This window comes from Sceloporus occidentalis, unplaced genomic scaffold (assembly GCF_023333645.1).
Source record: "Sceloporus occidentalis isolate IW3139 unplaced genomic scaffold, rSceOcc1.0.p SCAF_4, whole genome shotgun sequence".
In the NCBI taxonomy this organism is placed as follows: Eukaryota; Metazoa; Chordata; class Lepidosauria; order Squamata; family Phrynosomatidae; genus Sceloporus; species Sceloporus occidentalis.
Window position 1 is genome coordinate 168,630,418 of NW_028316984.1, and position 144,179 is coordinate 168,774,596.

A 144,179-nucleotide genomic window follows, 5' to 3' on the forward strand; every position below is an offset into this window, starting at 1 on the left:
AGCACGCACCAACCTCATGCTCCTGAGCCCTATGACGTGCGGGCAGCACCATTACTGAGCAGCACTGCCCACATGAGAGATGTGTAGATGATGTGTGGGCGTCTGAGCACCCACACGTCTCTTACAGGAAGTGGTGTCATAAGGGCTGCGCAAAAAAGGAGCCTCCTGGAGTGGCTTCTTTTAGACAGCGTATCTGTGCTGCAGCATGCAGATGCTGTAGCACAGACGTGGAGTTTACAGGGCAGCATGGAGCCTCCTGTCTGTACTGTCCCCAAAGCAGTGGCCATGTTGTTCTTCCAAGAAACTACTGTTCTCATGTAATCCATAGAATTCAAGAAATCTGTTGGCTTTAAAAATGGCTTTACCACTTATTGGGACCAGAGAAAGGGTCAAGCTCAAGCTTGACTCAGGCTTGCATCCTTCTGAGTCACTAAAATGAGTACCCAGATTGTTGGGGACAATTAGCTTACACTTTTTAGACCGATTATGGAGTGCTTAAGTGTACTATTAAGTGGTATAGAAATGTACTTGCTATTGCTATATCACTGGGTAAGATGAGGCTGAGATGGACCTGTGACAGAACAGTAGAGAGGTAGACTCACATTGTACCTGCACTGCAGAATTAATGCAGTTTGGCACGGCTTTAACTGCCATGGCTAAATGCTAACGAATTCTGGGATTTGCAGTTTTGTGAGATATTTAGTATTTTCTGTCAGAGAGCTCTGATGCCACAGCAAATGACAAATCCCAATATTCCACAAGATGGAGCCATGAAAGTTAATGCAGTGTCAAACTGCATTAATTCTGCAGCAACCTCAGTTGACAGTAACCTTCAAGTGATGTGAGAATGTAATGGAGAAAGATAAGTTTGGTCTAGACTCTAGAGCAGTACTCCCTAAACTGTGCTCTTTAAAGGATTTTGGACTTCAGCTCTCAGAACCCCAGTCTATTGGCTTTTCTGGGAGCTGAAGTCCAAAATCTCTTAAAGGGCATAATTTGGGGACCACTGCTCTGAGTATCAGCAACTAGACCTGACTGAAGACTTTCTGAAAGGAGAACTGCTGAGTGCTAATTATTAACAAAACCAAGCACCTGTCACTGCCTCAAACTTATGACTTACATCATGCAGTGGAGTCTGGCATCGAGAATTAAATCATTTTTTTAAAGAAAGGACACTGGTTTAAACATGCTTGCCATAGATATAAAGCCAAAATGTGCCTTTCCGTGTGAACCTCTTTTAAAATTTTAATTAGTAGAATTTTATTGAACATTTGTATTTCTTCTTTTCCTTTTATAATCATCTCTTCCAAGAACACCAAAGATTCCTTATGCAAAAACAAACTCCCAAGTTTAAGCAGCTTTGATGGAGATGAGGAGGAAGGAGCAATCAGAATTAACACAGCAAGTCTAATCTGATGCAAGCCCTGATGGGTAAAATGGAATTTACAAACTAAATTTCCTGAAAAATCCATAAAATGATTGAAAGAAACCAAGTTAAGGGATGAATCATTTCATGAAATTTGCATTACTGGGTCAATTTCACAAATATTTAAAACTATCAGACCTGATACTCAGCATCAGAACTGCCTGGTTGTTCCTGAGCCCCTGAACCCTCACTGGCCATGCTGGCTGGGAGATTCTGGAAACTGTAGTCTGGAAACTGTAGTCTAAAAACCTCCTTATTTATCAGACCTTCTTTCTACTCACGTTCCCACTCGGGCCCTCTGTTCTGGTAGTCTGGTAGTCGGCTGTCTCAGCCCAGGATTTTCTCTGCCCCATCTCGGATTTGCCCCTGTTCACTTTGCTGCCCCTCATTCCTGGAATCTTCTTCCCCCACGAGCAAGGACCATCACTTCTTTAACCAGCTTCAAAACTGAGTTGAAGACCATCCTGTTCAGAGAAGTGTTCCCAGGCATTGTGTGATTATCATTTGCTATTTGATGTTCTTTTTTGTTGCCTGTTTTATTGAACCATTTCCTGTATTGCTGTATTTTGAACCATTTCCTGTACTGCTATGTATTTTATCCTATTATTTCTTAGATCAGGGGTAGGCAACCTGCGGCCTGCGGGCCGGATGCGGCCCGGCGAGGCCTTGGGACCGGCCCCAGCCCGGTCCTGCCGCTGATTGCCGCCGAGGCCTTTGGGGGGCAATTGTCTATAGAAGCCTCAGAAACATGAATTTATATTAACATTTTTTTAAAAATCAGCAAAAAAATTTCACGTGTCCTCCATTTTTTTAAAAAAAGTGTCTTCCATTTGAAATTTTTGTCCTACATTTGTCCTGGTTTATTTATATATGTAATTTTAAAAAATATATATTTAATTATTTATTTTTTGGCTTCGCCCCCCCAGTTGTCTGAGGGACAGCAACCCGGCCCCCAGCTCAAAAAGATTGCCTACCCCTGTCTTAGATTGTACGCCATAGGCAGGTTTACTCTTATCTATTTATTGTTTGTATGTACAGCACTATATAAATAATAATAATAATAATAATAATAATAATAGTTACTTTCCCAACGTCTGGTGTATAGTCAATATAGAATTGCTCAGTTAATATTGAAAAGATGTATCAGTTAGATCTTACCCAAGGGTTTCCATGCTTAATCATAAATAAAGTTTATTTTTGCTACTGAGTGATGCTGGGCAAGATGGTAGTCCCTAATTTATAGGAAACTGTGCATGGGAATATGTCCACGTTGAAGAAAATAGTCAGATGCTAACAAAACAGACAAGAGAATCCAGCTGGTAGATACAAAGGGGTTTTGTGACGACCCCTTTCTTTCTTTTAGTTCTGCTTCAGGCTATAGACCATTGGTCTAGAAACTGCATTATGGTCATTATAGTTACTACACAAATGATTAGCGGATGTGAAGGGGGGTTCACACTAAATGATATATTACAACCACCTCCCAGTTCTTGCTTGAGGACTAAGAGTTTGTGACAAACAGTAGGCATTCCCAGAATGTCTCATGCCACATTAGTCTCTTTAAAACATATGTACACCAGTGGGTTCATTAATGTGACTGGCAATTTAGAGGCAGGCAGGCAAAATGCAGTGAGTCAATTAATGCACTGAACCATAGAGGAGATAGTGACTTTAGCTAAAATTGATCACTTGTCTGTGATCAAGGTCTTTAGCCAGCAATTAGGCTTTTGTTGAAAGTTTATTCTTGGAGAAAGGTTAATTATGCCTTAAGAATGTTGCTCTTCTTTGTTGTGTGTGAGAGAAAATAAGCATCCTGCATGTGTTTTGGGGTTCTGATCCCTCCATAAGGCTCTGCACTGTAGATGTTATTTGGCCTCCTTTGGATAGACAAGATTCCATCCCTGCTTTTCCCAAACCTTATTTCTACTGATTATTTCCCATTTGTATCCTGTATAGGAAGTCATTCTGTTGGCTCACCTAGATCAGTGTTGTCAAGTTTTAGTGACAGTGGGTCTCCAGGGTTTGAGACAAAGGCCCGTTACAGACCGCCCAAAAGGGGTGGTCTTGGGCCGCTGCTGGTTGCAGCGTGGAGGAGCCGCAGCAGCCAAACCGTGCGACTCCTCCGCACTGCAAAAAAGGAGTGCAGAAATCGTACTCCTTCCGGCAACCCGGAAGAGCCGCCGCAAGTGCCAAAGCGCGCACTCGCGATGGCTCTTCCGGGTTTAGACGTCTGGATGCCGTGCGTCCGTTATGTCAAGATGGCCGCACCCGTCTGTATAGGGGGCCGCCATCTTGCCGTACGGAATACGCGCAAGGGGCAAGGCGCGTCCGGAAGCGCGTATTCCTGGCGCAACGACGGTGCCGCTTAGGCCCGTCTGTAAGGCGCCAAAGAGTCTTTCCCCAGCCCTATCTGGGAAGGTTGGGAACTGAATCTCAGACCTTCTGCATATAAAATCTGTCCTCAGCTACAGCTCTTCCCATTCTTGCTGTTGTTTGAATCAAGCAGTTTTGTGAGCAAGTGCATTAGCATAATAGAGCATGGAAATAAGCAAAAGAATAATTTTACTTGCATACTGTTGCAATAAGTATCTATTTATTTATTTATCCATCCATCCCACCTTTGTGTTTCTTAACCTCATATGAAGTCAGCTGACGATAACAAGATTGTGGAGATGAAGACTGTGGAGACTAATGCAAGTTCATGCGGATCATGATATCAAGTGTCCACTCTCCAGCTCTTGTATGTTGCTGCATCTTTTGCTGGTCCCATAGTCATCACCAGATTTGCTAGGTCCCTCATTGATCTTCTGCTATTGAACATCTCTGTGGTGATGGCAGAACCATCATCTCCTTACCTTAGACAGTGAGCGGTGAGTACAACAGCAAAAGAAGAAAGAGAGAGAGGATGTGTGCCCAGGAAGTGCAGCTACTAGTAATGACCCAAAAGGCCATGCATGATTATTTTAGGGACTTGTATGTTGTACAGGGACCACAGGGGACAATCTGCTTTCTAAGTGTGTTGCTTAGCATGCTGAGTGCAAGTTGAGCAACTGGAGTCTTCACCCAAGCAGGTGGACAGGCAGACATGGCAGCAACAAAAACAAGCAACCACTGTCTTTTCAGCATAATGATGACAGGGCAGGCCCAATATATTTTGCTGCTTGTATCAAAGAACAAAATGGATCCCTCCCTCCAAGTCCATCTGAAAAAATTCTGACTTGACTAAACATTTAATCTTTGTTTAGTACTGGAAGAACTTGAAAAGATAAGTTTTTTAAAAAAAATCCCCTCTTTCTTGTCATTGACATTGCTCACAACAATGTTATAGAAGTAATTTGTTGCATTAATTTTTGCATTTCATTACTCATGCTGTACACCTCTGCAATCCATCCCTTCAATCTCTTTGTGAGCTTTTGGGGGAAAGCAATGGAAAATAGCTTGCCCAGGACCCCATCAGGCATGGTGCCTTATTATGAGGGTGTAATTCCTTATTTAATTACATTATTTTCTCTTTAAATGAATTTAAATAAACTGGTTTTTTTGTACTTTTCATCCAAATGATGCAGCACTGAAGAAGTGCCATATAGCCACAGCGCCATGGCTATTGCACCCTTTCCAGGGCGCAAAATGGAGCTGCTTTTTGTGGCTCCTTTTCGTGCCCAGGAAAGGCTGGATCAGGGATGCATCATGCAGTTGCCATGGCCCCAATCCAGCTGAAGAAGGAGAGACTGGAGACTGCCCCTTCAGGGCTTTGTACAGCCCCCATCTCTACAACATATTCACAACAGTAAAGACAAAGGCTTGTTTTCTTCAACTTTTAATAAAATACAAGGGAAAAACAGTTCTACAAAGTACATGGTCCACGCAGCACCAATATTGTAGCGTTTCTGCCTCTTTTTCTACAGAGTGTATTTGTAACATCTAAACAAGGATACATGCATACACACAAACAAATGAATTCCTACCACATTGACCCAGGACTCATATTAAATGGATTTCAAAGACATTCCCATTTCTGAAGGTTCAGAGAAAAAGGCAAAGAGAAATGCTAGTGCCAAGGCATCTGAACACCAACTGAATGAGACACTCTTTTGTTAGTGGTCTTCATGAAGACACCAGCATCTCTGCCTCATCCTCACTTCTCAACCTTGCATGCCAAGTCTTAGGTCCAGCCAAAGTTTGGTCAATATGGGTCCTGCGTTGAATATGGTCTAGAGGTGAATATGACTGGCCTGTATTCCCTACCTGATATATCTTTTATTGCTTTGGTTATATTATTGAATGCAGGTTTTAAGATCTAAATCCAACATCCAGCAACACAAAATGTCACATACAGAACACCAGTTAAGTTCATGAGAGGCTTAGCTCAACTTCATATAAGTTATCTCACCTTAAGCTTTCTTACACTGTTCTAATGTATGATAGTCTGTGAAACCCATTTTTTCACAGGCCTACACAGTAACTCAAGATGTAAAGCAGAAGGTTAGTCTTCCAGACACCAGCTTAGGTACTACATTACCTATAAGGGGTTGGATCCAGATGTGTTCATACTGAGAGTGGACCCACTGAAATCAGTGGGATGTAAGCTAGTTAACTAAGCTAATTTATGTTTAATTATGTCTGGATCCAACTCAGGGACTTTTTAAAAACCCTTCACTACTTCACTGGCCTTTAGATCGATCTGACCCAGTGCATAATATGTTCAAATTTATATCTTGTCTATTTTTATTTTATTTTGCTGCCTCAGCCTGTCCAGAACATTTAAGTGCATGCCCATGCAACTAATCGTTCTCAGCTATAATTGGTAATATTTATCCAAGAATCTACCTCCTATTAGTGGGACAAAATATAAGTGACACAGAAAACTTTGTGGGGAGGGGGAAATCCTTTTAGCCTAGGAACAAAATGAATGAACGTGGCAAATCCATCTATACACCACATCCTCCTTCCTACAGAAGCCAACTAGCTGCATAATGCATTGGCAATTAAATTAGAACATGTTGATTCTGAAACACTTTTGTGCTTACACCTCAAGGCTTGCAGTCTGATTTTAGTTTATTTTATTCTTTGAGTCTTGCTGAACTGCTAGTAGACACCGGTATTTCCTCTATGTTGTCTAATGTCTCCAGTTTTTCTTTCATTAATTTTAAGAGGTTGTCCATGAACTCTAAAACCTTTTCCTAGCAGATGATAAAAAATGATACATATTAACAAGATAAAACCTTGAAGGAAATTTAATTCAAATCAGGAAGTTACAAAACTAAAAACATCCCTCCCAATGTCGTTGTGGGATGCTTATGGGATATATATATATATATATATATATATATATATATAGAGAGAGAGAGAGAGAGAGAGAGAGAGAGAGAGAGAGAGAGAGAGAGAGAGCATTTCCTGCTTGTGGGATCTGGTGAAGAGATCTGTTGCTTCTTAGTACATTTTTCAAATGTATCCCTATCATAATTATTTTTCTTGGTTCATAAGCATAATTAAGTTTGTGGAATGAGTCACAAATATGTGTTGTTGGAAAAGAAAGCAAGCTAGTGGATTTTCTGTTGACAGAAGCCATTTTCCTAATCCTTGTACTGTATGGGGAACTCACATCTATGAATAACAAGCATTTTGCACATAAGAAAAAAGACAGAATAATGAAAAAAGAAAAAGGACAAAATAGCCATGCAGAATTGCTATGACTTTAGATATGCAAATGTGTATTACAATTTAGTCACTCACAGTCCCCCTTGTGAATTTAAGGTATGTTCCAACCATCACAAAAATACTTTGTCTTTCCCATGGAATTCAAATGAGAAAGAAAAGGATTTTTTTATACAAATATATATTTTTGAATGTTTTCAAGAGTTTAGAGAATGAGGACAAAGGTAGGGGAGAGTCAACCAAGCTTTGTGTCAGTCCAGAATTGTAATTTGGCTTGCTTGATAACCCCAACATGAAAAGAAAACAATTATCCAAAAAAAGGAAAATGAAATGAAAAATGATCAAAAACATGGAAAGATATGGGAGGGGGAAAGGGAGCAAGTATAGTTATATAAATAAAGAAATAAAATTGGTACTGAATGTTTTATTTTCCTTAAGAAAAAAGAACGTTCTCTGACTAGTTTTAAGCATATTGATATCCCACTGATTTCAGTGGCAGATTTTGGCTGCAATTCTAATCATAGTGACATCTGGGTTAGGTCTATTAAATGATATTCGTCCCAGGTAAGGGAGTAAGGTAAGGGATATTACTCCCAAGTGAATAAATTTAGGACTACACTGCACATCACATCTATAATTCAGCCCCATTTGAAACAATGGAACATAAAATGTTCAATGTTGTTTCCATCATGCCATTAGACTTATTCAAAAATGGTGAGAGGGACCTCTTAAACCCCTAGCAGGTTGCCACAGACTGTATTCGCCTCCATGTAAAATACATATTAGACTATCTGAAACAGGATACTGGATTCATGGATTAGGTTGTTGTATATTTATTTTATATCATTCTTAATGCTTAAGGTGGCTTCAGGTAATCTTCCAACAGTTATACGTATCTACTATGTTTACTCAATATATATCTGAATAAAGACAGTTAGTAATGCTTGACTAGTAATGCTTGATGTTTCTTCTTCTTAGAAGGGCAAAATAATGTGTAAAAAAGTGTAATGAGTAGAAATGCTGATCACTAAGGAACCTAACAATTAGAGGATTAATTATAAAGAATGTATCTTGAAATATATGCTAAGAAATATATCTCACATGCTGCAACTGGAGAAGATCAGCATTTTAAGTATATGTATTGACCATGGCTCAACATCTTCGCTTACTTGTAGTCATATCTTCTTCACTGCAAGCTAATGAATCTCACATTCCATACCACTGACACTCTTCCTCCTCAGCCTTACATCTCTGTGTTACTTTGGACTGAAAGACCATGGCACCTCTTTGTCCTCCAACTGCCACCTTTTCACTGTTCATTCATTTTCAGCTTCTCTGACATTCTTTCTCAGTATATGTGTGTCCATGTGCTATGTTATCTGTGGGAGGGAGGGAGAGAAGGAAGGAAGGAAGGAAGGAAGGAAGGAAGGAAGGAAGGAAGAAACTGAGATTGGACATGAACCAGGGGATGTTCTCCTAACAGCATTTTTTCTTTTAAAAAAATGAATTGGGCGGAAGTCTATGAAAACATGTCAAATACAATGTGTCACATCTTTAAAGTGACACTACTCTTTCCCATGGTTGTGCAGATCTTGTTCATTCAAATGGAGCCTGTACACAAGACCTTCCTAAAGAATTGTGCTCAGTGTCCCTTTCAAAATCACTTTTCCTCTTTTTCTTTTCTTGAGAAATTCCATCTAATTCATAACACTGCTTCTATTCCTTATCATCCTCTTATTGAAGATGATGAGGGACATGCCTGCGAGAGCAACATGAATTTTTTGAAAATGTTCCTTTGAAAATGGAAGATAGGCAAAAGCACAGGCCTGCTGCAGTTCATCAACCCTGAGGCTGAAATATCTTTCAGGCTGAACAAACTTCACTGAACTAATACGATTAAAAACTAATTGGAAGAAAGATCAACCCTACTACATTTAACTAATGGAAAAAGTTTCAATACCAATGAGGTAAAGTGGTGAGTAACCCCATCCCCCTTCTTTTCCCTCACACACACACACAAAAAAAACATTTTCTACATTATTGTTTCCAAATGTAATAAATTATTTTCCTTTTTAAAAAAAAAACCTAAATACACTTTAACTCATAATCCTAACTGCACTGCTGTTATTTTTCTTTTTAAAAAAGAAAGCAAGCACATTGATAAATAAATTGTTTCAATTCCATGCACCCGGGGCTAGTAGTAGCCAAGTCCATCTTCCTGTGTCAGACATGCCCTTATGTAATTGTGAATACACACAAATGCCAAGCGATACGTCTGGGTGCATGAAACCATGACTGATCCCGATTTCAAAATGGCATCTTTCACAACAGACTGCTTGTTATACATAGTTTCTTTCCCCACCTTGCCTTTCTTTCCCTACACTCCTTCTAAAGATTGTAATACATAAAATGATTTTTCTACAGAGGGATACTCTTACATTGCACTCCAGTACACAGATGTTTCTCCTTGCTCAGAGATTACCTCAGTTTAGGAAGAATGTCATATGCCAGTAAACCTAAAGGCATGTTTATATGGTTCATTTTTATAGGACTGGATGCAATGTTTCACTGCATGCTGTCCCCAACACCACACCCACTAGGATCTTAGTGCTTATACTTGTCCAAAAGCTGAACATCATGTGATGGACTCAGAAAAGGCTGAAAACCTTTTCTTATTGATTTCCCACAATGCAGGAACAACTTGTTTTATTTATTTAATTAATTTCTATCCCAACTTTCTCTTTGTACAGGACCAAGGGAAAATAACGTCCTGTTCTCCCAGTTGGGTGTGGTGGCGTGGAACCTAGTGTGCAGATGACTGCCATGCAGGTGTGCCCCAAAGGCTTATTCAGGCGCAGAACTGGATAGTAAAGGAATACCTGTTCATTGCATGAGCTTGTTTGCAATAGAAGATCATGCTGATATTATTAGGTTTTGCCTTTGTTGGTTGATCTAATAACAACAAATGAAGTTCACCCAAGCATGCATTTCAGAAAATAATTGTGACTATGAGATAATAGCCTGGCTATGAGAAAAGGGAAACACAAATCAACTGCCCCCCATATAACCAAGTTCAGTCATCTTAAGGCTATTATTTGGTATCTCACAGTCAAAGTTTCTGTGTGAATTGGCTCTGAAGATACAAAAGGACCCATGGGTGGCTTCACATCAACCAGTCTTTCCCCATGAATGAGATTTTTGCATTCAACATATAAGGGGAATCCATTGGAGCTACACTGTGCAACATTGGTTAAGGCACAACAGATCTTTCTGCTATGACATTATTATGTTATCCAATTCTCAGCAGCAAATTAAGATTCAAAATCATCCCACATGATTTCCATGTTGGGTTTTGCTGCAACATCCTTAAGACTATTACAGCATAAAAACACCGTATCAGTTTCACCCAATGAAAAGTAAGGCAGAAATCACAGAACTATCTGTTGTAAAAAATACTGAAACCAACCAACTAGTATCAGATTATTTCGATTAAAAAGCTTCAAGGCTGCAGCTATACTGTGCCTAGCTCTAGCTCCTGGTCTCAGCAAATAAAATGGCATTACTAGCCATTTCATAGCAGATGCTGGAACTTGTCTAAGAATCTATTATCACTCTGTCACAAATTAAATAGTTCTATTCCATTATACTGGCAAGCTACAGGGTTCTAATATTTTGCTGAACTGGAATTCAGTGGGACAAATACAGAATAACAAAAGGATATCCCTTGAGGTCAGGTGATGGTATAGTTTTCACAATTAAACTGACTTTCTGGAAGCAAATGCTTTCAATTATTTAAGCACTAAACATCTCAATAAAAGGAACATCTGCTTATGGAGCATGTATCTCATCACACCAGTCTTTGCGTCTTAAAGGCAAAACTTTCCCCAACTCCATTCTTGAAAAGCAAGGGTGAAATTCAGGTAGGAATGGATGAAACATGTTGCTTATCTGTTTGCTTTGCATCTGTTGTGTTCATTTGACCTTTAGGCCTGCTTTTTTGTATCATGACTTTTTTTTAAAAAACTGTTCAAAACAGGATGTATTTACTTCCCTTCAGCATTACTTCAAAGGGGAACTAGGAAACTACGTCCCTGTGATAAGTCTGGATTTCATCTCTTCCTAAAGTTCTGCTCCAACCAAAGTCGAACTTCTTCAAGGTTGTAGAAAAAGGGTCCCTTGCCCCCAAGGTAGGCAATTTTTTGTCTCTGTACAATGCACACTCGCTCAAAGGAGACCCCATAGGCCACGTTGGCATTATTGTCCATGCAGTCTGCCACTATCTGACATTGAGGTGGCAAGGAAAACCGCTTCAGCAGCTGGTGAGCGGCTGCACATCTGTCTTCTTGGTTCCTATGTTTCTTTACCTCAAAGGAGGAGGAGACACCAGGAGCAGCCCAGCCATCTGATGGGTGAGCCTCATCAATGTAGACTAACAGGAAATCAGCCACACCAGAGAACTCTTCCACCAGCTTGCCAAAGGCTGACAGCTGGTTTGTGAAAGGAGGTCAGGTGGCTGAGCCAAAGTTGACCACCAGTGGGCGCTCCGATTTGGCAAAGTCTAGGAGGTGGCACTCAGTGCCATACTTTCCACTGGAGTTTTTCCATCTGCTGCTGCTATTGCTGCTGTCACCAGTCCCATTGGGTATGTGGACTACATTGGAGTTAGGAGCTTCTCCACCCAGCTTCACCTGTTGCATAAAATAAAACAAAAATGATAATTTACATAAGATTTGCTGCCATTTGTATTTCATTAAGCAAATAAATGTCAACTGCTTCACTAATACATTTTATGTTACAGGAAATAAAGCAGAAATCCTTTTCACTTTCTCCTATTGATTTCTCCCCCTTTCAGTCTGTGTTATATGCCAATGTTTTCATTTCTTGATCAATATATTTGAACAAAAAGATCTGATTTATGAAATTCTGAAATCAAATTTCAAGGTTTTTAAAGGGCAGTAATGCAATGACACTGGTCCTGTTTAATATATTATGCCAGTGCTGACTATTTACCAGGCAATTTCCTAGCCCAATACAAATTGCTGGTATTGACCTTTTAATACTTTAAATGGCTTAAGGCAAGGCTAATTGAAGGAGTAATTAGTCCCACATTTGCCTTCACAGTTGTTAATACCAATTTTGAGTGCCATTACCCACAATGATGTGATAGGTGGGAGTCAGGGAAAGAGACCCCCCCCCCCCCATTAATGGAATGTCCTTCCCCTGTGCATGTGTTTAGATAGCAGGCCAAGATATTGTTCGACTGTCGGATATTTAATCACTAGTTACTTGGTTTTTTATTATTATTATCAGTTCTGTCACTAGTTTTTTGCTACTTTAATATTTTAATACTGAAATCGACCACAGTTTTATTTTGTTAGTAATTATTTATTTATTTACTTTCTTGTCTATTTATGACTGCAAACCATGCTGAGGGCTTTTGCTAGTTGGGCTGTATATGCATTACAAATATTAAGAAACAGAAATAGTAGCAACAGGAGAAGACCAATGCAAAGTAATCAAGCCCTGTCCACTAGCTACTTTGCCCCTATCATGCCTTCTGAGGCACTGTCTATTGTCTAGGTACTGTTTCCACAAGTTATTACTTCAGACATGAAGATGGGGGAGGCAGGGGCACAATTAAAATCCAAACCAAAGAATCTGCAATAAATCCTGTTATCTTTTACCTGGATTGCAAGGCCAGGGACTGTGAAGTTACCCATAACCCATTAGTGTCTGGACAGCAGACAGGGAAGCCATACAGGCCACTATGGCAAGATATTCTGCATTTATAATGATCTAAATTTGTTTTAAATAAATAAGCACATGGAAATGCTATGCCAATCTGTGTTCTTTGGTGTTCTTTGGGTGATGCATAAGTGACCACCATGAGAATATGATCGGCATATGTACCTTTAGTTTTAAGGTCAAGGAATAAGTGTTGATAACTAAAGATATACATGTATAAACAGTTAACTTGAAAAAGCCCCTTTGACAATATGATTATTCTGTGTATAAGATTCATGCAAGACAACCCTTTAGCCTATTAAAATAAAACCAGAAATCTCAAACACAACCTCTGAAGTGTGGAAAAATATATGCATACCACCAAATCACTGAAATATATGTTAAAAGGGAGAAAGTATGAATGAACAGATTTAAAAGAATGCTAGAACAGGTCAAAAGACACATAACAGTCCAATCTTATGCATGTTTACTTTATTGTATCTTCCATTATATTCAATGGCACGAATTCTAAATAATTTGTAGGGTTGATTCATCAAAAAGATGCGGTGAAGAAATTCAGGATCTGTGCATACTATTCACACAACCAACCACCTGGTGCATGGTAATTGCAGGGAAAGGGAGGGGATTCCCAAACACATAGTATAGGTACATCTGCTGCCGCATGCAGGAGATCTGTTTTTCTGGCTACCCATGCATACAAAAGCTATATTTTCCTGCTGTGATCATATGCCCAGATAGACTTTTGGAATGGGGGCCTACTGTTTGCATATCCAGTGGGGAAAAACAAACAAACAACAAAAACAAACAAATCTCTATCCAAGAGTATCTTCCTTTTTAAAATATGACTCAATCGTACTTAACACTCTTCTTAAAATTATTTGTATTCTGCTCTTTTCCCAGAACTGGGACTCAGAGCTTCACAACATTAAAACAGTACAATTAAAAACATAGCAAAAAGTACATTAAAAATGAAATAATTATTACAGTTATCACTTGGTCTTTCAAGTATTAAAACCTCTTTGGTGCCAAGACATTGGTTTAATTATGTAGAGACAATGGCATGGTGTTCGCTGTGCCTTTCTCCATCGCAGTACCTTACAAACCAAGGGGGCTTTGAAAACCAAACAGTAGCAAGTTTCACGTCATCACATATCTGGAAAGTAACTAAGTTGTCACCTAACATGAGTAGCATCACTACATTTCCCATAGCAACAAAGGAAATTTAGTGGCCACGGGTTACCTATCATGTTAATTTTTGCTACTAGGAGTCCTTCTGTTTGTTTGGAGATTTTTGTCCTTAATGAGAAAGGCTTGCCAAGCAGACATTCACAAGGCCTCCCCTGCTTCTGCAGTAGAATAATTAGGTCGGTGCCTTGTTCCGTGCTAACATCAGCCACTCCAAAAAAGCCAACCCTGCCCAGTAGTTAATGCTCAGACACAACCAGCAGCATCTCCTGCTAATTGGTCTTGATGAAGCTCTAACATTTCCAAAAGGCCTCTTTATTCTAACAGACTCAGGAATAGGATTGACATCCATTTCATGGAGCTTTTTTGTTTCGTTGTTGTTATTATTCATTATTGAAAGGGGGGGTGGAATTAGCTCTTGGAAAGATACCCACAACACACCACAAAGAAATGTCATCCAAAAAAAATAAATAAAAATTATTGCTCTGCCAAACCTCTTTTGAAATTACAAACAAAGGCAGGCAAAAGAGCCATTCTGAGAAACAAACCCAGAAAATTCCGCTCACACGCAATAACTCTGGCTCCAGAGTTCCTTATAATGACAGACTCCTGTGCTAACCAGTCAGATCCATTGTATGTCTGGGGATTTGACAAAGAAACTGGGTGATGATTTTCTATCTCATCTAGTTATCCTCCATGGGGAAGCCAGGAGGTTCTTTTTCCACAACTAACTTGACTATTCTAATCTTCTCAACTCAAAATAGCAATTTAAGTTATTCTCTTTCATACTAAAACAATCCAAGGAAATGGCTGGACAGGATCCTGACAGATAAACGGGAATATTATTTCATTCCATGTATAACTAAGTTGTAGGGGGGGGGGGGGGGAACAGACCCATTCACCCTGAGTATCAATAGCACAAAGATTAAACAAGTTTTATTTTTGGAATACAACTTCCAGGATTCCATGGACTGCATAGCCAATGGCCCAACAGCCTGTGGGACTCAAGAAGTTATAATTTAAAAGCTGAACTTTTTTCAGCTCTTCCTAGTAACTTTTTTTTCCATTTTAAACCTTCATACTTTGAGACAATAGATTACTGATAGCCCAAAACTAAGGACAAACAACACCAAATGCCTGTATGATCATCATGCCTTGCTTATGGTTTGTCCCAGACTCTTAAGTGTGAGGTTAGCTACTTTTGGAGAGAGAAAGAGTGAGAGCTGGACTACATCAATGTCTGTTTGTGCATAAGGCTCAACCTGCATTTTTAGTTCACTGCCCAGACTCAAGGAATTTCACTTTAAAACTTCACTCAGTGGCAAGGGCATGTTTAGTGTTGCTTCTGCATGCAGACTGAAAAATGAGGTGGCAGAGGCAGGCAAAAAAGAGACCCATTCATAAGCCACTGCCTAGAAATAGAACTTAACACTATAGTAACAAAGAATCACAGCATTTGCACTTTTTTCATCCTTATTTTAGAGGATAAAATCATTGATCTTTTCAGATCCTGCAGACTTGCGTTTTTAAGGCCATCATTAGAGATTTTTGAGTCCTGTGGCAGGCTGTGTCAACTCCTTACAAAAAATAGATGCTGCCAGATAATTAGCAGGCTGTGGCACTGACTGTTTAAACACAGACTTGTTACATTAGTGCTATGAACAGAATACTTTTGAAACCTTCTGTCTGATTTTGTTCCATTCATATCCATTCAAGCCCTTAGGAGCCTGTCATTTTGCAATGATTCAGTCACATTTTCATCAACCACTGACAGAAGGACAATTCATTGCTACTATTGTCCTTCCCCGGTATGGGATCCAGTCCTCAAAAGCCACACCTACTAGGAATCAGAATTCAGAAACATAGCCATGTTGTTTTGGAATATCAGTATGGTGAAGAGGTTACAAGTTCAGTTTTAACTATGGTATTGAGGGACAAAGGCAGAAGGAAAAATATTGCATATGAATGGTGGATGGAGTTTTAGAGTGTGGTGTGTGCAGGCTGGGAACCAGACCATCTCCTTCCAGTTTCCCAGCCTGCAAACACCACGCTCCAAAATCCCTCCACCATTCATATGGGCATTCACCCACCCTGACCTTAGACAACATCCTTTCTCTGGCCTTTGTCCCTCAGTAACCATAGTTGAAATTGAGCTTGTCACCTCATCGTCATACTCACAAGTTTTGCATTTTTATGGCTTGTGTTTGATTATAAAGGTTCCCCCTGGGCACCAGTTGACTCCATGCATCTGAAGAAGTAGACCAAGTCTACAAAAGCTTATGCTACAACATCTTTTGCTCAGTTAGTCTCAAAGATACTGCAATATCCCTTTGCATACCATTAGGAAACAGTAACTGGGTCCCTCCCTAAGAGTAATCTGTTACCAAATGCCAACTATTATGGATCCTGGTCTTCCCTGAGCCCCTCACTATGTGCCTCCCTCTGTCCCTCACATACTTGAGGCCCAATTCACTTCTTAGACTAACCATAGGCAATTCATTAGCCATTATGTTAACAGAATGCTAGACTAGGACTCTTTGTATGTTCACATATGGGTCCTGCACTCCAAATCTTTTCATGTTTCACCTGAATGAGAAAAAAAAATTAAATGAGAGAAATGAAGAGCAATCAGCCTTAGAATACCCTTTTATTAGATAATAGCTGTTGGTTTCTTGGTAGCAGAAGCATACAGTGGACCCTTGTTATACGCTGGGGTTTGGTTCCAAAATCCCCCGTGGATAACAAAATCAGTGAATGCTCAAGTCCCATTAAATATAATGACATAGCAAAATGGTGTCCCTTATAAAAATGGAAAATCAAGGTTTGATATTTGAAATTTATACTTTTTTGGAACATTTTCAAACCGTGGATGCTTGAATCCATGTATAAAAAAATCAGTGTATAAGAAGGGCCAACTGTACTTTGATGGTAGACTCCAGTTGGAAATGGACACTGATAAAATCCAAGAAGAATGCTGCAATTGTGAGGTCCAGATATGATTCTGAAGGGTCTGTGGTCAGTTACATACATACACCGTGCACCAGAAAAAAACTCATTCCTGCAGATCCACAATAATGATGCTTTTCCTTTTCACCCTTAGTGGATATAAAGAATGTTACTGGAATGAATACATTCCTAAGCACAAGCCCAGAATTAAAACAGGTTCATCCTTCATAAAATATATAGGAATCAATCTATAGCCTTGCTCCTTGTTAATATTTCTGCCTGAATATCCTACTGAAATTATGTTTATTCACTCTCTATGTATAAGCACAGCATTCTCAACATCTGTTTAGGAGGAACTACTCACTGTTTTTAATAAACATCCAAAAAGGCTATTTTGGACCTAGAACTACTGGACAATATTTCTTTTTAATAGAGAGCTTGTTTCATAAGAAACTCTTACTGCTGTGAAATACAAAGAAAGCCACTTCCTTGAACTCCAGGCCAAAGTAAACAAAGATGATGAAAGCAGATGGGCTTAGGCTAAAAGGACTTGTTCCACTGCCCTAAAAGCCTGCCAAAACTCTTCCAGTGGTGGGTCAGACAAAAAGTCACAGAGGAGTCCAACTATTATTCTATATACCACTCTCCACCTCTTGTAAACTGCTTCTGCAATGATGTTACACAACACTGCCTCTAAGGATAGCATCAGGCATATTGGGAAGTCATTCTCAGAAATAAAGCAGACGTGTTCCTCTAAGAACAAGTGTCTCTATGAAGTAAAGAGAAGCCCCCAAATAATGTTTCTGGAACTTATCGCGTGAACTTTAAAACTGGCTCAAGCGTCCCAGGATGCAGCTGGGATGCAGGAAGAAGGTGGGAATTATCGCATGCTAAATCGCTGCCTAATCACTGGCTGCCATCAGCCTGGGTCCAAGCCGAGTCCCAGCCTTGCTCCGCCAGCACTTTTTCAAAGTCGGAAGCTTTCCAGCTTCTAAAAAGTGCTGGCGGAGTGTGGCTGGTACCTGGGCTGATGGCGGCCGGCAATTCAGCGGTGATTTAGCATGTGATAATCCCCGCCTCCATTCCACATCCTTGCTGCAGCCTGGGATGCTTGAGCCAGTTTTAAAGTTCATGAGATAAGCTCCAGAAACATTATTTGGGTGCTTCTCTTCTTAGAGACACTTGTTCTTAGAGGAACATGCCTCAGAATGGCTTCCCAATAAGGCCTATGAAACATTTAAAGGCATTGACATCCTATTTGTAAATTTATTTGTATGATTAGCCCTGTATACCAGGAAGAAAAATCTAAGCTAATACTGACAGCAGAGATTCTCAAGTCCTGTCAGAAGGGACTGGAAAGACCAATAATTTCTTGCTATACCTCAAACAGCTTTGTGCTTCAGCTATTGAGACTTTCCTAACAATGGACACTAATGCCTGCAGAATGATTCAGTTATAGAGGAGAAGGGCTGAGGTAGTCGAGGATGGAATTAAGTAGGAGTCTTACTTCCTAATATACCTCAACAAAAATAACCGGATAAATCATCCACTTCAGCCAAGTGCTTCCTTAGGCTGTTCTTGGATGTCAATATCCCTGACATGGGTAACCATACTGGGTTTTGAGTCTGCCTTCTGCTTTGAGGGAAACAGCATACAGAATAGCCACATTACCTGGAACAGTTACAGGCAGCTCAGACCTTTCAACAGTTGACTCCATGAAGAAATGTTTTCCACACCATACAGAGAAGTGGCTACAGAAGTGATGTATCATTGCCCATTGTAACTGTACATTTTCTCATCTAGAAAGTCCCGATTCTGAAGCTTTGAATGCCAAGCACTGGATTTTGGGCCATTTACAGACTGTTTAGTGTAAATCTCACCTACATAATTAAGCTTAAACTAGCATACTTTTATTAGCTTAATTTGCGTTAGGTTAAGCATTCTTAAGTAAAATGCTTTGCTTAGCTGTGGCACAATGACCTACATGATTAAGATCCTGACCTATAAAGACTAAGCTACCTCTAACTTGATCTTGAAGCTTATCCTAATTTTGCACTGATGCCAGCCCAGATAGACCCTGAGCTGGCATTTCTGGTTATGAGCCAGGGAGCCTGTTTGTGGGATTCCCAATTATACAGACATGTGAGTTAGCATTATAACCTATAGAAAACTAAAGGCAACATAGAGCTGTAATAATACCTATATAGTAGTACATGTGAATGAAGAAGTACTGTATGCATGCATACCCTGCCATCCATTGACCCATCCCTGCCATGTTTTTCAATGGCCTGGTTCTGTTCTTCAACCTGAGGGAAAACTTGTAGTTCAGTAGTAGCACACAAGCATTGCAGGTAAAAGCTTTCAGATCCAGTTCTTGTCATCTCTAGGAAGATTTGGAAACATATTTGGGGTAGCCATGCTGGCTAGACAGCAAAATACAACAAAATACAAAATGCACAAAACTGTGACATATTTATGTGCTGAAATAAATAACAAAAAGCACAAGCTATGAGAGGCAAGCTTTTGAAGTGCCACTGGCTTCTTCATCAGACAAAGGTGTTAAAAATCATAGTGGATAAGAAAAAATGATGATGTTACAGTCACAGGCCAATATTTTTTTCTTAAGATGTTGCTCTGTTGGCAGTTAAGATGCCTAGAGGGTAGCAATGCAGGCAGAGGCCACTCCCTCTTTTTGGCCATGGAAACACAGCAGATAATATGCAACTCCATTATCATTAGTTGGCCCAATAAAAGTATCACTCTTTTATGAATTTAAGAAAGGTTGGAGGCTCCTTTCTAAACTAGGCAATACTGAACTATTTGATCAACTTGGTATAAAGCAGTTTCCTGTATTCCTATGAAGAGCCACCATGGTGTAGTGGTTTGAGCATTTGACTATAGCTGCATCCCCACTCCAGAATTAATGCAGTTTGACACTGCTTTAATTACCCTGGTTCAATGCTATAGAACTCTGGGAACTGTAGTTTTGTGAGGTATTTAGCCTTCTCTAACAGAGAGTGCTGGTACAACAACCAAAAAACTATAATTTGACAGTTAAAGTGGTGTCAAACTGGATTATTTCTGCAGTGTGGATGCAACCTATGACTGATGACCAGGGTTCAAATCCCTGCTAGACCATGCAAATCCACTAGCTGACTATGGGCACATTCTCTCAGCTGCAGAGAAAGGCAAAGGCAAACCCCCTCTGAAAAATTCTTGCCAAGAAAACCTGTGATAAGCCTTGTCACCTTATAAACCTATTTGCCTTAGCATTGTCATAAATCAGAAACAAAAGGATACAACAGCATGTGACCATACCACCAGATGGCCAGCTGTTAGGAAATGGAAACAGTGGAGAGGCTGCTATTGCCTTTATGAGCTGTTTGTGGGCCTCGCAGAGGCAACTGCTCAAGAGTGTGAGAAATGATACTGGAATAGAAAAGCTCTTCCTAACCAGTTAGTTCTACCCCAACTTGTCTCCTGAATACTCTTGTCATGTTTTCTGAGACAATACCAAAGGGTCAGTTTTAGGTCAGTCTGTAGAACTGCAGGCAAGCCCCCAACCACCCACACCCTGCCCTGAAGACACCATACGATGGAATGGAACAGAAAGTGCTCCATTTCTGGCTTGGGACTCTGGGATCTATGCAATTTCTCTTCATATCGGATCCCTCCTTCATCCATGGTGATTAGATGGGCACTCTTACTTATGTCAGCTGAGAATTATGCTGAATAGAACTAACTTTCACATAAGTATCTCACAAAGACACCAGAGTGACAGGATTACCCCCCCCCACACACACACACACACACACAGTTTTGCCAAGGAAGCTTGATAGGCAATATTGGCTTTAGAAGGGCTGCAAACACTTGGACATTTATATTGCACTTTTTATTACTTCTTGTACAATGTTAGCCTATTTGAAAATGGATTTTTGTTGTTTTATTTCCTTCTTCCTTTCTGGATTCCATAAAAATCAAGTCCCACACAGTGCTGAAGCATAAGCTGATGTACAGGGAAATATTTTCTTTTTCAAAGAGTCCCTGCAGCGGCTGGTGGGTTGTCTGCATTACCTATAAACATATGTGTCATTGTGTATAGCTCAAACATGGTGGTACCGCCTGCCACAAAGTCTACATTGGCACTCATCTTGATGCCCTATATAACTTAGGAATATCGTGAATGTCCTGAACATACACAATCAGGGGTTTTCATCATCATGTTTTCCCAGCAGTCACATCACTCTCTAAACATGTGATGGAATACAGCTGCCTTGTTCATCCCAACACCATCTAGTGACATTACAGAAGCTTTTGGAGGTGCCCTCAAAGCAAGCCCTCCCTTTGAACTTTTCCTCTCTAATGTAAAGATACCCAGTCTTAAACACTAGCTCCATTAACCCTCATTATGATAATTAGCCTTGTTATAAAGAAACTCTCTGTGCAACTGCAGGGTGTGCTTGCCTCCCTGGGGCTGCTATTCAAATGATAAGGAGGGAACAGTACAGCAGAAATCCACACTGAATCTGGCAGGTGTTCAAATCAGAAAGCAAAGTTCAGTAAGTGTGGAGAAACCAACTAAAGCTGGATAAAAATACACAACATAAGGAAAATGGGTAAACATGATAGAATCATCAAAAGTCTCTCCAATGACACAAAATCAACATATACCCACTTTAGCAACAAATTACTCATGAATCAAATAAGCTCATTAGATAATGCTTTTTTGCTCCCAACCTTAATTTTAGAACTGTTGCAAATGTTTACTGCTTTATGTGCCAGCTTCCTAACAACTATATTAAGGTATCTCCTTTTGCTGCCTGCGGAGATAACTTACAAAAAAAAGTCAAATTAATCCGTTATATCTCACATCTGGAAGTGATATTAGTGAATGTGATGTTAATTAAAAGCAAACTTAGTAAAGGGAGGGGCTCTTTTCTGTTACACACACACAAAGCTGCCTGTCCTTCTTCTTACTTTCCTTTACCCATTTAAACAACACATTCTGGCCTTCCATACACTCTCTTGTAAAGTTAAATGTTGTCATTGCAGATTTCATTGCCTTACAGATTGGGAAAGTTAGATATTGCTCAGACACATGAGCAATGCAACGTATAGAAACTAGAAAAACTATTCATGGAAATCAGTATGCAAAGGGATGACAAGGAAATGAAATCCAGGTTAATCATGACTGTTTCTTCCTTTTTCTTTATTGCTTATGGCTACAGGGAAGAGATATAATAATAATAATAATAATAATAATAATTTGTTTTATTTATATACCGCTATTCCAAAGATCATAGCGGTGAACAGCAAGTAAGCTAATTAGCAAGTAAGCTAATATGCCATGATTTAAAACCAACTGCAGCATAACATGTTTTTTCTGTACTAACTCTCTGGGAATTATAACATTGCACTCCAGCTCTCCCTCACTCTCTGTTTTCAACTTGTGTATTCACTTCCTCCATGACAATCTTGAGATGCAACAGAACATTTACACACGCGGTAACTCAGCTTTCATGAGAATTTTATTCTTTGTGTTTGCTCTAGTAATGCTCATCCTTTCAAAAGATTAAAAGAGAAGAAAAAATAAGTGCTGGGCCAACTCTGTATTGATTTAGATATGAACTTCCAAGATACTACATATGGAGCACTGTCTGAGTAACCAAGCTGGATGCAAATGGTAAATATGTTTATGAGAGTTTTTAAATTCTTGACATTTCAGAGACTGGATGACTTCAAAGGGGATTGTATTCAGAATTAATTTACTTAACGTATGACCTATTAAACGGAATCAGTCATGTTTAGCTTACTGTGTGCCTTCAAGTCATTTTCCACTTATGGCAACCCCTAAGGTGAACTCATCATGAGATTTTCCTGGCAAGATTTGTTCCAGGTGTACGTGCCTGCCATCGCCTTCCTCTCAGGCTGAGTGAGCATGACATGCCAGAGATCACCCAGTTGATTCCCATGGCTGAGCGAGGATTTGAGCCCTGGTTACCTGGAATCCTAGTGAAACAATCAAACTGCTACACTACAATGTCTATCATCAGTTCTAATTTGGGTCCCTTTGATTGCAGTGGATCTTCTCTAAATATGACTGGATCTGGATCCAACCCCAAGTATTTCACATATCCAGCATAAAGGATACAGATAAGTAGTGATTACCTTTATCATACAACAGTAGCAATACTGACAGAAATAGGAATCAGAAGAAATGGAGAACATCTACCATCCTATGAATTCTTGTTGACACTATCGTAGCCACAGCCAGATGCCATAATACATGGACATCAATCCATTTGGGAAGTCCAGCCCCACAAAAACTCTGGCTGATGTGTAAAAATTTTGTAGCCTACTTCTGCAACAGAGTCTAACTTTTCTGGTGGCATCTTCCCCAGACCTGGTGAGGCAGCAGCAGAAGGCTGGGGAAAGGACTTTACACATCAGTACAGCCACTACCTTGAGGTACATATTTCCTCAGAGCAGTAGCATCAGCAGCAATACCATATGATGACAGGGTCCCAAAGAATGTATGCCCCCTTTACTACTACCTTGGAGTTGTAGAAAAAATCCAGGCGCTACATACTATCATTGTTTAATATCAGTAACAGTATTTGACTTTCCAAAGACAGAAAACTTAAGTAAGAAGCTTATTTCTCTGGTCCCAAGAGTTCTCTCAGACCAACAGGGTAAAAATATTCAGACATTTTGAACAGGATCTGCAGCAAAATAAGTGTGGAATTCCAGTTCACCTTTTCCATCCTTTCCTCACTTAGGGTTATAGAATCATAGAAACATAGGGTTGGAAGAGACCTCAAGGGCCATAAAGTCCAACCTTCTGTCATGTAGGAATATACAATCAAACCATCCCCAACAGATGGCCATCCAGCCTCTGTTTAAAAACCTCCAAAGAAAGAGACACTACCACATTCTGAAGCACTGTTTTCCCCTGTCCAGCAGCTCTTAGCATCATGACATTCTTCCTAATGGTGAAGTGGAATCTCTTTTCCTGTAGTTTGAATCCATTGCTCCAGGTCCTGTTCTCTTCAGTTGCAGAAAACAAATTTGCTCCATCTAAATTGTAGAAATGATGACACTACTTTAACTGCCATGGCTTCATCCTACAGAATCCTGGGATTTGTAGTTTAGAGACACCATCAGTCTTTGGCAGAGAACACTAATTACCTTGTACAACTACAAGTTCCAGGATTCCATAGGATGGAACAACAGTACTTAAAGTTGTATCAAACTACATTACTTCTAAAGTGTAGATGCACCCCTAGTCTACAATCCCCAGAATATCCACCCAACAATGCCTAAAACTGTTGCTAACTGACATAGCACCATCATTTTCCTGTACATTTCTGAGTTTATAATTGTGAACCACTTTGAAACCATTATGGCTGCAAAGCAGAAGGCAGTTATATTTTAAAAGTGAAATAAAATATAATGCTTGTTTTTGTCCAAACTCTGTGAACCATACTGAACCAAGAAATTATTGAAACAGTTCCATTGGGTAGCCTGTTAAAGCCACTGCAATGCTTTTGTAAGTGAACAGATTAAGTAGTTATGATTTTTTAACTACTCCAAAGTGATCTTGTGAACATAACTATTAAAATAAGAAAAAATTACTTACACAAATGTTTTCAGGTACATGATTTTAGTACCCATCCAATGCAAGTTAGGATAGTAAATGTTCCAGAACAAATCCAAACATATGATGTCAAAGGGGCACTTAATTCTGCTATCCTAGACTAGTTTTGTTTGAATAACCATGTAAGTAATTTTAAAAAAACTCAAATATTTTACAATAGTTATGACAAAAGAAAAACAGCAAGTGGCAGAAAAAAAATCAACTGATTTGGGGAAAGACTTTGTGATCTGATACCTTTTCATTATGGAAAAAGAAGAACCAATCCTTACAGGTAACAATATCCTAAATGAACTACATTTATAGTCTCTCTGTGTGTACTCGCCTTCATGTCACCTGTTGACTTTTGGTCAACATGAATTTCATAGGGTTTTCTTAGGCAAGGAGTACTCAGAAGTGGTTTTACCCACTCCTTCTGAAATACAGCCTCCAGCACCTGATATTCCTTGGTGTCTCCCATCCAAGTTTTAATCAGGACTAATCATGCTTAGCCTTGAAGATCAGACAGGATCTAGTGCCTTTAGGGTACTTTTGTGTAAATTTTGCAATGGAAAATGCAGCCCTGCTAGGATTTTATCCTACAATGCTGCAATAATTTCAAAAATATTTATGCTGGTATATTCCAATAACATTTCTGAACATCCGACCACTTTCAGAGCATTCAGTCAACTAAAATTATATGTTTATAGGATGCAATTTGGGCATTCAAATGTCAATAATAATAATAATGTCCTGTGAGCTCATTCTTCCGCTGATGTGAGAAGCATTTTATGTGATGATTGTCCCTGGGTACCCAACCCACTATTTTAGTCCTGATTTTACCATGGGAGCTCTCCATGGTGCAATGGATTTCTCAGAAGAGCATAGTTCATGTAGCATTTCATAACTTGGTGCCTTCTGGATGTACTGATCTTCAAACTGCAAAATCCACAGATAGTATGGAAAATGGCTAGAAATGATGGGTGCTGTAAACCAACACATCTAGAGAAAGACTAGGGAAAACTATGTCACAAGACCAGCTAGATTGTACAGCATTTTTAAAATAACCAATCTCCTGCCAGTTATTACAGTACCAAGCACTTTCATATGTAAGACACAGACATTGTGTTTGAATGAGAATCATGCATATTCTAACATGACTTATTGAAAAGGGTTGGCTTGTAAGACAAGTCTCTTCACTATACAACATAGTGACACATTCACTTCTGTATCCATAATTTCCACAATTTCCCAAACAAGAGGCCTCAGCCTTTTAGAAACTGAACATTTTGCACCCAACTTTGGGTATAGAATGAATTAGCCATTGTGCTGTGTAAGAAAAGCTCTTATACTACATATAAAGAATGTTAAAAGGATAGTTTTTTAAAAAAAAATATTTAAGAACTTAAGGCTCTGTTGTTGCTGTTGCATAAGCCAATACAAGCCTAGCTCTTCCCCTTACTGTATTAGTGAACCTGTTAACAGAAGCGGGGAAAATATCAAGCTGTTAACAAAAAAAAACTTAAGTTCTTTTGAATTTTCATAGTGTTCTGCTTCAGAATCTAATAACTTAATCCTCATCTGTCCCAACAGGGAAGTGATGGAGTCAGGAAGGAGAGTTCCTACAAATAAAGCTCATTGAAAGGATCATCTGATCAATTTACTAACAAGTATTGGAAGCTTCCCATTCACTAACTCTTCTCCAAACCTTTGTGTTCCCTCTTCCAAAAGGAAGTGGCAGCCTTGTTATATGGAGCAAGTGTGATAGCCCAGTGCTAGAAAGTCATCTTGACCACTTCACTGCTCACATCAGCAAAATGGGAACAATGAAAAACTATTATTCTGGCATTGGGGACATTACCAGTAAAATATTGTTTTCTTAGGGCCGGTGAACTGCCTGTTTTTAATTATTGTGGGGGTAAAACACATGCTTGCATATGCAATCAGCCATCCCACACCTATTTACATCTACATACATACTGCTATTTTTGGAAAGTAAAAGACATGCAGCATTTATGTATTTCATGCATATATACATTACAGATCTGGTGGTATAGTGGTTTGAACATTGGATTATGACTCTGAAGACCAGGGTTTGAATCCCTGCTCAGCCATAAAAAGCCACTGGATGACCTTGGGCAACTCACACACTCTCAGCCCCATCTGAACAAATCTTTGCCAAGAAAACCCTGTGTTAGGCTTCCCTTATAGGGTTGCCATAAGTCAGAAACCACTTGAAGGCACACAAGTACAACAACATCTTTTTGTGGTACAGAAAAATGAGGCAATAAATAGATTATCATTAACAGTTAAATTATACAAAGAGAATGCGGAGTAACTAAATGGCCAGAAGGTGAGCAACACAGTAATTGTTTTTATCATACATGTCTGCACAGAATAAATAAACCTATACATTTTTTCCTAAACAACATTCTTAACAAAAACACATATTTGATTAAGCAAAGCCCAGACCTAGAGGCAGGAATTTTGGAGTTCTGATCCTGGTATGGACACTTTCTTTGGTAAGTACATCAGATCATGATACTTAACTCCTTCATGTTCTGGTAAAGTTTTTGAACAGCTTATCTCAAGCAGTGGAAATCAATGTCCACAGTCAAACCCTGGTTCACAATGCCCCATTCCACCCCAGTGCCACAAACCCACCTGTTTGTAGGCGTCTAGGAGGAAGCTGTTCCAGACGCAGCGCAGCCCCTCTGAGGTGAGCATCCTTCGCCACTCGCCACGTGCAGCCTTGGAGCGACTCAGGAGAAGCACCATGTGCTTCAAGAGGACCACCGAGTCATAGAGTGCAAGGAAGAGGCAGTTGGAGAAAAAAACAGGCAGGATCTGCAGCGTGATCAGTAGGTCCACACTTAACAGACCCATTTTGCTTGTTGCTGCTGCTGCTCTTCAGTGGCTTCCCTTGGGTTCCTTTGTCATGTCCTGTACCCTCATAAAAATAAATAGTAATAATGATGATGATGATGAGAGGGGTGGATCACAAGGTGCTCCTTAAAGACCCATTGTGCCCCTGTCTCCTCTCTCAGAAAGTTGTCTCAGTGTAGCCAAAGCTGCTCAAAAAAGCATAACTCAGAATGCCAGCGTGAAAATCTTTCCACCCTGAACTGCTTTTAATTTTTCAGAAACTCTAAGTCAAACTCCTGTTGTTGTTCTTCCTTAGTCAGTAGCTCTTTTCATGTCTGTTTGAGAGAGGCGGCTAGGCTGCCAATTGCCTGCAGTTCTAAAACTGAAGCAGAACTGCAAACTTTCCTCTAACTCTGAGCTACTGGAGCACTCAGCAGCTCCCTCATTCCTCTATCACCAAAGCTATCAGGTGAAACAATACTTTTTTTCCTTTTGTGTGAGGGGGAAGGGGCAGAAAGTCTTGGTACACAAACTTTCTGCTCTTCTCTCCTTCATTCCCCTCTCAGTCTCTCCTCTGCCACTCTTGCTTTCACTCTCCCTCTCTTGCTATCTGCCTGTGGTTCGAAGTGCTTTCCCTCTGGAGTCCTAGCTTGGTTCCCTCAAGCCTTTTATACATTCCCTGGCTAATTGCTGCAATAGAGAAATGAAACCCTAATCTTAGTAAAGATCTTGACGTCAATGTAAAAGAGGGCTTTACTTTGGCCAGGACTGCAGTGAATAGAAAAGTAAAATTCTCAAAACTCTCTCTCTCTCTCTCTCTCTCTCTCTCTCTCTCTCTCTCTCTCTCTCTCTCTCTCCTTTTTTTTAAAAGGAAAGTAAAGGGAGTGGGGAGGGAAGAACTTTGCTTTGTTGATGTGAAGAAGAAGGGAGAAAAAAATCTCCAGATACCTCTCATGACAACTCTCCCCCTCCCTTCACGAATGCTTTTAAACTTTCAGATGATGTGGAAAGTGACACAGAAGTATGATCTATCATTGTCTAAAGGAGGGTGGGTGTTTGTTTTTTCACCCTTAGATTTATTTTCTTTTAATTATTATTTTGTCCTTTAGCATTTTCCAGGAAGGTGTAAGAGCTGATGCATCCTAGGAAAAGGGCATATTTTTGGTATGTTTCCCTCCCACAACCATCAAGCACAAAAGCATGTGCTGTTTTAAATATCTTTTGTCGTCTTCCTGGTATTTAAGGAAACACAAGGAACACCCAGGGCTGACTTCATCTGCTGATGTGGAAAGGAATTAAAGAATTGAAAGGGGGGGAGGACGGGGAGTTGTAAGATCTTCATTGAGGTTTGGTTTAAAACTGAAGTTCACCAGTGAAAATACACTGTGCAATCACAAAGCTACAAAAGATCTCAATTATTTCTATCCATCCCTTTAGGAACAACACTATATTCTAGAGGAGCACAGTGTCTTCTAGAAGAGAATGATGCATTATTTTAAGAGAGCACCACTTATGCTAGACTAGTCAGATGTTCCATAAGACCTATAAAGTCTACTTTATTGATTTCTGCATGAAAAATAAATAAATTTTCCATGGCCATTTTCTTTGTTTTTAAAAAGAATGATTTAGAGTGCCAGCCTATTGGTTCTGGGAGACCTTTCCATAGATCTTAGTACACTGCAGACCGCCTTCTTTGCTTGCCTCCAGAAACCTCCACCATACCAATGGAAGCATCCACCACCATCACTCCTCTTGTTGGTGTTGGTCTTCCAGTTATGGGGGGGAAGAGGACATGTAGCAGCAGATTCAGACAGATCAATGGATCCAAAGTCCCTCATTCCTCAGCATATCCTCAAAGGTTTGGGAAATGGCAAATGGGAAGTTGCCATATGAATTTCCTCCCAACGGGAAGAAAAAAACCTGCAATATGAAAGGCACTGAGAAAGGAAGGGGAGGGAATCAGCTCCCCACCAGCACAGCCTAGGAAATTGCCATCAATGCCTACTTATCAAGATAGCTATGTATCCAGTATCAGAAGTGCGATATACCTTTGGTGTTTAGTTCTTGGGAAACACAAACCAGAGGGTGCTAGTGTGTTCATGTCCTGCAGACAGGTTCCCCACAGGCAACAGTGCACAGTGTTAGGCTAGGTATGCCTTTAGTCTGGTTCAGCATGACCCTTCTAATTTGCTCCATCCTGGATCCCCTACCACTCTCTCCAATCACCTTAGGATTGTTCTGCCTGTTGTATAGCTTGCTGTGTTTCCAAGACCCATGTCAAGTAGCTGCATATCATAAGTGCCCACACAACAGCACTACAAAATGCATTGCCTTAAAATTATGAACAGATAACTACTTACACACATTTTACAGACTGAGGAAATAAGGCTGAAAGGCAATGAGATGCCTATGGCCACTGTGAAACTGGGATTTTTTTGTTCTGAATACTGTGATTTCACTATGAATATTGTGGACAAAAATCACTAAATATGCTTGAATATCTGCATCTTCAAGTGACTCAATTATCAGATTGACAGACAAGGAATACTGAGTTTTGAACATCTTCCTTTTACACTGACTTTCTGAGCTCTTTAATAGTAAAACAAATCTCTCTTCCTCAAGATTTACAGAAAATAATGCAGTGCAGGAGCATTTTCTATATCAGTCCTTTATTGGCAACTCTAGTAAATACCTGTCATAGACTCTGACCATGAAAACCATGTACAATCGGCCCTCCACATTTATGGATTTGACTTTGGTAGATGTTATTATTCATGGATTTGACTACTGTGAGTCCCAAACTCTTGTCTTCCAAGTGTTTTGGACTTCAGCTCCCAGAATCCCTGACCATTGCCCAAGATGGCTGAGGTTTCTGGGAGCTAAAGTCCAAAACATTTGGAAGACCAGAGTTTGGGAATCACTGGATTAATATGTTCTTCCAGTGCAATTCTATGGTCAACTTCCACCAAAAGTCATACTGGAGGACATAGAGATTCTTAGATAGAACACTTCACTCGGCCTTTATAGGGCCTCCAGCACAATTCTGGTCATTGTCTAGCAAGTGTTGATCATGTGAGTTGTGCTGGAGGACTTAGAGATTCGTAGATTTCTGTTCTCTCAGGTTAAAAAAATAGTAGTTTTTTAAATATAATTTGAGGTTTTTCCACTTTCATGAGGGTCCTATATACCTTACCCCAGATAATGTGGAGGGCCTAGTGGAGTGCAGTGTAGAGATTAGGGCTGGAGAATATATGATACTTAAAATGCTTTTGGCTAAAATGTCTAAGCTAATAGTGAGAATTAACAGGAGCTGCTATCCACAATATCTGAAGGTTCACCTGTTCCCCAACCATTTATTAGAGTTGTGCTAGGACTGGGGAAGCCTAGGTTGAAATCTTTACTGTGCCATAAAGCTCACAGGTAGGCTTGAGATGGTCACTATCTCCAACCTAACCCACTTTGTAAGACTTTTGTAATGAAAAATGGTGGGGGGCTGGGGTGAGAACTAGATGCAGTGCACCTGCGTTTTACATGGGCGCAACATATGCAGCTTTCACCATACTCTGAAAGCCACACTGGAAAAGCACCTTGCATGCTCTGAAAGTAGTAATGGGGCGTGTGCCTGTCATGCACGCGCTCCATTACACTTCCATGTGGCACAGGTGGGAGCCCCATTACTTCTAATGGGGCTCCTGCACACACGAATTTCCCCTTATGCAGAGGGATCCAGAACGGATCCCCACATAAGGGGAGGGACCCTTGTATGTTGCCTTCAGCAACTTCTATTAATGTAAAAAATACAATGTAAGGAGTTGTATGGACATTTCTTTTTACTAAACAAAGGCTATGGACATGAAGAAAGCCAGTCCCACTCAGGTGCTACCCTGGTTCATTACTTGAAAGTACAGAGTGCCCCTGCCTCATATCTTGAAGGGTGGGTGCTCCTATCACTAAATGGTGGGGAAGAAAGATGGGTGAAAGCTATTTAGATTATAGAGAAGCAATAGTCTCAGCTTGGGGGGAAGAGAAGGAATATAAATTGACTCTCAAGAGGAGTGTACTTATCTTTTCCTTCCCCCAAGAGCTCAGAACATCTGAATTGCCTCCTCTTCTCATTGATTGCTTCCCTTGTGCACAGAAAATGTGGATTTAATGCAAAAGGCATTGTTTCTGGATAGCCATGTTTTTTTTTTTTTTTATCAAATTATGTATTGTGAAAAAAAGCAGTCTTATGGGGGAACTAAGTGGACAGTCATTTTCTTGACATTCATTTTCCATTAAAATGTGGGTTTGTGTGAAAAACAATTTTTCATGCAAAAAACCCTCCATTTCCAGTAATGTACATTTTTGTGCAAAGTTATTTTTATGTGCTCAAAATTAAACTTTTTGCACAAAATCCAGCAACCTAATACAAGCCCCTATCCTCAAGTTGCTATCTAGAAGCAATTTTGTTTGTTTGTTGTACAAATATATTTGTTGTGCAAAATAAGTTTTTATGTTGCTTTTACCCACTTTGTTGTTTTCTTCCAAACTGGTGGATTTTACTTTATAAAAAAGTCAGAATTGCACAACAAAAATATATGACTGTCTGCACAAAATATTTTACTGAAACATTTATTCATTCATAAATACCAGATGAAAACTACACAAATTTTTTGTCACTGTGTTATTCTTCCCAACCAGGTATTTGGAAATTCATATCTGTTACACATTTATTTTTGTAAGGGGAAGGAAAAGGTGTATTTGGGAGAATAGGGACTCAAATTGCCCTTACCATCATGACTGATTTTGACTCCTTTTAGTGAGTTTGCATCCCTTCACCCTGGCAATAAAATTCAATAAGAGCTATTGAAAACTGAGCCAGACATTTATCCGGATAGGTCCACTTCTTTATCTGCAAAGCTTCCCTTTCAGTTTTCTGTCTTGATCATGCTAGCATGTATTTTTTAAAAAGCTGAAATGGGAAAGGTCTCTTAAATAAATGGCTGGTACAGTCTTCTTATTAAATAAAATACTACAAACACTAAAAGACTATTTAGGAGGGGCAACCAAAACCCCAGATGACAGGATCAGAATTCAAAATTACCTTAACAGAATGGAGAGCTAGGCCAAAACTAATAAAATGAATTTCAACAAGAAGAAATACAAAATACTAAACGGGGGAGGGGGGGTTGAAATGCACAGGGTGGGTGACACCTGGTTTGACAACAGTACATGTGGAGGGGATCTAGTAGTCTTAGTAGACCACAAGCTGAAGAGAAGTTAACATGTGATGGAGCAGCAAAAACACAATGTGATTCTAGACTGCATCAATAGAAGTATAGTGCCTACAAAAGAGGAGTGACTGTATCACTGTATTCTGCTTTGGTCAGACCTCACCTGGAATATTGTGTCCAGTTCTGGGTACTACAATTCAAAAAGGATGTTGACAAGCTGTAGTGTATCCAGAGAAGGTCAACCATGTGCCCTATGAGGAACGGCTTAGGGAGCGGGGTACGTTTAACCTGGAGAAGAGAAGATTAAGAGGTGATATGATTGTTCTGTTTAAACGTTTGAAGGGCTGCCACATTGAGGCTGGAGTAAACTTGATTTCTGGTGCTCCAGAGTCTAGGACCTGGAACAATGGATTCAAGATACAGGAAACAAGATTCCACTTCAATGTTAGAAGTGAAGAAAGAACATCCTGATGCTAAGAGCTGCTGGACAGGGGAATATGCAGCCTCAGAGTGTGGTGGAGCCTCCTTCTTTGGAGGTTTTTAAAAAGAGTTGAGATGGCCATCTTTTGGGTGGTTTGATTTTATATGCATGCATGGCAAATGATTTGACAGGATAGCCCTTGTGGTCTCTTCTAGCTGTATGACTCTACAATATAGCCACTTATATAGCATGTTGCAAAATCCTGTTGTGAGAGGTACACTATGAAAGAATTAACATGCTATACATGAATGATATGTGGGTCTGAAAAGATGCAGTGATTTGTGTTGATCCAAAATTTTCTTCAGAGATGGGTCATAATGTGTGATTGTTATGAACATAATACAGTTCACAGGTATGCAGGGCAATGGTTTCTGAAATATATGTGTGTAATATATGTAGGGAATCTAAAGTGTTCCAAGGTTCAGGTGATATTGGAACCCAGATTTCTGAAACTGTTCAGTCTGTTGGGTGTGACACACTAACTCCTTTCTCCTCTGGAAGAGGCAGCCAAGCTACTGATATAGAGACATATTGTACAAGGTGTACCTTCAGCAGGGACACCATGTTCTCTGAAATGCTATTCTGCCAAGTTTTGATATGGAGTTAAGAAATGTAGAAATCCTCATATTCAGTTCTGGGAAAAGCGGAGGGTGATATGTCCTTTGCTGTTTTTATGCTTCTGATGTGGTTTTATGAAGATGTTGTTTACTGCATTTATATCAGAGAGTATGAAATTTAGGAGCGTTACAGACCACCTAAAAGTGGCAGTCTGCTGGTGCTGCTGGTTGCTCCGCAAGGGAGCCACAGCAGCCAAACCACGCGGCTCCCTCGCAGAGCAAAAAGAAGCCCCAAAATGGTGCTTCTTTTTGCACCTTGGAAGTGGTGCCGCGAGGCGCTAGTCACGCACTCGCAGCGTCACTTCCGGGTTGTGATGTCTGGACGCTATGTGTCCACGACGTCAAGATAGCAGCACCCATGTGGACGGGCGCCATCACTTTATACGGACCCAGTCCATACTAGGGTTGAGGGGCGTCTAGAATAGACGCCCCTTTCTAACCCTAATACACCCCTTCCTAACCCTAACACATACTTTCAGCGCGTGCGTAACGCGCCTTAGTGTAAAAATCTTAACAACTATTCCTTAATACTTACTTATTTTAGTTGCTTATTAAAATACTTATAAAGTATTATTAATAATAATATTGGAGGAGGAGGATTGAGGGAAAGGATTGAGGAAGAAGATCTCTGTCATGTGTAATTTGTTCCCTCATGCCTTAAGTTCATCAAGTGAGATGTTGGTTTGGTAGGTGATAGTGAGAGCCTGGATCTGCTTCCTAGTGCCTTTTCTACTGAATGATCACCTAGATAATTCAAGTTTTGCCATTTTGGATGTTTCATTCTGGAAGGTGTTGGGCTACCAGGAATCAGCTATGTTCTATCCAAGCTGTTGATTTTCACCTATGAAGCCCTATAAAGCTTGGGACCAGGATCTGAAAGACCACCTCCTTCTCTATGAATTTGCACAGGATATAAGATCTTCAGCAGAGTCCCTGCTGTTTTAGTCTGTTTTTAAAAAATAATGTCTTGTTTCTGTTCTGTTTTTACATTGTGATTTTATTCTGCCTTGATTTCAGGACCTAGGTGGACAGGAAAGTGATTTATACTTCAACTAACTAAATAAGTAAATAAATATCTAGTTCTGTCTTTCTGCTTGTTTTACAATGTGATAATACATTTTTACTATTATTTTATTGTCTCACATACACACCTGTAGCTGTTCTGAAAGCCACAAAGGCTTGTATGCAGTTTGTTCAAAATACGTATACAAATTGATTTTTGTAAAAGAAAAGCATATCTTTCCTTTTGGGATCAGAGCTGAACTCAGTTGAAACGAGAAACTGTACCCCCAGCAGATCTTACATCTCCCTCTTTCTACAAATACTTTTTATAGATATAATCTCTTTTACACCTTCAGTGGGCCTCTGCTGCCTACCTTTCCTGTCATGCATATTTGTCCTAGTAGTCTCTCCAACATTTGGGTGACTTTGCATCAGAAGCCAGCTCAGAAATGGGGGGGGGGGGGGACAGCTGATACGTAGCAGCACCACTGGCATACTAAATCATCCAAAGCCAATAATGACATACTCCCTCCTCTAGAGGTCACACTTTGCACTGGAAGAGGGTGAGAAGCGGAGACCAGCAGAAAGTATTGCTCCTGTGCCTCTGAAGAAGGAGACTTGCAGTAATGATCATACCGTGACTCAGTGATTCACTGAGAATGAACTACACCATGATATTTGGGTTCAATTAGTGGATAGCTTTTATCCAACCTAAATGAGTGGGCAGTCATGTTGCCAGTTTTTCCCCCTGACAGCTTCTGTGTCTTTCAAATCTGTCTGGGGACAGGCAAAAATGTTGTGCTGTTCTGTTTTGTTTTTCAGCATGGAGATGTACTGTTGGGGCAATTAGGCACATGGTGAATTTGCATACCCATTAGGCAAACACTTCTCTGGCAAGAAAAAGAAACAGCAGTCTTCACTGAATTCTACACACCTTGCAGCATCCTTTCACAGTATGTTTCACTTCTGTTCTCATCATCATTGTCCACTGGTCATGATGTGGGCTGCACTCAAACAATACAAGGGGTATCAGGTTTGGAGAAAATGATCAGGAAACCTCATGGTCCCTTCCACCTATTCTGAGACCTTAAGACCTGTCAAACACACTCTCTTGGCCATACAATCTGTTTGTCAATCATGAGGGTACACAAAGGGTGTACTCAGTAGCCAGAGGTCTCACAACTACAAAAGAACTCTGTACCCCAAATACTGTCTGGGACCTATTCTCTTATTTAGACTATATTTTAATAACCAAGTGGGGCTTCTGTCCCCCCCCCCCACTCTCTGGGTTGGTTTTAGAGGTATGTTATTTTAGGGTTACTACCCAACTGAAGACGTCTGGATGGTACAGGTTCAAAATTTAAATAAACAAGCAAATACACTAGCGTCTATGGTACTGCTGCGATTCATATTTGCAGGTGTCTATGTTATTGCCATAAATCATTTTATAGAATTTGTTCATCTCTGAGTATTTTTTATACCTTTGGCTAAGTATAAGAAATTGCAAATCAGCTGGCTAGTGCCAGTCATTAGCATAACGTTAATGTTTCTTGGAATCAACCCAGACAATTACTCACCTCAAGAATTTGGCATAATTTCGCCTTAAGGAAACATTGATATCCTTGGTTGCAATTCACATACATGTGTGCCCAAAGAACTCTCAGTCCGAGCAATTCTCAATTCATCATGAAAACTCTTCATGGAATTTTAATACCTAGGTAACACTGTGTCAATATCCATCACAAAAAGTGATACAGAGTCTTTTCAGCTAGCTTTCACTTTTCATGCCTGTTATCTCTTGACCAAACTGGGCTTCTCTATGGCTACTATGGGACACTTTTGGTTGGTTACCTCTTCTGGACATCACATTATTTTGAATTATTAAGCTCTTAAATCTTCCACTGCTACTTTGTTACATTTTAAGTTATCTTTCTCACTATTTGAGTAAAAAATGTTTGACAATGAAACAGACTACCCCAGAAGGCAATGGACTTATTTTTTGATGATTTTTAAACACCAGTTAGATGGCTGTTGTTGTTGTTGAGTTGTTGAGTACCTTCAAGTCATTACCGACTTATAGTGATCCTAAAGTGAACCTATAATTTATTTATTTATTTATTGGCAAATTTCTTCAGAGGAGATTTGCTATTGCCTTTCTGTGAGGCTCAGAAAGTGTGACTTGCCCATGTAGGTTTCCATGGCTGGGCCAGAATTTGAATCTTGGTCTCCAGAGTCCCAGTCTAACACTCAAACCACTACACCATGCTCTCTCTCTCAGCAGTGATTTAGCTTCAGGTTCCTTCATGTCAAGGCATTTGACTAACTGTCTCTTGAGGTTCCCTCGAGCTCTATAATTCCGTTTCAAAGTGCAGTGAGATTTTGCCTACGGAATCTGGGAAGGGGATTGAACAAACAAGTGAATAATGAATCATGTGGCACCTCAAAGAATGACAAGTTTAATCTTGCATAAGCTTCCATGGTCTTCAGCCCACTTCATCCATCAATTTTATCACCACTGTAGACAGCAGTGCAAAAAAGCTTATACCAAATAAAATCTGTTAGGTCCAAAACACACTGCAGAAATAATCAGTTTGAGGCCACTTTAACTGCCCTAACTCAGTGCTAGGGAATCTTCGGAATTGTGGCACCAAAGCTCTCTGACAGACAAGGCTAAATGTCTGTCACAAAACTATAGTTTCCAGAATTTTCTGAGCAAGGGCAGTTAAAGTGGTCTCAAACTGGATTATTTCTGCAGTGTGTTTCAGACCTTAGTCTTTTAAGGGGTTGTTCCCACTTAAGATTTGAAACGATTTAAAATACAACGTTTTTAATAAAATCGATTCAAAATAACACTGTTCTTATCCCGTTATCTGAATCGCTTTGTTCATCGTTCCCATCTGGTTATTTAAATCGAAGTTTTTACCTGCAAGCGTTCCTACTTGGCATGAAATGGGTGTTTAAATAAAGCGATTCTTCTCCTCCATACCTTATTTGGAGCTGTCAATCAATAGTACGTCAGAATGACGTAACGTTAATCCGGAATATTTGGAAGCGATTTATCTTTTGGCATTGTTTCCATTTCATTGACTGTTTGTGAATTTAGCGAATTTAGGAAAGCGAATATAGGAAACCCAAGCTCTTTCCAGAGGAACTATGGGATAGGTTTTGCATGACAGCATCCCCTCTTCATGTCTCCCAAGACAGCCAAGGAGAATCCCTTCAGAGAGCCCAGAGATCAATGGGGGAGGCTGCTGGAAAAGCGAATTTAGGAAACCCAAGCTCTTTCCAGAGGAACTATGGGATAGGTTTTGCATGACAGCATCCCCTCTTCATGTCTCCCAAGACAGCCAGGGAGAATCCCTTCAGAGAGCCCAGAGATCAATGGGGGAGGCTGCTGGAAAAGCAAATTTAGGAAACCCAAGCTCTTTCCAGAGGAACTATGGGATAGGTTTTGCATGACAGCATCCCCTCTTCATGTCTCCCAAGACAGCCAGGGAGAATCCCTTCAGAGAGCCCAGAGATCAATGAAGGAGGCTGCTGGAAAAGCAGGGAGGGAGCACTCTTCCCAAAGATTCTCTTTCCAGGGTTGGAGGAGAAGGCAGATTCCATTTGAGAAATGGAGGGAGAAAGGCTCTATCCCCCCCCCCCCCATTGATCAGAGCCCTTCCTTGCCTGGGCGAGATCAGATGCCTCCTCGCGAGGAGCCTTCCCTTCCCTGTCTGGGCGAGATCAGAGCCCAAGCGGGCAGGGAATGCCTCTTTGAGAGGAGCCTTCCCTTCCTGCCTCTCCTCCGTTAGAAATGGGCTCTCCCCACACAGAGGGGAGGTTGCAATCCACCGGCAGATGCAGGCGCTTGAGCAGCTGGGACTTCAGGCGCTTAAAACGCTGAAGAGATTAAGCGCCTGTAAACCATTAAAATAAAAAATAAAAATAATCCTTATCTCTTATTGAAAGACCACAGCAGACAAAGGGGTGAGGGAAGCAAAAATGGCCACAGCCACGATGGATGGGGACAGAAAGGGCAACTCCCCCAAGACCAGCCCCATCGCACTCGGCTCCTCCCATCCATCTAACCCGATTTCAAAGGTTGTCGTTCCTATTTAAATGCTCTGGTTCCTAACTCGAATCAAGGGAAAAACGTAGGTCGGACCCTAGTGTTTTTTTAACACGCGTTAAATGAGGAAAATTCGATTTAAATTTTTATCCCGCTCTACAATTCGATTTGTAGTGGGGACGATTGCGGGTTGCTCTAGAACCGTTCTAGGTTTAAATCGGATCCTAATAGGAACTCCACTCCTTGGATTCGATTCAGAACGCGGGGTTTCACCTAGTGGGAACAACCCCTCTGGCGCCACAATATATTTCGTTGGTTTTGATGCAACAGGGTATACCTACCTGTGGTCTCTTCTAACTATGATTCTATGTGATGTGGTCATACAGGAAAATGTTCCATGTCATCTCCATACTCACAAGTCTGAACTGACCCTTCCAGATCACATGCTTTACAATATTTCACAGATAAAATGTGATGGAATGTGCCACAGATGGCAAAACCTATTAAGCTAGGAGATGCTGTGGCACTTTGCTTTTGTATGAAATTCCTGGGGAGGGCAAGATCCCACCCCCTCTTCTCCTCATCCCCCTGCTAACAGTGTGCAAACTACTTTTACACATTGAACTCAGTTTACAACAAGTGAAGTAAGCTAAGGACAAAGGGGAAAAGTGGGTGGAAGAGAGAGAAACTGGGATTTTTTAAATGACACTGAAGAAGTGGACAACAGATTATTAGTCGAGACTGTCCCTGTCAAATCAGGACAGTTGGAGAGTGTGAATTCATAGTTGTAGGATATGGGCCATACTGCCACTCAAGAAAGGAGGAACATGCTAACATGCTCAGACTCTCCAGTGGATAGATTCCTTTGTTCCCAAAGAGGACTGTTAGATTAATGTTAGTGTTAGATTAGTGTTTTGGGTGTAAACAATCTAGGATCAATCTCTATCACCTCCAGTTAAAAGAAATCAAGTTGCAGGTGAAGGTAAAGACCTTTGCCTGAGGCTCTGGAACACTGTCTTCTGTCAAAGAGGACGATAATAAGCAAGATGGACAAAATAGTTTGGACTAATAATAATAATAATAATAATAATAATAATAATTTTTATTTCTATCTTCCTGCCTCTCCCAATGGATCGAAGCGGGGTCACAACAAGGTTAAAATTACAATTACAGCATTCAAACTACAGTTAAAATAAAAGCATAAAAACATAAGACCCTAAACACATTAACAACAATCAATCACGGGGGCAGCTGGTCTTGTTCCATACTAGTGGTCTTCATAGTAGGTCAGGAGGATAAGCGCGGCAGAAGAGCTCTGTCTTTACTGCCTTCTTGAAGGTTTCTAGGGATGTAACAAGGCAGGTCTCCTCTGGGAGTCCATTCCAAAGTCTAGGGGCAGCTATGCTGAATGCCTTTAGGGAAGTAGAGACATGCTTGGATGATGGTATCTCCAACAAGTTTTTCCCACTTGTTCTAAGAGTGCAGGGCGGATTGTATAGGAAGATGCGATCCTGTAAGTAACCCGGACCCAAGCTATGTAGTATAAGGCAAAATCTTCTGTTCCCCTTCTCAACCACCTCACATTTGGAGGCTGCATGCTACTGAGCAATGTTATCCTTTAAATACTATTTTTATGGATCAGTTGATGTTTCTTCTCTACCATGTGTGGAATGAATAATAGGTCTGAAGAAGGTGGTTACAGTGTTAGGCTGCTTCGTGAGATTACTATAGGACATCAGTGATGCAGCAATCTGCTTTCCCTCTCATTTATCCATCAGCATTCAGTATCTAAAATCAGATTACTATGATTTATTACACTTAAGCACCCATGCTCACAAAATCCCTCTTTCTAGTACTTCTGGAGAAGGTCCTATTTATAAGTTAGGGGCTGTATAGACCATCCCTAAGGAGAGGTCTGCAGCCACCTCTTTCTTCACTAGATCGGGGCTGTGGCAACCACACATCATTTTTTTAATTTGTTTTTATTTATATACCGCTATTCCAAAGATCATAGCGGTGAACAGCAAGTAAGCTAATTAGCAAGTAAATCATGACCCCGATCTGACCTTTCCATAACACAAAAAAGAGTCATAAAAAGCCACTCCTTTCTGCACCATGGAAAGGGCACTGTAGCCGCTAGCATTGCAACTTTTTGGTGCTCCTTTGGATGCAGCACCAAAGGAGTGCTGTGATGCCTCCCGCTGTGTAGTGTGGCACACAGCATTACACCGGCATGGAGGCAGAGTCAGGTCATGTGTTGTGTGGATGCCACACCCCCACCCTGCCCCCAGGCTGGCCTTTATGGCCGGTCTGTACACCCTCTTTGTTTCCTTGGTCATAGGACATAATGCCATCCATATGTACTAGGCTGAACTGAGAACCATTATCATACTGTTTATGTACCAACCCCACTCTTCAGTATCCATCAGATCACTACCCGGGGGGGGGGGGGGGAGTGCAGAAGCAGACTATTTTATAGGAACATATGCACCACAAATGCTCATCCACTCATAAACAAGAGAAGAAAAGAGTGATCCAGACAAATGGAAATAAAATATTCTTGAGACACTTTTGAGCCAGAATTTCATCATGGGGAAACTGGCCATCCAGTTTGTAGTCAAAAGAGGAAGAAGATACAGGCTAGTACACTAAAGGCAACCAGCCTAAAATTAGCATCTTTACAGGATCTGATAGAACCCCAGGGGCTCTTTGTATCTTTGTATAACCTGACTCCCATTAAACTGGTAGATGTAACACTGGCCAAATGCAATGCAGGTGGCATTGAAACACAGCAGAGAAAGAGCAACAGATCCACCTCTCTTTCTGATAAATCACCAGGTGAGAAGGGAAAGATACCTGGATTATAATGACAAGACCCTAGCCATGGGTCCAAAACACAAGTGCTAAATAAAGTGGTTTCTGACTGTTTTGCAGGCATGGCATTTACATGATGCACACCTCCAAAGTGGCTGGAAGCCACATTGAGGCTGAGCTCTAGTCCAAAGGACCAGATTAAAAAGGAATTGATTAAAATAGCAATAGCAATAGCATGTACATTTCTATATTGTTTATCAGTGAACTCAGCCCCCTCTAAGCAGTTTACAATCTGGTAAAAGTGATTCCTGGCCAGCGTTGCTCAGGACCTGCAGAAGTGGTCCACTTTGAGAGCAGGGCATGCTGTTGCTATGGTCCCAGCCCAATTGTGGAAGCCACTCTTTATTGGTCATCTGCTTCACCCCTAAGACTTCTGGCCCTTCACAACAATTATACTGGACAGAGGATGTTAAAAAAAATCTCTGGGTCTAAAATTATTGTCAGGAGTCTAAAACCGAGATTATCTTATTTAAAAATAATAACTCAGAAATAAAACAGCAGATATGTTCATATAGAATGAACAGGGAGAAACTAGAAGATTGAAATGTTGTTGTTTTTTTCTAGTAGCATTTTCTTCCTAGAGAATCCTAGCCACTTTTACAGATAAACCACCTCAATTTGGAATGAGAGAAGCAGTATATGAGCATAGCGTGCATTTTAGAGCTACCCTTGCTATTCCTCTTCAGCAGACTTTATAAAACTGTCAACCAAGCTACTTCCACAATTGCTACATTCTCTCCATCCAAAGAAAGCCAGGTAACTAACCTGTATATGTGAGAGCCTGATGAGAGGCTGCAAAGATCCCTACATTTCTCTGACTGAGGAACCTTTGTGTGCAAAGGAATCAAATTTCTCTCAGCAAATAGTCAAATGAAAAAACCTGGCTATAAAACACACCTGTGTGAGTCAGACCTGATTTTGGAACAAAAATTATCCAACCTGCCCAACCCAATATAAAAAAGCAACTTCCGTAAAGAAAAGAAGAAGAAGAAGAAGACCAGAAAGGATCCTTTATAATTATTGATGTCAGTGGGAAAAAGGTTTTCAGATAAAATCAAGAAGGTAGCAAAAGCTATTGCATATGTTGAAAGAGGTGCTTAAAAACTCATCCGGCAACACCTATGGCTTGAACATTCTGTTACTGTTTCGTCTAAATGCTTGAAGAGAACTAGATTTTTTATTCCCTAGTCATACCATTCCTCCCTAGTTCTCACAGGCTTCATTAAGGCCCTGTACAGACCGGCCTGAAAGGCCAGCTGGGGGGCAGACTTGGGATGTAGTGTCTATACAATGCAAACCCCAGCTCCACCCCCAGGGTGGCGTGATTCCATGCACCACACTGCACAGCATGCAGTGCCATAGCTCTTCCAGCACTGTGACCACATAATGCAGTGCCGAAGGAGCGCCATTAAACCACGATGCTGCAGCTATGGTGCCGTTTCCAGGGTGCAAAAAAGGACTCAATTTTTGCATCTCATTTTCATGCCCTTGAAAGGCCACATCGGGGCCATGGTGTGTGGTTCTGGCGGTAAAAGGGATGGCTGAAGTGATGTGGAATCCTCCAGCATCTTCATTTGAGACATGCATCTAGTAGCAAACTGAGGTATATCTGCTGAATTCGGATGTCACATTTAGTAGTTCTGAGTTTGTAACGAAGTATATAATGTCCATCATAGTGGGGCACACATTCAGCATCCTTTGTCAGTTATCTACTAGCTAGTGAGATCTCTTGATCCAAACATCTTCAATCTAGTGTTCTAACATGTAGAAAACCGGGTTGCTGTGAAAAATGTAAATCTATGTTGTTGTATGCTTTCAAGCCATTTTCAAGTTATTGCAACCCTGAGGGGAATCTATCATTTGTTCAGAGGGGGCTTGTTCTTGATTTCCTCTAAGCCTGAGAGAATGTCACTTGCCCAAAGTCACCCAGGGGGTTTCCATGACTAAGCAGATGTTTGAAACCCTGGTCTCCACAGTCATACTGCAGTTCTCAAACCACTATACCACACTGGCTTTCTATATGGGATGAAATTTATAGCTATGCAGAGTTTTCAGGGCATCTGAGCCAAAATGGACTTAGATGTGCCTCAGAATAGGAGTGGTTGTCTGCAAGAGACAGAGTAGATGTGACAGTGGGAAACACAATTACAGTCCACATCCCTTTCCTATCCATATATGGATGGATATTCACATCTCATGTTTACACCAAATGGCGTATGTTGCTCAGAAAAAGAAAAAATCACCCCACCCCATCCCACCCCATCTTACAGTCCTGTATTCTGTCATTGGAGGAACAGAAACAAGGTGGTTTTAGAAGAAAAGTGGTCAAAGTTACAGACCTAAGAGTGTACACACACACACACACACACACACACACACAGAGAGAGAGAGAGAGAGAGAGAGAGAGAGAGAGAGAGATTACTTAACCCTGAGGCACGAAAAAAATCATTATTGGTTGGCATGTCCTATCAATAATCACAATCAGCCATGACACAAACATTTATTTGCACTTGTTGTCAGTGAGCACTAAATACAGTCAGATCTTTTTATCTCTTCCTCATGTGGATACGAAAAATGTGGAAACTGAAGTCCCATTGTCCCTAATGGTGTGCACCACCATTTGGGACCATGGGGCTTGCCATCTGCAGATGCTCAAATCCGTGGGTGGCAAGCCCACAGATGGCAAGGTCCCACTGTAATGTATTTGTTTTAACCCTCTCCTCTCATTTTACAGACATTTCCTCAGAGGAAACGATTTGCCCTTTAGCAGAATAATTAATATTTCCTTCTGGTAATGAAAGCTACTACCTTGGAGGCAGACTACAGTACCTGATATTGTCATACCTTCAGAAGGAGGCCAAGAACTGAAACTTCTAACTCCATAAACTATTCTATTACATACAGCAGAAGAAAGTGCTAGAACTCTAAGAAACCATAATGAACTATATATAATCACACCTTCAGCCTACTTTAAAAGTAAACTCTCATCAAATAAAGAGCCAGCAGAAATGATAAAGTGTGGGCTTATAGCTTTGCTCTTTTGTCCAGGTTGCAGTCTGAAGCAATACAGTCCATTCTATTTCCCCATTTTATTCTGATATCTGTTTAGTTTCTTTAGGAAATAGTTTCTTTTGCTTGTAACCAATAAACTCCAAAAATTTCTATTAGTAGCTTTTATCATTGGATTGGGGAAGGGTTTTCCGCAAAACCCTCTAGGGATTCTTTAGTTTTGGACAGGCATTGTGGGGGCTGATGGTGGATGGATGATTATGTGCATCATTTTATTATTTGGGTTCATATAAACACTGCACTTTAACTGTTAATTGTTAACAAATTAAGCCAACCAATAAAGTCGCTGTTCTGGGTAGCTGGATTATATTCATCAGGCAACAATGCTGTTTCCTTTTATTGGCTCTTAATAAGCTCCTTATCTGATCCCACTTACACACACATATACTATGGCCTTTTCAACTCCAGGAGCACATAATCTTTAGAGACTATATACCAGAGTAGGAATCATGTAGTTCTTCACATGTTGTTGAACTTCACGTCAAAGAGAATCATGTAGGCCTTTGAGTCCAACTCCCCACTCAATGCAGGAAATCCAGCTAGAACATTAACAGGAGGTAGCTGTCTAGCATCTTTTTGAAGATGTCCACAGAAAGAGACCCACCACAGCCTACTCTCAGGTTGGTTCCATTGTCAAACAGCTCTTATTGTCAAGATGTTCCTTCAGTCCAAATCTTATCTTCCTGTAATTTAAAACCATTAGACCTGGTCCTACCCTGTGGAGCAGCAGAGAAAAACTTGCACCACCATTCTTCTATGACAGCTCTATAGATATCTAAAGAGGGCGATAGCATTACCGTTCCCCCGTCCTCTTTTCAAGTTGCACATGCCAGCTCCCTCAACTTTTCCTCTGCTTTATTCTCCATATCTCTTATCCTTTTTGCCCTTCCTTGAACCTGTTCCAGCTTGTCTATATCCTTCCTAAAATGAGGTGCCCAGAACTGAATGCAGTACTGCAGACGAAGCCTAACTAGCGCAAAATGTAGTGGGACTATTGCTTCCCTTGTCTTGGAAACTATGGTTCTATTAATGCAGGCTGCAACATTATTACTTCTTTGCTACAGCATCACATGGCTGGGTCTGATATTTTTTGGTTGTGTGGCAGCAGCACTGGGGGAGTGTGCTTTCATACTAAAACACGGCAGATTGAAATAAGGAATTGTGTGCTTTGTTTTAAAGGAGAGTGATGCTCTCTGCATCGTAGTTCTGCTCTGAAACATACAGGGTGTCATTCAAATGAAGATTTTACTAACATCAGCTAATGCCAAACCAGACTGATACTGTAGAAACTGCAGTCAATGAATCTGAGAAATTACTATATTTCTCTAGCTTACCTAAAAAGTGACAACTCGGGTACATCAAATACTTTGGCATTCAAATAACTAGGCAAATAAATAACAGCAAGCCTTTGGGGAAATGAAATATCCTCAAAATAAACATAATCCCAGGTTTGGGAAAGACAACACACCACCTGATAGAAATGCCCTCTGAGCAATTTTTGCCACTATCCTTGTCCCGAGTTATTGCTGCCATGACTGGTAATACCACCAACAGAAATCTGCCAATAAATTATGGTGATGGTGTGAAAACCTGATTTTTCCATGGCATTTCCTTAAGCTTCATTCCTCTCTTTCTCCTTTCAGCTGGCTGTTGCAGTGAGGAGGGTGCTACTCTGGGAAATCTGGGAAGTCACCACTGTTGCCATTGAATTTGCCAAATTGGTTGTAAATCTTGATTATTTCATTCTCACATGTAAGGATGTACTGTAATGTTTTCCCTGTGAGAGAAACAAATATTTCTCCACACTATTCTACCAATATTCACACATCCTTCAAAGTTGTGGATAAATTATTCCACAGAGAAGTGTACATATTCTGTGTAAAAAAAAAGTGGTTCCTGCTGGAGACAGTGTTTTCTGGGGGCAGGGGATGCCACAAGTGTTTTTCTACCATATAATTCTGCAAACTGCAAAAGACCTACATCTGTCCCAAAACAATGGTTGGCAAAAAATAAATTGTGCATTTAAAATATAGTGTGTGGGCTGTAGCAAAACCACATATTGCATTATCCAGTTTGTGATTACCTGTAAAACTGGTGGTTTCATCTTCTCCAGTTCAGCATGACACCTTCATAACAGCCAAGCCAAGCACTAGAAGCAAGACAAAACTGCTGACCAAAATGGGTAGCTGTGCCAACACTACAAAAAGGGGACAAGTTTGGGATCAAAGATTAGTACCCTTTACCCGGACCACAAGACAGGCACAGAAGGAAATGTTATGCCAGAATATGCTATAGCAAGACATCTATTTTACAACAAACTTCTAAATTGAAAATGCTGTCTAGCAGGCATATTTTTTTCATCTGTCCCAGTTATTAAAACTACCATCCTCTGCCAATCAACTTTTTCAGCTGCTTTTAAAATGTCTTAGCTTTTCTCTATTCCTCCTACTTTGTCATTGACAATTGCTGCAAATTAAGCTCAGAGTGCAAACATAATTTGCACTAAGTTAACTAAGCATGGAGGACATAAGAGGGGTAAAATCCTGCCCTTTCCTGGAGACTTACAAAATCAAACTGCTAACAGCTCTCCTGTTTTGTCTGTTTTTGTTCATTAATAACTTTTGATATCTTGACCAAACTCTGATATTGTTTGGCCACATGTGTCCCAGTTTTCATCTATGAAATGTTGAAGGGTATGACAGAGAACAATCACAGAATATTCTCCCAATTTGGCTCAGTCGCACTGAATATAAAAAAATCCCCCGGATATGTTACAATGCTACAGAGCTTTGCACCATTTCATAAGTTCAACAAAAAAGACTGCAGCCAGATCTAGAGTGTATTTGGTCTACATGGAAAAAAGAGTTTAAATCAAAATTAAATCCATAAGAATGGAAAGTTGCTTTGGCAGCTATAAAGACCTCCATCTCTGATCTCTGAGGCTCATCCAAGGGCAAGAGGAAAGACTCCATAGAATACAATGTACTACCAAAAACTTATTTGAATTAGGCATTCCACAAACTACTAAGTGCTGGAGACACAGAGCACCACATGCTAATCTCCCCTTTCTTTTTGGAAACTGTGTTGTCATATCATCTTTCAAGAAAGAAGTAATGATGCAAATCTGAAACAAATTCCATTCTGTTCCATCTCTCCAGGTTGTTATAAGACACACACTTTTTAAAAATGTGGCCAAGGCAGCCTGGTTCCTCAGGACGCCTCAGAACTAAAGATATCATATTTCACAACTGGAAACCAAATCCTTTGATGTGGATCTCTATGTGAAAAAAGTCTTAGATCTCACAGTTCATGAATGGTTTGCATGAAAAGGAGAGGGAAGATACATTTCAAAATATGTGTAAGATCTTTGTTTTTGTTTTTTAGAATTCTGTGTAGACAGAGGAGCAAAAAAACCTGATCCTTTTTGTTTGCAACTACCCATGTCTTTACACTATCATCATTGTTTTGTGGTCCCCTACCCTACCAGCACCTTTTTGTTTTGTTTTTCAAAAGTACATTTCAAGAATAGACAGATCAGTATTATGCAGAAACTACAATTCTAACAGGACAATATCCAAAGTCATAAAAGTGAACTTTCACTCACGTGCTAGGAAGAACGTGAAATCAATAACCTACCTTAATCTTATAAAATGATATAAAGTAGTTTTATTTACAAATACAGATCATTATAGAATGGGTCCTTGGTATCTACTGGGGGTGGTTCCAGGTCACAGACATACCCTTGTGGCTACCAAAATCTGTGGGTGCTCAAGTCCCATTGCGTAAATGGCAAAATAAAATGGTAACATCAAGGTTTGCATTTTGGATTTAATTTTAATTTTTAAAAAAAATATATTTTCAAGACGTGGATGGTGGGATACCTGGGTGCAGAATCCGTGGATACGGAAAGCACACTATGTAACATGTCATATATTCTTCAAGCAGGAAGGAGGGGGGAATTATACCAAATAGAGAACAGGCTTAGACTAACTGATGAAGGAAGAGAGATGGAGTGGTTAAGAACAACAGGAAATGACATAGATGTATGTCATGCCTAAATGCTTAAAGAGACTTGTAAGCTAGCAACTACTGTGTGTAGGCATGCTGAGGTTGCTGCTTTTAAGAAGGTTAAATGGTGTCCTGTCACAAGTCCAGCATCCAGTTGTGTCCAGTGAAAGCTGGAGAGAAATAAATAAGCATGTGTATGTTTTTGATTCCACCTTCAATTTTTCAACTCTCCAACTGGAGCATTTCTCTTCCCACCCACCCCACAAACCAAATCCACAGGAGATCATGGAAGGCGGGGAGGGAGGATACATAGTTACTACCTCTGTCCTTCTTACTTTGCTGATTTGGGGAGAAATTAAAATATTCACACATACCTGTAAACTCTTTGCCCAGGTAAGTTATGTCCAAACAAGGAAGGAAAAGGGTTCTGTTTTAATTAAAATAATCCAAATGAGAATTTTAGCCTATAACCTCTAATAAAATGGTGGAAGACACCTACACTTTCTCTCTCTCAAGGAAAACATAGATTATGTGCAGTGCTTCTTTTTAGACTCTGTGTTTCCCTCTCTTCTTGGTCTGGATATGCCAGTTGGGAATAGGGTTAGTTCCAGATGGAGAAAGAGCTGGTAAATTGTGACCTGAGCCCTTTCATACTACACATTTATAACAGTATGATTTCACTTTAACTGCCATGGAAACAACCCATGGATTCCTGGTGTTTGGAATTTGGTGAGGTACATGAGCTTTCTGGCTGAGAAGTCTAAATATCCATCCATAAGTTGCAGGTCTCAGGATTCCACAGCTGGAATAATAACATCTAAGTGGAGTCACGGCACTGTATTTATTCACTAGTTCCTTTGAACAAAGAGAGACAAAGACCTCAAACAGAGAGGCCAAAAGGGCCACCGTCAGGCCGATCCAGGGGGCAGAGCATGCATATGACACACACCCCCAGATCACATAGAAGCCATGCGGAGGCTGTGCTGGGGCCACCTAACATGGCCCAAATCTGGCTGCAAAAGGAGTGGTTTCTTTTGGTGGCCTGTTCGGAACCGCAGTAGCAGCCTCCCTCAGGACCGTGCCATCTGGTTGCTGCAGTCCCACAGTGGCCAGGGCAGGAGTGGCCTCTGGCCACTCCTTTTGTCCCATCTGCTTCACTCCAAAGTAAAAGGGTGGGGTGGGGGATGGAATTTAAAAAACCTATTAGAAGGGACACCAGGGGCCTTTGTAAGATTCCCATCAACAACACCTGGAAAACACAAGTCACCTTCTCACACCCACCTGCACTATGATGACTTGTATTGTATTTCAGCTTAAATGATAGTAATTATATATGTGCATATACAATGGGCCCTTGGGGTTTGGTTCCAGGATCCCTCTGTGGGTAACAAAATCCATGGATGCTCAAGTCCCATTCAATACAATGGCATGGTAAAATGATGTTCCTTATATAAAATGGAAAATAATGGTTTGCTATTTGGAATTTATACTTTCAATGCTTGAATCCATGGAGAAAAAAATCCATGGATAAGGAGACCTGACTGTATTAACTTATCTTCTGGGGATACATCAGCAGCCAAATTAACAGTGAGCTATGGCAGTGTGAATCCATTCTACCAGCAGCGTACCTTCCGTTGGTGAACATACAAGATTTGATACAATCCTAAATCATATAGAGGACAATTTTATAGATACACAGCTTAGACTATGCCCATGACCAGAGATGAGGTTGGGAAGCAATGGAAGGAAACTGTGAGTGCTTTACTCTTAAATGTCCCCTGAGGCCATCTATAACTGAGAAAATAGAGGCTCTTATTGTAAAACAAAAAAGATTTTTAAAAAACCCTTTTCAATAAATAATAAAATTTTAAAATGGCTCCCACTATTTTAGGAAGTCACAGACACATATGGATTTTGCATGCTTGAAGAAGAAAGCATGCATTCACAAATATCCAGAACAGGCAGCAGGTTTGCAAATATTCTTGTCGGGCAGCGGGGACAGGTGCCATCGCTTTAATTGCAAAAAACAAGTTCAGAAGCAACTCTAAGACTGTCAAGTATCACTAACCTGTTGTGGTAAACAGGCTGAAATGGTGATGATTTTAGTAATTATATCACTCCAGGTACATCATTTTAATGATAGCAGTATATTAATGTGGGTTGTCCAGGCAGCAAGCCATTCTTTCCCAGAGCCCAGACACTGCAAACATTGCTAAGGTCTTCTGAAATCTGGTGGACGTCGTCAAATGATGAGCCAAAAGTAAAAGACTGCCTGTCCCCATTCTAAGGCAATAATAAGAATAAACAGTGTCTTCATTTAGGAAATCAAAGCACTAGCTACAGCCAGTCTGGGGTAGTGTATCTTTAATTATAATGGGGAGAACCCACAAGAAATACTTGGGTATTCTGCTAGTGGTACTCTATTCCTATGTGACCTGTAACCATAGCCACTTGACATTCATCTTTTAATAAGCAAAACAGAGTATAATGTGAGTTTAAAGCAGATGTTTTCCTATCTGGACAGAGTTCCTTTCTGTGTGCCCCACTTATCCTCTTCATGAAGTTTGCCTTAAAATGTCTAGCCTTTCAATAATTTTGAGGCTGAAAGGTGCCTTGAAACCCAACAATTTAGTTCCTGATTATGATTCAAGAACTGCTTTTTTTTTCCAAAATAAAACATCAAAGGTTATACTTTTTTTTACTATACAGTCCTAAATGGACTCTATTTACATACCAAAAAAGAAGTTAAAATTGGTGCCGATCTTCCACAAAATTGGATCTGTTCAGTAACATCAACACAAATAGCCCCAATTCAGCAAGCAACTTAACCACATGTCTAAATTTAAGCCTGAGAATTATCTCAGTGGTGGCGACAGTGTTTGCTTAGCAGTGAACTCACTTGTGGCGCCCAATAAGTAATAAAATATCATCAGCACTGCCATTACTCTTTTGGAGTGGTTTGTTTTAAAAAGCCAGAATGATCATTTTGCATTGTTTAGGCACTGAACATCTAAATTTTCAGTCTCATTTAAATTTTATGGAGGGCATTTTTTAAAAAAAGCAATAAACTTAATAATAACAGTGATACTAATAATTATGTAGCACTGTACCACTTTGTGCTGGTGTACCAACATCAAATAAGCCATGCCAAATAAAGAGGTCTTGAAGCTTTTAAAAACTCATTTAATTTAGTGGAGACTGTGCTTGTCTATCACACTGAGCTTTTTAAAAAAAAAAAAAAACCAAGGTAAGGAATGTTAAAGGCTAACTTTAAAGTAGACAGGGAGATAAAGCATATATTTTAAAGGAAAATGTATAAACTTTCAGATTAAGGCTAGCTTTTAACTCTGTTGCCACCATGGAGATGATTCCCAGGCTTAAATTAAGAAAATATTTAAGATCAGATCTTCTGATGACAGTAAAGATATGTAGCCTTAACTTCCTTGAATGTTAAGGGAAATTCATCTTTGAAAATATTGTTAGTCAACCCCTTTCCAAAGGTTGAGCTCACATAGGAGAGGTAATGACTATGAGCGGGGCAGAACCTGCCCTCTTTCCCCAATATGTCTTCATTGAAATGCAGCCTGAACATCTGAATGGAGAAACAATAAATAGCCTCTTAACCAGTAGTTCCAGTCAGGGGAATAGCTTTTGAGATGATTATGTAACTCCATTGGTTACATAACTGAAAAAATTATTTTAGTTATTAAAACAGTTATATTCTACTCAACAGAAAAAATAAACAATACAGACATATAAACGTTTAAAATGATTTTAAAAGGTTAAAACAGTATAAAATGACTTAAAACAAGTTAAAACTATCTGAACTGAAGCAGCCCTGGTTGCTTTCACACTACACAACGATAGCACTTTATTTTTTTTATTTTTTCCCTTTTTTATTGAAAAAGACAAACATACACAGTCATAATAACATAACACAACAAATACAACATCCATCATCACATCCTACTACAAATAAATCCTAATCACTAACCACATCTAACATAAAACATAAAACCAAAAAAGAGGTTCTTCAAGATATATTGAACATTCTCTATTCGTCTACTTCCAGTTTTCATTCTTTCATCCTTGTCATAATCATTTATAACTCTAGTCCCCGGCTACATAATTTACCAGTAATTAAAAGTTCTGTGTATTTGTGTTAAATTTACGGTACTAATTATAAACATGTTTTCCTGCCAGATATTCTATTTGCTTTAAATACATTGTTATTACAAAGGGAAAGAAAAATGAAAGCGTGACTTTTAAGATTACTATCATCTTTTCTAAGACAGTCATGTTTTTAACAACTTAGCAAATTACATTACATTAAAGGTCCATCCTTGCTTCTTATAAAATTCCTTTACACAATCCCAATCCCTTATTGTATCTTTTGAGGATTCATTTTTCATCAATGACATAAGTATATCCATGTCCATATTCTCTCTCACTTTCAATAGCCATTCCTCTATAGATGGTTTTTGTGCTTTTTTCCAATATTTGGCATATAAGATTCTTGCGGAGGTGACCAAGTATATTATGATTTTATCATATTTTTTATTATGGATATTTATCTTAGATTTTTTATCTATCATATTAAGCAGAAACAATTCAGGGGTTAAGGGAATGATTATCTGTAATATATCACTCATTATTTCTTGTATTGATTTCCAATATTCCTTTGCTTTATTACATTCCCACCAGCAATGGTAAAAGTTCCCTTCCTGAGTGTCACATTTCCAGCACTTTTTTGTTCCTGTGTTATATAATTTGTTTATTTTGCACGGTGTCATATACCACCGATAGAACATCTTCAAATAATTTTCTTTTAGATTTTGACATAATGAGAATTTATTTGTAATAGTCCAAGATTTTTCCCAGGACTCGAGGTCTATAGTTCTTCCTATATCTCTAGCCCATAATATCATTGTGTGTTTTATTGTCTCTGATTCTAAATCCCTTTCTTTAAGTGTTTTATAAACTTTTGCTAAATGATGTCCCTTCTTGTCAAAGAAAATTTCATCCAGCTCATTAGATGTTTTAGTTATTCCTTGTTCCTTCTTGTCTTGTTTAAATCGTGCGTAAAGCTGGTTATATACAAACCAGTTTATATTTACCTTTTCTTTTTGTAGTTGTTCTATAGATTTCATTCTATATTCTTTCTTATCCTCCATAATTAGTAAATCTTTGTATTTCAACCAGGGCTCTTTCTCTTTTCTAGTTCTGTATAGAAATGCCTCCTGTGCTGATGTCCATCCAGGGATTTCTTTATAAAATTGCTTTTTAATTTTTATCCATACCTTAAATAGGGAGCGTCTTATAAAGTGATGTTCAAAGTTACTATCAACTTTAGCTTTTCCATACCACATATAGCTGTGGTATCCATATCGCATATTATCACCTTCCAAACATAGTAAACAATCATTATCTAGTTTTACCCATTCGTCTAACCATAACAGACAAGATACCTGAAAATAGAGTTTAAGGTTTGGCAGGGCCCATCCCCCCCTTCTTTTCTCATCTGTTAGTATCTTCCATTTGATCCTAGCCCTTTTGCTTTGCCATATAAATTTTGATAGTTCTTTTTGCCATTTTTCTAAGTATTTTTTTCTGGAGATTATAGGTAGATTTTGGAATAGAAACAAGATTCTAGGCAAAATATTCATCTTGATAACAGAGGCTCTTCCCATTAATGATAACCATAAGCTAGACCATCTCCCTAAATCATGTTTAACTTCTTTCCATAGCTTTTCGTAATTATTTGTAAATAAGTCGATATTCCTTTTGGTTATTACCACTCCTAAATATTTCACTTTACTTTCTATTTTGAATCCTGTTTTCAAATGTATTTCTCTTTCTTCTGATACATTCATATTCTTCAAAATGACCGATGTTTTTTTCTTGATTTATCATAAAACCTGAATGTTTACCAAAATCTGTTATCTCAGAGATTAAATGATCCAGGCTTCTTTGTGGATCTTCTACATAACAGATTAAATCATCGGCAAAAGCGTTTAAATTCCACTGATGATCTTTTATTTTGACAACTTTTATATTTGGATTTAGCCTTATCCTGTTATTCAGGATTTCTAAAATTAGTAGAAATAGGAGCGGTGATAACGGACACCCCTGCCTGGTGCCTTTCTCTATACATATTGATTCTGATCTTTCTTGGTTCACTATAAGTTGTGCCTTTTGTTCTCTATAGATAGCCTTTATCCAAGATAGAAATCTATCTTCCATGTTCATCTTTTCTATAGTTTTCAAAAGAAAGAACCTATTAACTCTGTCGAATGCCTTCTCTGCGTCCACCATGACTATTGCCAATTTTTTTTCGATATGATGTTCATAATGTTCTATTATATTAATCGCTGTTCTAATATTGTTCTTTATTTGGCGGTTTGGCAGAAAGCCATTCTGGTCTTCATGGATAATGTGTACTAGAATCTTTTTTAGTCGTTCAGCCATAATTGTTGCGAATATCTTATAATCCACGTTTATCAAAGAAATAGGTCTGTAATTTTTAGCTTCCTAACTATCTCTTCCTTCTTTATGGATCAGTGTGATAAACGTGTGTTTCCAAGAATCTGGAATTTCTTCTTTTTGTATATCATTTAAAGCTGAGAAACACTCATTAATCACCCAGAAGCTGCGATAAGGAGCTGGCCTGATATAAACACCTGACAGACGCCAAGCCTCTTTGCCAGAGTCTATATGCATTCCTTTGGTGAAAGTTGCTCTCTCTGACTCCCTCGGACTTTGTTGCCAGACTCCTTGCTTCCTAGACCTTGAATAGACCTAGACCTCTTGACCTTGGACTGGACCTACTCTCTGGCACTCTTGACCCTGGACTGGACTTGTGGAACTGCCCTCTGAAACCCTGGACCCTGGACTGGCTTTTGGTTTTGCTCTATCAGACACTGGACTGGTATTGTGCTTTTGGAACTGTTTCTTTGCTGCTGTAAAGCCTTGCTTTTATTTACCTTTGCCTGACACACTCTTATCAGCTGTCCGCTTTCCTGGACACATAGTTCCATCCTATAGAATCCTGTGATTTGCAATTTCATGAAGTATTTGGAATTCTCTGTCTGAGAGTTCCAGTGCCTTCCCGAACTGCAAGTTCTGGATTTCCATAGGATGCACACATGGCAGTTAAAGCACGGTAATTCAAAAGGCACTTGTCAAATCATGATTTCTAGGTACCAAAAACTTTAATATAGAGCCATGTTTTAACTTAGCATTTATTGAAACCACTGTTGGTGCCAATTAGGCCTTCAAAAGAAGAACACGGCACAATCACAGCATCTGGAAGAGTTTATTCTTGATGTTTCACCTGCATTTGTGGCTGGCATCTTCAGAGAATGGTGGCATGGAAGTGAATGGGGTATGTACTGTGTGATCCTTGGTTGGGGGAGGGGAAAGTGATTTACATGTGAATCTGTTTTGACCTGTTGGTGAATGACCAGGCCTCAGGGTGGGAGGAATATGTGAGAAGGTTTGTGTCTATTTAGTGATCCATTGTCTGCTGGGAATAAAATTTCTGTCAAAGAAATAATGCCTCGGGACATATCTGCTTCATTAACTGAGGCATGTTATTACCTACTGACACATCAGCTTTGACTTATGGCCACTAGAATGAGAAACTTCCAAGACACCTTGTCAACAATGGTCTTGCTCAGGTCCTTCAGACTCAGAGCTGTAGCTTCCTTGATCGATTCTATCCACCTATAGTGTGGTCTTCCTCTTTCCCTCTGCCTCCAGCTTTACCAAGCATTATTGTTTTTCCTAGTAAATTATGTTGTCTCACAATATGTCCAAAATATGTTAGCAGGATTTTGGGCCTTTTGGTTTCTACGGAGAGTTCAGGTTTGATTTGTTCTAGGACTCATTTAGTGGATATTTTGGCAGTCCATGGTAAGTGTAGAACTTTCCTCCAGCACCATACTTCAAATTAGCTGATTTTCTCCCTAATCAATTTTCTTCAATATTCAGCTTTTATAACATACATAGAAATCAGAAATATTATTGCATGATTTTGCAATCTATACACTTGAGGATCTTCCTTAGTTCCTTCATATCTGCACTTCCATACATATCCTAGTCTTTTTCTTGACTACAGTTTCCATTTTGATTTTTGATTGAGAGAATGTACAAGTTTTTGACTATTTTAATGTCTTCATCATCCACTTTAAAGTTATACAGATATTGCTATTTTCTATTAGCAGTATGATGTCATATGTCTAAACTGTTGATATTTTTCCTCCAAATTTTACACCTTCTTCTGCTGAATATAATACAGCTTTTGTTATGATATATTCTGCATATAAATGAAAGAACTCAGGTGATAAAATGCAGCCTAGCCTGATCCCCTGTCAATTGGAAACCATTCTGTTTGTCCATGTTTAGTTTTGACTGTATAGATTATGAACTTGGTTTGTTGATTACTTGAGTTCTATTGGAATTTAACAATGTCTGCTTTACAGATTCTGGTCTAGCAAGCTGGTAGTACATCCCGTTCAGCATTCACAGTTCTACTGGGGCTAAAATCCATTGTTCATTGCCTCAGGAGCTCTGGCGGAGTGAGAGATGATGCATAAATAAAATAAAATATACTTGGTACTCTGTGATGCCAGGGACATAGCCAGGATTTTGGGAAGGGGGGGGGGTCCAGACTAAGTGCCACCATTATAATGGGGCTTGAGTGTGGCGGCACGGCGGTACACACCATTCATTGTATCTAATGGAAGGGGGGTCTGGACCCCCCGCCCCCCCCCCCCTTTGGCTACATCCCTGCCAGTACACAATCACATAGCCCTAAAAACCCACAAAAAAACCTAAAATATGCACAAGTGAAAGGGGGAAAAACAGGTCAGATACGGCTTTCATAAGTAAAGAACATTTTAAGCCTTCTAGAGACTACTGGAAAGCCCCCCTCCAAAAAATGCATCAAGAGATGTTTATTTTATTTTATTTTATTTTATTTTATTTTACCAGCTTCCCCCTTTCTTAGTATTTCTATTTTGGTGTTCAAACATATAGAAATGTGCTTTTATTAATGTGATATGAATACCAGATAAGGCAGGGTTATCTGTTTCCTCATTTTTTCCCCTCTGTCTTGTTGTTCATATAGAAAATGATTCCATAGGCAAGCACACACAATCACAATAAAATCCACTAGAGAAGAATCTAATTCTTTCCATTGTGGAATTGTTTGCCTTGGACAGGTTGATGCAACCTGACTCTGAAATTCTTTGCTTCTCCAGCCCTCCTTCAGTTATGATCACTGTAGCCTCTTCTTTTGTGAAAGGCAAATTTAAGGGAAATTCCATAGTGATGATGCAGTCATGCAAGAAGGCCTGTCAATAAACTTCTTTAAGATTTTCAAAACTGGAAACTTTATTTAATGGCCTTTCTAATTTTGCCTTATTTTGCAGGTAATTTTATTTTCAAAATGGTCCTAATGGTTATTGTGGGAGTCACAACCCTTTAAACTTTATTTGTACATTGCCAATGGCAATAAAAGGTTGCTGGGAAAAGTGCAGCCTGTGGCAGAAGGCCTAGATGTCTGTAGGGCCCAAGCTTGGTAAAGTTACTTTTTCTGGAGTATAACTCCTAAAATTTCCCAGTCCGCATGTAGGCTTGGCAAACACAATTAATCTTTAGGGACTAGAAGCCTCCAACTTGGCTATACTCCTTCTAGCACATATTTTTTCTCACTTCTCAGAGGATTCAGAATCAATTGATGAAGACAAAGTCCCACTGTTCATTGGGAAAGGCATAGCAATGACAGAAACCTCTTAGCTCCCAATGTGCCACTTAAAAAAATATCTTTCATACCCTCCACCATAGCTTGCATACAGTGACAATAACTCCCTATACAGAGAATATTTAAAATCTAGTTCAAGGATAAATGCATCAGAGCTAATGAAAGCTACAGAATTTGAATGAATTAGAAATATGGATAATAACCATTCTGACCATTTTTACAGTATGAATGCGAAAGAGAAAAGGTTAATGAATATGTAATTCATTGGGCCTAAGATACTGAATTAGATATTGAAGTTTCTTTATGTAAAATGTATGGGCAATGTGTTGGGATTTCTCTTAAAATAAGAATATTCTAGAGAACTGTTTTCCACTGGTGACAGAATTGAGTATTCCACCAGTTCAATGCATAAAAAAGTCATGCTTATAATCCACAGTTCTAGAAATGTACAATAAAATAAAATATTTTTAATCGTATGTGGACAGTTTTTCCATTACCATTTTGGACCAAATTTTAAAAAGAAACCTGTGGGGGGCATCAATTAGATTAAACCCTTTTGCTTTTTAAAATTGGTGTGTGTGTGTGTGTGTGTGTGTGTGTCAGTAGAGAAACAGTATGATTTGCTTGGCAGTTATATGAACATTGCTGCTAGTGTCTCTGCAGAACTTTGGAAGACATCAGATACTGGTAATACTGAAGACATATTTTCCAGGAAGGGTAATTTCAGTTCATCATTGAAGTAAACACCTTCCACAATATGACTCACACTCACTATTATTTTTCATAAGCAAATAATCTACCTGCCAATCTAGCCACTCAGGTTAATTGGTATAAAAATGTATAATAGATAAAAGGTATCTCTTGTACTTATTAATAGACAAATGAATAGAGGCAACTCAGTGCACACCTGTTTTTAAAGTGTGGTGTAATAACATCCTGTGAATGTCAAAAGCTATGGCAATTCCTTGTTGAAAGTCTCCTGAATAGCCCTTGAGAGAGACCCAGGTACCTGAAACTATCTCAGTTCCTTATATATCTCACTCTACACCATTTTCTTTTTAAATGCAGGGCAGGGTATGAATTCATTAACTCTCAGCTATCTTGGTGGATGCTCTTAAGCTATGGAACTCATTTTCAAGAGAGGCTAGGCTGGCCTTCTTCCTGTTGATCTTGCATCGATAGGCATTTTATTCATTTTTATTCAGATGGGCTGTTGGAAACCGACTGGCTAGTCAGGAAAGGGATTTTAATGGATGGGTTCTGCCACACTTTTTTGTTGCTGTGCTTTTAATTGCTTTTATTATAATTGCACTTTATTACAGTAATTTGTTTAATTGTGTTTTAACACTATAATCTTTCATCTTTTGGTAATTCGGCATGAGTCCCAGTCTTGAGGAAAAGGAGGAACATCACTAAAATAAATATCACACCCTTTAACTGTCCCAGTTTAGCAGAGACTGTCCTGATGAATCCTCTGTCACCCCACTTTTCAACTGCTTTTAAAATGTTCCAAATTTTCTCTCTGCTTATGATGTTTTCAGCTTACTTTATTTGCTATAAACTTAGTTCAAAGTGCAAAAGTAGTTGGCCCTCAGTTGACTGAACAGAGGGGAGAGGAGAGGAAGGGGAAGAATCTTGCTCTTCCCTGTAGGCTCAGGCAAAATTAAACTGTGGCACCTGCTCCTAACTTGTCTGTGCTTCTTCATTAATAACTTTTACTATCTTGACCATACCCTGATGTTTCTCAGTTACAGAGTGTAGACAATAAGCACTAAACATTTGGAGTTTTCCATTATTAAAAGAACCACGTGTTTGTTTGGTGCCTCACATGCTGATTTTATCCAGTCTGATAAAAATGAGTGCAGAAGATAGCTAAGTTCTGGATGAAATGAATTTTTGTGTTTTGTTTTTTGAGAAAAGTCAATACAACTTTGATCCAAGATGGTGTAGTGAGAGAGTTTAAGCTAGCTGCAACACCTTTCAACACCATTTCTTTTCCCATTGAGAAAAAAGGAATATTAAAAAGCTCTCCTGGCAAAAGTGATTAGAAACAGAAATAAACACTGAAAACATTTTGACCTACACCATCTGCTTGGAATGAAGACATTTCTGATTAGATCCCCCCAAAAAATAATGTTTGTCTTATTGTATTGCACAAGTATTTCTCTCTGGCTTTTAACACTGTATGCTAACAATTGCATAGTTTGAGTTATCATATCCTGCTGAAGAAATGCCGCTGCCTTCTGTGAAAGACAAGATAGCCCCTTCTTTCTATTCAATGTGCAGAAGATAACTGAGCCGGTAGTTACATCTTAGTGTATGCTCCTCTATATCAGAAGGAAGAAGATTAGGTTAGGAGGGTCAGGACAAGCTGGTTGGAATCCAGTTTAGAGGGAAAGACAGAGTGTAAATAAAGTAGACACTAGACATTTTGCATCTGTGAGTAGAGCAGCAACTGGCACCCACACAGTTCTCTCAAAACAAAGTGCACTGTACTTAAATACATTTTATAGTTAGTATCTTATAAGGCCCCATACAGACTGCCAAAATAAAGCTGCTTCAGGTCACTTTGGAGGTATGCTGTTTAAATGATGCATGCATCCTAAGAGTCCAGAAGCTGCACCAAAGCTGCGCTCTAGTCCTTAGGACTGGATTGTGGCTTTGGTGCGGCTTCTGGACTCTTAGGACGCTTGCATCATTTAAACAGCATACCTCCAAAGTGACCCAAAGCAGCTTTGTTTTGGCAGTCTGTATGGGACCTTAGTAACTGCTACATGCAACTTTCAAGTGGAAACACCAAGGGTTCAGTTTGGGGCCTTCTGCAAAAAGAATAAATGCTCTCACACGATGTTACATTCCTTCCTTCAATTCCTCATCTACCTTGTAGTCAATACAAAATACATGCTATGTACCAATGAGTGTTTTAAAAAGTGAAATTTTCAGACAAATTTTTAGTTAAAGCCAGCTTTGTGAGGCTATACCTTTGAATTAAGGAAAGACAAGAGAGAAGGGTGTATAGACCTTTTTGCCCCAGATGTTGTTCTGCTTGAAATATGCTACCACCACCCTCAGAGATGATTAGATATGTTCTTCTTTTCTTTAAAATTTTCAAGCTTTCTTACGCAGATTTTTATGTAATGTAATACTTTATCCCTCACTGTGTGATGTTTGGCAGGTCAGCTTCAATTCCCCACCTATAAAATGGAACAAACAACAACTTGCCTCATGGGATTTCTCTGGGAATTAATGCAATAAAGGCTGTATTTCATTTTGGAAAACTGAACATGCCGTATAAATGGTAGGCAGCTGAAATGACTAGCTGAGGATAGTTAATGGTTGGGTGACATTCATTGAAGGGTATGTGCCTGTGACCTGGACATCTGAACAGAAAGGTTTTCAATTTACATTAGCACAGAAAAATTAACAGCAGCTGTTCAAAGGACACTGGTTTGCATTCCCTACCAGCATGTCAAACAAGCCACAATTCATTCCATTCATCCACACCATATAAGTATAGGCTCCACAGATATCTTAAATGGGATAAACAAATGCTAGTCACTGTATGCAACCCCAGCGTTGACTACATTAATATTAGATGATAAATGTCCTATGCATTGATCATGTGGATCTGAGTAATAATAGTAGCAGTAACAATTGCTTAGACACCTTTTTCTGGAAAAGACTCTTAAAAACAATCAAAGTATGTAAAATTTAAAAGCAAAAACTCTAGAAAATTGTATGTTACAAATACCTCACCTCTTCAAGAATAAGAGATCACAGTACTATCAACTAGGATTGTGTCAAAAAGATTGCCCAATCACATCCTATTAAATGCTCAGGAGTAAAGAAACATCTTAACCTGGAAGTGAAAAGATGAAAATGATATGATGTTATGCATATCAGCTTTGGCTCAAACCTAGTAGAAACTCTTGAAGTTCAATCAAGTTATTTTTACTGGGAGTTGGCATTCTGGTGGTGTTTGCATAGAAACACCAAGGGTTGGGTTACTTGCTGTTGTCCAAAGTATTTTGCCAGTGTATATAACTTTTAGAAATGTAACTTGGGGTCAGATCTTTTCCCCCAATCACTTGCATCTCTTATTTTCTTGGCCAGATTACTTGTACATGGAAGCACTTATGCATACTGACAAAACACAGTATAAAAGGGGGTCTTGGTGCCATGAGGTGTATTTGTTGTTTTTTTATGTGCCTTCAATGCCTATTTACTTATGGCAATCCCATGAATTTCAAAGAATTTTTTGGGCAAGAAATAGGGTTTATCATTGGCAAGGTGGTTCATCATTGCTTTCATCTGAAATATAGCCTACAGCACCTGGTATTCCCTGGCAGTCTCCCATCCAAGTACTAACCAAGGCTTACCCTGCTTAGCTTCCAAAATCAGATGGGATCAGGTGCAGGGGCTGCCTTATTTTTAATTTGTCTATATGCCATTGTGGAAATCCTTTTCACTGAAAAGTGGAGTAAAAATGTTTTAAATAAAAATAAATAAATATGCAATTCACACATAATGCATATACACATAATGAGGAATATATGGAATGGGGAGACAGTATTTTCACTGGGGGAGAGGGCAAAGCCACAGGTTGTTGTTGCCTCTATATTGTCCACCAAATAATCTGGTTAGTCTTGGCAACAGTGCACCTGGGCTGAGAGTGTTGCTGATCTATGCTAGATCGATAAATGGAAAAACACCACTGAGCCAGGACTTCATGCTAGATGAACAGCCTACCTGGCTTGTATTACAGAGATATGGCTGGATGAATCCAGGAGTGTGAGGAAACCTCTCCCAATTCTTTCTACTTTGATTATCTGTGCAGCAGCAAGCAAGGCCCGAGGGGCAGGGAAACAGAGATGCTATGATGTGATTCCATATTTCATCAAGTGACACATCTCAGAGTTTGCTGGATTTGACTGTATGTATTTGAAAGTGGGTGGCCACAACAGAATAGGGATTCTGTTGGTGTACCACACTCTCCACTGTTGAGCAATGTCCTTTCTGGCTGAATTTTGTGATGATCTTAATGTCCTCCTAGCATGGTTTATTGTGCTGGGGGACTTCAGCATCTATGCTGAGACCACACTTTTGGGAACAGCTCTGGACATCATGCCTTCTGTAGGTATGTCCCAAGTAGTATGTGGTTCCACCCATGCAGCAGGACATACTTTAGATCTATTAGTGTTTTCAGGATGATGGTGATCTAGGTGTAAAGGAACTTTCTGTAGTTCCAATTTCATGGGCATGCCACTACCTAAAAAGTTATTTTAAAAAAAAATGAAAGGAATGCTGGGTAGAGCATAGGGCAGGGAGGCAGGGTTCAAGGAGAATCCAGAAGACAGCATGATGTCAGAAGCAGCACTAGTTGTGTGTCTGTCCAGATATGTGATAATGGCTGCTCACAAACAGATACATAATTCTGTTCTATTTAACAAGTGTAATTATGGCAAGAACGGGGCCTGTCTTGTGTGATAACGTCCATAATCTCAAAGGTGCTGCTAGATCTCTTTGTATACTGTTCTAGTTTAGCTTAGTCTAGCACCCTAGAGAGCTTTCCTGTCTCTAATGGACTTCCTATGATAAAAGTTTAGTTTATTTCCTATTGCCATGCGTGTCAATGCTCCTTAATTATAGTAGCTAGCAGCTACACACATCATTGGTCACCTTGCTGGATGGGAATGGGACAGTGAGAGTGTACCCCTATTGCTTCTGCTGGATCTCTCAGTAGCTTTTGATACCATTAACCATGGTATCTTTCTGGGCCACATCTCTCAGATGGGCGAATATCATCTTCTTGGAGGAGTGAGCTCAAAAGGTGGTACTAGATGAGTCTTGTTTAATACCCTGGCTCTTGGCCTATGGGATATTTCAGGGTTTTGTCCCTCATGCTGTTCAACATATACATGAAATCACTGGAAGAAGTTATCTGGCATGGGATTCAGTGTTGCTACTATGCTTGTGACACCCAAATCTATCTTTCTTTCTTTCTTTCTTTCTTTCTTTCTTTCTTTCTTTCTTTCTTTCTAATTCCAGTCTACTAAACTAGTGTCTGCTATTAGTAAAAGACTGGGAAAAAGTAAAGTAATCTAAGCTTACTCCAGACAAAACAAAGGTGCTCCTGGTTAAGTAAAAGGCAGAACAGGGATTGACCCTGTGATGGATGGGACTGCACTCCCTCTGAAATCTCAGGTTCATAGTTTAGCTATGCACATCATAGAATCATAGAATAATAGAGCTGGAAGAAACTGCAAGGGCCATCCAGTCCAACCCCCTGCCATGCAGCAAATCCAAATCAAAGCATCCCCGACAGATGGCCATCCAGCCTCTGTTTAAAGACCTCCAAGGAGGGAGATTCCACTGCACTCCGAGGGAGTGTGTTCCACTGTTGGACAGCCCTTACTGTAAGGACATTCTTCCTAATGTTGAGGTGGAATCACTTTTGCTGTAACTTGCATCCATTGTTCCGGGTCCTAGTCTGTGGAGCAGCAGAAAACAAGCTTGCTCCCTCCTCAGTATGACATCCCTTCAAATATTTAAACAGGGCTATCATATCACCTCTTAACCTTCTCTTCTCCAGGCTAAACATCCCCAGCTTCCTAAGTCATAACTCGTAGGGCATGGCTTCCAGACCTTTCACTATTTTAGTCGCTCTCCTTTGGACATGCTCCAGTTTCTCCGCATCTTTTTTAAATTGTAGTGCCCAGAACTGGACACAATATTCCAGGTGAGGCCTGACCAGAGCAGAATATAGTGGCACTATTACTTCCCTTGATCTAGACACTATACTTTTGCCTGGGAGGCCGGCGCTAAAAACCACATAACACCATATTGGAAGAAAGGCCACAACTTTATTAGCAACAGCAAACCAAAACGGAAGGGTTGGCACAAAGCATAAGGTCAGGATCTGAAGCATCGACTAACCCCTCGGTTAATCGATAAGCAGCATGCCTGGTGACTGCCAGGCGTTGGGATGACCTAGGGGCTAAGTAACGCAAACTGGCCGCCATCACACCAGGCGTTCTCTAGATCACAAAGCCCCTAGTCACCGGGTGGCATATCCATGTTGTGGCCCCCGCAATGGCCACAACCCTTGCACAGATTGCCCCCGGGTCTCAATTGACTCCCAAACCAGTGCTCCATAGCCCTGGTAACCAAACCAACCAGATCCTGGCCTATGCTGCCGCCCCAAGTTGTGACAAGAAACCCAAGCGGAGGGTGGGTGGGAGAGCCGAGCGGCAAATGGCTGCGGGGCCCGGCCTCGTGGCCAATATATAGGCCAAGGCCCCGCCCATCACCCCATAATGAGGCTCCTTCTCCAAAGCGGCCCCAACCAATGGGCCGCCCTGGAGGACTGGAGCCCCACCATGGAGACTTCCTCCGCCCTTACTAGAGTGGCTCGGGAGGAAGGGGCGGGTCCTTCCAGCCCGAGCCACCAATCGGGGCGGAGGGCAGGCCCCAACCCGGAAGTTGGGGCCAGGGAGCCACCCCGGTTCCCTTCAGCAAAGCGGCCGGCCCGGGGAGTCGGGCAGCCGCTTTTTATTGATGCAGCCTAAAATTGCATTGCCCTTTTTAGCTGCTGTGTCGCACTGTTGACTCATGTTCAACTTGGACTCCCAGATCCTTTTCACATGTAGTTTCATTCAGCCAGGTGTCGCCCATCTTATATCTGTGCATTTCATTTTTCCTCCCTAAGTGCAGCACCTTACATTTCTCTGTGTTGAATTTCATTTTGTTAGCTTTGGCCCAGCTTTCTAGTCTATTCAGGTCATCTTGAATTTTGATCCTGTCCTCTGGGGTATTAGCTACTCCCCCTAGTTTGATGTCATCTGCAAATTTGATAAGTATGCCCCCAATTTTGTTCTCCAAGTCATTGATAAAGATGTTGAATAGCACTGGGCCCAGGACAGAGCCCTGTAGGACCCCACTGGTCACTTCTCTCCAGGATGAATCAACTGAGCTCTGAGCTTGGATGCCCAGATTTCAGCTGTGTCCAGGAGTATGTTTGCACAATTAGTTAGTACACTAACTGGGTGCATTCCTGGACATACTTGATTGGGCTACTGTGACACATGCCTTGACTGTATCCTGTCTGGATTACTGTAAGACATTCTATGTAAAATGCCTTTAGAAACTGGAAAATTAAACTAATGCAAAATGCTACAGCCAGACTGCTGACAGTCTGAGGTTAGTTACAAGAAGCCTATAACACTCTTGTTGAAGGATCTTTACTGACTACTGGTTCACTTATGGAAACCATTTAAATGCTGTTTATGGCCTACAAAGTCCTATAGTCCATCTGAAAGACTGCATCTCCCTATATGAGCCTGCCTAGCTTTTAAGATCTTCAAGGAAGGATTCTTTTGTCAGTACTATCATTGTCACAGGAACAATTGGAGAGGACCTTTTTGGTGGATGCACCTAAGCTGTTGAATTCTTTCCCATGAGATGCTGGCTTGTTTCCCTCTCTGCCTTCCCTTCGCTAACAGGCATTTATTGACTAACTTCTTGTTTTTTATGTTCTGCACTTTTATCTTTAGTCCAAAGCACACTGCAGAAATAATCAAGTTTGAGATTGATTTAACTGACCTGGGTCAGTGCTAAAGAATCCTGAGAATTGTAGTTTATTGTGGCTCTCTGACAGAAAAGGCTAAATGTCTCACAAAACCTCAGTTCCCAGAATTCCCTAGGATTCAACCAGACCAGTTAAAGTGGTCTCAAACTGGATCATTTCTGCAGTGTGTTTTGGCCCATAATTATTATTAGTTTTTATATGATTTTGTAATGCTTTCCATTACTGGTCTTTTAACAGGAAAGTAATTTAATTGTTCTTTAACTTTTTATTGTCAGGTATTTAGCTGTATCTTGTTTTAACCTTTTAAAAATATATACAAATAGAAACAAAGAACAAAATCGGGGGGGGGGGGGAATACATGACCCATCCCCCCAAAAGACCCACCTTAATTCATAGTCAGAATGGGGTTCCCTTCTATAGCACTAAGAGAGAGAGAGAGAGAGAAATTATAATCAAGAATCACTACAATTTATATTGTAGGATAAAAAAAAAAAACGGTTTTAGGAGTATATTTAATTTCACCTCATCTCTTTTTGGCCATAGGTTCAACTGAAATATCTTGCCAGAATTTTAAATGATGCTTTGGAGAATGTCATAAAAATTATCTTTATTTACAAATTTAGGCTGGTATCCTGTTCAATAGCTATGAGATCCAAGACAGGCTTACAATCTTGTAATTTTTATTAGTTTAACTAAATTATCAACAAATTTAAAAAAATATATTTATATTAATTACTGTATATATCCATGTATAAATCTAGATATTTTAGTCATAAAATTTGACTCCCAAAACCTGGGTCAACTTATCCATGGGTCAATGCAAGTAGTGTACTGTACTTTAATTCTTATTTTAAAAAAGGAACCATACCCTGGTGAAAGGCAAGAGTGTCATCTGTTCTGGAAACATTCCAGAACAAATACCACAAAGCCTTTAATGTGAGCACAAACAGTTATGCCTGGTGGATTTTTGTAGGTTTTCTGGCACTGTTTTCCTTTTCTTCATCCATTGCATCGTTTGTTACGTACCCCTAAATTTTATTCTCAGTTTATCCACAAGTAATATCAAAATCCATAATTTTGGACCCAAAACCTGCCCTTGACTTTACATGAGGTCAACTTATAGTTGAGTATATACAGTATTCGTGTATATGAAACATTGGTTAAATAAATTCCATAATTATTTAATTTGAAGGAAACATTTAAAAACCAAACAAACAGTAATCCATTAAATCAATGTTTAAAATCAGTACATATCAGCAAGTGCAAATATGGAAATCAATGCAAGGCTAGTGGCTTATAAAGAGATATGAATGCCAACATAATATTCATATAAAACGGCCAAAATAGCAAAGGGATAAAAAAAAATACAAAAAAGTTAATGGCCTGTAAGTAGAGCTTGGAAAGGTTACTGCAATTTCCAGAATCCCCTGGCCAGCATGTCAAAAAAGTAACTTCCAAGATCTGCCTGGAAGAACAAAGACATTTTAACTTGGCACTTAACAGAGGGTCCGAGTGGACTTCTATGGGTAGGCCATTTATAACTAGGGGCAGAGGTGCACTGGTGAAAATATGCCTTGAATTTCAGAATGTAGCACACAAATGTATTTGCATAGATACTTATATATATTTCAATAGTGACTTAAATAATAATAATAATAAAACTTTTATTTATATACCGCCCTTCCATTGATCAGGGCGGTGAACAACATAATACAAATAATACATACAGTAAAACATTTTAAAAACTATCATAAAACCCCCGGTCAGCTCTCCAAATTGCCATCAGCAAGAGAGGGAGGCCATCTAGGACTTCATTTGGGGAATGCAGTTCGAAATAGGAGGGTCTTTAACTCCCTCCTAAACTGAGCCAGGGAGGTGGCCGAGTGGAGCTCTGTGGGCAGCATGTTCCAAAGGGTCGGGGCAACGATGGAATACGTCCTCCTCGAAGTCGAGGAGAGTTTAGCCCCAGGTACCCTAAGTAATTGCTGCCCAGAAGTTCTGAGGGTGCGGGGCGGAATGTATGGGGAGAGGCGGTCCTTCAGGTATCCTGGGCCCAAGCCATGTAGGGCTTTATAGGTAATCACCAACACCTTGTACTGTGCCCGGAAGCGAATAGGCAGCCAGTGCAGGTCTCTGAGCACTGGTGTTATGTGGCTGGTCCTGGAAATACCAGTGACCAGCCTGGCCGCCATGTTCTGTACCAGCTGTAGCTTCCGGGAATGATACAAGGGTTGCCCCATGTAGAGCGCGTTGCAGAAATCCAATCTAGAGGTTACCAGAGCATGTACCACCGTTTCTAAGTCCCTCTGGGCCAGGTATGGGCGCAGCTGGCGAATCAGCCGAAGCTGGTAACAGGTGTTCCTGACCGTCGCATTCACCTGAGATGTAAGGCGAAGCGACGAATCAAGAAGCACCCCCAGACTGCTCACGGAGTCCTTCACGGGAAGCGTGATCCCGTTCAGGACAGGTGGAACCACCGCCATTCCTGGGCCAGGGGAACCTATCACGAGTACCTCCGTTTTCTCTGGATTCAGGCTGAGTCGGTTTTTCCTCATCCAGCCCATTACTGACTCCAGGCATGCCACTTGTTTTTCTTTTGTTTTTTTAGGAAAATAAATGTTTTAAATTCACATAAAAGTCCAACAGTATGCAATCTCACAGCAAGGAAACAATTTCTTCTATATGAAGAAAAATACCCAATTCAAAAATTGCATAAATATCTTATATCTGCAAGAAAGAAGCCAATGTGCCTCTCATGGTCTGTATCCATCTCATTTGTAGTGGAGTTCAGAATATTTAGGTGTTGAATTCCTGGCCTTGCACTTTGTGTCTGTGGGCAATCATATAATCCTTTGGTGTCTCTGTCTGTGAAACAGAGATAATAAGTTTCTGTAGCCCACAGGTTTATTTTACCTCCACAACTGAGCTGCCTGATCCTGTGAGTTGACTGTAACTACAGCAGTGTAGTCAATGAAGCCAGAAAGCCCAGTCCCTGGCAAATAACTGAGAGTTGGCTAGGTCTTCCCTGTTTTGCCAGGAAATTCCCATTCAATTTATTACTCTCCCATTTAATTGGCATGTGCTTAAAACAATTTCCATCACACTCCATCCAGGCCAGAACTAAATGTAGGAATCTAGTGCCCTCCCCATCTCTGACCAAACATCAGAAGGATGAGGGCAATGTGCTCATTCACCAAGCAGGGGAGTCATCAAAGTCCAGCAGAACTTTGAGAGAGTGGACTTTGTTCAGAAATAACACATCAGCACCTTTGAATGTTAGGTAATAATAGCTCTCTGAAGAGTGCTTTCCAAATGTATGCTCAGCTTTGCTTATGTAACCATTTGGTTTTGCCTTCACCGCTATTTCATCCATAAGGATTGGTAAGAACTGAGGGAAATAAGAGGTCAACAGGAAAATGCCACAGTATATTTGTCATCTGTTATTATCTTCATCGGCTGCATAGTTTTCTTTGCATGTTGATTCCAGAAGATCTATGTAATCTGAATCCTCAGCTTTTCCTTCAACAATATACAGTCATTCTGTCCCATGTATATCATAATTAAGAGATGATACTGTAAGATTTCTGCAATTACCAGCAGATCAAATTTGGTGAATTTAATGGGATAAACAGTATTTTGTTGGGGGGGAGGGGGAATTTCCAAATATCATTAAGATTTTTTAACATTGCAGATGACTTTCATTCCTGATATCATTATCATTCTTGTCCTAAGGGACTATGAAGGTGATTAAGGGTGTAATCCTACAAGAAGTCAAAGGTCACCTGACAGGCAACTGAATGTGCTATAAAATTCCACTGCTTTTGTGGAGAAGGCAGTCTGATGCAGGACAACACTTGATTCCTTAGCACCTCTTGTTATATATAAGGAAAACAAGTGCTTTGCTGAAAGGATTGCAGATGAGGAGTAGGAAACATGGCAGTGGTGGGTGAGGATCACAAAACCCTAATCTCACTTGCTCTTTCCATGTGTCCCAAAAGGAATCTTCAACTCTGCCAGCTCTGTTGTCAAATATAGTTCCCATATATTGACTACAATGAGAAAAGGAAAAGAGAGCCATTCCCATAAAAAAAAAGAGAGAAAGCCATGCTTACATCACCTCCCACCCTGTTCATAGCAAACTGGCAGAGTTTGGATCCCCTCACAGGAACATTTATCTATAATAGTTCAGCTCTCCTGCAGAAAACCTCTCGTTAAGAGGGTTGGTTTTTGTTTTGTTTTTAATCAGCTTTACCAATTTTGGCATGGGAAACCTTTGTGGATGAAAAAGTAGGTCTTCTGGGTTACCAATGGCTGGGAAAGAAACACATGAGAGGTCTACTGCACTCATGTCCACTTTGTGAGCTGAGCCTCTCAGGGCCATCTGGTTCACAACTATGGGCAAATTCACTGAGAGCTGGCAACAGGTACACAGCAAGTTGTGTGATCAGCTCTCACTCCATCCTATATTTAGCAACAGGCATTATACTCACTTTCTAAGCTGTTGGCATGCCAACATTTATCTTGCAATGCACTGTTTATTTTTTTTTCACTGTCCAGGCTCCTAGAAGCCCAAGCCCTCCAGAGGTCAGGGGATTTTGCCCCTCTTGTCTACCTCCTTTGAGTCAGATAAGGGGAACAGGATACTTTTGATCTGCTCCAACGGGCCTTTTGTTGTGCAAGAGAGAGATAGAGATTCTCTATTCCCCATCGTCTTTCAGAGCAGTCATGGTCAGAGTGAGAGAGACTGACCTGTCGTCTAGGGCAGGTCATACCAGCTGAAAATGATTGCAGTTTCAGCTCTCACCAGCCAAATGGGGTTTGAGATTTGGAAACATGCAGCCTCAAAATGTAACAATCACTCAAGGGTGGGGTGGGGGTCCAAACACTAAATACAACAACACAATCTTTCTCTTTCCCATTAGGGTTGCCAATTCTGAGCCTACAACCAGTCCTTTCAATGGATGATACAGTTAGCAATGGTTGCTAGTCATGAGAAGTAAATATTTGTACGTTCAGGATCAGAGGCATAATGCCTGTGAATACCACTTTCTGGGGACTGTGTGTGAGAAGGGACTGTTACATTGATGCCTTGCTGTAAATTTTCTATAGGAGCCTCATTAATCACTCATTAACCACTGCACTAGATAGGTCTTTCCTCTGAACAAGCATGGCCACTTTTCTTCTCCATCACATACATACTACCTCTCGGCAGATGAATGCACCTGTTCAGTTTCTTTATTAAAAATAGTTCTTAAGAAGATTGGCCAGTGGACCAGGAGCTGAATCCTCCCTAGACTGGCCTAGCTCTGCCTCTTTTTTACATGTTTTGTTACATTGCTTCCTTTCCATTTTTGCTTCTTGGTTTACAATTTAAAACTATTTTTAAATGTTTATATCTCACTTCTCTCTTCAAAGAAGAAATAAAATTTGGCAAATAGGCTAAAGTTAATGTTTAACGAAAACTAGGTTAAAGTTGTTAAGATTAATGCTAACCAACATTAAAACAAAGACATGATCCTTCCCTGTCCAAAGAGGCACTTCCCATAGAAGAAGGATTCTCAACTATTTCATCCTTTTAAAGTGGTATAGAGCTGCCAGTCCTGAGCAATAGCAAAATAAGGACTCGGCAAATGCAAATGGGAAACCATTCAGAGTCAGGGGCTTTCCCAGCAAATGCAAATGGGAAACCATTCAGAGTCAAGGACTTTCCCAGCAGATAATGATCACCAGTTAGCAGACATTAATCCTCGTTTGCATTAGCCTCCCAGCCTGAGGCCAGCCATCAGCACAGAACCATACACATGCAAATCACTCCTGCATTCCCAGGCTCACACAGTATATATACACCCAGTTTTTCCAGGCAAAGCATTCTCTGAAGATGCCAGCCACATATGCTGGCGAAACGTCAGGAAGAAACTTTTCTGGAACATGGCTACATAGCCCAAAAAACCAACAAAAAACTTACAAATTGTTAATTAGACATTTCCCTGCTCTCAGGCTTACAATAAAAAAGACAAGACGTAAAAGGAAAAGGGAATGACAGTGGGGAAGAGTAAATGTCCAGCAGATCTTCTCTCCCTCTGAGGCCTGGACCAAGGCAGATGGACTGGAGGAAAGGGGCTTCTTTTTCAGTCTAGGTCTGGTGGAGCTGGCCTGTCCTTCTCTCCCTCTGGATGATGGTGGATAGAGGGAGGGCCCTTTTTTTCAGGCCAGCTTGCCTTTCTCTCTCTCTGACTAGTGAATGGTAACTTATTTCTCTTTATAAAGGAATAAAGCCAACTCAGCCACTGCTTCAAAAAGCATTCATCAAGGTCATGACTGTGTCCTAAGCCAGTTTCACTTTCTCATTGCTTTCTTCAACCCTAGCAATATCTTCAGAGTTACCTCAACTGCTGCTCACCATGTTCATCAGATCAATGACTAGTGGACAAAGGAACTGCTCCTCAAAGCACCAGATTCATATCTTTACTTTTGGAGAGAAAAAAATAGTTGGAGCACCATGCATCTTTCTGTTCAAAGAAACAGGAAAATCGGCCACATGATGTCAAAGATAAAGTTTTGGGAAAGGACTCTACCCTGTGATATTATCCTGGTACCCTGGATTAATCCTCCTTCTGCTCCCTTGTCTTAATAGATACAAGTATACAGATCTAGCAGGTTTCTTTAGAAGAAGACATGGAAGAGAGGCCATCGGCAACAAGGTACAATTGTTAGCAGATTACGATCTGTCCTCCTTTGGCAACGGAGCCTGCAGCAAAACCTTTTCATTATAGTCTAACATTCTGATGAACATCACAGTAGCAAACAAGGCTCATTCATGGGAACAGTGTCCTTCCCAAGCATGTGATTAAAATGTTTGAAAGAGACTCTTGCACCTGGTGAGAGAATTTGTTTTGTAGTCCATATAGGCACAGCCTGTTGTAATATTTTCTATTTATTTCCTCTTTGTGGGAGAAAATCAACAGCATTATTACAAGACCAGGAAATGTGAAGAGATAGGCAAATGAAATGGGCCTCTGTGATTGCAACAGCCTCTGTAGTGTTGTGCAGGTGACAGGCCCAAAGGACTAGTTTTGAAACTATGCCCTTTACTTGGCCAAAGATAATGCTGACAAATCCAAGGACAAAGCAAAATAAACCTGCAAGAGCTATTCTGAGCTTGCAATGCAAACAGACCCTGCCTTCCTAGTGTAATGTGCTCTAATGCCTTGCATGTTCATTTGGCAATAATATAGCTAGGCATAGACTTTGGCCTCACTACCTGCTCATTTTCGCTCTAAGGATAGGAGCTGGATTTCTTACAGTGGATGATCATGCCTAGTTCAAGGCTGGTTCAAGTTCAATCAGGCTTCTGCTATTCAAGTGAAATTATCTTTGATGCAAAGCGGTTTTCGTTAAAGTAACAAGAGTCCCTCCCTCCCCTTTCAGCTGGGCTTACTTTGTTTCATAGGCTTCTGTAGACAGAACTGGCTCTAGAACTGGGCAGAGTGAGGCAGCCATGTTAAACAGCAGATTTGGGTGTCATGAAAGGGCAGCAAATCATTTCCTATTTACTTTGTAATTGTTGTATTTTTACTTCTCAGGGAAAGGTTTCTGTATAATTTTCTGCCTCATTTGCCAATATGTCTTGACAGGCTTTAGGCACCATGAACTTTGCCTTAGGTTGGGGGCATTGGAGGAGGAATTAACTTCAAGTAGTGAAACGTCTAGAGCCAATCCTAACCATAACCATTGAAGGAAAGCTGTTATTTATTTATTTATTTATTTATTTATTTATTTATTTAACCATACCTGCTAACTGTTTTTGATTTCCACAGCCAAGGCCTGACTGGCAAACCAAAGCTATGTACAGCAAGGATACTCTGTTTTCCTAGACCTTTGCCAGCCTGTTCCGGATCTCCTTGGTCAGGGCAGGATGTCTGCAGTCATTTCAGGTCTTCTAAAAGGAAGATCAACTTGGTATTGCCAAACATAAGCATAAAAAAGCTACCCGAGCAATTTTGGCTGGTTTAATTTTAGCCAGTTTTTAAAAAAAATAAAAAATAAAAAAGCTACTTGGAATATTTTCCTTATTTCTAAGCCAGGAGCTAGCATGAACGGATATTTTTTACCTGCCACAGTTGGGAATCTTATATAATAATGTTCCATCATGCATCTGTAAATCTGTCTGTCAAACCACCTGCCTCTTCCTGAGACATTTGGGCAGTGTACATAGAAGGGTGTGTCTATTGGGAAGCAGAGGAGGTGGAAGATAATGATTAGCATCTGCGGAAACTATAACTTAGATCCAATATAACTACAGCCCATTCTACCACTTGAGGGCTCTGCCTTATTATGGCTGCTACTTCAGCTCATAGTGGCATCTGGCCACCATCTCCCTCTTTCCCCATGAAGCTAAAGTTATTGTATCAATTTGTTGGGGGGGGGGGGGGGGGTTGAGCGGGGAAATGCTATCGATGTTGACAGTCTGAGGATGCTGTCTTACTGTGGAATAAATACAGTTTGACACTACTTTTACTGTTATGACTCAATGTTATGAAATCTTGGGATTTGTAGTTTGTTGTGACACCAGAGCTCTCTGACAGAGAAAACTGCAAATCCTGGAATTCCATAGCATTGAACCATGGCAGTTAAAGTGGTGCCAAACTACATTAAAACTATAGTATAGATGCAGCCTTATACTTATAGAATCTCTCAATTTCCAACCACCATTTTATTTCATTCTAAATCAAGGGCTGTGAGACTTTCCCGCCACATAGGAATGTATGCAGTTTTGTACACATTTTTACAAAATGCATTTACTTTTGTGCACATTTTTCTAGCATGCACACTCTTCTACACATATTTGAACTGTTGAAAGTATGTCTATGTACATTCAAGGGCACAGATGCTTAGTCACATCCATTTTTGAAAAATATGTATGCTATGTGTTTCGCTCCTCCATCAAAAAGGCTCACAAATGTATGGATTTCTAAGAAAAGATGTATTCATTTTTGTGACAGTCTTAGGAGGTTTGAAATAGCTATTTTCATATTTTCCTAGCTATCAGCCACCACCCAACAAGAGAAATCCCCCCACACACACACATGCTTTTCTATTACCTCCATCATATAAATTGCAGGAAATGCTCACTCCCCACTTCACCATCTGAAAAAACTAAAGTGAAATGGAGGAACGTTTTAGCTTTGCCTTAGGGACAGCATGCTATTATAGAGCAGGTAAAACAAAATTGTGCTATGTTGGCCATTTGTGGCATGGATGATTTGAAAATAACCTTTACTTTAAAATATACAGTAATCCTTTTTTTAAAAAAAAAAATCTAATATAATGGTTGGCATCATTTTTTAAAAAAGAAAATGTTGTTTTCAATAAATTAGACACATTTTCAATGAAAAACACTACAGAATGTAACATTCTGCACTGAAGCATAATACACTTCCTGAATGTCTAAAACATCTTTGATATAAATGACTGAACAATAAGGAAGTCATGAGAAATAAAGATGTGTGGGCAGTGAAACATTCCAGGAATGGAATAATGCTTTGCTTTCTCTGCTTAGACTGATGGATGATAGTACGTCTTGAGCATTTCTAAACTGAATTATGGAGAATATGGAAACTTTACCCTTTATGCTCCCCAAAATGCATCATTTACTCCAAATATTTCATTTAGCATGCAAAGAGTATGCCCAAATGGGACATAATGTTTCTTTTATTTATGGCAGAATAACACTACACACGCTTTGATAAAAAGGGCAACTGTTACAAGCAACCTCATTCAGAAATTCCTTACAAATAATAGATCATCATGAGTTCAGTCCTCCTCCCTCCCTCTTTTTCTTCCTCCTTCTCTCGCCCACCCCTCCTCTCTTTGTTAATGGAAGTACATTTTGTCAGAACTTTTGTTTGCAGCTTTCCTTTTAAATACAAATACTTTCAAATGTATCAGATTCTCTAGCCCAAACCTAGAATGTGGTACAAAATAGATGGGTAATCTTTAACTTGGGGAGTTAAAGTTAGATCACAGAAATTAAATTTATAGTCAGCCCTCCATATTTGCTAGGGTTAGGGGTGCAGGACCCCTGCAAAAGTTGAAAAACCAGAAATAAATCTTGTTGTTTGTTATTGTATCTGCTTTCAAGTCGACCTTCAACCTCCCCCATTGCTTTTTGTGATCTATCTAGTCAAAGGCTTTGCTATAGTCTATAAAACACATGCTGATTTTCTTTTGGAATTCCTTGGTGCGCTCCATTAGCCATTGTATGTTTGTAATGTGGTCCCTCCTGCATCTCTGTGATTTCTTCTGGCTCCCCCCCCCCCCCACACACACAGAGTATGATCTGCAGATTCTCTCTCAGGCCTTGTCTGCACTGACCAGGATATTCAAGGGAAGCCCTCAGTATCATGGCCCCACAGCTTCCCTGAGCTGTCCCTGTTACCTCAGCCTGTTTCCACACTGTGGCAGTTGTCTGCATGGGCTTCCTGTTTGTCGTGTGCTGGGCACCTTGTTCTGACCTCAGACCAAATGACCCACAGCAATAGCAGATGCATTGGGTGGTACAGCAAACAATCTGGAGAAACAGGTAAGGGGAATTTTTTAGTTTATATTAACATTGTTATGCTCCAATTTTGGTGCAAGATATGCTGGACACTTTGTATTGACCTCAGAAACAAATAACTCTTACCAGATGCCACAGTGCCAAGTGGCACAGCAGGACACATGTGCCAACAGCTGTCCGGCATCAGAATGGAGGTCCCTGGGCAACAGGTAAAGGTCAAGGCACCTTTCTAGAATACTCTGCTTGCACCCAGAGTATTCCAGCCCATGCAGACACCACCATAGATATCAAAGACTTCCTATAACTGACTCCTATAACTTAACACTGTGCTGCAACATTCTGAACCAGTGGAAATGATCCTCCAAAACAGCCCCATATAGACTGCATAATCTGAACAAGGTGTGATTATGACATGTGTTACTATGGCCAGATCTAACACCTCTAGAAACAGTTGTGCATCATGCATCAGTTTGCCACCATGACTTGCCTGGACACTCAGGCTAGGAACCTGAGTCTTCAAGGAAAGCACAACTTCATTCAGTTTAGGTTAAGTCCTTATTACTTGATCTACTGTTGTTCTACTGGCCATGATGAGCACTTCTGTCTGGATTAAACTTTACTTGGTTCATCCTCATCAGTCCATTTGTCAGCCTCATGCCAAACACCAATCCATAAATTCAGCAGCTTCCATGGACAGGAAAGACAGATCTTACTGGTGATATCGAAGCCTACACCACTTGTCCCAGTAGCCAATTGACAGATATTGAATACATGAGGAAACAAAACAAAATCCTGCAGATTGCCATAAATCAAGGCATTAATGTCCATGGTATTAAATGTTGCTGACAGATGCAGGAAAATGAAGAAGGACTTGCTGTTCCTGCCTACTTCTCAGGACACATTCTTTGTCAAGGCAACCCAAGATGTTTCTGTTCCAGTCCTGAAGCTGGATTGAGATGTCACCCCCTTAGTCTATGTGCAGACAGGGAGATAATTCAAGCAATTAAAACCTTCCATCTTTCTTTGGATTTTTTGTTTGTTTGTTTTCTTTTTTTCTCCCTTCTAGCATAGAACAATAGAAACCCATATCCTGTAGCGATTATAGCTTTACTACGGCTTTCATGCAAATTAAAATGTGTCCCAAAACATGAAAGGCAAGATTTCTGCAGCTTAGCATGGTTCCTTTTTGTTCTACAGAGGAACATAATGAAATACGCACTTCACCACTCTGCTGAAGTCTTACAGAAGGTTGAGTTTTTTCTTCTTGCTGACATCCAAATAATCCATTGAAATGTGAACGATAAAGGCATTAAATTCATCAGCATATAAATGAAAGCATCTAAGATTTACTTGGGCCTAAGAACTGAATCCTTTTAAAGATTTCCATTATTCTTAGTATTATTATTTATCAAAAGTAAAGCTATTTCTCACTATCATTTACTGACCATTTCTTCTGTAGATTTATTTGGAATAGCATGGATTAACATTTTTATACTTTCCCCCAAGACAGGGATGCAAATGAACAAACTACCCTGTAAAAAAGGGGGGGGCTCATTAAGTGAGGGTTGGAATCCCTTGCACTACTCCCCCCACACACACACACCCGGAGAAATAATCTTTCATTAGTATAGTTTCCTTTAATGTCTGTATTTCCTGAAAATATAGAATGGGGGAAGGCTCTAACTGAGGGGGGAAAGGTAATTGGCTGACCTACCTCACAGGAATGATGTTGCTGGGACAGAAAAGTAACAAATATAGGAAATCATCTATGTAGTAGGAGGCAAAATAGACAGATAGAGAACCATATGTGCTTTCTACCTCTTTATAGTCTTGATGTGTGTTTAGACTCATATTTTAGGTTCTTTTCTGCCTTTGCTCTTTGAGATCACTTACCGTATTTTCTGGCGTATAAGACGACTGGGCGTATAAGACAACCCCCAACCTTTCTTATTAATATATAGAGTTTGGGATATACTCGCCATATAAGACAACCCCTCTTCCAAATCCAGGGAGGGAGCAGGCCGGCGGCAATCGCCCCAGCTGCGGAGCTCCCTTGCGGCTTCTGTGCAGGCCTAGAAGAAGGGAACAGGCCAGCGGCGATCACGCCAGCTGCGGAGCTCCCTCGTGGCCTCTACATAGGCCTGGGTCTCTGCAGAGGCCTGGGCTCCTCAGAGGCCTGGAAGGAGGAAGAAAGCCGGCGGCAGTCGCACCGGCCACGGGACTCCCTCATGGCCTCTGTGGAGGCCTGGAAGGAGGGAGCAGGCTGGCGGCGATCGCGCCAGCCGCAGGGCTCCATCACGGCCTCTGCAGAGGCCTGGGCCTGTGCAGGCGGGAGCAGGCCTGGCTTAACCCGGCGTATAAGACGACCCCCCAACTTTGAAGAAGGTTTTCATGGGTTAAAAAGTCATAAGCCAAAAAATACGGAACTGTTTTTCTCTCTCCTACATTTGTGTTAGAGATAGGCTGATAATAGCTGCCTGCAGTCAGTGGATATTTAGAAGACTAACACAGAGAGCTTTTAAATTAAAGTTAGGGGAAAAAAACAATTATAGTCGTGGAAAAAATAACTTTGGCAATACTTATCACACGTCACCTCAAACCTGTAGCTGCTTTGTCTCCAAAGCGTGGTTAAGGCTTCCCTTTCCATTTCCTGGGGAAACCTGTCAATAAGCTCCCAAATATGAACAGTCCCATTAGTCTTCAGGTGCAAAATGTTGCTGCCACAGCAGTTCCAATATTGCCAGTCACATGGTGTCAGTGTCTTCTCTTCTTCCCATCATTATTTGCAAGCAAGCTCATTTCCATCCCCTCCCCATTTCTTATTTAAAACTTAAATCACATTAGCATTATTCTGAAACTGCAATACAATTAAAAAAATGAAATAAAAACAAAATGCATTCTGAGTAGGGCATAGGGCAAGTTGGTGGGGTTAAGGACGAATGCAGAAGATAATGTGAGGGACCAAAAGCAGAAATGGGCCCAATTGTGCAATTGTGAAGCTGTGCAATGACTGCTCTTAAATCAGTATGGCGTGGGACAGACGTCCAAAAAGGACGGTCTCATGGCATCTTATTTTGCTCCGTGGAGAATCCGCAGCCTCCAGACCTCAAAAAGTACTCGCAAAAAGCGCGTTCCTCTTGAGGCGCGATTACACCACAACATAATGGCGCTATTACATGCAGACTCTAGGCATCTGGCACATAATGATGGCGGCACCCATCTGTACAGGGTGCCGCCATTTTGACGCCCTCATGACGTGCGAGGGGCAAGGGGCATCAAAATGGTTGCGCCCTTCGCACATGACAAGGGCATCCTAGCGCGCCCGTCTGGACCGGGCCTATGTTTCCATTTTCATTAACTAACATGATTATGGGGGAAATGGTGCTCCTGTGATAATGTCCATATAATCGTTCCGTAGAGGCTTCTGGAATCAAAAACAGTAAATCTTTGTCCTCCTTAATATCCCCACATGGATTTCTTTATGTAACAAATTGTAGTTTCTTCCTTCCTTCCTTCCTTTCCTTTCCTTTCCTTTCCTTTCCTTTCCTTTCCTTTCCTTTCCTTTTTTTGTCTTTTTACAAGTTTCCAGAATGATTATACTTTTTCAGTACTCACATGTTTAGCACCAGACTGCTGTACATTAACATTAAAACACACAAAAAAAATTGGTGTTTGTTGTTGTTAGCTGCCTTTGAGTCAGTTCTGATTCATGGTGACCCTGTGGATGAAAAATCTCCAAGAATCCCTAACCTCCATTGCCTTGCCCAGATCCTGCAAGCCCTTGCCCATAACCCCCCTGACTGAGTCTACCTATCTGGTTTGTGGTCTTCTTTTCTTTCTTAGCTTTCCTAGAATTATTGTTTTATCTAGTGATCCATGCCTTCTCATTATGTGGCCAAAGTACGATAGTCTCAACTTGATCATCTTTGCTTCCAAGGAAAGCCCTGTTCTGACCTGTTCAAGAACCCATTTGTTTGTTTTCTTGGCTGCCCATGGTATTCTAAGTACTTTTCTCCAGCTCCACATTTCAAATGAGTTTATTTTCTTTCTGTCTGCTTCCTTCACTATCCAGTTCTCACATCCATACATGGTAATTTGGAATACAATGGCCTGAACAATTCTGACTTTAGTGCTCAGTAATATGTCTTTGCTCTTCAGTATCTTTTCCAGTTCGTTCATATCTCCCCTTCCCATTCCTAGTCTTCTTCTTATTTCCTGACAGCAGTCTCCATTCTGGTCAATGTTTGATCCTAGATATGGGAATTCTTTATTTCAATTTCTTCATTGTCTAGATTGAATTTGTGTATTTCTTTTATGGTCATTATTTTTGTTTTCTTTGGCGGGTTACAGACCGCCGAAAAGTGGTGGCCTGTACCCGCCCCTTTCCTTGGTGTATCGGGGCCTCAGCGGCCAGAGCAGCAGCCACTGAGGCCCTGATCCGCCGCTTTCCGGACCACAGGGAAGCGGCAAAAGACCTCTTCCCCACAGCCTGGAAAGGGGTGTCCTTGGGGCTTCAAGCCCCAAGGACACCCCACGGCAGCGGGGAGGAGGAGAAAGGGGCTGCTGTGCCCAGCAATGCAAAGCCAAGAAGGAGCTCTGAAATGGAGCTCCTTCTTGCGCTGGGTAAAGGGCGCTCTAAGCGCCCTCACGCGGCACAAGCACGTCACATCCGCGCCGCCTCAATTGGAGATGGCACGGTCGTGACGTCGTAATGGCGGCGGCCGTGTGGAACGGCCACCGCCATTTTGCGCGCGCTCCGCACGTGTTAGGCTTGGGGGCATCCGGAAAGGACATCCCTTTCTAACCCTAGCACGCGCAGAGCGCACACTTTTAGGCCCATTTGTAATGGGCCTATATGTTCATCATCAGATCTGCCTTTGCACTTTCATCTTTGACTTTCTTTATTAACTGTTCCAATTCCTGAATGTTTTTCTACTAATAGTATAGTCCACATATCTTAGCTTGTTAATGTTACTTCCTCCTATCTTCTCTCCTCCTTTTTCTGATTCTAATTTTGCTTTTCTTATTATGTTTTCAGCATATAAGTTAAATAAGTAAGGTAATAGGATGCAGCCTTGCCTGACCCCTTTTTCTATTGGGAACCACCCCAAATTCTTTTCTGACAGTGGCCTCCTGTCCTTGGTACAGATTCCTCATGAGGACTATCAGATGTAGTGGCATGCACATGTCTTTGGGTGCATTCCATAGCTTTTCATGATCTATACAATCAAATGCTTTGCTGTAGTCTATGAAACACATGCTGATTCTTTTTTGGAATTCTTTGGTGCGCTCCATTAGCCATCACATGTTTGCAATGTGGTCCCTAGTGCCCCTTCCTTTTCTGAATCCTGCTTGCACCTCTGGAATTTCTCTTGCCATGTATGGTTGGAATCTATGCTGCAGAATTTTGAGCATTATTTTGCTTGCATGTGAGATTAGTGCTATTGTCCTATAGTTGCTGCAGTCATTTGTACCTCCTTTCTTGTGGATTGGTATGTATATCAAGCATTTCCAATCTGTTGGCCACTGATTTGTTTTCCATATTTGTTGGCATATTTCAGTTAGCACTAAAATTGCATCTGTCTGTAGGCACTGTAGCAGATCAGTTGGGATATCGTCTGTTCCCAGTGATTTATTTTTTTCCCCCCATTTCCTTTATTGTAGATTCCGCTTCACTTCTTAAAATTTGGGGTTCATCTTCATATGGCTCTTCATTCCAAATATTATTCATTCCATCATCTCTTTTGTATAACTCTTCTGTGTATTGCCTCCAGTGTCTTTTTATTTCTTCTTGTTCCTTCATTATGTTCTTTTTTTTCTCTCCAAAGAGCATCCCTGCCCTTGGTTTGAACTTGGCTTTAATTTCTCAGATTTTTTATAGAAGTCTCTCGTTCTTACCTTTTTGTTGTTTTCTTCTATTTCTCTGCATTGATCATTGTAGTATTTCTCTTTATCGATGCATGTCAGATATTGGACAGTTGTGGTCACACTTCTGGCTTTGTTCCTATCTCCCTTTTCTTTTACTTTTCTTCTTTCTTTTATCACATGAAGTGTTTCATCTGTCATCCATTGTTTCTTATCTTTCTTTTTGGCCACTATTAGTGCATTCATCCTTAATTATGTCTTTGACTTCTGTTCACAGTTCTTCAGGTTTCCAGTTGACTATATTCAGTAGTTCAAATCTGTTTCTTACAATGTCTTTGAATTCATCTGAAATGTTATTCAGGTCATATTTTGGTATAATGATGGTTTTTGCTTTTTTCTTCAGCTTAACTCTGGTTTTTATTATGAGCAGTTTGTGGTCTGTGCCACAATCACTCCTGGTCTAGTTCTGGCCACAAGTATAGAGCTTCTCCATCTTCTAGTTCCAATTATGTAGTCTATCTGGTTTTTGTGTTTGCCATCTGGTGATGTATGAAGCAGGTATTTGCAATGAATAGATTGTTGGCCTCACAGAATTCTATCAGGCACTCTCTTGCTTTATTTCTTGTTCCCAATCCAAATCTTCCTGTTTATGATTCTTCTTTGTTGCCAACTTTACCATCTATTTGAACATTTTAAGTTATGTATTTTGTGTATTTTAATGAATAATTTATGTGGGAAAATAGAGAAAAAACATTAATAACAATAAAACACAAAATAGCCTTAACAGTTTTGACAATAGAGTGGGAAAGAGTTGAGCCTAATCTACTTGAAGAAAAAGTTATCTATAAATGTAACAAATAACTATATAAAACTTTGAGGTAACTGGGAGGATGCACATTTCAGAATAATATTAATCAACTCTTTTTTGGTTACAAAACAAGTTCAGTAATTTACTGGGAAGCAGGTCTTGTTGTGTTCATTGGGCTTATGCCATAATAAGTGTGTTTAGGACTGCTTCCTTAGTGGCACACTAAAAAGGTCAGAGTAGTGTGATAAATGCAACAAAAAGAAATCCAGCTATTTCTCTCTTTCTTTTTATTTAAATTTCTTTCCAGTGATTAGAAAGTACAGTGAGTTACAAAGAGAGGAGACATGTACTTGATTACTGCTCCTTCTCCATATTGAACAAATGTGGTAGCTGTAAAATCATGTATTCACAGGGCAATAACTAGAAATTTACAGCTGGGTAGGCTGAGCAGAAGGAAGGTGTCCAGCAGAGTTAAATGAAAAGCAGCTTAAGTGCAATACTTTGGAATACATTGCTGACTGGACTCCACATCCTCCATCAGGACATGAAGACAGTCTTTCCTTTGGACTGGGACTCCAGAAGGCAGTTTGGAGTGGCTGAGCAAATCCAATCTTGGTCTTAGAGGCAATGCTTCTGGACCTCTCCAAGTGCCAAACAGGGGTCAGGAGAGAGTCCAGCATCAGGAGAGCACACATAAAACTCAAAGTATCTTCAGGTGAAGTGAATGCAAAATCAAAAATGGATTCATTGCCTCCATAGCACCAAATGTACCTGCTACCTGTGCCCTCACCCATAACTATGGGAGTATGTATTTGGATATTCAGAACCATCTCTTTAGGTCTAAAGAACATTCAAGTTAAAAATATGAATGTAGTGTATAGCTGGGGGTGGGGACAGTTAAAATAATCAAATTGATTAAAAATATGGTCCAATTAAACATTAAACCATTTTTGTTTTTAATTTATTCTTAACTGTAGTTATTTATAGCAACTGTGGGTGCCAGATGCCATTTTGTAAATTGTTCATTTTTCAAGATGATACCTCCTGAGGTATCTGTGTACATACTCTAAAAACAAATATTTTTTTTCTTGAGACCTGTTTTTATCAATCTCGAGGTTAATGAATTTTAATATATTGGCCTGTAAGAGTACCAGGTAAGCTATCTTTAATCATTCACATCCCTAGTTAAAATTGTAGCTATTCATTGCTCAGATTAATTAATTGGCGGTTCGCTTTTTAAATCCATTAAATCCAGAAATATCAACCCTTTGTAGACAAATGGAATCCATTTATAACATTTGGAGTAATGGTTTTGTATGAGATGAAATTATAGTTCAGATTTGTTGTAGCTCTTTTGAATATTAAGTTGTGATTTGTGTTAATTATTTTGCTAAGTATGGGTATTTTTAATTAGAAGGTGAATATTCATTCTTTAATGGAAGTACTCTGGAATATTTTAATATTAACTTTTCAAGATAAAGGAATCTTTATCAGCCTGGGAGGGAGACTATCAGGGCTTGCCAGAGCAAGAAGAAGGGCCCTCCCTCCAGTCCATCTTCCATCACTGGACTTGATCCCCTTCCCCACTGTCATTCCCTTCTCCTTTCCATCATGTCTTATTAGATTGTAAGCCTGGGGGCAGGGAACCATCTGAATAACTATCTGTAAGCTGCTCTGAGAGCTTTTAGGGCTGAAGAGTAGGGTATAAATACCATAAATAAATAAATAAATAAATAAATAAATAAATAAATAAATAAATAAAAAATTCATTCAGGGCTAATCATCAGTTTGCAATTCCTCATCCATAACGGATAACTGTCTGCTTCAAATGTCCATCTATTTTGTTCAGGAGCTTGATAGTGTGTCATGCCCAGCCTGGAGGACGGCTTGGAGGACTCAGAGGATGAGCTAGAGCCCCTGGGACCTGAACCTGTAATGGAGGAGCCAGAGCCCCTGGGGCTTGAACCTGTAATGGAGGAGCCAGAGGCTGGCCCTAGTTCTGCTGGAGCAGAGTCTATGGCCCCTCCAGAGGTTCAGCAGTCAAGTTTGCCTGGTGCCGAGGCTGTGGACATCTGGGCAGTGTGCCTACCTTCAATGAGCATTGAGCAGAAAGAGAGGGCCTTCGAAGATCTCGGAGGCTTTATCAGAAGCGTCTTCGTAATCAGACACAGCTGAAGGCCAGCTCCTTGCCTTCTTAAGCACCTGGAGCATGTGTGGTTCTTTGCCAGTGGATATCTGACTCTTTTAGAGGAAAGACTCTGTCTCTGGCTCCTTGGCTTCTTGTCTTGACTACCCGGAAACCTTGACCTTGGACTGCTTTATCGACCTGCCTATCTGTTATCCTGAACCTCGGACCATCTGACAATTCTATTGGTAATCCCTTTTGGTAGAACTACTGTGAATCTCCAGGACTGTGTAGCTCACACTGACTTTGCTGTGCTGGGAGGGGCTTTGTTTATTTATTTTTTTGCTTCAGCCCACCAGTTGTCTGAGGGACAGCAACCCGGCTCCCGGCTCAAAAGGTTGCCTACCCCTGTTCAAGGGAAGTAATAGTGCCACTCTATTCTGCTCTGGTCAGGCCCCACCTGGAATATTGTGTCCAGTTCTGGGCACCACAATTTAAAAAGGATGTAGAGAAACTGGAGCGTGTCCAAAGGAGGCTGACTAAAATGGTGGAGCATCTTGAAACCATGTCCTATGAGAAACGACTTAGGGAGCTGGGGATGTTTAGCCTGGAGAAGCATAGGTTAAGAGGTGATATGATAGCCCTGTTTAAATATTTGAAGGGATGTCATATTGAGGAGGGAGCAAGCTTGTTTTCTGCTGCTCCAGAGACTAAGACCCAGAACAATGGATGCACGCTACAGGAAAAGAGATTCCTTCCACCTCAATATTAGGAGAGACTTCCTAACAGTAAGAGCTGCTTGACAATGGAACACACTCCCTCAGAGTGTAGTGGAATCTTCCTCCTTGGAGGTCTTTAAACAGAGGCTGGATGGCCATCTGTTGGGGATGCTTTGAATGAAATTTCCTACATGGCAGGGGGTTGGACTGGATGGCCCTTGCGGTCTCTTCCAACTCTATTATTCTATGATTCTATGATGAAAAAAGAACTTTGACCTTTCTCAGGGTTCAAACTTTTTCAGAAACAAGTTGCTTCCTTTCTTGTGACATTCCTGTAAGGAACAGAAGTCAGTCTGATGCACTGTTTAAAAGCCTACAAAGACTGCACAGTAGAACTAAATCAAAAGACTAGATCCCACAGAGAGGTCTTGAGTCTGTGAACATTATGTTCCTTAGGCTAGGCTATAAATGTTTCTTATCCCAAGGCTCAAGCTATGTCTGTGAGCTCTTGCACTTGTTTTCAAACTTTTATCATTGTGAAACTGATTCCACCCATACATGGGGTGTTTTCCCCCTTCCTTCATTTCTGCAGTCTGAAATGTGTCACAATGGCTCAGAGTGGTAGGACGGTAGGTAATGACAGTACTGCTTTTGATAACAGCATATATGTGGTGCTCCAAGAATTTTGAAACATTACTTTTGGGGCTACATCTTCCAGACTCCCCCAGCCATGCCCAAAGGCTATGCTGACTCAAGGATCCTGGGAGCTATAGTCCAAAAAAGTAACTTTTCCAAAATCTAGAAAAGGATCGCCTGTAAAATGGGCCTAAGCAAGGGAAGCATGATGCTATGCACATACATAAAGGGGACTAGGTTAGTGCTTCAACACTGGAGATTATCGCATTCAATTTAAAGCGACTTATCCCTGACAGAATAAAGTAGCATTTAATTTTAAAAGTGGGTGTTATTGCACTCAGCCACAGCCGGGTGAGTGCAACCTGTCTGCGACTGCAACCCAGATCCCAGCCGTGCTTATTCAGTAGCTTTCCAAAAATGGGAGCTTGCCATTTTTGGGAAGCCGCAGGATAAGCACGGCTGGGATCCAGGCTGCAGACAGGTTGCACTCACCTAGCCGCGGCTGAGTATGATAACACTCACTGTTAAAATTAAATGCAACTTTATCACAACAAGGAGAAGTCGCTTTAAATTGAATGCGATAATCTCCACTGGAAAGAGTAAAGTATTCTACACTGTTACCCAGGGAAGCTGATCAGATTAAGGAGCATAGGCCAAACAACATGGCCTATAAAGATTTGGCATCTAACACTTCTCTACTACTTTCCAGCATCTGCTGCCTCAAACTGCTACCCCAGTCTGCCTAATGGTAGGGCTGGTTCTGATAACAGGCTGCTATACCTTCTTCCAGCTAACCTTATACTCTCCTTTGATGCTGTGTTTCTTCTGAGTTCCAGGTCAATAACTACTTTAGCCTACATCACATAATGTGCATTATGTGAGAGAAAAAGAGAGAGAGGAGGGGGAGATTGTTCTGTCCTTTCAAGTCATTTCTTATGGCAACACGAAGACAAACCTGTCACAGGACTTTCTGAGCAAGATTTGTTTGGAAAGTATTTCACATTGCTTTATTTTGAGTCTGAGGAAGTGTGAGTTGCCCAAGGTCACCCATGCCCAAGAGAGGATTTGAACCCTGGTCTCCTGGAGTTCTTGTCTAACACTCAAACCACAATACCACACTGGCTCTCATAGGCGGCATCCACGCTGCAGAAATAATGCAGTTTTACACCACTTTAGCTGCCATGATTCAATGCTATGGAATTCTGGCATTTGTAGTTTTGTGAGACTTACCTTTTCTGTCAGAGAACTCTGGTACCACACCAAACTACAAGTCCCAGGATTCCATACCATGGAGCTATGACAGTTAAAATGGTATCAAACTCCATTATTTCTGTTGTTCAGATGCAGCAATAGATAGATGTTAGTGAGTCACAGGGCCCATTCCCACTACCTAAAACCTCGAATCCAAAATCAAGTTAAAAGGCCCTCGTTCCCACTGAAAATCGATTCAGATCCTCATCTGATCAATTCCAGTGGGGAAAAAACGGGTTAAATGCAAAAAAGCCAAGGTATTCTGATAGTAGTTACTTTGCACTCCTTTTGGTAAGAATCGATTCCAACCCGCATCCAACATGTGGGAACGTCAGATTGGAATCGATTCTTCTCCTTTTCCCTGCTCCCTTTCTTCTGTCACCGACGCTTCTCTCCCTTTCTCTCTTCTTTCCCTCCCCTCCCCTCGTCTCCCTTCCTTCCTTCCTTCTTTCCTTCCTTCCTTCCTTCCTTCCTTCCTTCCTTCCTTCCTTCCTTCGTGTCTTCCCCATCCCTCCCTCCTCCTCCTCCTTCTCCCATCCTACCTCCTTCTTCTTCCTACTTCCCTCCACTGGGCACCCGCCGCTTCCCTGGGGCTGGCGGAGCTGCCGGCGCTTCAGCCGGGCACCCGCCACTTCCCTGGGGCTGGCAAGGCTGCCGGTGCCGCTGTCACACCAGCCAGCACAGGGCAAGCAGCAGTGGGGCAGCAGCAGTGGCATTCTCGCCAGCCCTGGGGAAGCGGCAAGTGCCCGGCGGAGGGAAGTAGGTTGAAGAAGAAGGTAGGATGGGAGGAGGAGGAGGAGGAGGAGGAGGAGGGAGGGATGGGGAAGACAGGAAGGAAGGAAGGAAGGAAGGAAGGAAGGAAGGAAATGAGGGGAGAAGAGGGGAGGGGAGGGAAAGAAGAGAGAAATGGAGAGAAAGGGTCCGGTGGAGGGCCACTTGTCTTCACCAGCTCCAACGGGAATGACAAGCGCGCCCTCCCAAAGAATTGATTCCAATGAGGCCCCATTTTCATAGTGGGAACGCAGGGCCTTTTGGAATAGATTAAAATAGCAGGGCAGACCCGAGTCAGGATGCAGGTTATTCCTTCAGTGGGAATGGGCCCACAGATAGACTGATATGGCACCACACTCATTCATCTGCTATGAGTTCAAAAAGCTTTGGCCAGACAAGCTGTGATATATGAAGCTTTTATGAAGCAATTTGGTGTCACCATTGTGGCTTTGGAAGCTTAAGGCTACAATGTCAGCTGTTGTTTCACTATAATAGCAGCGGGCCTGTGCTGTTTTTGCAAGTGCAACAAAGGTTAGCAGTGTGGCCTTCCAAAATGACATCAGATGACCTCATGCAGGCTTCATTTATATCACAGCCTCATTGGCCAAAGCTCTTTAAACTTAGGAACATCTGATTCCAAATTGCAAGTTAAATGGGCAACATCGAGTGAACAGCAATGCCTTTATTAATGTTATAAGTTTTTGAATGACATTTGAGGAACACAGATTGGATAAGAAACTAGGAAGTGTTTTGCTGGACTTGCAAGACTACACCTGCTGCTTATAAAGTTGGATTGGTATGCCACATCCTTGGCTTTCTTCCTGTTGTCTTTTATCCTGTCACAGGAAGAGATTGCTGTACTCCTTTGCTGCCAGTGCTTCCATCCCTTACATAAGTACACAGTAGGCATCTACACTAGGCCAGGATTGTTACTTGCGTTTTGAGTGTGTCCCACTCCAACACTCAATGCACACAACTGAGCTGTACGATTTTTGTATACAGTGCACACAACTGAGCTGTATGACTTTTGTATACTGGCAGGACAGATGTAGCATGCAGTGTGTTTGTCCACAAACTAAAATGGGCAGCTATTCCATATTTCTTTTCAATATACTGGGCATCAGAACCTTAGCTAGGTCATATTAACATTCCACCTAGATTGAAAAAAATGTATTCCACAATTGAAAATGAATCCAGTTTGGTCATGTCAACCTGTTTCAGTTTTTTAACTCTGTTGGTCCGTCAGTCACACAGTTTCCTTTTTATACTGCTATCTTCACAAATATTGACTCCTCTTTCCCCCTAGAATGTTCCAGTTACAATTATTATGAATAAGATGGCTTTACTTACACCTAAACATTCTGGTTCTGTGATTTTTGTTTTGTGTTTGACAGAACTGATTTTCTGACTGCCAATTATCTTATACAACCAGAAATATTCTTACTTTAAAGGAGGGCTGTGGAATTTGTACTCTTTCAGATATTCTTAAATTCCAGTTCCTACAAATCTACAGCGCTAAATAAATAAATAAATAAATAAATAATACAAGTCCTGGCCAGTTTGGCCAATGGTGAGGCATTGACTGAATTCACCAACACATTGAGGAATGAAGATTCCACATCCTGGTTTTAAAGTTATGACCCTTGCTTTTCGCATTACAATTTTATGAACAGTTCTTAAAGCCTACCAGTATACCGATATCAGTATTCTACAATGTCCCATACACAGTTTTATATAGTGAGGCAGAATTAGCGAGAATTGAAATTTAATAAAATGGTCACATTCCAGAGGGTGTTTCTTCAGGGATCAGGCCAGTTGTCCATCTTGGTCATACAATGTTAGGGGGCAGAAACTTTGGCAAAGGGAAAAGGAATATGATGTTGTTTTCTAATCCTTTGTTTGTGGCATCACAATGGTATCCACAGCAACAAAATATGATGTGATGCTGCAAAGAATGTGACTCCACTGCCAGCTGCTGATGAACACATAAGAAGCAAAAAATCTTCTTTTGTTACACAAACACCCACTGGAATGACGTATAAATAAACAGAAAATTGGAATGCAATGGTACACATATGCACATATTAAAAGGTTTCTAATTTTTGAAGTATCTATTTCAAATAGCTTGCAGAATGGCTTACACACATTAACCTACCTTCTAGGGAGGTTACACAACCAAATCTGCTTAGTTTCTAGTGCAGCAGCAAAAGTGCATCACATGTCTTCAGACCAGTTTGAAAGCTGACATTTCCCAGAGGTGTCTGCACATATTCCATTTGGGAATGTGAAATGCACTGGGGAAATACATGCGCCAAACCCACAACGGCTATTTTCAGTCTCGTGGGTGTGCCCATGGAAGCCATACACAACTTGGGCTTTGTTTGGCTAAACTAGTTTGCAGGGATGGATGGATATGACATTTTAGTTTATTTTTGCCATGCATGTATTTTGGCAATGGAAAAGATGGTAAAGCTTTAAGCAATGTTCTGAAGTCAAACTTACAATTAAATAAGCAGACATTGATTGTACAATGGAGCGCGAGAGCAAGATTCAACATTTTGAACTATTTGTTTTTGGCAATTAAGGGTGTCATTTTAAACCAATCAGCCTTTGCAACCACATCTCTGTGTGCCTCCCCCAAGCTGGTAATGCTTGATAACAAAACCTATTTTTGTTTTGTGAGGCTGCTTATTTAAGGCACACAGACTACTACTAACAATCTTATCAGTTTTATTTAAAGGATCAAGTGTGTAATTTTGGCATATCAAAGTTCATGCATAAAGCAGTTTGTGGTGTGGTGTGTGTCTTCAAATAATTTCTGACATATGCCAAGATCTCTTCAAAGGAGGTTTATCATTGCCTTCCCCTGAGGCTGGGAAAGTATGACTTGCCCAAAGCCACACAGTGGGCTTCCATGGACAAGTGAGGATTCAACCACTCATTTCTCAGGGTCCTCTTCCATCACTCACACAACTACACCACCCTCACCTTCAGCTTCTGATGACCACCCACTTTTTCATTTATTCTGAACTATGCAACCTCAGGTTCTCTTCACACACCTGTACCCAGCTGTGGGGGAGTTGCATCTTTGTAGCACAAACTAATCTTCCGGGAGTGTTGCATTAATATGACAGAGCCTATCATGTATCTTTCATCTCCACCCCCAGCAGGTTGCTTATCAGGCAGAAGGTGAAAAAAAAAATATGATTGCTTCTGAGCTTAAAAGGAAGGCAATGCAACCCCTCTTCTGAATAAATCTTATCAAGAAAACTCCATGATAGGGTCATGATAGGGTCATTTTTCTTCTGCCCCTGATATACGTATTTCTTATTTTATCGTTTCCTGTTCCTGTCTTTGTAATAATGGTTTTAATTGCTTATTGAATTTTTAACTTGTATTGTAATGTTTTTATATCTTTGTAAGCCGCCCTGATCATTTCTATGGAAGGGCGGGGTAGAAATAAAATTTATTATTTATTATTATTATTATTATAAGTTGGAGTCAATTTGAAGACACATTACAACAAAAACATACAAATCTATGGTGCAAGTGCAAATGAAATACTGTGTACAATTCTAGTTTCCGCATCTGAAAATAGATATTGTAGAGCTTGGGGGAGGGGAGTGCAGAATGGGGGAAATGAAATGAATAAGGGACTAGACCAGCTCCTTTATGAATGAAGTCTAACATTTGGGATAGTTTAGGAGTGTTAAGAGTATAAATATGTATAAATGTATACATGCTGTAAAGAGTACACAAATGTTTTTCTCCCTCTCTCATAATGTTAAAACACCGAATCACCTAAAGGAAGTAAATACTAGGAAATTCAGGACAGTTTAAAGGGAGTCTTTCTTCAGCCACATCATTAAATGCTGGAATTTGCCACTACAAAATGTGGTAATGGCCAACAATTTGAACAACTTTAAACAGAAGTTAGTCATCTGCATGGAGAGCAAAGCTGTCACAGCTGCTGGTTGTGATAGACATAAATGCTCTCCAATACCAAAGATAGTATGCTTCAAAAAACTAGTAATTAAGGAATACAAGAGGGTGGGTACAATTTCCCACAGGAAACTCACTGGTCACTATGTGAACAGAATGATCTCTTAGGTATGTCTTTGGTGTGGTCTAGCATGGTTCTTATGACCATGTTTCTGAAATAATTCACACACTTGTAGGGATGTACCTGAGTAGATGGCAGCATTGTAGTTGTGTGTGTTTTTTTTTTGGGGGGGGGGGTGGCAAACTGAAGGGCTTGCCGTCCATAAGAATGCTGCCCTTCCAGATGAAATTTTCCCTCAGGATATTATCACATGGGAGGGACAGCATCCATCTCCCATCTTTCAACTTGGCTAATTGCACAATCGGGGATCACACTCCCACATGCTTCTGCCATCTTTCTCCCATGGGTAAAGTGTCATGGAGCCATCCCTGTGCATGTCTCCCATCAGTAAAGTGTGATGGAGCTGTCATTTGGTATTAATGGGAACTCTTGTTAATACCAAATGATGGCTCCATGACACTTTACCAATGGGAGAAGCACGTGGGGATGGCTCCATGACCCTTTACCCTTGGGAGAAGGCAGCAGAAGAATGCAGGGTGTGATAATGTTCTGCCCCTGAGCGTGTGATTAGCTGTGTTGGAAGACAGGAGAAGGACACTGTCCCTCCCGTGTGATAATCTCCTCAATTTAGAATTTCTAGCATTCCAGACAGTGAGACATTGAAAATAATGAACACCTAGAACTCTTATGGAAAGTCAGGGTAGTGTAGTGGTTTGAGTGTTGGACTAGAACACTGGGAAACCAGGATTTGAATCCCCACACAACCATGGAAACTCACTGGGTAACCTTCGGAAAGACACACTTTCTCAGCCTCAGAGGAAGGCAAGGGCAAACTCCCTTTGAACAAATTTTGCCAAGAAAATCCTGTCGTAGTTTCACCATAAGTCGCCATAAATTCAAAATGACTTGAAGGCACACAGCAACAAGAACTCTTGTATTTGTGGTGTTTGTATTCCATTAGTAACTTAATCTGCCCCTTTCCTTTGGCTAGCTAAACTGTATTTCTAATAGCATGGTCCAATTTCTTTTACCACTGTATGTAATTCAGTATGTACAGCTGGCTAAATAGTTTTTGCAGTGGCCCTTACAGGTGGAAGATGTTGTCAGAACTATGCCTGGCATTCCAGCATAATGTTGCCAGATGTCTTTTGAGGGTTATTGCAATGCATCACTTCTGCAGTGACCTCTGCCCCTTCAAACCTCACCTATCTGACTATATCTGACACAACCATGTAGTAGCTGGTAGAGAGCAGAGGGCTGACAGGAATCATAGATCATGGCTATTGTTTCCTTTGATTTATCCATTCTAATGTTTTTATTTATCCATGGGATCCCAAGTGGCAAAGAATAACCATACCATGTGAGAACAAACAATATTTAAATCAACAAACTCAAAATTATAGCTGCTGTACATGTTCAAAATCCATTGGCTCAACTATTTTATTCACAACATTAATGCAAACTCATACATTTATCTTGTGAAGCATGTGATAGACTGGATTGCTCAAAATTAAGAATGCAATTGTTTTCCTACTGAATTTCTATGTATGGAGGAGAATGTCACCTCATTCAAAGAATGACTGCAACCTCCATAGTGTAGAATGAGTTACATTATGCTTCATGGAATACCATGGGTTTTGTGTGTATTCTTCCATTCCCTACTGGGTACTCATTAAGTTTTATGTTCCAAATTTTATACTATTGAAATAGGTCTTTTACATGCCTACTTCTTCCAATAGGTTGCTTGCCTGCTCACTCCAACTTCTAGTGTTCCTTAGAGCACTGAATTAATTTTCATTATGTACACTTCATTTTATTGCACCAAAAGTATTTCTACCAGTCAGGGCACTGGAACTGACAGTAACTTATTTTAAGGGCTAATGAATGAGACACTCCCTGGCCCTTACTCAGGAGCTCTTGTCTGATTCACAGATCATTACCTGCATCATACTGTCAAGCCTATCTTTAGTTCATTAGTTAAATCACACCAACCCATTACAAGTCTGAAAATGCTTCAGACCTAATTTACACAAAAGCACAGCTAGTGATAACTAACAGCTGCCATACTTGCATTGAAAACTATGTCTACATTTCATGGCTGGTATTAGAAAGATTTTTAATCAAGTTTTGTAAATAGCAATATGTAGAATGTCACCTTATTTTTCTTGTAATGTATAAGCTCTTTGTGTTACCAATTTTGCCTTCGTCAGTGGGAAAAACATTCCTCCAAATCTCAGTGGGTATACTGTTGCAACAAGTTGACTGAGATTCATGAGTGCTACATTCATTATCGTTTTTTTAAAAAAAAATTAAATGGCATGATTTATTTACATTTATAACCCAATCTGCTTCTCAAAGGCTCAGAGTAAACTGCATAGATGCTTACAAATAAAGCAAATATGCTATTCCTTACTATTTTACAAATATGCATTTTAAAATGTAACATTAGCCTCCATTTTCTAAAAGTGAAGAATGCATTCAGTTATTTTTTCCCACAGGTATTAGCACAGCACATAGCAAATATGCTTATGATGGCAAACTATACGTTACATGCCACTGTGAATATCTGTTCCTCAGGGGTTTTTTTTTCTTTGTTGATCTTAAACTTTATCTAGAAAATGCATATTTTGGGCAGGCAACATCTACTTATATATTCTCCCCACTTCCCCCTACTTTCTCTCCCAATCATTTTCTACTCCAGATCTTTCCATAACTACCTTTTCTTCTTGTGGAAGAAAAAAATACAGGTGCCCATCAGGGCTGTTTCAAGACATTTGGCTGATGACAGGATACCATTTCTTATCACAGGAACATAGGCCAAGTGACATGTATACCTCTGTCTTGCCAAAGATAAGAATATCCAGGGGTGTCAAGAGGAACAGTCAGGTAACTGTTCCTGTCTCCTCTCCCAGTCCAGTAAATCAAACATTTGTCTCATGCTGCCTAAAGGTAAGGCTGGCCTTGGTACCCACATATTTTCTCTGATGAGGAAAAACAACTGGCTGAATGAGAGTCTGAACACTAAAACTAACACCAGAAATAACAACAACAATGCATTACCTCTCTGCTATCATCCATCTGATGAATCCTCAACCTGAACGTGGGACCTTATGCATGTAAAACATAGCCCTTTCCACTGAGCCATGCAGCCTGAAAAGCCTGTTTTTGTCTTTAAAAAGAACAAGAAAAAAATCAGTCAGTACTAAGAGGATTGCAAGTAAAGCATACTTTGGCCCTCACTATCACCCTTCTCCCATCACTATAATGCATGGAGTGTAGCCCTGAATATTCTTCCATATCCCTTTGTCCCATGGTAAAGATGAGTTTCTTGTCAGTCTGGAAAATAATATTTGAAGCATGCAGTTCCTACACAGTCTTCCAAGGGAAAATAGAAAAGGAGGCAGATATATAAATTTGCAGCTGTTTTGATTCTTTTCTCTAAGGCCCTACTGGACAGTCCAGTGAATTTTGTAGTATCATCCTTGAACAGAATGTATATGTGAGCAGAATTGTCTTCTGTAACTACTGAAGGAAGGCCATGAGCAGATGTTGTAAATAAATAGATTACCTCACCCAAAACACCAAGAGTGTATTCTTACAGCTTAACTGTTTATAGTTCCAGGAACACAGTTAATGAAATGCAGTGAGATGTGGCAAGTTACGTGTATGTGACAGCAATGAAACCAGGCACAGGACTGGACATGCAACACCAGTCTTTTATTGCCAGCAACTCTACCTCATTGTACTGTACAGGAAGCTCTACTGAGCAGAGAATAAAGGAAGCATTTTGCATTCATGGCGCTTTGCTAAGAAGAGCACAATTTGGGAAGCAGGTTTAGTATCCATGCAGTGCAATATTGGGACCCAACTGGATGCTAGCTAAAACAATTCCTGTCACCCAAAAAGAACTTCCACCTCCCCCATTCCCATTTGTTCTTTCACTTCCTATTTTCATTAGGGTAAGTGGTTTTCAAATTATACTTCAGGAAATCCCTGGGGTTCCTTGGAAGCTTTTGAGTGGATTCGTGAAGAGATCATCAGGAACAGCTGACAAGCTCTCCCAAAGACAGTTTACTCATGAAAACTGATCTTCCCATCAGGACTGGGTTGGTTGTGATCTAGGAAATTTATCAGTTCACATAGAACAATGATGAAAATCCACAAGTCTGGTCATTATTAGTCTGTGAAAAGTTGTTGTGCTTCAAGACAAAGCATAGAAATTTTCCTTTTGAGGGGATTACAGTTTTGACAAACCCAGTGGATTCTAGGAGTTACAGTCCATAAAAGAAACTTTTCTACGCCTCAATATATAGCAGAACCTTCTGCAACGTATAAAGGTTCCATGAAAACTACACTGGAGATTCTCAGGAGACAAGTTGATATAAGTATTCATTTATTAATTAGTTATTTAAAGTATTTATTGCCTCCCAAATCACAAAGCGCTGAACAAATAAAAACCAATTAAAGTAATACAATGATAAAAACATTTTAACAACACATTAAAATCCTCTAAAAACTCCAGAAAGCAGTCTAAACCCAATTCTTAAATACAGTTTGGAAACAGTTAAAACAGCAATTTCAAACACTGAATGCCATGTGAAACAACATTATTTTGGCTGCCTACAGGAAGTTTAAAAGAAATGGGACCAGTCTAACTTCCTTAGGTAGAGAGTTCTACTGTAAAGGAGCTCTTCAGAGAAAGCATTGTTATGTGTACCCACCAACCTAACTTCATAAGATCTTGTGACATGCAACAAGGCCTCTTCTGAAGATCTCAAATTTCTAATAATAGGAGGAGGTAGTCTTTCAGATATGCTGGCCCAGAGCAGCAGAGATGCTTACATAGGTCACTGAGCTGATATGTACCTACAGGTTTTGGTGGCTTGTAAGGCTCAGACCACCGAAAGAGCGAGGATAACAAGACTTCTGGATTCCTCTGAAATTAAAATCTCAGTAGAAGAATAGTTTCTAGTTAATCCCAGCTCCACAAGGTTGCTCTGCCTTGGTATTCAGTAAAGCAGGAATGGGGATCATGTGGCCCTCCATGTGTAATTGGAATCCAACTTCTAGTATTCCTAGCTATTATGGCTAAGACTGCTGGGAATTACAATCCAACAATGTATGAAGTGGTGTACGAGTCCTACCCTTGAACTAGGGAAAATGGGGGTAGAAAAAGAAAGGTGATGGGAGAGAGAAGGAGAATGAGGAAGGAGAAAAAGGCATGGGACCTGACTTCTGGAAACCCTAGAGAACAGACTAGATAGATAGTACTGGATTATATGCCCTAAATCCAATTATTTGTGCTATTTAGAGCAGACCCAATAAATGGACTTACATAAGTGTTGACTTACCAAGCCCTGATTGGGTTTGGTCTATCCTGCTTGACATGTACAATTGGGTTTAAGTCCTTTATTTTTTATAATAACTTAGGCCCTGTACAGACTGGTGCTTTGCGCCGACCTGGAGCTGAAATTAGGGCTCGGTAGGGCTGGGCATCCACATGCACCCAGCCCTACTATCAGCAACCATGCGCCATATTGCCACACCCCCACCCACATGGGGCATGCCATTATGACACACAGCCGTCCGAGCACCCAAACAGCGCCCTCTGGAAGTGGCAGAATCATGGCACATGAGCGCAATGATTACGCCCTTAAAAAGAAGCCACATAGAGTGGCTCCTTTTTAGGGAGTATGTCAGTGCCGTGCTGTGCCGTGCTGGCACAGCACCAATGAGGGGCAAAAATGGGCGGCATAGAGCCACCCATCTGGATCCCCTCCCCCTTTAGGGTCCAAACAGACAGGCCAAAATAAAGCTGCTTCGGGTCACTTTAGAGGTATGCTGTTTAAATGACACACGCATTTTAAGAGGCCAGAGGTTGCATCCAAGCTGCACTCCAGTCCTTAGGATTGGAGCATGGCTTTGATGCGGCTTTTGGCCTCTTAGGACGCATGCATAATTTAAACAGCATACCTCCAAAGTGACCCGAAGCAGCTTTATTTTGGCCTGTCTGTTTGGACCCTTATAAAAGTCATTTGTTTGGACTACAGTTACCAGAATCCCTCAGTCAGCACAGTCACTATCCACAATGACTCAAAGGTTCTGAGAGTTGTTGCCCCCACAACCCAAATAAATTTTCCAGACTCTAATTCTTATTGGAATGGGCAGTGGACCACATAATGGCAAGCAGCCACGTACCCCTAAAATCTAGAGCTGGCTAGCATGAAGACAGAACTTTTGAAAACCACTGGTTTGCATAATGTAAGCAAAGGGCTATGTTTGAATAATATTTTTTCTGCATGGTTGAAATGTATTCTTTTAGTGCATAATAAAATAAGGTAATATAAAATAAGAACAACAGTAACACAAAATTAACTGCTGACCACTCAAGCCTCTCAAGCAAGCAAGAGAACAACAGAATGCAAATAAGATGTGGGTGGGGGTGTGGCAATATGGCGCAAGAAGGAGAAAGGAAGTAAGTGGTACAATATGTATGTAAGACCCATTGCTCTACATCAGGGTGACAACATTTATTTATTTATTTATTTATTTATTTATTTATTTATTTATTTATTTAAACCCCACTCTTCATCCAAAAGGCTATCAGAGTGGCTTACATTGTTTTAAATTAGACATTTAACTTAGACATGAGGCCCTCTAGACATTGTTGAACTGCAACTTTCATCAGCCTCAGTCAGCACAGCCAGTGTTAAGAAATTATGGGACCAGCATCTGCATATGCTTCAACTTCAACAGATTAAAACTAAGATATATCTGGCCAAGTGATATTAGAGTGTAACAAAAGTTATTAATGAGGAAATATACACAAGCTAGGAAAAGCTGCAGCAGTTTACTTTTGCCAGAATCTACTGTGAAGACCAAGATCCTGCCCCCTCCTTTCCTCTCTCCCCTCTCACCTGCTATGTGAATTGAGTGCAAACTACATTTTCTCTTTCAACTCAGTTTGCAGCAACTAAAATAGGCTGAGGACAAATGGGAAAGGGAGAAGAGGAAAGAGACATTTTAAAAGCGGCTGAGAAAGTGCGATAACAGAAGATTAATTGGGACTCAATGTAAAATTGAGTCACAGGTTGCCTATGTCTGACCTAAATCCAGTTCTTAGGCCCCGTACAGACAGGCCAAAATAAAGCTGCTTCGGGTCACTTTGGAGGTATGCTGTTTAAATGATGCATGTGTCTGGAAGCTGTGTCAAAGTCATGCTCCAGTTCTTTGAAAAGGAAAGGCACCAAGGCTTTGTGGTCCAGAAAGTCACTTTGGCGTGTTACAGACCGCCCCTTTGGGGTGGCCTGTAGGCGCGCCTTTCCCCACCGGATCGGGGCCTCAGCGGCCAGAGTGGCAGCCACCGAAGCCCCGATCCGCCGCTTTCCGGGCTGCGGGGAAGCGGCAAAAGGCCCCTTCCCCGCAGCCTGGAAAAGGGTGTCCTTGGGGCTTCAAGCCCCAAGGACACCCCGCGGCAGCAGGGAGAAGGAGAAAGGGGCCGTTTGGCCCCTTTCTCCTTTGGTCCGCTGGGCGCAGCCATCTGAAGGCTGCGCCCAGTGGACCAAACCAGGAAGGAGCTCCGAAACGGAGCTCTTTCCGGGGTCACGGAAAGGGCACCCTAGGCGCCCTGCCGCGACCCCAATACGTCACAACCGCGCCACCTCATTTGGAGGCAGCACGGTCGTCACGTATCGATGGCGGCGGCCGTGTGGAATGGCCGCCACCATTTTGTGCACGCAGAGCACGCACTAGGGTTAGGGCAGTGCAGAAGCACCGCCCCGTCTTAACCCTAGTATGTGCTCCGCACGTACTTTTTAGCCCGTCTGTAACAGGCCTTTGTTATCTTTTTTGTACCACACAGAGCTGCCACAGTTAGCAATTTCTACAACAACTGCAATTGTCCTGATCCAGATAAACAAATGCTAAAATCACTGCTTGGTATTTCTGGAATTCCTTTTGTCAATTAATTTAAAAGGCAGCTTACTGGTTACTGAAGACCATTCATCAAGTAGATGCTACATTTTTGTTATATTTTGTTGATGTGGTTTAAATTGTATTTTTAAAAAAATATTAATTGCATTTTCATATGTGAACACTCTTACAATTTAACTGTAGTTGTATTCAGTCTTTCTGTAATATATCTTGATACCATTTCAGGAAATTAAAATTTAAATCAAATTTAAATTGCCATATTCAGAATCACTTGGGAAATCCTGACTTCCACACATTAATGTGGAGATTTGCATAAAGCGTTTGGTCTGAACATGCTAAATGTAACTGCAGCACTGGATACAATCCTGTGTCTCTGCAGTAATTTGACCGATTGATTGCAATGAGACATCTAACCAGATAAGTAGATATAGGATTGCAGCCTTATACTTGACAGTCTTAAACTTTTGGATCCTGAAGACACAGTTGACTGCTCAAATTTTTCCCCACTTTCAGCCAGTAGTATGTATTTTGATTTATATCCTTTTGGATGATGCTATTGAGAAATACAGAGTTCATCTGTCCTATATTTTTCTGCTCATCCTTTTGTCAAACTCCTTTATCTCAACTTTCTTCATTTCCAGTTTGCATTACCTCTCTCCCTCTCGCTTGCTCATTTCATGTTCCTGGCTTTGATCCCTTCTCCCTTGAGACCTGAATAAAATGTACTGCTAATCTCCACACTCTTATACAATAATACAACCATCAGGCAAGAACTGAAAGGTTCAATTAGCAAGACAGGACTTGATAGTTTAGTTTACTAAGAAATAGGCACAAAAGAAATACGTCATGCCAAAAGACTTATTCATGTCAATAGCCAATGGATCTATTCACTTACGAGTTACACATTTTTCTAAGGTTCTGTTGTCATCTCTGTTGTCCAGGTAAAATGTTAGGCTGTTGACATTTCAGCCATCTAATCTTTGTTCTAGTAATTCTGTGAATTCTTGATCAGTAGGAGGCATGGGGTGTGTGTGGAATAATCAGAAGTAATAAGGGAGTGGAAAGGGAGGGAGGGAGAGAATAGCAGATTAAGCTTTCTTGACATTCTGGTCTTTGACTGGCAAGTACGCTTGCTGCCCAGCAGGCAAACCCTTAGTTCTTAGAAAAATCCTATGAAATCCTAGACCCAACCTGTCTCAGCAAGTGCCTTTGCTTACTCACCCTTCAAATACAGCCCCTGATAGATTTATTAACCTACCTTTTACAGGAACCTAATCATTTTGTTTTGCACCAAATCAATGCACACAGAAGAGTTTGCCTTTACTCACCCTCTTCCTGGGACAATCTGTTCTTTCACCGTTCCTTATGGACATTTTTGTCATTTACTGAGTTCCAGAACAACATATGAGAGTGCCTGGCGATCTATAGAGGCAGGCAAAGAATGGAATTCTTCTCCCCCCCCCCCCCTCAAAAGGGTTTAGAACTCAAGGGCACAAGCAGATACAATGCAGGGCAACAAGAGATTGGAAAATACATGGTGACATGCCATGCCATTATGAATGGAATGCTACCCAAAGCAAAGAGCTTTGTATAAATAAAGTATAAAGGGGGGAAAAACTTCAAAGAAAGGGCCAAAACTAGAAATTATTATTATTATTAAACTTTATAAAGTGCTGTAGATTTGCACAGAAATCTAATTAAATGAATTTAACCATTGACATTTTTAAAAAAAAAAATACAGATAAGGGTCTCTGGGGGCTATCAAAGCTGCAGCAAGCAGGTGGAAGGGCTTAACCCACATTCTCCCCCCTAATGTTATAACAACGTTTAATTAATTAATTAATTAATTAATTAATAGTTATATTTATAGCCTGTCTGTCTTCCAATGAGCTCAGTGTGGTACAGTTTGAGTCTCCCTTATCCACAATGCTTGGGACAAGAAGTGTTTTGGATTTCAGATTTTTTTCTCGATTTTGGAATACCTGCATTTGCATGTTTTTACATAGTATGATATCTTGGAGATAGAACCCCCGTCTAAACATAAAATTCATGTATGTTTCATATACACATTATACACATAGCCTGAAGGTAATTTTATACAATATTTTAAATAATTTTGTGCATGAAACAAAGTTTGTGTATGCTGAACTATCAGAAATCAAAGGTGTCACTATTGCAGCCACCCTTGAATAAATTTTAGTTTTTAGAATATTTTGGATTTTGGAAATCCAGATAAGGGAGGCGTAACATATATAAATGATTCTGCTCTCCACTTTACTTACACAGCAACCCTGTGCAGTAAGGGGCTAAACGGACCAGCTTGAAGCACTGGTGTGGGGGCAGCGTGGGGGTGTGGTGTTTTGACACCATGTGCCCTGATGCCGGCATCATTCTGGCATCACCCCATATGCCCAAATGTATGGTGGGGGTATTACAATGCTCCATTGGCACAATATTTAGAAACACTGTGCCATAGGAGTGCTGAAAATCCACCACCATGGCGGCAAGGGTGCCTTTTTGCTGGTGTTAAAAGGAGAAGCATTTTGCCATTCTTTTTAGCACTGGCAAAGCACCAGATCAGAGCCGTGGTGTGCGGTTGCTGTAGCTCTGATCCAGCAAGGAAAGGGGTGTCAGGATGCTGTTTTGCCCCGAAGTCAGTGTGAGAAAGAGGGACTGGTCCAAAGTCAGTCAGTGAGTTTCATGGCTCAGTGGAGATTTGTACCTGATTCTCCACATGCCAGTCAAATGTTACTAAAATTCTGACCATGAGTTACAGCTGCTCAGTATGTCTAAGAAAGCATGCAGAGAAATAGACAAGCTTAATGAAGGGCTCATATACACCATCCTGAGTATTCTGGCCCGAGAGCTACCCTGGATCCACCATCACTATCCCATTATCTCCATAGCAGTGCCAGGAGGTTGTCTACACACATGTCCTGCTGTGTTGCCTGGCATCACAACCACTGCTGTGATCGATGCATTGGAACACATGTGGAGACAGCTGCCCAGCATTGCTATGGAGTGCTCTGGATTTTCCTGCAAAATCCAGAGCAAAGAGAAAATTATTTTAAGCCAATTTAAGGGAGAGAAAGGACAGATTCCGTGCGGAACTGGCCTTACATCATGCAGACAGTCCACACTCGAATCAGGGATTTGGCCCTTCATTGTGAAGACAGATTGTTATGAGAACAGGAGAAAACCACTGCCTGCAGTGGAACCTTCCTCAGGACGAGAGAGCCATTAACACCTTCAACTGCCTCTAGACCATCCTCCCTGCCTGCAGTGGAACCTTCCACAGGACGAGAGAGCCAGTCACACCTTCAACTACCTCTAGACCGTCCTCCCTGCAGCCATCTGAGGAGTGACTTTCATCCACCAGGCCTCCCTCAGCAGAAAGGGCCTCTCTTCCCTACATCCATCTGAAGAGTGACTTTCATCCACTAGGCCTGCCTCAAAAGAAAGGACTTCCCATTCCTACATCCATCTGAAGATTCAGTCAGATCTATCGGGCCTGCTTCAAAGGATAGAGCTTTCCTTCCCTGCATCCATCAGCCACCTCTCCTTCCATCACTCTCAGCAGCTGGGACCTTGAGCAAAGGCTTCCAATCCCACCCCTTCCTTCTCTATTAAATCCCTTGTGCCTTGTGATATTTAGGCAATATTACCAAGTACAGTTGGCTATTATATTGCTACTTTTGTCATTGTTATATTTTCTTCTTTTGATTATCGCTTACTAAATCCTTTCCTCCCATGGCTCCACGCATCTCTCCTAACCTGATCCCTATTCGACCTCTTCCTATCTCCCAGCTTCCATTCCTCTGTTCACTCTGGAACTGTCGCTCTGTTGCTCCGAAAGCGACTGCTGTCCATGATCTTTTTCTCTCTAGATCATTTGACCTTCTCGCTCTTACTGAAACCTGGCTCCCGGCCCATGATACTGCTACCTCTGCTGCCCTTTCTTTTGGCGGTCTCTCATTCACTCACACAAGCCGCCCTGAGGGTCGAGGAGGAGGGGTCAGTATACTATTGTCCAGTTCCTGCCAGTTTCAAGTTCTTTCTTTTCCCCCCAGCTATTGTTTCTCTTCATTCGAGTCCCACTGTATTCGACTCTTTTTTCCTTTACAGCTCCGGGTTGCTGTCATCTATCGCCCTCCTGTTTCTGCTACCCAGTTTCTATCTGACTTTGAATCTTGGCTGACGTTTTTTCTATCTGATGAAGTCCCTTCTTTGATCCTAGGCGACTTTAATATTCACCTTGACAATCCCAACAATCCTTCTTCATCTCGCCTTAGCTCCCTGTTTGCTTCTTTTGGCCTTCAGCCTCATTCTAACTCCTCAACCCATTCTTCTGGTCACTGTCTCGACCTAATTCTTGCAGCTAAATGTGTCGTTTCCGACTACCTGGCATCTGATTTTCCATTGTCTGACCACCATTTAATTTCTTTTACTCTTACTTATATCTCACCTCCTCGTCGTACTGTCCAGCGCCATTTCCACAACCTTCAGTCTGTTAACTCTGACCATCTCAGTAAGACTTTGAATTCATCTCTCTCTTCTCTTGATCTTGGAGACTCTGCTGATTCAGCAATGTCTTTATTTAATTCCACTCTTTCTTCAACTCTCGACAGCTTTGCTCCTGTATCTGTACGTGTGTCTTCCCCTATGACTAGGCCTCAGCCCTGGCTCACTCCCACTATCAGGTTCCTCCGCTCCTGCTCTCGAGCAGCCGAACGTCTTTGGAAAAAGTCTAGAGAACTGGCCGATTTCATTCATTATAAATTCATCCTTCTTTCTTTTTCACGCGCTCTGTCTATGGCAAAACAGAACTATTTTAAATCGCTGATCTGCGCTAATGAGAGGCGTCCGCAGCGTTTGTTCTCCTGCTTCAATACACTACTAAAACCTTCCTCTCCCCCTGTCTTCTCATCATTTTCCCCCACTGACTTCGCCAACTACTTCATCACTAAAGTCACTACTATTCAATCTGAAATAGTTCCTCCCGACTTGCCCCCTACCACTAACCTCCTGGTACCTTCTACTAATAAACTCTCTGGGTTTCTCCCTGTTTCTCTGGATGAACTCTCTACGCTGCTAAATTCTTCCAAACCTACTACCTGCTCTCTTGATCCTATTCCCTCCAGTCTCCTAATCTCTATAGCCCCTTCTCTTCTGCCCTCGCTCCTCTATATCTTTAATCTCTTTCTCTCTATGGGTTCCTTCCCTTCTGACTTCAAACATGCTCTCGTTTCCCCAGTTCTGAAGAAACCCTCTCTCGACCCCTCTTCTTTGTCTAGCTATCGTCCAATTTCTCTTCTTCCTTTTCTTTCTAAGGTCCTAGAACGGGTCGTTTATTCTCGCTGTATTAAGTTTCTTGAAGCCAATTCCATCCTGGACCCTTTCCAGTCTGGCTTCCGCCCACGGCACTCTACAGAGACAGCCCTCACCAAGATCTCAAACGATCTCTTGCGGGCCAAGGCAAACGGCCTCTACTCTATTCTCATTCTTCTTGATTTGTCTGTGGCCTTTGGCACTGTTGATCACTGTCTCCTGGTTGATTTACTCTCTGACCTTGGGTTCTCCGACTCTGCTCTCAACTGGTTTAAATCTTACTTGTCAGACAGATCTTTTGCAGTGGTCACGGGTAGTCAAACTTCATCCTCTATTCCCCTATCTGTTGGAGTTCCCCAGGGCTCTGTCTTGGGTCCCCTTCTGTTCTCTCTATACACACTGTCTCTAGGTAAACTCATCAGTTCTTTTGGTTTCTCCTATCATCTGTACGCTGACGACACTCAGCTGTATCTCTCCACCCCTGACCTTTCGACGGGGCTTGAACAGCAAGTTTCTTCTTGTCTGACTGCCATCTCTTAGTGGATGCGGCTTCGGCGCTTAAAGCTCAACATGTCTAAGACTGAGCTTCTTGTCTTTCCACCTAAACCCACCCTTCACTATTCCTTTTCTGTTTCTGTCGACGACACTTCTATTCAACCGGTTCATCAAGCCCGCAGTCTTGGCTTCATTTTTGACTCTTCTCTGTCATTTATTCCCCAGATCCAGGCCACCGCCAAGGCCTGTAGAGTCTTTCTCCACAACATTGCCAAGATCCGTCCATTCCTCTCAGCCTCTACTGCCAAGACTCTAGTCCATGCCCTAGTGGTTTCGCGACTAGATTATTGTAACCTCCTTGTGACAGGGCTTCCTCTTTCACACCTCCATCCTTTAATCTCTGTCCAGTATTCAGCTGCCCGTATTGTCACATCCGCTCGCCGCTTTGACCATGTTTCACCTCTTTTATCCTCCCTTCATTGGCTCCCCTTCCCCTTCCGCATCCGGTACAAGCTTTTATTATTGACTTTCAAAGCCCTCCATGGATTGACTCCTCCTTACTTATCCGACCTTCTTTCTCCTTATATTCCTACTCGCACCCTCCGCTCTTGTAGTCAAGGTCTCCTGTCACAGTGTAGGACTACCACTGCCCCCTCCTGAATTTGTCCCTTCTCGCTTGCTGCCCCTTACTCCTGGAACCTTCTTCCCCCACATGCACACCTCATCACTTCTCTACCCAGTTTCAAAACTGAGTTAAAAACTATATTATTTAGAGAAGCGTTCCCAGAGGCGAGCCCCTCTCTGACCCAGGAAGCCTCCTTTTAACAATCCATTAAGAAGCCAAGCCCTTCCTCCAGTCCATCTGCCTTGGTCCAGGCCTCGGAGGTGGAGAACTGCTGGACCTGATCCCATTCCCTACCACCACTCCCTTCTCCTTTTGTGTCGTGTCTTCTTAGATTGTAAGCCTGAGGGCAGGGAACCGTCTAACTAAAAGATTGTATGTACAGTGCTGTGTAAATTTACAGCGCTTTATAAATAAAGGTTAATAATAATAATAATAATTTGCCCCATGTAGACATGTCCAAAGAGCATCCAGGATAAAATGAGAACTTTGGGGAGTAATGAGGGGAACAGAAGATACTGTAAACTAAAGTTGAACAAGTGTTCATTGCTCCAGAGAACTTACAAAATGAGGAAAAGTCACTTTGGCCCTATACAAACCGGCAGAAAGCGCAGGCCTGTGGGCAGAGTCAGGGCTCAGTGTTCACATGCTGAATGCCTTAATCCTTCCCCCAGGGCGCTATTTTGAGGCATGCCAGTCCACACGGCATGCACCATCATGACGCCCCTCTAGCATTCCATTCATATGATGCAGCACCGAAGGGGCATCATAAAGCCGTGCCGCCGCTGCTATGATGCCCCTTGGAGGGTGCAAAAAGGAGCTGATTTTTGCGGCTCCTTTTTGCACTCTCCAGAGGCCAGATTGGGGCCATGCCATGAGGTTGCCACAGCCCTGATCTGGCCAGTAAGCCGCTATATAGTCCCTATATAGCCCCTATATCAAGTGCTGTCTGGGGGATTCTGGAAACTGTAGAGCAAAAACATAACTTTTCCAAGTAGTTTAAAATGTCACTTTCTCTCATACATTTGGGTCACTCCAGAATCAGAACACCAGCCAAGAGCAGGAAAGAAATGATGTGGTATGCTAACTGCAAAAAGGTATGCAGGGTACATTTGAGGTGGTACCTTGAATGCTCTGTTATCTGCACCAGGAACAAGTCCTGTCCTGTCCCTTCATTCTGGGAAGACTCAGTGGACCTACATGGAAGACATTATGACAAGGGATGTTGTGAACTATACACAGGTCATTGGAGCAGTAAAGGAACCATGTATTTAGAATACACTAGAGAGAGCAAGCAGAGCACAACTATAAGCAGGCACAAGGCTGGGCTGAACTTTTCACCCTACTCACTGCATTCCAGAGATAAGATAAGCCACAAATGTCTAGCTGGAAAAATAAATGGGCTTCTCTTTGCCTTCCTTTCTAAGGTACAACCACTGGAGATGTTTTGCCTCGTCTATGCCCCTTATTGCTAGCAATGGCTAGAATGGGAAGTGGACACCAGTTTTACAGCCCATAAAGCCTCCCATCAGTTTACAGGTGATTTTGTTTTGTCTGAAAACTGCTCCCAAACCACCACCCCCACAAAAAAAAATGCATCAACAGTCAAACAGCGCCCAAAATGTGCTAAGGCAAAAAGACAACTGGAAGTGGCATGCCATCATTTCTGACTGCCATCTTTACCAGAATACAACCAATGGAGGAGATATATGTAGGCACCATTAGAATCATAGAATCATATTATTATTCATTATTATTATTTATTTATATAGCGCTGTAGATTTGCACAGCACTGTACATAAAAACAACAAATATAAAAGAGTAAACCTGCCTATGGCGTACAATCTAAGAAATGATAGGTTAATACAAATAAAACACATAGCAATACAGGAAATGATTCAATAAAACAGGCAACAAAAAGAACATCAGATAGCAAGTGACAATCATGCAATGTCTGGGAATGCTTCTCTATGTCATAGAATAATAGAGTTGGAAGAGACCGCAAGGGCTATCCAATCCAACCCCCTGCCATGCAGGAAATCCAAATCAAAGCATCCCCAACAGATGTCCAGCCTCTGTTTAAAGACCTCCAAGGAGGGAGATTCCACTACACTCCGAAGGAGTGTGTTCCACTGTCGGACAGCCCTTACTGTCAGGAAATTCTTCCTAATGTTGAGGTGGAATCTCTTTTGCTTTAGCTTGCATCCATTGTTCCGGGTCCTAGTCTCTGGAGCAGCAGAAAACAAGCTTGCTCCCTCCTCAATATGACATCCCTTCAAATATTTAAACAGGACTATCATATCACCTCTTAACCTTCTCTTCTCCAGGCTAAATATCCCCAGCTCCATTAGAGGGCATGCAGCATGTAATAAGGGATGTGTTAGCTTGAAGCTCCCATGCAGTTAGCCACCCTGTTCAAGAAGCATTGTAGAAGGTCATAAGGCAGGGGTAGGCAAAATGCGGCCCGCGGGCCGGATGCGGCTCAGCAAGGCCTTGGGACCGGCCCCAGCCCTGTCCTGCTGCCGATTGCCGCCGGAGCCTTTGGCCTCTCGCGTGAGGGCATGGGGCCTTTGGCCTATCAGGAGGAGGCAGGCAAGGGGGGGCAAGCGGCAGGCAAGGGGGGCAAGTGGCGGGCAAGGGGGGCAATTGTCTATCGACGCCACAGAAACATGCATTTATATTAACATTTTTTGCGTGTCCTCCATTTTTTTTTTAAAAAAAGTGTCCTCCATTTGAAAATTTTGTCTCACATTTGTCCTGGTTTATTTATTTATTTATTTATTTATTTATTTAAAAAATATTTAATTATTTATTTTTTGGCTTCGGCCCCCCAGTTGTCTGAGGGACAGCAACCCGGCCCCCAGCTCAAAAATGTTGCCTACCCCTGTCATAAGGCATAAACTGGGCATCTCATCTCTGGTTTTCACTGAAAGACCAAGAGCATGCAGGATCATATCAAATAAATGCTGCATTGTGATTATACAGAAATGGCCTGGTTCCTTCCTGAAAACAGCCAAAACTGTTCAGAGAGCATATGAGTAGATCAAGCTTCCGGATCTCTTCCAGCAGGCCTTTCCTGAATAAAAGCACTCAGCTATAGAATGATTACTCCTTCCGATCTTGTATCACGCTACATTGTTTATATTGTTGTTAAATAGCTTATTTTAAAAAATAATTTTAATTCTAATGTGTTTAATTCTGTTTTAAGGGGGGTTATAATATTATATGTAATAAGTATTGTATGTTATGTTAGCCGCTTTGATTGTTCTTTTACAAAAAAGTGGGGTACAAATAAAAGTTTTATTGTTTTTAATATTTAAGCTTTCATTGGAGACATAAATGCTTCTTTCGAAGACATAATTTAGGCCAGAAAAACCCACAAAAAACTATGGATGCCAGCCATGAAAGCCTTTGACTTCACAACTTAGCTAAGGTTGCCATATTTTGAAAAGCAAAAAAAGAGGACACCGTTACAAGCAAGGCGTTATCTACACATTTTGTTTTGCAACGTGAGTATGTGAATAATCTCACTCATGCATTCCTAAATTGTTGTTCACACCATTCTTTTACTGGAACTGCATCTATGCACATCTCTGTGAGTTCTGTTGCCCACAAGTGCCAGCATTGTGAATAAAGATGGAGTCAGTGATGTGGATCTATTCAAAACATCTTTAAGACATGCAGAGTTTTATCCTGGTTTATCCCAGGTCTATCCGCACTGGTTGTTCACCCAGACGGCAATGCAAAAATTTCAGGAAAACTCAGGGGGGGGGGGGGGGACGAGATCAATTACCCCAGATTTTGTTATAATTTTGTCAGCCCCCAAAAAACTTAATTGGATGCATTCATAATTTATGTGAACAATACAAATTCAACCCACATTCTACTGTAGCCCTACTGTATAAGCTGTTATAACTACTAACATTTTTAATCTTCATTTTATTTAAATAACAAGAATTTTGCCTTTCCTTTCCCTCTTTTCTGCCTCTTCTGACAACTGGTTCACCCACTCCACCAAGCTGCCCTCTTCCATTGCCCCATGAGTCGAGGCTCCCTCAGCTGCCTTGCTCAGCTAGCTTCCCTTTTACTCTCTGTGTCTATCTCCTTTCTCCCTTCCTCCTCCAAATTGCACTCTCTCTCTCTCTCTCTCTACCTCTGTGCTCACTGGTCTGGCCTCCACCCCTTCTCCTGGCAGAGATCTCAATGGCTTGTTGAGATGCCAATGAGGAAGTGGCATCGGCAGGCAGGAGGTGAACCAGCAGCTGCCATTTTTAAGATCCCTGGGCATTTTAAAAAAAAAATCTGCCTGGACAGAAATTTTAGTACTGGAAAATAGAGTATGCTCAGGAAAAGGAGAATGTATGGTAACCCTAGCTTAACCCAATTAGGCTGTGGGTTGATGCAGATACCTAACAGTGAGTGAAGCAGGTTGCAGAATGATCAGCAAAAAGTATGGAACTAGCATTGATCATTTATGAAGACAAAAATCAAGACTTGTGAATAGTTTTGGCTCCATCTTGGTTTAAGACTGCTAAGCAGGAACACTCTATGACAGTGTAAGACAAGGGTGGAAACTGTGTGGCCCTCCAGATATTGTTGAATCGCCATGGCCAACAAAGCCAATAATGAAGTATACTGGAGTTGCCATTCCCAGTCCTAGTGCAGGATATTATAACTTGCATAGCATCATGTCTGCTCACACTTCTTGGCATGGCCCTTCCTTTCCATACAGAGCTTTTAAAACAGCATGATCAATAATATTCCAGCTAAATAATATGTTCTGTTTTCAACTGGGTAGTCTGTGGAATGTTACTTTGAAAGGAAACCTGAGCGACAATTGTAAAAGAATTGTTCCATATCTGTCAAGTCTTTGATGTTAAAACCCTGAAAAGGTTTAATTTTGTTTGCCAAACTTAGTTTTTATGAGGGAGAGAGAGCAGCAAATAGCAAAATGTATGAGATGTGTAGCTCCAAGGATATATAGTAGTTTTGGTCTGATTACTGTGTCTTTTGAGACCACATTGTGGGAGCATCATTTGGCTGACAAGGGCTGTGTCTTGACGGAACAATAAACCATTGTTTATCATGGTGGGAACAAGGATAGCCACCTGCCAAGTTTGTATGTCCCCTCCCTTCTCCTCCTCCACTGCTGCAGCCTGAAGAAGTTCAGAATTATGTCCATTTTTGATTAATTGGGATTTGTGTGATCTGAACCCACAAAACTATGGTCAGCAACTGTGGTTGGTTTTAAAAAAAACTAAATTTAAACCATGGTATGAGACTGAAAAGTCAGAAAAAATATGACTAGAACCAGCCTGGACTGAAGCCAGAGAGAGGAAGTGGAACAGATCAAGGAAGCAGAGAAGTTCAAAGACTTCTGTGAACTTCTCTGAACTTTGGCTTCTCTACTCTAGTAGCAATTGGACTGGGCCTTTCCCCATTCCTGCAAAACTAAAGGGCAGACATAACCTCAGGTGTCTTAACCAAATCTTCCTGCTACTGAAACAGTCTGTTGTCTCTTTGTGCTCCAGGAAAAACACTGACCACTTGGCTAACCCAAAGGGGCAATATGTGATTTACATAGGAGAGGTATAATTTGCTTGGATTTGCTTACAGCTAAATATGTTCTGCTAGTGTGGATAAATACACCAATTAATCTGTGAACTCCTGACCTAATGTTATGTGGTTACATTCTGTGCAACTAGGATCTAAATAAAGTTGTGGATACTGTAAATGATCTAAGAGCATTTCAATGCCTCATTATTTATAGTTACCATCAATAGTTAGATAAGAAAAGTTCACCAAAACTCCATGAAGCTTGAGGGTGAAAATCTAGGGATGAATAAGTCTGGCCATTTCACTTTCTACAAAATTTGTACTTTTTTCCATGAGCAAGTTCATTCCACCACATTTCCTTATTTGTATAAATCCACACATTCTTTGGCATTTTCATGCACAATACTTTTCATGAAATTTTGTGTACATGGGTATAGCTATGGGGTGGAGGATGAAGACATTACCCCCAAATAAGAAATCTGCTCTCCCATGAAATGTTCCTTCATTCTCAAAACCTCTAACATTTCAGAGAGTGTGATACTGAAAATTATCTAAACCTTTAACACTTATATTTGCTGCATTCACATTCCCTTGGTAATTGTGTGTGCCCCTCTTCTTTGGATGCTTAAACTGTATTTTGAAATGTTCAACTGAAGTTATAAGTTACTACAATGCTAGAAATTTTCATTGGGATAGCAGAATTCTTATTTGGGAGGGCAGTACCCACATTTTTCTTCCCCTGAACCTCTCATCTCTTCTCAACCACCCTCACTATTTAAACACTGCTCCCACACACTCAGAGCCCTTTTCTTAATATCATGTTGCTGATGACAAATGGGGAGAATTGAAGAAGTATCTGGCTACATCCCCATAGCCTGGTGCAGACTATTGGCATCATCCGCTGAGATTTGTCAGGGTGCTCTGGAGGTCTTGGCAGAGGATGCATTTGTTCTGCATTTGACTATGGGAATATAACTGCCTTCGGCTATAGGAATAAGTTTCTTTAATCTATATATATTCATAGCTTCTCTGATCCTCTTCCCAGCACTCCACCAGCCTTGAAATGCTGTGGAATGGGGCTATCATAGCAAAACAATGAGTTGGGAATGGGCATTGCTGAGGGAGGAAGTGAATACCAACTGTTGCTAAGACTAAAAAAAGGGCATATGTAGGTGTATGTTGGACTTAATGCTTGAATGCTTGTATAGTTAGCTCTCCTTATCCACAGATTTTTATCCATGTATTCAAGCATCCATGGCTTGAAAATATTCCCCCCAAAAAGTGTAAATTCCAAATAGCAAACCTTGATTTTCCATTTTATATAAGGGACACCATTTTGCTATACCATTATCTTTAATGGGACTTGAATATCCATAGATTTTGTTACCCATGGAGGATCCAGGAACTACAGCCCAGCGGATAACAAGGACCAATATATATGCCACTAACAGCATATTAGTCAAAATTTGGAAAACTATTTAAAATATATAAAAATGGAAAGTGACATTTATGAACCTTATTTTACACAAAATATTACACAAAAGCAAGGGAAACAGACAACTTTATTTCTCTTCTTCAACCCCCCCCCCCAGCTTCTGCTTTAAGATGGGAAATAGGGCTTACTCAAGGAAATGTGTAAGACTTTTTTGAGAATTGCAACAACGGAGGGTTCCTTCTTCATGTTCAAAATTACAAATATAGTCAGGAGGGCACATTCGCAGGAGTCAGGGGCACAGTCCCCCCATGAAAGAGAAAAAACCATGAACATAAATAAGATAAAGAAAAATCACAAATGCTATTTTATTTTTTCCTGAGAGAACACTTTTCTAGGTATCTTTAGGTCTCCCAGCATGACTCTGTGGTCACCTTCCAGCAGAAGAGATGCTTAGAGAAATATTCTTTCTAGGAATCTCTAGATCTGCCAGAACTTGACTATAGAGTTATCCTGGAGGACCTGGATATTTCTAGAGAGAGCAGATTAATCAAATCCATGAATCATCAATTCCAAGCAAGGGAAATCAGCAAATGTAGACGGCCAATTCCAATCCAATCACTATGAGAGCAAGATAATAATGTCTTTGGTTTGAGCTTATCACATGACCTCAGCCTTCTTCGGTTGTTTTCCCAGTGGGAAATTGTATGGAAAGTGTTTCTTTTCATTAACACAAAAAATCCATTAATAACCTACTTTCTTGCTATTATTGTGCTACCATTTGCAGTGTGATAATTCAGTTCCACTTTAATGCTGATTTTGTTCGGTCATTGGGTGGGCTTTTGGTGTAGCTTAGGTGCCCTTTGCTTAAGAGTGATCAAAGGAGAAGAACATGGGGTGGAAATTTCCATCTGATTTCCTTTCAGTTGGCAAAGTAACTGAGAAACTTGAAAACATTTTTTTCCTACAGAAAAAAAAAATCCATCAACAAATTCTTCTCACCTCACACAAATTGGGACTTGTCATAGAGAAGCCGTGAAGGGAAAACTTTGCTCACAACCTCCCGCCCCAAGCACACATGTACACACACCCATATGTGCCTGGAAATGTAAGTAGAAAGGAGTCTTACAGTTGAAACAGCATTTATTTCATTATTCTGCCTGTCCCTGGTTGAGCAGACTTGATTAATTGCTGTCAGATTAATCATTCCTTTAGTTGATGCCTTTCATCTGCCAGCAGTTAATCACATCTATCCCATATCAGGAAGTTCCTTCCTCCCACGAGGAAAAAAAAGGCCTTTTAAAACTCAGACTGCTTTTGATTTATATTTCTTGGGGAGGATTTGTGTGTGAGCATGTGTGCAAACATGTGCGTATGTGCCAAAATAGGAAAGGGGGCAGTACTGGGTGGACAGTGCCAGATGCTGCATGTGATAAGGTTTTAGTGTGATGAAGACTGCAATGTCAGAAAGGCCTCATTCACACTCACGTTTTTGTGCTGGATCAGTTCAAATTGCTCCATCAATTAGACACTGAATAGATGTTTAGACTATGCTTGCCACAATCAAAACTCTCCATGGCAATTCAACCCATTTCACATTCACATTTAATTTGGAACTGATTCAAAATGGAGATTGGAGCTGGCATTTTTTTAACTGTCAATCAAATGATGTGCATCTTCGTCATTGTGATGTACTGCAGATTTTGTTCAACAATAAAAAGCAAGAGCACAATTTTTTAAAGCATTGTTACATGAAATCCATGCATGCCAGGGAAGAATCCCCATGGCATCCACAAACCCATCCATGCCAGGAAAGAATCCCCCATGCCACCCATGAAGCCCCTCTGCAAAGCCATGCAAATACAACAGTGTGCAGAAATTGTCAGTTTAAAAAAAAATCCACCACACCATGCACCACCAAGGAACTCCCGACTTCCCTGACATCTGGCCAACAGGGAAAAGGGAACCAGTTTACCAACAGAAGCAGAAAACAGCTGCACAATGAATTAAAGAGGCCACTTGACTGTGTGGGAAAATTGAATTCACAGGATTTAAGGAGCCAGTATCTTTGCCCACAGAACCTCAAGCACCCACAGGGGGAAAACAATGGTGGTTTGCCAAGACCTGTGGAATAGGTATGTTCCACCCCTCTGCCCATTGTCCCTCCCTCCTGGGTGCCCCAAATGGGATCGGCTGCACGGTCCCACTGGCAGCTCCCTAAAATAACACAGTTCTTTTGAAAGATGTAGCAAATGCCTCGATTTCAAAAGAACTGCGTTAAGGAAGATTGCACTGCCTGCTCTCCCCCCTGAAATTTTGGTCAGGAAAAAACTGTGCAGGTGTGAATTACCCCCTTTTAAACCAGTTTCCAAACTGGTTCAAAATGTAGTGTGAATGAGGCCAGAGATTATTATGGTGTGGTAGGGAAGAGAGCAGCCCTGATTGCACAGCACTTTTGAAAGCAATGCTTATTTTAGCGGGAGAAGAGGCTCCTGTGATAAAGCCCTATATCAGGGGTTCTCAACTTGGGGTACCGCACCCCCAGAAGGTGCAAGATTGAATTTCAGGGGGTGCCACAAACACTGGTTTGAGTCGCTGAGAGGCGAGACATGAATCATCACTCATTTTTTTCTGAATAAATTAGAATCTAATTGCTCAATTTAGATTTGCATGTTATGCACTGTTAAAAGCTTGTTTTTTAAGATCAATTAGTTCACCTGCACTAAAATGTGGTTCAAAAATTAGAAATTGGACTTCTTCATCTTCAAATGTGATCTTAGTTTTGGAGGAGGTGTGAACATTAATCAAACATGTCCTAGGATTGTAGGGCATAGAAAGGAACCACTGCCCTAAATGAAGCTACTGCCAGAAACCCAGAGAGTCTCCTCTTATAACTGTTTAATGAAATCAGTAGGACATCACTATATCCACTTATTTGCAAGGGGAGAAAAAAAGGCTGTAGCCCTGAAAACAGAAGAGGTGAAGGTTGCCCTAAAGACTGTTAGTGAGGGCTATTCATTAGGGATGGAATTGGGCCCTTCAGCTATGGATTTTTAAGCTGCAACCACTCTTTCTTTCCTGCAACCCAGCGGAGATATTCTACCAAGAGAACATTATGTTAAAACTGCAGCTCTAGTAAATATACCCTTTCCTCCCCCAAATGGCTATACCACACCCATGAGTAAGAACAAAATGTACCAGCACATATTCAAAGAATAAAGCACAATACTCCCTGAAAATCTGAAAGCCAGTTATAATTCCACTTCTCATGATTTACAGGGAGAAAACAATTATTACTTTATCTGCTATCTAGACTCACCTTTTCTTGGGGACTTGGGGTCTATGTCCATGCAGGCCTGGAAATCCTCAGAGCTGTACCAAAAGTAATTTTCCAGGATTTCCACATTATTCAATTCATTCTCATGTGTGTTGTTGTTGTACTTCTTTCTTCACCTGTATATGCAAGAGAGGTTCTGCTCATGCTTTTTTCCCAGTCTTCATGATAAAACATTATTAAAGGAGCCAGATGTCATCTGATTCACACTTTGTAAATGAGACTTTTAGATTTAAAAAGAGCATTTTTAAAACCACAAGTGCAAGAGAGAGTATTTCTTAGTTATGATTTACTCAATCAATGATTTTACATGAACAGAGAACATTCTGGAGAGTAATTTCCCACTTCAGAGAATGTATATCATAAATGTTAAGGTTGTTTTGTTTTGTTCGTTTTTTCCTGTCATTGGGAATTTACTTGCAATGTTGCACAACAGGTTCTTCGGGTATGTTGCAAACTTTTCCTGGGTGCATAGCACAACTTGCTACTCCTTAGGAATGTGCATGTGCATATACATGCATGTGTATACACACACACACGTGTACATACGTGCGTGTGGCTATCATCTTTGCCTAAATACCCTAATGGTCCCAGATCCCATCTGATTTGGAAGCTAAGCAGGGTCAACCCTGGATAGTACTTGGATGGGAGACTACCACAGAATACCAAATGCTGTAGTCTATATTTCAGAGGAAGGAACTGGCATAACTGCCTCTGAGTATTCCTTGCTTAAGGAAATTCTGTGAAAACTATGGAATCACCATAAGTTGACAAGTGACCTGTTGGCACATTGTCTAAGTCAGGGGTAGGCAACCTTTTTGAGCCGGGGGCCAGGTTGCTGTCCCTCAGACAACTGGGGGGCCAAAGCCAAAATAATATAGGACATTTTCAAATGTAGGACACATTTTTAAAAAATGGAGGACATGCGAAACAATTTGATTTTTTAAAAAAATTAATATAAATGCATGTTTGTTAGGCATGATCAAAATGGAGGACATTTGGGCCTCAGAAGCTAGCTGATATCAATATCACCACCACCACCACCACCACCACCACCACCATCATCATATCATCACTATCATTGTTACAGCTTTTAGCATTAAATGCACCGAAAATACACAGAAATGCACTTTGGAAAGTCACACTCACCAAATGGAATGGAAATCCTCCTCCTCCTCTTCTGCTTCCTCCTCCTCCTGCTGCTCCTTCCTTCCTCCCCCCTCCTTCTTCCTCCCCTCCTCCTTCCTTCCTCCCTCCTCCTCCTCCTCCCTCCTCCTCCTGCTCCTTCCTTCCTCCCTCCTCCGCCTCCTCCTCCTCCTCTTCCCCCGCCCCTTCCTTCCCTGCCCACGGCTGTCAGGCAGCCGTGGGAAGGGAGGGAAAGGGCAGGAGGACCCCCGCCCCTTTCCCTTCCTCTCAGCGGCTGTCTGGCAGCTGCGGGAATGGAGGGAAGGAGGAGGACCCCCGCCCCTTCCCGCTCCACCGGCGGAGAGAGCCAGACAGGGCCAAGGAGCCTCGCTCGAGCGGGGCTCCTTGGCCCTGCCCGCCCGCTCTGCCGGTGGGGGGAGCCAGGCAGGGCCAAGGAGCCTCGGTCGAACGGGGCTCTTTGGCCCTGCCCGCCCACTTGCCAGCGGACGGAGCCAGGCAGGGCCAAGGAGCCCAACTGAAGCAAGGCTCCTTGGCCCTGCCTGTCGCCGGCTGAGGGCCGCTCGCACGAGAGGTGGGGCCTTTGACCTCTCGTGCGAGAGGCTAAAGGCCCCACGCGAGAGGCCCGGTCCTGCCACCGATTGCCGCTGGCGCGGGGCCTTTGGCAATCGGCGGCAGGACCGGGCTCGGGCCGGTCCCCCAGCCTCGGCGGGCCGCATGTGGCCCATGGACCAGGGGTTGCCGACCCCTGGTCTAAGTGGATATCATCTAATAAAATAAATTTTAACTGATGATTCAAACGAGTTTTAATCAATTGTTTATTTACTGAGAAATATAACTTATTCCACAGATTCACTTGTTGCAGAGGTCAGCGCTTGGAAAAGTTACTGTCTTGACTACAATTCCCAGAATTACCCCATCCTGTTACTCGGGTCAAGTGGACCCCTCCTGCTTCACTGCCAGCACAGTGAAAGAGAGGGCCACCACCCCTGGTAGCCCCCCACACCAGGTGACACAAGGGATGGAGACACCACAGTTTCTCCTCCTTCTTTCACATTGTCTTTCTCTGCACCTTCTTTTTTTCTTCTCTTCCCTTCCATCTCTCTCTTTTCCTCCTTTCTCTGTCTTTATCTATCTCTTTCCGCTCCCGTGAAAAACATTCCTTCTATAGTCTCTCACTTTTGGCTCTTGACCTTGTGTCTCCATCCACTACCCACCCACCCACACTGGACCATGAGGCAGCACACTGTGGATTTCCTCTTCTGCTATTCCTACCCTCCTTCCTAATCTTTCCTGCTCTGGCTATTGCATTTGCCACTCAGAACTGTCCATCACTCCAAGAAGACCTCAAAGGGCATACATACTAGCTAGTAAATGTCAGGGGAAAATCCAGTCATTGTGTGCTAGAAAATGCCCCCCAAATTATGCAGCATTTGATTTTGAGAAAGGATTTTGAGAAGTTTATGTTTGTCTTAACTTTTTACAAAATTGACAAATTTAATGTATTTAGTATTCAACTATGAGGCCCAATGTCTGAACAAAAACAACTGCTAAAATAAATAATCTTCCATTGTGAAGATTTTGAAACCTCAACTCATTTATAAGATATTGTGTGTCCTTGGATTAATCACTACCTTCTGCCCCCATTTCTTAAAATCAGGAACATAAAATTAGAATGCTACATTTCTTTTAGGATCATCATTGAGACAAGAATTACAAAGAGCTTTGTACATGAATCCACATTAAAAACAATAATAAACATAACTTAGACATGCTTTTCAGAGACTGTTTAGCACTTGTAAAAGATACATAGGCCCCATATAGACTGCCAAAATGAAGCTGCTTTGAGTCACTTTAGAGATATGCTGTTTAAATGATGCATGCGTCCTAAGAGTCCGGAAGCTGCACCAAAGCTGTGCTCCAGTTTTTAGGACTGGATTGTGGCTTTGGCGCGGCTTCCGGACTTAGGACACATGCATCATTTAAACAGCATACCTCCAAAGTGACCTGAAGCAGCTTTATTTTGGCCTGTCTGTATGGGGCCATAGTGACTAGAAAATGTTTTCAAACTTTGCTGCTATTTCATCAAAAGGTCACTTTCAGATGTAACACAAAGATAGGATTCTTCCATCCCTTAAAAATCCATAAAGAAAATGTAACCATGCTCCGAATGAATGGGGAGGTAAGGGACTGAAATAGTTTCCTTCACTGGACTGTTTAAATTAAAATGAATAATTTCAATCCATCATGTTAACAGTTGTTAAAAATTAATACTTGGTACAGGTTAAGTCAAACAATTTGAATGCTATAAATCATAATAGACAGTTTACATTACATGAGTCACCATTATTATGACTATTTACTGTAATTGAAAATGTAGTTGCATTTTTGGGAAGCACAGAGGAAGGAGCAAATTGCCAGTGAAGAACAAAAGATTTCCAGTAAAAATCAATGCTAAGAAAAAAGATTTAATCCTGTTTTGTTTTGTTTTGTTTTGTTTTGTTTTGTTTGACCCAAGTCATACAGTTTAGGATGAAAAGGTCTACTTCTCTGGATGTCTTCAGAAAGACGCTGGAACGTAATCTGCTGGGGATTCTGCATCAGGCACAGGGTTGGATGTGATGGCCCACATATTATCAATTCTATGATGATATGATTCTTTAAAAAGAAGATGGAATGAAATCAAAATCTTTTTGGGGGGGATCAAAGAATTGTCAGCTGTTCTCTGGGCTTTGTGTGTCATGTAAGCTAAGGAGGTGATTGAGGTCATCATCTTTACAGGCCTAGTTCGAATTTAGGTGGTAAATTGGGGTCTATGTTGTCTCACATCAAGCTCACATAATTTAATTCTCAGTCATACAAAAGCAAGGTGAGGAAGTCATTTGTGATCTCTAGCCAAAATTATTGTAAAGTGTATCTAGGCTTGGAAACAGAACAAAAAATTGCAATATTCTGCCTGCTGCATAACTTTGAGAAATAATAGTTAGCATCTTGTTCCATGAATTAAGATGCTATCTGGCTCGTACTGTGGCAACTGGCTTTCTTTTATTAGAAAAAAAATTATTAGACAAATCATAACACATAAAAACATACTTTACCACATCTCTATACATAACATAACAGCAAATTTACAATCACATGACCTTACATATAAAGTATTATAAGATAGTACTAGCATCTCTCTCTACAAAAACACTTTTCTTCCTTTATACTTCCATTCTTTTCCTTTTTTTCTTTTACTTTCATACCTTCTGTTCTCCACTTATTCCAACCTGCTCCAACCATCCTTTCACCTTCTCATTCCCCCTTCATCATTTTTCTTTTCTTTCCCATACCTGTTTATCACCTACTCAAACATTCTTACACCTACACATACTTTCTTTCTTTCATACCTACTTCCATGCTCTCTATGACTTTAATCATATGCTAATTTTGTTTCATCTATTATCATACAAATATCAATATATCTATTATAACTTATGCCTACAAACTTTATTCTCCCCAAATTCATTATTTACAATCTAAATGTACAGGTATTTAATCATTTAAAAGTTAAACGATTAAACAAAGCGATTAAGAAATTGACTTTTATGGTCACTGGCTTAGTCAGAGTTCTCTTCTCGCTACACAATGATGAAAAGTCCATCCAAGAACAACTCTTGAAGCAATGCAGCCCATCCCCAACACAGCCATTTCCATATTTCTGGAGAGTGAAGGAACCGGTGGGAAAGCATACTGCTTGTTTTCTTGTACCTGGACTCAGTATGTAGGCAGGCATCTGGTCTCCATTGCTATATCTCCCAATGCTGGAATTTAGTCAATGTGACGAGAAATGAATATATGAACATCCTATCTTTTATCATTCTAAAAGAAAATGCTCTGTAATTCAATTACCTTCTTCCATTTTTCCAGCAAAAAAAGCTTTGCAGGGAGGGTATGTGTAGGGTTGCCATAAGTCAGGACCTCCAAACCAGGACAAATGTAGGACAACGCTTTCAAATGTAGGACACATGTTTTTTTAAATGGAGGACACACGAAAAAAATTGATTTTTTTAAAATGTTAATATAAATGCATGTTTCTACACTTTAAAAAATACACTTTAAAAATACACTTTAAAAAAATACACTTTAAAAATGCACTTTAAAAAATACACTTTAAAAATACATACACTATTGGGAATGGGCACCCACCTCTTCCTCCTCCTCCTCTTCCTCCTCCTCCTCCTCATTGGTGCCAAAAAAGACACCAGGAAATGGCCCTTTCCTTTCCCCTCCGGCCAGCCCATGACCAAACAGAGGAGGAGCTCCTCCTCTGGAGTCTGGCTGGCCAATGGAGGCAGACTGGGGCTGGAACAGCCCTGCCCCCTGACAGCACTGACAGGCTCCAGCCTGCAGAAGGGGCGGGCTGTTCAGCCCCAGCCTCAGGAGGAGGAACACCTCCTCATTAGCCCTGCACGCAGCCCTGCAAGGGCGCGCGCAGGGCCAGCAAAGGCCACAGCGCTGGTGGCGGCCACGCGAGCAGCCCCATGCGAGAGTGCACGAGAGGCCCTGCGTGAGCAGCCCGGTGCGAGAAGCCCCACGCGAGGTCTGCAGGAGTGGCCACGTGTGGCACAACTTGGCCACAGCAAGCGGGGTCGCTATAGCCTCCCGCAGCGGCAGCTGACCCAGGGCGGATCAGTTAGCAAACCGGGACGGGACGACCCCACCCGGTTCAAAAGCAGGATTGTCCTGCCCCCAGGCAGGATATGGCAACCCTAGGTCTGTGGGAAGGGGGTTAGTTTTTCCAGCTTTTTTCCAGGCCTTTACTCCCTACTTGTTCTAATACGCCACCATAACAGAGAGTTACAGCAGGTGAAGAGAGGAAAGTTGTGGGATCTTTCTCCTTCCCTCTGCCTGAGTATCATGGATTTCAGTTACTGTCAAACTGCCATCACTACTCCTTCCTGTTAAGTGAAACAAAAATGGAAAAGAGATTACAGGAGTTGGTTTGATTGTTATTTTGATTGTTTCTCCCAGCCCTTGGGCCCAATGCGAGTTTACAAAAAAATGAAAATAGATTATAGCCAGAATTCTCTATACACTATTAACTACATTGCTATGTAACAACAGTATTACATAGCAACACAGTGAATCCAATGCCCCAATTCCCACTTACCAGTCAGCAACTGCTGTGTTCCCCTGTTGCTCAGAAAGTGGCTGTTTAACATCCCTACCCCCTTGCATGAGTAATGTCCATTGTGACAGACAGAAACAGGGTCTCTGTTGCAATCCCCCCCTTGCAGCAGAGATTGCTCGCCCAAGAGGTCTGGACCATCTGCCACCTGCTTCCCAATTAACAATTTTCCAAAATCTCCAAGACTGCATCTACACTGGAGACTTAATGCAGTTCAACACCATTTAAATGTCATGGCTGAATGTTATGGAATTCTAGGATGTGTAGTTTTGCAAGATTTAGCCTTCTCTGTCAGAGAGCTCTGGTGCCACAATAAACTACAAATCCCAGGATTCCATAGGATGGAGCCATTCTAGTTAAAGCAGAGTCAAACTGCAATAATTCTGCTATGAGGCAGCTGCCCAAGTCATCTTAATGGTGTTCATCACACGGAGGTTTTTGCAGCTCAGATCCAGGGTGACTCCTGGTTCAGCTATGCAAATTCACAATATAACGTGAATGTTTTATCACACCTGGTTGCCCTTCCGTTGCCCTTCCGAATCGAGGGGGAATTGAATCCAAGGCAAGTCATGTGATGTGGATTCAAGTAAAGTGGAGTGAGTGCAAATTGTATTACCACACCGGTGGGATTTTTAATGATTCAAATCGGCAACCATGCGCATGCTCAGTGGAGGTCTGAACGCATCGTGACCTTGTACTTTTCCAGGGTGAAAAGGGACGCAAGTTCTTGTTCCCTGTTTTTTATTTTCCCCTCCATTTCAGAAATTTCAACACACACACAGAAAGATAGATAGATAGATAGATAGATAGATAGATAGATAGATAGATAGATAGATAGACATATCTGTATATTTACATTCACGCACATACACAGATATAAAAAATGAGTTGCCCTGAAAGTGAAAGGACCACTGAAAGGAAATAGGGGGGAAATGCAATGCTGCATCATGGGAAATTTGCAACCCGGGGGGGGGGGTTTGCAGTGGTGTACCAGAGCAGAAGCAAAATTGCATTCCACACCAGAGCAATTAGGAATGAAATCAAAGTGAGCTTGAAAGCAAATTCTATGAATTCACTTTTTTCCAAATTTATCAAAATAAGGAGTCACTTTGGATTCACTGCAGAAGCACCACGGAAGGAGCTCCCATAGAAAGGAATCGCATCTAATAACACATTCATGTTATAACGTGAATTTGCATCATTGGACCCACAGTCACCCCAGATCTGAGCTGCAAAAGGCTGCAAAAAACTCCATGTGATAAACACCAATGTCTCTCCTCAAAGTGCCAATCCAATTATAACATAGGATATTGTCAAGGCAGTTAAAGTAGAATCATAGCACTACAATTGTGTTGTACAAAAGGACCTCTGGAAGCTTTTAACATTAACCTTTTAAACAGGTCGTGGAGGGCGGAGGGCCCTTATTTCTTACCATTAAAAAATACTCAAATTATTTTGGGTCTAAGATGCATTTGCAACCAGTTTCAGGTTGGAAAGGCAGTTCATACAACTTGTGAAGGATTCCAGAGACATAAAATTAGACTCACCCTAGTCTCATAGTGTTACCTGAGGTATGGCAACAAAGAGAATGATACCTTTTCTTCACCCAGTTCAAGGTGCATAGCACAAAACTCATAAACAATTCTCCTCTCTCTGGCAGTAAAAATACAACAAAAATAAACATTTGCTGTCTTTCAAAGACATTTCTTGTCTCAGGAATCCACCTTCCCCATGCCTTGTGGTTGGGCAGGCTCTGCTTCAGAAATCAAAGATTTCTTATGATTTAGCAATTCTTCCATGTGGCCCTAAGGTTGACTTCTGATATTTACTAAAACTCAGGAGGGACTATGTCTGCCTTTCCCATTTTCCCTCATCCTCTCTCAATTACACATCAGAAAGACCAGTTGAGAGAGCAGAGACAAATAGCTTGATGCTCATACCCTCCCACAATTCACAAATGAAAACCAGGATGCAACAGGAAAAGGAACAGCAGAGTTTTTTGTGGTTTTTTGGGGCTATGTGGCCGTGTTCTGGAAGAGTTTATTCCCGATGTTTTGCCTGCATCTGTGGCTAGTGTTTTCAGAGAATGAAGATGCCAGCCACAGATGCAGGTGAAAGATCAGGAATAATCTCTTCCAGAACACATCCACATAGCCAGGAAAACCCACAAAAAACTAAGCATGCTAGCCATGAAAGCCTTCAACGTCATATTGAACAGCAGAGTGTGGTTAAAATGGCAAACATGTTCAAAAAGGCCAGGTATACCTAGGAAGAATACTCAAAGGCCAGCCTGGAGTATTCTAGCCCCAAGGTTCCCCTGTTACCTTTGGGCCACGCATTCCATTGCAATGCCAGGCAGCTGTTTGCATGTGCTTCCCACCGTGCAATCTGTTGCTAACACTGCTAGTGCCAGTATGAGTTGCTCACTCTGAGATATCAGAACAAGGTGCTCAGCCATGTGAGTGATGCTGGGCAACTTATTCTGACTTCAGAGCAAGCAACTTGTGCCAGCAGTGTTGTGCTCGTGGTACAGCAGGACATGTTGTAAACAGCTGCACTGCATCACAATGGAGGGATCCAGATCTTCTGCAAGGATCAGGAGCAAACAGTACACTGATTTATTTTAAACTGATGTAGAGGCATATACTTCAGATTCAGTGCTGAACTGGCCATGTGTCATCTAGAATCATAGAATAGAATCATAGAGTTGGAAAAGACCAAAAGGGCCATCCAGTCCAACCCCTGGCCACACAGGAAATCTCAGTAAAAGCATCCCTGACAGATGGCCTCGGTTTAAAAACCTCCAGGGAAGGAGACTCCATTACACTCCAAGGGAATGTGTTCCACTGTCGAACAGCCTCTACCATCAGGACATTCCTCCTAATGTTGAGGTGGAATCTCTTTTCCTGTAGCTTCATCCATTGTTCCTGGTTCTGTTCTCTGGAGCAGCAGAAAACATGCTTGCTCCCTCCTCAACATGACATCCCTTCAAATATTTAAACAGGGCTATCATATCACCTCTTAACCTTCTCTTCTCCAAGCTAAACATCCCCAGCTCCCTAAGTCACTCCTCATAGGGCATGGTTTCCAGGCCCTTCACCATTTTAGTCATCCTCCTTTGGACACACTCCAGTTTCTCAATGTACTTTTTGAATTATGGTGCCCAGAACGGGACACAGTATTCCAGGTGGGCCCTGACCAGAGCAAAATAGAATGGCACTATTACTTCCCTTGATCTAGACACAATACTTTTTTTGATGCAGCCTAAAATCGCATTGGCCTTTTTAGCTGCCGCATCACACTGTTGACTCATGTTCAACTTGTGGTCTACTTGGACTCCAGATCCCTTTCACATGTAGTTTCATTATTATTATTATTATTATTATTATTATTATTATTTGTATACCGCCCTATGGCAAACCAATCTGGGCGGTTGACAACAGTAAAATATAAAATATAACAATTAAAAACACTTTATCCCTCCCCCCCTTAAGACAGTATTAAACAGTATAACATATTAAAAACACAATATCAAAGCATAAAAACAACAATTAAAAACTAAAAACCCTGATATCCCTCTGTTGATCCTCAACCATCACTAAGATGGGGCCACGGGAGGAATGAGGGAATCAGGAAACCTGGGCCGGGATGGTTAATCTGGAAAGGCCTGCCGGAAGAGATCCGTCTTGACCACTTTTTTAAAGCTGTCTAATGATGTTATCTGACAGATCTCATCCGGCAGGTCGTTCCAGAGTTTGGGGGCGACCGCAGAGAATGCCCTCTGGGAGGTCGCCGCAAGCCTAGACTTTAAAGGCTGCAGTAAGTTCTTCCCAGAGGATCGGAGAGCGCGGGGAGGATTGTACGGGAGGAGGCGGTCCCTGAGATAGCTTGGACCCAAGCCATTTTGGGCTTTAAAGGTGATAACCAACACCTTGTACTGGGCCCAGAAGCTGATAGGCAGCCAGTGGAGGGACCTCAAAACCAGAGTAATGTGGTCCCTCCTAGATGTTCCTGAGACAAGCCTGGCTGCCATGTTTTGAACTAGCTGTAATTTCCGAGTCAAGCACAGGGGTAGCCCCATGTAGAGTGCATTACAGAAGTCAAGGCGTGAGGTTACCAGCGCGTGCACAATCGTCTCGAGATCCCTTACTTCCAGAAAAGGGCGCAGCTGGTGTATCAGCCAAAGCTGATAACAGGCACTCCTGACCATCGCATTTACCTGATTTGTCATCAGAAGCGACGAGTCAAGGAGCACCCCCAGACTGCGAACACAGTCACTGGAGGAGAGTGTGACCCCATCCAGGACTGGAGGTTGCAACCCAATTCTTGGTTTCGGGGCCGCTACCATGAGCACCTCCGTCTTGTCTGGATTCAGTTTCAATCTGTTTTTCCTCATCCAGCCCATTACCGCCTGAAGACATTCATTGAGAGAAGAGATGCCATCGGAATTCGAAGCCGACGAACGAGATACGGAGAAATAGATTTGGGTGTCATCAGCATACTGATAACACCCAGCACCATGACTCCGTATTATCTCACCCAGCGGCTTCGTATAGATGTTAAATAACATCGGGGACAAAATAGCCCCCTGAGGAACCCCACAAGTGAGGTACCTCTTACTGGAGCTACAGTCCCCGAGTAGCACCCTCTGAGACCTGCCTGAGAGGAAGGACCGGAACCACTGTAAAGCAGTGCCCCCGATACCTAACCCCCTCAGGTGGTCCAAGAGGATGCCGTGATCTATAGTATCGAAAGCCGCTGAGAGGTCTAAGAGCACCAACAGGATCACACTCCCCCTGTCAATGCTCAGACGCAGATCGTCGGTCAAGGCAACCAAAGCCTGTCCTAAAGCCGGTTTGAAATGGGTCTAGATAATCGGTTTCATCCAAGACAGCTTGGAGCTGAAGGGCAACCGCCCACTCGATCACCTTGCTCAAAAATGGCAGCAATGACACCGGCCTATAATTCCTCATATCCAGGGGGTCTAGGGAAGTTTTTTTCAGGAGTGGCCTAACTGCCGCTTCCTTTAAACAAGATGGAATATGTCCTTCCCTGAAGGATGCACCGATGATATCCGTAAGGAATCTCATCAATGCATCCCCCCCACCGGACGGCCAGCCATGATGGGCAAGGGTCGAGAGGGCAAGTTGTCTTCCTCACCTTACCAAGCAGCTTGTCCACGTCATCAGTACTCACAGATTGGAACTGATCCAGTATGACTACATCGGCGGAGTCACTGGACGCCTCACCTGTCGACTCTGTTTCAACGGTGGCATCTAAGTCGTCTCTTATCTGAGGGATTTTGTCTGCAAAGAAGTTGTTAAACGCATCACAGCAGGCCGTCGTCGGGTTAAGTAAGGGATTTGGCGCAGGGGGCACCTGCGTCATTTCCCTCACCACCTTAAACAGCTCTGCTGGACGGGACTCTGCAGACGCAATACGTGCAGAGGAGAAGGCTCTCTTTGCTGCACGTATTGCCTCCCGATAGGAACGAAGAAAGTTCCTATGGCGAGTTCTGTCGGATAAGAGTCGAGTCTTCCGCCACCTGCGCTCTAGCCGTCGTCCAAACTGCTTCATCTTCCTCAGCTCTGGCGTGAACCAGGGCCTCCGATTTGGGGCAGGATGGCAAGGGCGCTTGGGAGCAATCGTGTGGATAGCCCTGGTAAGATCGGTGTTCCAGGTATTGACCAGAGCATCGACAGGATCACTGGCATTCCCAACCATTAAACCCTCTAAGGCTGTCTGGAATCCAATGGGCTCCATCAGCCTTCGAGGGCGGACCATTCTAATGGGTCCGTCACCCCCGGTGGGGCAGATATTGGCTCTAAGTTTCGTCTTGACCAGGAAATGATCCGTCCATGACAATGTGGAGGTACTTACCACCTCCGCCCACGGATATTCCTGTTCCGTACTGAAGACCGCATCGAGTGTATGACCTGCACAATGTGTGGGCCCTTTGACCAATTGGGATAGGCCCATGTTTGTCATGGTCTCCATGAACTCCCGAGCTGCACCTGTTAAACTGGTCTCGAGCGGGATGTTGAAGTCCCCCAAAACTAAGAGTCTGGGGGTCTCCAACAACAGCTCAGAGACCAGCTGTGTCAGCTCGGTCAGGAAGTCTGCTAGACAACGGGGTGGCCGGTAGACTAGCAAAATCCCCAAACTATCCCTGGTCTTCAGGCTAAGGTACATACACTCGAAATGGACTGTGTTCCGGACAGGTATCCTGGCCAAGGTCAGATGATTCTTATAGACTAGAGCCACTCTACCCCCCTGCCCACTTCCCCTCACCAGCCAGGTGTGCCACATCCTATATCTGCGCAGTTCATTTTTCCACCCTAAGTTCAGTACCTTACATTTCTCCATGTTGAATTTCATTTTGTTAGCTTTGGCCCAGCTTTCTAGTCTGTTCAGATCATTTTGAATTCTGATCCTGTCATCTGGGGTATTTGCTACTCCTCCTAATTTGGTGCGATCTGCAAATTTGATAAGTTTGATGAGTCTCACGACAACCAGCAATTGAGGCAGTGTCTCCATCTCCTTCTCCATATTTCACATACTTACTCACTTCAGTCTCAATAAGCACTCAGCTTTTATCCCCATCCCAAAGGGACAGGCGATCCTATCTGACTATTTAGCCAACAATTGGCTGGAGACCTTGGGCCTGATCCTGAAGGGAACAGTTAGCAGTCCAGCAAAAGAGGTTTACAACAGCAAGCATGCAGGTAAATAGGTAGTTAGATAGGCAGCAGATCTCTTTCCTGGGGTGGAGAGGGTAATGGTGAGGGTAATGGTAATGATGATGGGGGTGGAGGTAGGGGAGTAGGAGGAGGTTGTCATCTATCCCATATGCTACTCCCCTCAGTTGCAGCAGGCACCAAGCTTCCATCTCCTTCCCAGGGGGAGAGGTAGTCCTATCTGGCTATTCAGCAAGTAATTGGCCGGGTATCGGGGACTATGGGGCTGAACAGACTGCCCATTTCAGCCCCGGATTGGGCCCATGGCAATGACATGCCATGGCCCTGATCTGGCCTTTCCACAGCAAAAAAAGGAGCTGCAAAAAGTGGCTCCTTTTTGCACTACAGAAAGGGTGCCATAGTCACTGATGCCACAGGTTTTCAGTGCTCCTTTGGTGCTGCATCATCTGGACGCAGTGCCAGAGGAGCGCATTGATACCACCCACCATGTGGTGGGGCATGCAGCATCATGCTGGCATGAGGGCAGAGTCTGGGCATGCGTCATGTGGATGCCACGCCCCCACTCCGCCCCGATGCCAGCCTTTATCACTGGTCTGCTGAGGCTCTTAGTTCTATAGTATGCAGTTTGGAGCTTAGTTTGAGACATGATGAAAAAATTCCAAAAGTCTAGAGCTGCCTGTACCCTGCCTACTGTATGTACACATACATTTTAAAAATGTTCTGAAAGAACCAGTCATACTCTCTGGGTACACATTTGATCATGGGGTGGGGGGGGGGGGTTCTTAAGCCCATGAGATCTTTTCTAGGTCCTGGCAGTGATTGCCACTCTTTGCCTAGCCCTGGTTTATTCTGATGTCTGGACAGCAGGTGGATACTATTCTTTTCAATGGTTAAACTGAGTAAGCCTGATTGAAAGCCTGCACAAAGTTTACTGTTGGAAAAGAAATCAGAATAAACCAAAATCTCTTCTTTTTCCATTTCTGAAACTGAATCATCTCAGTGGCTCTAAAATGTTTGGTGAACTTTTCAGCTTTCCAACTATTTTTTAATTTCCATGCTGCCTCTCGACTTCTGGATTCCAGATGGGACTGTAAGGAAAAGTGACAAAATATCAGAAGAAATTATGCTCTTGCGGTATTTTGTCAGGAAGTCCTGGAAACCTCTCCAAACAGCTTGTTCTCACTAGGTTTTCCAGGCTCAAAAGCTGTACTGATATAACAGAGAAACTTTAAAGGGACTCTGGGTAGCAAGGCATTCCAATAGACAGATTTTAAAAAAACACAACCAAAATAATAATGATAATAATACCAAAAACAAGGAGACAAATGAGGTAGTCAACATTCTGCAAAATAGTTCTCTTAAAAAATAACTAGAATTAACCACAAATTGCAGGGGATAGGCTTCCACAGAAGACTGCAGAGTTTGGAAAAGTTATTTTTGGACTACATCTCCCAGAATTCCTACCCAACATTCTTAGTGGCCATGTTGGTTATGGATTAAGGGAGTTGTGGGGCAAAAGTTCTAAGAGGTTCTCTGATATTCTGAGCTTCTTTTAATATCAAAATGATGTAAGAAAAATGGAATGTCATGCCTCAGTTCTATGGTTCCCTGTAATTTCTCCTAGGAAAAAAGGTCAGGGAAAAAAGGGACAACAAAAATAGGAGACATATCCTTATTCATATATTAATACAGTTAAGATAGGGGTAAACAACACTGACACTTTCCATTATTCTGAGTTTTTCTTTCCCTGTGCCCCCACCCCAAATCTTATGTGTAGTTGTTCCAGGTTCTGAGATTATTTCAAAAGAATTGCATGAAAAGGTGTATATCCTGTTAGGAAAGTTTCTCCTAGTACATTCCTTTTTTTCCTAATATACGTATTTTTTGTGGGTAGGTTTCCTAATGAGATAAATTTTAACATCATTTTCATTGATATATACATTTTCATGTGCTCCTTCTTCTAATTTTGCTACTTTAATTGGAGAATTCCACTGCAAAACTCAGTAAAGTATGAATTAATGGATAGCTGTTAAATGGTCTGAGTATTTGTTCAAATAACACCCCCTTCCTGGAATTGTTCAATTAATAATTAAAGCATTGGAGGGGAGGCAGATGTCTATCATATTTTGTAATTATTTTATCCTATACTCCAATACCTGCAGAAATTTTGAGCACCCAGGTATAGCAAAGGCATGGATGCAATAGACCACAATGCAGGAACAATTATGTAGATCCACTGTAAGATGATATTAATAATCATGTTTGATTTGTGTACCAAGGGAAATGATCCTCTCCATGACTTTCCAATTCAGACTGATTTAGTCCATAACAAAGGGTGAGCCAAAGATTTTTAAAAGAATCCTAATGCCTGGGTTTAACCAAGACCTCCCCTGTGTCAAAACTCCATTAAAGTAGTTCTCTTCCTTAATCCAATTATGAATGTTACAAAAAGTTTACTCCCTGCTACCCATCAACCATCATTAAAAGCAGCATCACTGAACACAGAACTTCCATCAGTGCCGACAACAACTGTTTCCCACATCTTTTGACTACTTTTGAAATAGGAGTGTCCTTGTTGTCACTTTCCACTTTTCAGAACATTGGCCTTCCATCAAAGAAATTCCCCCAAAATATGTGTGTATATTTTTTAAAGCCAGCCCTTCATTTAACATTATATGGTTAATTAGAGAAGAGTTTTGATGATCAACTCCAGATGCATATATGGCTTGGCTACATGTAGTTATAAGCAGTTTTATGAAACTCCTTTAAGTTTGCAAGTGGTGTGATCAAAGAGGCAATCTGCCCAATAATGTAGGTGCCTCAGGAGAGTACTTTGTAAATTGTGGAATTGGAATCATCAATGATCTGCTTTTTCCTTTCAAAACAACTCAATTATTTTAAAAGAGTTCTAGCTTTAATTAACTAGAGAGCTCTAATTAACTAAGCTTATACAGGATTCATCCCTCTTACCTGGTGAATATTTATTTAGTTACTTACTCCCTTAACATATTTCCATTCCATCTTACTGGACTTAATCCTTTGCACTAAGACAATTCAAAAGATAAAACAGTAATCAGATTTTTAAAATGTTACAAAACACTAAAAGCAACATTAAAAACCATAATGACATTTAGAGCTGTCACATAAAAAGTTGTGCCTTGAGAAGGAATATGAATCTTTGCTTGTCACAATTTTGCTTCTTACAGTGAGATGATGAGATTTCTCCTGCTGTTTTCAGCCATTTGCTCAAATCCACACTGCACAAACCTACAATACCTGCAATTGTGAAGTCTACTCAACTGATACTTTTTCATCACTCAGCCATCCCTCCTGTATTTGCTATTGGGTATGCTTTCCTTCAGCAAGGAAAAAGACATTGGTTATGCAGAGAAACTTGTTTTCTTGCACAAATTACAGAAAATTCATTGAAAAGCAAAACACCCCTTCTCTTGTTTTCTACTTGGAAGCAAGATTTCTTAGGGAGATTAGTGATGTCCCAGCAAGGGATTCAGAAATTTTTTTCAATTCACATCCCTGGAAAACAATCCAAGCAAACAATCACCAAAATGGCTAATGGCCAACTAAGCCAACACTAGGCCAGCTAAAGCTGTGTTGAATCCAAATGTAACTGAGCCTAGGGGTGATCAGAAATTACCCAGGTGGCCCTGACTTCTTCTTATTATCATTATTATTATCTCTCCCTTTCCCCAAAACTGGGACTCAGAGTGGCTTACAATATTTTAAAAAAAAAGTTGGCATAGTGGCTGCAGCCCTGGACTGAGGAGATGTGGACCGAGCATAATGGGGCCCTTTCCATGCTCCACCTCTTCTCAGTCCCACCCCACTTTTTGTCTTTTTAACAGGCGGATTTCAGCTGGCAGAGAAATAGCATAGGCTTGTTTGCTGATATCTGAAGCCCTGTCTGCACAGCCATAATACAATGGCCTGCCCTTGTTCCCTTGGTGTGGAGACCAGATGACACACATGCCAAAGCCTGATTCTCGTGCAAGCAGAAAGACAGACACTTTCAGCACCAGAACCATGTTTTACCTCTCTTACTGTGGATTTTCAAAAGTCCATGTTTGCTCCAGTGGCATCACTAGGAGGTGTGGTGGGTGCATAGCACACCAGGTGACACCCTAAAGAGCTGGATGAAACGACTACTCCCCAGACACCTGCATTTTGGCAGAAATGGGCTGTGGCATTCACCTATATCTCTTTAAAATGCTGAAAAGATGGTATGGGTGGGGTGAGGCTCAGTAGGAGAAGTAAGGAGAGGCCCCAGGGTTTTTTTTAATTAAAATTTCAATTTTTAATTTAAAATAATAATAATAATAATTTTAAAATTAATATTTTATTTAGAAACTTCACATTTTTACCAGATTTTAACCACATGAAAATATGTATATATAAACACATTTATTCTGTGTGTATGATATAGTAATTTAAAGGTATAAATTTAATTTTGCTACTTGTTTATCTTCAGTGATATATGGGAATTACGGTTTATAAGTAAATTAGAATAAAAACATTACCAAGGATTCTGTATGGTTTAGTATGGGGAGAGGTCAATGAAGGAGTGACATTATGAATTACCACACCGGGTGACACCAACCCTAGTGATGCCACTGGTTTGCTCCAGATATTCCTGAAAGATCTGGAGTCCTCTGTTCTAATGCCAGGCTCATGATTGCATGAGCCACCCAGCATGTCTTTGGTTTTTCTAATGAACTCATGAACTACAACATTAGAGCTATCTGGTAGAGAATTCTAAGTACTGATTGATTTAAAATGAATGGTGCAAAATCAAATAAAAACAGCTTTATTATTGCATTTTTATTTTTGAACCACCAAGTATCTAAGTAAGAACCACCAAGTATCCCAGTATTCCATAGGAGAGAGCCATTGCTGTTAAAATGGCATCAAAGTGTTATACATGTGTTGTATGGACTCACCCTGAGAGAACACATACAATTTAAGTTCCAAAAGAATTCCCAAAGGCGATGGTTTAGGAGGAATATAGTCCTCTCAGGTTGAAGCCAAGCTTTCTATTGGCAGCCTAGATTTAGTTTTAGTTTGCTCACTGCAGTCCAGCACTTTACCGATCTCAGGTTCAAAGTATTAACTTCTTCCCTGGAGACAAGTAACAAAGAACTAAAGAATCAAGTGGCACCAACATATTGGTATAATGAAACAGGCATAATTTGCCATCCCTATCAATGAATACTTGGGGGGGGGGGGGTTGCCATTTGTCAGCTAAAGTGCATCTCTGTGGGGGTCCTTACATCACTTCCAGATTACCTAAACTCTCATTTCCTGATCAACAGTATAATGCAAACAGGCAGATTTAGCATCAGCATTGCATTTAAGCACTCTTCAGTATTATGCAGGATATTTAACATGGGAGAATCAGCAAGCTGCTTAGTAACTATGTATGTATGTATGTATTTTAATATTTATATCCCACCTTCTATCCAGAGATCTAAGGGCAGCAAATAATAATGCCAACCTGCCAATCTGGCAAATTTTAAAACTGTGTATTTAATTTTAAAAAATCGTTTCAAAAGGCTAAAAACATATTAAACAATTAAACAATTTAAAAGATGGATTAAAACAGTTCAAATAGTTTTAAATGATTTAAAAACATGTGCATTCAAGGGTTTATGTAAAACCAGTTAGACCCCAAAACCTTTTTGTGCACAGCCAGGTTTTCACTTAGTGCCTGAGCAACAGCAATGTTGGTGCCAGCAAGGCCTCCAAGGCTTTTAGTCTATTTTATAGTAGTTTATATGTATATACACACACATAGGTGCTGTCTGCACTGGCCAGGGACAGACTGGAGTGTCCTGGCTCCAGAGTTGCCCCAAACCTCCCTTGTTACAGAGATCCTTCACATACCAGGCTATACCTCCCTTAATATAGGGCTGTTCTAGGCTATAACTCCCTTAAAATGCATGTTAAAACTTTATTTTTACTCCAGATCTTCCCAGAAGATACAGAGCCTTCCATTCTGACACTGTGTGGCTGATTGCATGCATGTCCCACAGAGCCACCTGATGCATCCACTAAGGGTCACTTCACTCTGAGGTCAGAATGAGGTGGGCAGCCTCAATCACAAGGCCGGGCACCTCGTTCTGACTTCAGAGCAAGCAACTTGTGGCAGTAGCAGAAGAGCTGGGTTGCTCAGTGGAACAGACATACTACTAGTCACCTGGCATGTGAATGGGCTCTGGATCTTCTGGGAGTCTGTTTGCACCAGAATCAAAGTTTGGGCAATGTCTTGTCCAGTTCCCCATATGAAAGAATAGAGAGAGCATGTTTTATTTGGTCCATGTAGACAGGGCCACACACATACACACTCACTACTCAGGTAGGAACATACATTTGTCTAGACCCATAACTTGTCATTAATATTTAATGTAGGGCATCACACATCTTACATCATATTCCTCTTAGGAAACTTCACTGAGAGGCAGCCATGTAAGCTTGCATTCCTAAGGCATTAAACATCTTACATAGCACTGTAACATAATCATCAGTTGAGGAATTCTATATATCATCTCTTAAACCTCTAACAGGCATCTGTGGAGAAAATCATACTTTTCCATAGGCATTGCAGCAATATTTCTAAAACAGGCATGCATTTAACCAGTTAAGAAATACATAATATAAACTAATATTTAGAGAAGAAATCCTTGCTCCCTTTCTCATACCAGCATTTTAAGGGTATTTACCAGCCAAGAACAGTATCAGCAGCATAAAGGCTGACATACTCAAATACGTGTGACCTCCTACCTGGAGGCTGTCATAAACAACTACCTTTGTGTCTCTGTTCTTAGCTTTTATATCTCCAGGTCTCGTCTCCACCAATCAGAAATAATTGTTAGCTGTTCTGTTACCAGTCAACGGGAAATGGCTTTTCCTGGCCTTGTGTCCAGGAGGTATTCAATCAAATAAGAGTGAAATTGGTCATCTACATGAACCCATTAAATAACCAATCATATGAGAACATCCAAAATCCTCAAGCAGTGATGCCTTTATTGGGCCAACTCCAAAGCATAAAATACATTATGCAAGCTTTCAATGCTCCACTGGCTTCTTCATCAGGCAAAGATGTTAAAAATTATACAGGAGAAAAATAAAAGGCAGGTAACAAAATTTCAATTCCATTAGCAACAGAAAAGTAACTTGTCTTGAGATCCAGCTGTCCTTGTCCTATGCAAAACTAACTGCTCCTTTATTAGGAAGAGAGCACTGAATTTCTCAAAAAGTTTCTGTACTGTTGCATCTGGAAAAACCTTTAGGTGCTGTATAGGTAAAACATCCCAAACTGTAGTCCAATGAAAGAGTTTTATGTTTGTTGGAGGTAGAAAACCTCAAAGAGTTAAGTCCCACATGAGAGTGTAACTGACCTCAATTATTTCTGGCTACCTAACATCAGCTGATTGAATTATGTATGATTCAGTATGATTAAGGACCATTGTACCAAAGGAGTATGCTTTTTGGGGGATTTTTCTATATTTTTTTAATCAAGTGGCAGAATAATCAGAGCCAGATAGTAAACCTGTATTTTCTCATTCTCTGACACTCAGACATTTGGCTTTTTACTCTATGAAGAGACCAGCCACACTAATTTCTGTTCCCTCTTCCAATATACAGGCTTCAGATACTTACTATATATACTCATGTATAAGTCTAGAAATTTTAGTAAAAAAATTACCCAAAAACCCTGGGTCGACTTATCCATGGGTCAATATGTACTATACTTTAACACTTATCAAAAAAAGGAGCCATGCTTTGGTGAAAGGTGAGAGCTTAATCTCTTTGCAGAGCACCTAAAAGAAGCATCAACCCCTTCTAGTCTCTCATCCATCCAGCCTTTAGGATAAGCACAGTTATGCCTGTGAAATTTTTAAAAGATTTTTTTAGCATCATTTTTCTGTGGTTCATCCTTTACATTCTTTGTTACATGCTGCTGAGTTTTACCCTCATATCCATGGGTCATATCAAAATCCATAATTTTGGCCCCCAAACCTGCCTTCAACTTATACCTGAGGTTGACTTATAGTTGCGTATATATGGTAATTTTGCCAAATATACATAAAATATAGTGTCCAGACTATATCACTGTTTCTCCAACCCTGTGGTTTCTTGTAAATGCCAAATAGCACAATAGGCTGAACAGAATACTGCAGGGCATACCATAGATAGATGGCTGTGTTGCAGAACAGTAGTTCCCCCTAATCACTCTCCTTTGCTACTCTCACTTCTACAGCGGATAGTTACTGTATATCGTCATCGCCATCATCATCATCATCATCATCATCATCATCATCATCATCATCATCTTTATAACCTGACTTTCCCCCAAAATGGATCTTAGTAAGACAGAGTAGGTCTCCAATAATCAGTGTTAACTATTATTCTTGGTTTTCTACCAACAGCACTGTAAAGGTTCTCCTTCCCATTGCTGATGGCACCCTACTCAATGTGGGAACCAACCTTGCTCTAACAAGGCTGAGATAATGTTTAGAAACAATACTGTACAATGTTGGGTCCATTTCCATATTCCACAGGTCTGAATAGGAGCAAAGGAGCAGAAACAGTAGAGATTAACCAGGACAATCCAAAACCCAACTGGAGATGGGACATCCTGACCTGATGTCTCAAAACTAATAATGTCTCAAAAAGAATGCAAAACAAACTTCTCCAAAGTGAGAGATCAATTTCTTCTCTATGACTACATGTCCTTAGCTGCCACCCACCATAATTTAGGCTTCTTAACACAGAATCATAGAGCTGGAAGGGACCTCAAGGGCCATCAAGTTCAATCCCCTGCAAAGTAGGAAAATACAACAAAAGCACTCCCAAACTATGAGTCTCCACCCACCAAGAGAGTCTGTTCCCCCACTGAACAAACTGGCTCTTGCAGTCATAATAACTTTTCAGCTATTTACATATGACTCTCATGAAGTGTTTTGAAAAAATAGTTGGACAGTAAAAGGCACCACAAGCTGCCTTATTTTCTTATTTTATTTTATTTTCATCCCTTGTTCCCAAAACTGGGACTCAGACAACTTTCAACAAGATCAACTTTAAATGGGCAGGGCATAAGGTTTTTGAATATTGCAAAACAATTAAACAAATTATGGCTTATAGTTACAAGTTCGTAAAGTGGATTTATAATCTGGTAACTGCTGGAGATTCACTTTCACAGTTAATGGCTGAATGTGACTCCCCAAAACATACATTTTCAGCCTGGAAGCACCCCAAAATGAAGAGTTTCTGAAGTGTTGCAGATCAGGGCATGCGGAAATGATATCTGAAGCTCCCTCTTGGTCAGAGGGCTCCCTGAGACATGCAGTTGCACCAGGACCCTGAGAAGTATTTTCAGCTGCCTGTTCTTGGCTCACCCTCTGAACAGGAGACCAATGCCCTGCTCTGCAGTAGTTTAGAAACCCTTCTGGTAGGGACTCCCAAGCAGAAAAGGTAGGTTTGGTGGGATACCAATTCCAGGCATAACTGCTATGGCAGATCTCTACCATGGTAGTTAATTATACAGTATCTTGGCCTATATATTTAATTTTTAAAAGTTTATTTGCTTTATTTGTTATAATTTGGGTAGATCAGAGCAGTTATCCCAGATTCTATGTAAAGGTAATCTCTGAGAAGGAAAAAAACAAAAAGCTCAAAGTAAGAGTCAAATCACTGGTCTCTTATAGGGAGCATCTAGACTGTAGAAATAATGCTGTTTGACACCACTTTAATTGCTGTAGCTCCTAGGATTTTGTTGGATGGAGCCATGACAGTTAAAGGAGTGTGAAACAACATTGTTTCTACAATGTAGATGGACCCATAAAGTCCCTTGACATCACACTCACTGTATGGCCAACAGATCTGTTTCCTAGGATGGAGGTCAGGCAGAGCACTCTTCCTTAATTTCTTTAATAGGTAGTGCATACTTTCAGCCTTCATGGATACAAGAGTCAAGAAGCTTCACACAGGGGGGAAAGAAAGAGTTTTGTTCCTTATCCAGAGGCAATATCCCTGAAGCTACTTGAGGGAATTAGTTAAAATTTGATTCCTAGCTGGAGATATAAAATTTCAAGCTAAATTTGCTTCAAGCAATGACATAGCAGAGAAAGTATCAGTTCTGCCTTGTTACATCCAACCTTTGCTCCTCTACATTTTCTACTCTGTTTTGACGCCTACCCCACAATGCATAGCTAGAATTTCTTTCAGTGTCAATTATGGCTTGCTTAATCTCCATTCGATGTTGTGATTGTAGAGCAGTTTTCCTAATTCTTTCTCCCAGACCTCCATTTAATTCTCCCCACTCTGTGCACTTTCCTCAAATTTCCTCCAATGTGGTTGCAAGAGATGTTTTTAAAAATTCTCTTTGTTACTTTCATAACATTTGAGAAGTAATCACACTGCACAATTATAACAGTTTGATGCCAAAGCAAACCTTTCTAAACAGGGAGGTTCGAAAGTTCAAAGCATCCATTAAAAAAAAAAAAAAAAGCCTTGTCCCTAGCTGCCTTCTATTACGTTCTTCTAAAAGTTTGACATCAAAGTGTAACAAATCTATTCTAAGGAATCCTGAGCTTTATAGTTTAGTTAGGTACTCTGAATTCTCTGATAGAGAGCTATGGAGCACTCACCTAAACTATATTTTCCAAGGTATTCTGAAAAGAGAGGTTGAGGTTCAGATCAAGGGTACCTTGGGAACTGTATAGTTCATGAAAGTGGACAAGAGCAAAATCCAAGCAGATCTAGCCAGCATCATCACTTGTAAGGAATGCTGGGAGATATGGTTCAACAACATCTTGAGAACTGCACAATTCCCACTCCTGATATAAGTCTCCATTTTTAGCTTTTGGGAGACAGAAGACCTAAAGTGTAACTTACTTAGCTTGTGCTCCTTTTGGTACTTAATCAACCCTTGAATAAGCCCAAAGTGTTCAGTTTTAGGGCCATGTTGATTCTGGGTTTAGAGACAATACATACTCAGAGTCCTTTAACATTCCCCCTTTGACTCTACCTGCCATTGCACATCCATTATAAGCAATTCTGTTATTGAACAGCGAGTGTGTTAGGAAGAATAAAGAGTGATACCAAGCAAAAAATAGCTTATAAAGCTAGATTTAAGAAACTTTTATCCAGGTGCTCAATACAATCTAGGATGTGCCCCAGTGCATCTAAATGCATAGAATCCCCTTTTATGTTGCCTAATCAAATTTGAAGGAGTTGTTGAAATCTGTTTGGACCAGCTGCAATGACAAACAGTACACTAAAGAAAACAGCAGGGTAGCAAATAGCAGCTATTGCCAATCTTTGACACAGACGCTTAACAAATTACATAAGATTGGCACCCTGACCTAAATGCATTTTCTTAGAACAAAGTCTGATGGAGTTCAATAGGCCTGCTTTCAAATATGTGTGTCTGAGATCACAGCCGGAGGCACATTTTTCCTGCTGATTAGACCTGGTTCTTTAGAAATCAAGCAAAGATTCAAGAAAAGAATTCAGAAATAATCAGCTAAACTGGTGACCAACTGTTTCAGCAATGATCATGTTACTATTACCTGTTCCTATTTTGTCACCCATGACAAAATATAAGAAAATCTTTTGCACAGGGAAAGAAACAGAAGCCCAGGTTGGGATTTAAATTGGCCACAACTTTTATGTGCATAACAACAGCGCGTTAACAAACCAAACAAGTGAAGTTGATGAGAAGAAACCCCAAATTGCCAAATTGAATCCCATAGCCAAAGAAGGGACAGGGAGAAAGGAATTTGAGGTGGCAGGAACTTATGGTTCCTGCCCACCCAACCCCACCATGCCTTGTCCTTAATCTGCTGGACTAGCCAGTTTGCCTAGCTTGAGCCCAAGCTTTGATAGGTCCAATCACAGCCTCATGGAAGGGACTGGTGAATCAAGTACAGACTCAGGAGGTTATCTAATCTGCAAGTTGACTTTCTAGGGCTGCCCCTGCCACCTCAAATTCCTTTCTCCCTGCCCCTTTTTTGGCTATGGGATTCATCGCACTCTTCACAATTATGACAGTTGGCCCTCCATATTCACGGATTCTTTATCCATGGATTCAAACATTCACGGCTTGAAAATATTTTAAAAAATATAAATTCCAAAAAGTAAACCTTGATTTTGCCATTTTATATAAGGGCAGTGCACTTGAGAACCCCCAAATACAGTAAGACTTGGAAATTGTATGTGCAGCACAGATCTTATGACTTGTTGCAGTCATTGCAAGATTGTGCTACACCATTTATTTAATGGGACTTAAGCATCCACATATTTTGATATTCACAGGGGGTCACTATACTAGCTGTGAGAAAAACCAACAATCTTGGCTTGATCTGTCCTTGCAAACAATAGTTTGCAATAACTCAGTATACTTTCAAAAATTACTTCCAGCCTGGACCTTATAATACATCAGCTGGGTAACCACAACAGCTAGCAACAGCCAGGGAAGATAAAAAGTATTCCCCAATGGCATGGGAAAAAAAATCCTTCCCAT

General features: G+C 41.1%; 1 protein-coding gene across 2 annotated transcripts; it reads right to left on the reverse strand.

Annotated features, from left to right (window-relative positions):
• Nucleotides 1-5,233: 5,233 nt before the first annotated feature.
• LOC149315006 (type II iodothyronine deiodinase-like) lies at nucleotides 5,234-103,199 on the reverse strand. Of its 2 annotated transcripts, XM_089522326.1 has the most exons (4): nucleotides 103,186-103,199; nucleotides 46,852-46,965; nucleotides 27,255-27,533; nucleotides 5,234-11,769 (listed from the first exon to the last, which is right to left on the reverse strand). In XM_089522326.1, exons 3-4 carry the CDS (start codon nucleotides 27,474-27,476, stop codon nucleotides 11,146-11,148), a joined length of 846 nt encoding a protein of 281 aa, XP_089378452.1. In that variant the 5' UTR covers nucleotides 27,477-27,533; nucleotides 46,852-46,965; nucleotides 103,186-103,199; the 3' UTR covers nucleotides 5,234-11,145. The 2 variants fall into 2 exon arrangements, with proteins under 2 accessions (XP_089378452.1, XP_089378453.1); XM_089522327.1 differs by lacking the exons at nucleotides 46,852-46,965; nucleotides 103,186-103,199 and having other exon boundaries at nucleotides 27,255-28,080.
• Between the last annotated feature and the right edge of the window lie 40,980 nt (nucleotides 103,200-144,179).